The sequence below is a fragment of the Hippopotamus amphibius genome, chromosome 15, assembly GCF_030028045.1.
Source record: "Hippopotamus amphibius kiboko isolate mHipAmp2 chromosome 15, mHipAmp2.hap2, whole genome shotgun sequence".
NCBI classification, from domain to species: domain Eukaryota; kingdom Metazoa; phylum Chordata; class Mammalia; order Artiodactyla; family Hippopotamidae; genus Hippopotamus; species Hippopotamus amphibius.
In genome coordinates this window covers 2,375,396-2,477,603 of record NC_080200.1, presented here as the reverse complement: position 1 = coordinate 2,477,603, position 102,208 = coordinate 2,375,396, and the positions used below count along the sequence as shown (strand labels likewise).

At 53.7% G+C, this 102,208-nt stretch overlaps 2 protein-coding genes and 1 long non-coding RNA gene across 3 annotated transcripts; 2 read left to right on the top strand and 1 right to left on the bottom strand.

The window, feature by feature from the left end:
- Positions 1-22,116: 22,116 nt before the first annotated feature.
- On the top strand, positions 22,117-23,123 carry LOC130837418 (splicing factor 3A subunit 2-like; the record flags this gene model as incomplete). Its single annotated transcript, XM_057710349.1, has 2 exons — positions 22,117-22,543; positions 22,858-23,123. Coding segments are annotated over 2 exons (693 nt in total), but the record flags the coding sequence as incomplete, so codon positions are not given.
- A 1,180-nt stretch (positions 23,124-24,303) lies between these two features.
- LOC130837420 (uncharacterized) lies at positions 24,304-32,726 on the top strand. Its single transcript, XR_009049286.1, has 3 exons — positions 24,304-24,435; positions 25,950-26,003; positions 32,296-32,726. It is a non-coding gene; the product is annotated as an uncharacterized LOC130837420 (long non-coding RNA).
- An 11,901-nt stretch (positions 32,727-44,627) lies between these two features.
- CELF5 (CUGBP Elav-like family member 5) lies at positions 44,628-94,032 on the bottom strand. The gene is made up of 13 exons (XM_057709447.1): positions 93,774-94,032; positions 72,857-72,939; positions 61,031-61,082; positions 59,065-59,193; positions 57,575-57,654; positions 55,744-55,890; positions 54,870-55,011; positions 54,635-54,781; positions 53,010-53,072; positions 52,104-52,187; positions 49,391-49,534; positions 46,904-47,071; positions 44,628-45,590 (listed from the first exon to the last, which is right to left on the bottom strand). Exons 1-12 carry the CDS (start codon positions 94,030-94,032, stop codon positions 46,944-46,946), a joined length of 1,458 nt encoding a protein of 485 aa, XP_057565430.1. The 3' UTR covers positions 44,628-45,590; positions 46,904-46,943.
- Between the last annotated feature and the right edge of the window lie 8,176 nt (positions 94,033-102,208).

Genomic DNA, 102,208 nt, shown 5'->3' with positions numbered 1-102,208 from the left:
TTCTCTCATTGCCGAGCACGGGCTCTAGGCGCGTGGGCTTCAGTAGTAGCAGCACAAGGGCTCAACAGTTGTGACCCGTGGGCTCTAGAGTGCAGGCTCAGTAGTTGTGGCGCACGGGCCTATCCGCTCTGCAGCATGTGGGATCTTCCCAGACCAGGGCTTGAACCCGTGTCCCCTGCATTGACAAGTGGATTCTTAACCACTGCGCCACCAAGGAAGTCCCCCCAACAGAAGCCACGGTCCCCACTTTCTCAGCCTTCACAAAGTCCCTCTACAAAGCTTCACTGTCCCCCTTTGAATCCTCCAGGGCCCTGGGAGGTTAGCTGTAGTAGGTATCATTACTCCCATTTTATAGATGAGGAAATTGAGGCCCACGGGTGGCCCTGATGCCCTAATAACAGCTTACATTGTGTACACAGCCATTTCCGGCTATTATGCCATTTCATGCACAAACAGCCCTCGGAACAGGCAGGGAAACCCTAATTAGTTTGTGTGGTAGAAGAGGCATCACTCAGGCCCAGAGAAGCAAATGACTTGCCTAGGGTCACACAGTGGCTAAGTCGTATGTCCAGTGGGCCCGTGCAACGCTGCCACTTCTCCATCACCACTAGCGCCTGCACAGTCTCGCCCCATCAGTGTCTGTCTCCGGTGATGGGAGCAGATGCCTGGCCTTTGTATTCTTTGCCTTGTCTCCATCTCTGGCCCTTGCTTTTAGCCTGGCACAAACTAGATCCCCAGGAGACTTCCCTGGTGGTCCAGTGGTTAAAACTCCATGCTCCCAATGCAGGGGGCCCAGGTTCCATCCCTGGTCAGGGAGCTAGATCCCACAAGCCGCAACTAAAGATCCCTCATGCCACAACTATGGCCTTGCACAGCCAAATAAATAAATATTTTTTAAAAAATAGCTTTGGGACTTCCCTGGTGGTGCAGTGGTTAAGAATCCGCTTGCCAATGCAGGGGACACGGGTTCGATCCCTGGTCCGGGAAGATCCCACATGCCATGGAGCAACTCAGCCCATGCACCACAACTACTGAGCCTGCGTGCCACAGCTGCTGAAGCCCGTGTACCTAGAGCCCATGCTCCACAACAAGAGAAGCCACTGCACTGAGAAACCTGCGCACGGAAACGAAGAGTAACCCCTGCTCACTGCAGCTAGAGAAAACCCGCACACAGCAATGAAGACCCCATACAGCCAATAAACAAATAAACAAATAAATTAAAAAAATAGCTTTGCCTTTAAAAAACAAACAAACAAACAAACAAAAACTAGATTCCCCAGGACTGAAACTTAGGTGAGGCCAGCGAGGCTCTTACAGAGGGGTGCAGTATTTAAGGGGGCACCAAAAGCTCAGTCATCAAGATAACTTCTTTTAAAGCATCTACAGAAAGTCTACGGCGAACAAAATGTCTTGTTTAAATAAAGTCAGGATTGGTATTACTAATTTTTTTGGGGGGGGGCCTCAGGTTCCAACCTCAGGCCTGTAGGTCCAGGGGTATGGAAGACCAGATCCGAGGTGGCCTGAGGAGACCCTGTGATGTATGGGAAGGGCATCCCAGGCAAAAGGAACAGCCTGAGCAAAGCTGTGCAGACGGCAAACCCCATCGAGCAGCTAGTGGGAGACGGGGGAACAGCCGGGTGGGGGCCTTGAAGGCCAGCTCTGCTGTCCTTCGGGGAGGCCACCCCCTTTTATGAAAAGAGGGTGCAGGCAGAGGATAAGTGCCGTTGTCCCTTCCCGCCACCGCGCCCCCCCCCCCCCCCCCACCAGCTGCCGAGCGCAAGGCCAGGAGCGTGATTCAGAGTGAGCTTGGCCTAGGCTTAGCTCCAATCCTGCCTCCTGCCAACAGCTCGCTCTCTCTCCTCCTTTGGATTCTGTTGGAAAAAAAACAAAAAACAACAAAAAAACCTTCTCCCTCCCCCCCTCCCCCCCCCCCCCCACTGCCGGGAGGAATTTGACATGGCAGTGGGCCCAGGCCTCCGCCCTCCCCCAGGGCTGTCCTCTGCCAAACACAACGTGGCCAAACCGGGGGACCCTCCGAGGATGGCACCCGCCCACCCTGGACACAGAGGCGCTCCCTGCCTCGGTGATCCCTCTAAGGGGGACCACAGTGCCTCTCCAGGGCTCAGCCTGGCACCCCACTCCCCGCCCGGTCTGAGACCATCTGTTCATCATTGAAAACCTCAGCTCTGGGGTTTGGCTGGCAGAGATTCTGGAGTTGCAGGGCAAGGACCCTGGGCCCAAATGCAGGAGCAGCGGGCTTGCCCAGGCCTCAGCGCCCCCCAGGACGGGCCGAGCTGGGCTTCTGGGCCGGATGGAGGGTCGAGACCCCTAGACACATCTGCACACACCCACATGGACCCGTTTCCTCGGTTCCCCCTGGGAATCGGGCCAGAACTGAGTTCCAGCCAGCCGCCTAGTGAGGCCTCGCCAGGCCGCCAGGCCATGAAGTCTTCTCAACAAACACAAACACACCCGCCCCGATGACCTCCCCCCCCCCCCGCCCAATTCAAAAAGCAAACCCTGTGGACAGCGGAAGTGGCTGAGGGCTGCTGGAGGTGGCTGCCCTGCTGCCAGCACGTGGGGGGCCCTGTCCAGACTCTGGAGCACTGGGGGACCCCTGCCTGGCTCTTCTTGCCACACCTGCCTTCCCTCTCTAGGCCCATGAAACCTGGAGGCTCCCCCACGACTGGGGGGGGAGGAGGGGGGGAGGAGATATAGGAATGGGGACAGGGCGGAGCTGGAACAGGGCAGGAAAGAGAATAAAGATAGTCTTTCATTAATTCATCTGTCAACATTTATCAAGCACCTTCTGTGTGCCAGGCGCTGTTCCGGGCACTGAGGTTGCCACAGGGAACAAAAGAAGGCAAAATTCCTGCCCTCGTGGAGCTGCCGGTGCAGTGGGGGAGACAGATGACAGATGGGGAGAAAGATGTGGAAGGAAAACACACACTTTCGAGTGGTGGTGAGTAATGCAGAGAAAAATAAAGAGGGGGGGAGGGGGAGCCATGTGGGGGTCTAGGGGGAGATTGCTCCAGTGGGCACAGCTTGTGCAAAGGCCCTGGGGCAGGGCCATGCCTGGTGTGTTGGAGGAACAGCGAGGAGGCCCGTGTGGCTGGAGCAGAGTGAGTGAGGGGGAGAGAGGGAGGAGAGGAGGGCAGGGAGGGGACGGGCAGGTCGTGCAGGGCCTCGTGGCAGAGGGGAGGACTTGAGCTTTTACCCCAGGGAGGTGGGAGCCCTGGAGGGCTGTGAGCAGAGGAGGGGCGGGGCCTGACTCGGGTGCTCACGGGCGCCCTCTGGCTACTGCGGGGAGGACAGCCTGAGGGCACGTGTGGGAGCTGGGGACTAGGATGAGGCGACCTTGCTGGTCCAGGTGGGTCGTAACAGGGTCTGGGCTGGATCAGGTGAAGGCTGCATACCTACTATGTGCCAGCTACCTTGCTGGAACCTTCCTTTACCTTCACATCAGCTCCCCAGGTAGTATTATCACGTCCCAATTTGGCCCAGAGAAAGGAAGGACTTACCCTAAATCCCAGTCGTTAGGTGACACAGCACATCTTCCCACTGTCTAAAGCCCTCCAGGGCTCTCCGTTGCCCTCAGGATGACTAAGTCCTCCCAGCAGCCCACAAGGCCCTGCACAACCTGCCCCGTCCCCTCCCTGCCCTCCCCTCCTCCCTCTCTGCCCCTTGCTCACTCTGCTCCAGACACACGGACCACCTGGCTGTTCCTCCAACACACCATGCCCGGTCCTGCCCCAGGGCCTTTGCACGGGCTGTGCCTGCTTCCCAGACTCCTCTCTTTCCAGTGTGGCTTTTCCTCCAACATCTGCCTTGTTCATCTTCACCGGCTCAGTGTCCAGCACGTGGCAATTGCTCAATAAGTGTTTCGTGAATGACTTACTGAACTTTTACGTATAATTCCAGCTTTGATAAGGTGATTACAGCCTAGGGGCATATATCTGAGCAAGGCGATCTCTCAAACCAACCCTGAGACCCCAAATTAGGAAGCACTAGCACACGGATGTTTGTAAGGGACCAAGAGTTCTAGATTTGGGGGACAGAAGAGACCCACCCCAAACCCCTTCATTGGACCAATGGGCTTCGCCTGGAGATGGGGCCCGACTCACTTGGGGCATTCTCATTGGTCAGCGCGTGCCCAGCCGTGTCCTGATTGGCCACGCAGGAAGCCTCAGTCTCTGATTGGGTCCTTCTTCTCCCTCCGCCATCCCCACGCCTGGGATTCCACCATTTGTCCTGGTGCCCAGTTTTGAGTTGCTTTTTCTTTCCTGGCGGTGCCCGCGGGGCCGAGAAGGTGGCACTGCCCAGGCATGCCCGCACACCGCCCTCAGATTTTGCAACTGTGGCATGCCTTGGGCTCCTTGTGCCAGTTCCTGGAACCCTGGCATGGCCGGTGGCGTTGACTGCCCACCCCTCCCCAGGTGGGACCGGAGTCCTGCGCCGCGCGGGCGCCCGGGGCGGGCGGCAGCAGAGCCTGGCACCACCCTGATGTGCTGTGCGCCCTCTCTGAGCCCGAATTCTCTCCTCTGCTAAAGGAGATCTCTGAACCTGAGGGTGCTAATGAGTCCGGAGAGGTTCCCAAGGGGGCGGTTCTGCCCCCCAGGGGACCCTGGACCCTGTCGGGGGACATTTGTGGTTGTCATGGCGGGGCAGGGATGCTGCCTTCACCCACAGTGCCCAGGACAGCCCCAAAGGAATGATACGGCCCCAAATATCCACAGTACCCACGGGGGGGTAGGGGGGAGAATCTCTTCATGAGAGGTCTAGGCCTTTTGGAAACTGGAAAACATTGTGTGCAAGAAAGAGGCCGCCTGATCGTCAAGATTGACTCAGCAAGCGTGTAACGGCCTGCTGCCCCCGGCCAGGCCCTTCCAGGGTGGGCTTCACTGATCCTCCCAACAGCTTTGGGAGGTGAGGACAATGAAAGCACAACAGGTTTATTGAGCACCTGCTGGGTGCCAGGTACCTCTCTTGCCGCTTCTACATGTGACTCCATCTTACACACCACTTCTCCTGGCAATGCGCCCATTTCTCCTCAACCCATTTTACAGGTGAGCAAACTGAGGAACCTGCCCACAATCACACACTGAGCCTGAGACCATCTCAGGCTCCCTCCACCTCACTGCCCTGGTCCCGTCCTGGGCTCTCTGTCCTCTGCCCGGTGACGACTGTGCCTGCTTCCCCAGGCTGCCCTGGGCTCCACAAAAGCGCACAGTAGGTGGGCCTGCGGTCCAGCCCCCTCCCCCCACAGTTGCTTACCTAGGACAGAGAGACTCCTGTTCACCCACCCAGAGGTCGGTTCCCAGCGTCCACACCTGACACCTATTTTCATTAGTCAGCCTCGGCTCTGATGCTTGTTAAATGCTTTGGGTAGCGACCCTGTGTGGGGTGTAGACAGACTCAGCTCACTTGTATCGTAATAGAAGGCTCACTAGCCGTTATCAACCAGTGCCTGCTAGGGGCCCGACCCTGTGCTAAAACTTTTACACATGCAGTGCAGGAATTTTCAAAGCCCCCACTTTACAGAAGGGGAAACTGAGGCCCAGAGAGGAGCCGGTCTGTTCCAGGGCCCCGTGGTCCCATGCAATATACAGGTTCCCAGGTCACCTCAGACTTGCACCCCTGTTTCTGCCCAGCTGAGCCCCCCCTCCAGCCCTTCACCCCAACCCTCCCAGAAGGCGGGAGGTGCTGCTGTTGACCTGCTCAGGGTGCAGCTCCATGCGCCGGCCCCGCCCCCCCCCCAGCTTCTCTGGGTTCATCCCTGCAGCCCTCCAAACTGCAGGGACGGGAAGCAAAGCAGCGAGAGAGACTGGGGCTAGACACCTGGTCGCACGTCCCGGGTTTGGACACCCATGGAGCAGGAAATTTACCCCCAATTTCTCCACCTCTGGACACATTTCACACCCTTGAAAGCGAAGCAGAGCACAGGGCAGGAGAGTGACGACTCTTCTGGACAAGACAGGGAGACTGCAGCTCCGGAAGACATGACCACTTGCCCGTGGGCAGGGGGACTCCCCTGTATCCCTGATTATTTTGAAATTCTCCAGATGCCTTGGCGCTGGAGTCGGGCTGAGCTGGGTTGGAATCGCGCTTTCGCCACGTGCTTGCCGGGTGACTTGGAGGGGCAGCTTGCCATGTTTGGGGACAGCGAGAAGGCCATGGAGGGTGGTGGCCGGTGTCAGGCCCAGACCTCCGCGGAGGCGATCGGGGAAGGCCTCCACCCAGCGCCTTTGCCGGAGGGCCTGGCGCGGGCACCTGGGTGTGGGATCGGCACCGCCTGGAACTCCGAAGCCTGCCCACACACGCCGGCCCCGGGCGCAGCCTCCTAAGTCTCTCTGGCATCCTTCCTTCAGATGGAGAAACTGAGGCTGGGATCTCCCTGCTGAGCGATGCGAGGTGGGTGTGGGGACACTGCCTGCCTGGCCCCCATGACTGTCCAAGCTCAGGCGTCTCCCACTGTCGCGTGGGAACTCTGACAAGTTGCTTCTGTTTTTCTGGGCCTCAGTTTCCCCATCTGTCCCAGAGGAACTCACTGATGTGCCTGGCAGAAGCCGCTGCAGGGAACATATCATCCAATCCTGTGCGGCAACGGGGGGCGGGCGTGGCACTGCGATTTCCAGCCCCACAGAGTCCACGAGGCCTCCTCCCCTGACCCACGCCCGCCAGGCCCCAGCAAGGCAGGCCTTTGGAGGATCAGCCCCCAGCTCTGCTGCTCACAGATGGCATGGCCTCAGGCAGGATGCATCCTTGCCTCCGTTTGCCCGTCTGTAAAATGGGCACAGTCATATTACGACCGTGGTTGTCATTATTTGCAGGCTGCCCTGCTGGCTGGAGAAGCGTCCTCAGAGATGCCCCCCCACCATGTCCCCTGGGCAGGGCTGGGGTCTCCTCTTCCCACCGTGCCGGGGGGTGGGGGTGGGAATGGGGGTCTCCCTCCCATCTCATGCCAGCTGCTCAGAAGAGTCTTGCCGAATGGGAGGTTTCTTTCCCTTCCAGAAATTGGGGGGCAACTCCTGCTCCTCCAGATCTGAAAAGGGAGTTCCTTGGCCTTCGCCCTTTGCCCTCTGACCTCCAGCTGTGGGTAGGGGGCAGCCAGCAAGCAATCTCCCAGGCGAGCAGCAGAAGCAGCCTGGTGATGCCCCCCCCGCCCCGCAGCCACGGTCACACCCAGGTAGACGTGCCACCTGAGGGGATTGGCTTCTTGGCAGTGGGAGCCTCGGGTGAGGACTGGACTCCTTGGCGCTGCAGCCCGGGGTGGGGGGAGGCGGGGAGCAGGCGGCTGGCACCCAAGGTGGGTCATAACGGCAGGAAGTCGGTTACAGAGGGAGAGAGTCGTTGGCACCATGATTTCCGGCTGTGCTGCTGGGTTATGTAAAGGGGCAGAGCGACAGGGTGGCGAGGGCGGGGACCCCGACATCGCCACCCCCCCACCCCACCCCGGCCTGTCGGATGGAGGAGAGAAACAGAGGTTCAGAGCCGGGATGGCAGTGAGTCTGAATTGGACCATGGGGACTGATGCTCTCAGCTCATTTCTCCATCTCCTCAGCATCCCCTCCACGGGGCGCCATGGGGCGGAGGGGTGGGAGGCAGCCTGCTGGGTTTCTCAACTCCCCGCCCTGCCCCAGAGGCACAGGGGACCCCAGCCTCAGTTTACCCTTCTGTGCAATGGGCCTGGCTTATGCATTTATGCATTTACTTATTTCTAGTCTCCAACTTTCTTTTTTTCTCAAGGATAAGAGGCTTTTTGACTTTTTATTTTGGGGATGACCACCATATGTTTATCCATCATTGCACGTATTGAGTTGGCCAAAACGTTTGTTTGGGTTTTTTCCAGAAAAATGAACTTTTTGTCCAACCCAATAGATACAAAATTAAAGAAACAGAAAAAAAATTCTTTTTGTTTGTGATGAGAACTCTTAGGATTTACCCTCTTGACAGGCTTAGCTGAGGCGAGGAGCCTCCCCAATTCACAGAGGGACACACTGAATCTTGGCGAGAGCCACCAGGGTCATGGGGTCCCAGGGACAGTCCCAGGCTGTCCTGCACCCAGTGCCCCATGGTGGGCATGGGCATCCCTCCTCTTGGTTCACCAGCATGGTGACCAGCCCACATTAACTGAGCACCTACTACGTGCTCATTCCTTTCGTGGCCTCCTCCACAACCTGGGGGTCGGGACCCCCACGTTCTGGAGGAGGAAACTGAGGCAACGTGGGCAGCATCAGAGCGGGGCCAGAGCCTGACTTAGGTACCCTCGCTCCAAGCCCTTTGCTCCCATCTCTCAGACAGGCTGTGTCTGCCACGCCACGCCCTTCCACCACCTAAACCTGGCCTCGGGGGGAGGGCAGACGCTCCCTCGTGGATCTTCATGGAGAGAGATGGGGGTGGCAGGGGTTGGGCTGCAACGCCGCCGCCCTCCTCCTGGGAGAGGCCTGGCCGGGAGCTCCGTTAACAGGGTGATTAAAGAATGACAGAGGAGGGGAAAAAGCCTGAAAGAATTAAGCCAACGAAGGGAGAGGTTGGTTTATATAACCTCCAGTGCAACGTGTCCTCTGGAGCCAGGATTAGGCGCTGCCGATCCCCAGGCAGCCCTGGGGCTGGGTGGTGGCACCCCGCTCCCGCTCTGCCCTGTCCCCGTGTCCACCCTGGCCACCCCTGCTCCCCGGCCCAGCCCTCCTGGGTCCCCTGCTGGGGGAAGCTCGGGGCTGGGGGGGCCCGTGCTGCCGCTCGGAGGGCGCCAGCTCTGCCCGGGGCGGGGTGGGGGTGCGGTGGCGGGTCCAGGAAGTGTGCCACCCGGCAGATCCGCTCCCAGGCCCTGTCTGCACAACCGGCTCGTGACCACCTTGGACGAGCCCGGAGACCTCTCGTTCTCGTCTGGGAAATGGGTCTCGCCGGGGTAAGCCTTTGGAGCGCGGTACACAGTTGGCACTAAACAATCACCGGCCTTGGGAGGGCTCGGAAGCTGGAATGTGGGCTCTCCGCAGTGTCCGTTGGCTGTCAACAATGCCAATTGCAACCACAGTAAAGCCTAACGGTCACTTCAGTTTTCCTCAGGACACTCAGTGTCCCTCCACATTGTGTGTTGCCTTTCCTCCGTGGTCTGTCTCTCTCCTTGGAATGCCAGCTCCACGGGGACCCGGCAGCTGGGACGTGCCCTGCCCACATTTGGGGAGCTGTTCGTGTGTACTGCATAGCCGCTCAGGACCATGCTCTGTGCTGGGACGCTCATGGGGGCATCCCTTGGGAGCCTCACAAAACCAGGAAGGGCTGCTTTATTGCTCCCATTTCCAGGAGGTGGAGACGGAGGCTCAGAAAGGGAGGGTCACCTGCTCAAGGTCACCCTGTAAAGAAGTGACAGAGCTGAGGTTCAAATCCAGCTCCCCTTGATGTCGGAGACTCCCGGCTGAGTTGCTGCCCTGCACCTCCTGGACCCAGGCGTCTGCAGGACCAAGGCTCGAGGAAGCTTGGGGCAGCCAGGGATGCCTGGGCCTTTTTCTGCACCCACCTGTCAGGCCTTGTGGGGAGCCACGAGGGGGGGTGTGCAGTGTCACTTGCGGGGGGGCTGTGTTGGGGGAAGTGTGGACGCAGTAGGGGGTAGAGAGTGCAGGGGGAGGGGAGCAGGAAACTTGATGTGGTTATACATCATGGCCATGGTACCCGGGCCTCCAACCACCAGGCTGGGGATCCAGAGTGACCCGCCACCCCCAGAGGATGCGCTGCAGCCACTCAGCTGGCTGACATTTTTCCAGTAATGATTACTCAGCTCCGGGATCTGGAAGAAAGGTCAGGGCCTCGGCAGGCAGCAGTAACTGGACTGGATGAGGGAGAGGCTGCAATCCCATTCCTCCCAACTCCCGGGCTGGCTGCCTGCTGCCCTTGCAGGTGTCTGATGTCCCTGGGGGGTCGGGAGGGGGCAGTGGAGGCTCCCTGACCCCTTTATGGCCCAGACCATCCCACAGCGTGGTCCCTGTGCTGGTCCACCCCACGATCCATTCCTTCCCATCCCAACCACCTGTCCCCAGCCTTCAGGAACCACACCCGCCACAGTAACTGAATCCACCAGGCAGTTCTGGGGATCCCCCACCCTGTGCCTGGCACAGACCCAGGGAGAGTGAAATGGGAAGGGGTAGAAGGGGTGCTTGCCCCACGCAGGGCACGGCTTCAACCCTTCACCCTCTGCTCTGCACCCCCATCCTGTTCCTCCATCTTCCCGATGGGTAGTTACCCAATTTCCTCCACTGCAGCATCCCTGTAGCATCCCTGCAGGCCTACTGTGTGTGGGGGGCGGGCACCGACCGGGCACACGTGGTTTCTGTCAGCTCAAGTTAGACCTCGGATGTGCATCCGACTGCAAGACCTGCGCTCATGAACCTCCCGTGGGCTCTTGTTTTGCTGTGGGAGTATGTGGGTTTCATGGGTCCCATTTGACAGATGGGGAAACTGAGAATCTGAAAGATGAAGCCATTTGCCCCGTGGGGGCTGATGCAGTGCCTCTCTGATTTCCTGGGTTTCATTCCTACCTCCACCCCATCCCATCTGTAAAATGCCCCTCGATTTCTCCAGCGCTCCCATCACCCTAAGGATAAAGCCCACTGTCCTCCCCAAGACCCACAAGGCACTGAGCAACCTACCTTGTCCCCTCCCTGACCTCACCTCCTCCCTTTCTCCCCCTCACTCACTCTGCTCCAGCCACACGGGCCTCCTTGCTGTTCCTCCAACACACCAGGCACGGTCCTGCCCCAGGGCCTTTGCACGGGCTATGGCCTCTGCCAGGGATGCCTTTCTTAAATATCTTCAAGGCCGACTCCTCATCTTTCAGGACACTGTCTTTATGAGGCCTTCCCTCCCTTCTCCTCTTCCACTTGCCACCCACCTTTCATCTTTTTTTTGTTTCATAACCTCATGATTGCTAGACGTTATCTTATTCATTTCTGTATTTGTGTACCTCTGTCTTGGTCACTGCTGTATCTCCAGTGCCCAGAACAGGGCTTGACACCCAGTAGGGTTTGATAAACATTTAGGCCAGTGGTCAGCAAACTGCAGCCCAGGAGCCGAGTCGGGCCCACCACTTGGTTTTATAAATAAAGTTTTATTGGTACACAGCCATCCCATTTAGTTACACGTCATCTATGACTGCTTTTATGCTGCAGCTGCAGGGTTGAATAGTCATAACAGAGGCTGACTGGCCCACAAAGCTAAACATATTGACTATCTACCCCTTTATAGAAAAAGGCTTACAATCCCCTGCTTTATGCTAATGGATATAAATGGAACCAATGAAAACATTCAACTTGCCCCAGCTTCCAGAACTGACTCTACCCTCAACCTCCCACAGAATGACTTTGGGAGCGCTCTTCCCTTCCCCGAGCCTCCGTTTACCAGCTGTCAAATAGAGTAAGCGTCCACACCCCACCGAGAGCATCCAGTGTGGCAAGTTGTTTCAAATAATCAAATGGGGGCTTCCCTGGTGGCGCAGTGGTTAAGAATCCACCTGCCAATGCAGGGGACACGGGTTTGAACCCTGGTCCGGGAAGATCCCACGTGCCGCGGACCAATGAAGCCCGTGCCCCATAACTACTGAGCCTGTGCTCTAGAGCCCACGAGCCACAACTACTGAGCCTGCATGCCGCAACTATTGAAGCCCGTGCGCCTAGAGCCCGTGCTCCGCAACAAGAGAAGCCGCCGCAATGAGAAGCCCGTGCACCTGAAAAAGAGTAGCCCCTGCTTGCTGCAACTAGAAAAAAGCCCACATGCAGCAATGAAGACCCAACGCAGCCAAATAAATAAATAAATAATAATCAAACGGACCCACCAGAGAGATTCGAGAGCCCAGAGGTGCATCCTCCGATATCAGCAGAGGTGACACCACAAGCCAACAAGGAAAATACTGGGGTGGCTGGGCCAACAGCATTGGGGAAACCTGGTTCGCTCTATGAGAACACTCAAACTGGTTCCCTAGCTGATGTTACCTGCAGATGGATGCCCCCCGGATTAAAGACCTAGATAGGAAAGAAAAAACAGGAACATTGATAGAAGAAGATGGAGGAGGAGAACTCTGGGACCTGAAGGGTGAGAAAGAATTTCTTAAACAAAGCCTCTGAAGCACAAGCCAGAAGGCAAAGGATGTGTGAATTATGTGACACTAAAATTAAACATTTCTGTCCAGTGAAGGATACAAGGAACGGAGTGAACAGAGAGATGATGGGACAGGAGGAGAAATGGCAGGGCCGATAGCTGGCGTGTACAAGGAACTCCTACCCAGAGCTGCTGTTTTGTACATGGCAGGAGAAGTCATTCTCACTCTAGTCTAATTGAGTTCCAAGATGTCCCAGTGGGAACGTTTGCCCTAGAGGTGTGCAATATGGTGGCCCTGTTCCTCAAAAGCACTATAAAAAGATGGCACCCCAAGAGCAAAGTGGACAAGGTGTATGAACAGGTGACTTTCAGAGGAGAGAAGAAATGGTCAGCCCAGGAGCAATGCAGAGTAGCCCGGCTATATCACTTTACACCTGTCTGAGGGGCAAAATGAGAAAGATGGATGACACCGAGGGTTGTTGGGAGCCCGTGTGTGTGTGTGTGTGTGTGTGTGTGTGTGTGTGTGGACTGCGGCAGCCCTTCTGGGAAGCAGCCTGTCACTCCCAGTTGACATAGGTAGGTACACACCTAACAGCAATGCTGCATCTACCCACCAGAAGGCATGGATAGGAAGGGCCGTAGCAGCTTCACTCAAAAAAACCCCAAACTGGGGACTTCCCTGGTGGTCCAGTGGGTAAGACTCTGCACTCTCAATGCAGGGGGCCCAGGTTCAATCCCTCATCAGGGAACCAGATCCCACATGCATGCTGCAACTAAGAGCTCACATGCTGCAATTAAAGATCCCGCATGCTGCAACTAAAGATCCCACATGCTGCAACGAAGATCCCTCATGCTACAACTAAGACTGCACAGCCAAAATTTAAAAAAAAGCAAAACAAACAAACAAACAAAACCCAACCTGGAAACAAACTTAATGCCCATCCTTAGGATGGATGAAAAAAATGAGGTATATTCATACAATGGAATATCATACTGCAAGGAGAAAGAAGCATCCACATTTATAACAGGGTATTACAAGTCAAATGGTATCCTCTCAAAGTGCATACATTAGAGTCCTAAACCCCAGGACTTCAGCATGTGAGTCTATTTAGAGATGGGGCCTTTACAGAGGTGATCAAGCTAAAAACAAGGTCATTAGGGGTGGCCCTAATCCAATATGCCTGGTGTCCTTCTAAGAAGGGGAAATTTGGGCAGAGATGTACAACACAGGGAGAGGCCATGTGAACATGAAGACAGATGTCTACAAGCCAAGAGGGGGGTGGGGAACAGATTCTCTGACACAACCTCAGAAGGAACCAGCCCTCCCAACACCTTGATTTTGGACTCTAGCCTCCAGAGCTGTGAGACAGCAAATATCTGTGGCTGAAGACACCTAATTTGTGACATTTTGTTCTAACCCCCCCCCAGGAAACTAAGACACAGATGTTGGCACACGGTGGACCGTGGATCAGACCCAGGCTGGGATGGTTACATTTTGTGAACCCTCGTCTCAACATCGCCAGGCAGGCACTGTGTACATGCCGTTCACATTTACATCAGTTGACTTTAAGTGAAGGACATGGCTCTCTGGGATGCGGGTGGGTCACGTCTAATCAGTTGAAGGACCTACTTGCAGATACTGCAGTTTCCTGGTGAAAGAAAAAATTCTGCCTCAAAACTGTATCACAGAAGTCCTGCCTGCATCTCCAGCCTGCCCAGCCTACAGATTTCAGACTCAAGGCTGCAACAACACCTCTTAACTGAATTTCCGGCATGCTGGCCTGTGCTACAAATTTCAGATTTGCCAGCTCCCACATGGCGTGAGACAACTCCTTAAAATAAATACCTTTATCTATATTTCTATATCTATCTCTCTATGTCTACACACACACACACACACACACACACACACACACACACACACCCTATTGGTTCTTCTCTGGAGAATCCTGACCAATGCACAGCCCATCCCTGACTTTTATAAATAAAGTTTTATTGGCACACAGCCACACTCAGGCACTTACGGATCGTCTTTCCAGGCATATTACCTATACGTGCAACCTAACAAAATACATTTTCAATGACACATAGATGTAAAACATACATACATTGAATACTTGATGTTTGCCTATGGAGAGAAGGTAATAGGAAAAAAGGATAGAAATACAGAGGTAAATAAAACAAACGAAAAAGGTGGGAAACGGAGAAAGGAAACCTTCAGCAATGTGCAAACGTGGATCAAAGCGTTAGGACGGGTCTCCTGGTCACGTGCTGCCCTCTCGCGGGACCCATAAGCATTGCAGCCTTTAGCACTTGGTTTGTCCTAAGAGATGGTTGTCCATCAACAACCAAAGCAGCTTAAGGGCTGAAGTCTACCGCGTGGATGCACCTTCTTTAAAAAAAATTGTGGTCAAATACACGAGGGTGAGTCAAAAATCATCCGCACTCTGGCTGTAGCATTTATACAAGTTTTAATATAACTGGAGTGTGGATAATTTTTGACTCACCCTCGTGTATAACAGTTTACCATATTAACCACTTTAAGTGCACAGTTCAGTGGCATTAAGCACGTTCACCCTGTTCTGCAACTATCCTCACTTTCCATCTCCAGAACTTTCTCAGCTTCCCAAACTGAAACTCTGTCCCCATGAAGCACCGACTCCCCACCCCCTCCCCCAGCCCCTGGCCCTACCATCTACTTCCTGTCTCTGTGGATCTACTCCTCTAGGGACCTCCTGGGAGTGGAGTCAGACAGTATCTGTCCTTCTGTGTCTGGCTTCTCTTACTGAGCATCATGTCCTCGAGGTCCATCCACGTTGGAGCAGGTGTCACAGTCTCCTTCCTTTTTAAGGCTGAATCATATGCCAGTGTGTGGATGGACCACATTTTGTTCATCCATCATCCGTTGATGGACACTTGGGTTGCTTCCACCTTGTGGCTGGTGTGAACAGTGCTGCTATGAACACAGGTATGCAAATAGCTCTTTGTGACACTGCTTTCAATTCAGCTGGGAATGTACCCAGGAGTGGAATTGCTGGGTCATGTGGTGATTCTAAGTTTAATTTTTTAAGGAAGCACCATACCATTTTCTGCTGACCACGGTTTCTATAAATTAATCTTCTCTTGAGGCTAATTTTGGTTGTTGCCAGTGTTTTGCTATCTCAAACAATGTTGTGCCAAATACCTTTACAAACGTATCTCTGAAGATATGGAGGATATATTACAAGAATTGGAAATGTGGTGTTAAAAGATATTTGTAGGTGAAGAGAGGGATAAATTGGGAGTTTGGAATTAACATATGCACACTACTGTATATAAAATAGATAACCAACAAGGATCTACTGTATAGCACAGGGAACTATACTCAATATTTTGTAATAACCTACAAGGGAAAAGAATCTGAAAAAGAATATATATATATAGCTGAATGACTTTGCTGTACCCCTGAAACTAACATGACATTGTAAATCAACTTCAATTAAAAATTTATTTATGGGGCTTCTCTGGTGGCTCAGTGGTTAAGAATCCTCCTGCCAATGCAGGGGACAGGGATTTGCTCCCTAATTCAGGAAGATCCCACATGCCGCGGAGCAACTAAGCCTGTGTACTAAAACTACTGAGCCCATGTGTTACAACTACTGAAGCCCGCATGCCTAGAGCCCGTGCTCCACAACAAGAGAAGCCACCACAAATGAGAAGCCCACGCAGCCAAACAAAGGGTAGCCCCTGCTCACCGCAACTAGAGAAAGCCTGTGCACAGCAATGAAGACCCAATGCAGCAAATAAATAAATAAATAAACAAATAAATTTAAAGACTTTGCATTTTAAGCTTTGGCAGTTGCTACCAAATTGCCTCTAAAAAAAAAATGCATGTTCTCACAAGTAACACACAAAAGCTTGCTTCCTGATTGACGTTTCGGGCTGGACCATTCTTTGCTGAGGGAAGGGCGTCCTGGGCATTGTAGGGTGTTGAGCTCCATCCTCTGACCTCCTCCCACTAGATGCCAGTAGCCTCCTCCCCTTAGTCATGACAATAAAAAATATCTTCGACATCGCAGAGTATTCTCTGGGGTCAAAATCACTCCCGGTTGAGAACCAGTGCCCTGTGCCTTACACTACGCCATACAAGAAAGCTTCAACTTTTTAGCAATCCAAATGATAGAAATCCCATCGCAACTTTACTATGAATGTCTTGCTCTATGAATAAGGTCAAACATCTTTTCATAGATTTTGAGTCCCTTTTTATTTCTTTCAGGTGTTTTCTGTGATGGTCTGTTCATGTCCTCTACATTTTTTTTTTCTGGCCGCACCGAGCGCCATGCAGGATCTTAGTTCCCCGAACAGGGATAGAACCCATGTCCCCTGCAGTGGAAGCTCGGAGTCTTAACCACTGGACTGCCAGGGAATTCCCTGCATCTTTTTTCAGTTGGTCTTTTCCTATGTATTTGTAGGTAGTCTTTACATATTTGTTGTCTGGTAAAAATCTTTTGCAAGTATGTTGCAAATATTTCTCTCACATTTGTTGTTGGTTTGGGGGCCTTTTTGCCATCCACAAAATCTTATTTTTTATGTAACAAAACATATTAATATTTATTTTATGACTTCAGGGTACTTTCTGCTTGCTTACAAAGGCCTTTCCATTCTGATCCTGTAAGCAGTTTCTCCCATATTTTCTTCTAGTACTTTTATGTTTTAATTTTTTATGGGTTAGTCCTTGACCCTTTTGTAATGGCTATTGCTGAAAGATATGGTATTGAGAGGAAATTTAAGCTTTTTTCTCTGATGCTTAAAAAGTTGTCCCACCCACAGGAGCTGCCTGAAAAAGCTCCAATGTCAAAGCCAAAAAAAATCAAAGCAAAAAATGAATAATGCAGTATCGGATGAGAAATTAAAGTAGAACATTAACATGTCCTGAGTCCACACTGATCATAATAAATTACTTAATAAATAAACAAATGGAGGTGAATAGAGCAATCTTCCTTGCAGAAGAGTTTTACATAATTCATGTAGCTATTCCTCCCTCATGGAGGTGAGTCTGGGGGTGCTAGACTTAATGACTCACTTCCAAAGAACAAAGCAGGGAAAGGGGAAGAGAATAGCCTCACAGTAGGGAAACCTGGTGGACCACTGTAACCAGGGGATCAAGGTTAGTCTCAGGGTATAAACAAAAGGAAAAGACAATGGAGGGACTGGGAGAAGATATTTGCAAATGATGTAACCAACAAGGGCTTAATTTCCAAAATATACAAGCAGCTCATACAACTCAATATAAAAAACAAACAACCCCCCAAAAAACAAAACCAAAAAAACGCCAAACAACCCAATCAAACAATAGTCAGAAGACCTAAATAGACATTTCTCCAAAGAAGACAGACAGATGGCCAAAAGGCATGGAAAAAGATGTTCCACATCAATAATTATTAGAGAAATGCAAATACAAACTACAATGAGGTATCACCTCACACTGGTCAGAATGGCTATCATCAAAAAGACTATGAATAGAGACTCCCCTGGTTTACTGGTTAAGACTCCACACTTCCAGATTCAATCCCTGGTCAGAGAACTAAGATCCCACATGTGGTGCAGCCAAAAAAATTTTTTTATTAAAAAACTAAAAAGTCTACAAATAATAAATGCTGGAGAGGGTGTAGAGAAAGGGAAACCCTCCTACATTGTGGATGGGAATGTTAATTGGTGCAGCCACTATGGAAAACGATATGGAGCTTCCTTAAAAAACTAAAAATAGAGCTACCATATGACCCAGCAATCCCACTGCTGGGCATATATCCAGAGAAAACTCTAATTCAACAAGACACACGAATCCCAATGTTCATAGAAGTACTATTTACAATAGCCAAGACATGGAAGCAACCTAAATGTCAACTGACAGATGAATGGATAAAGAAGATGTGGTACATGTACACAGTGGAATACTACTCAGCCATAAAAAAGAACAAAATAATGCCATTTGCAGCAACATGGATGGACCTAGAGATTATCATACTAAGTGAAGTCAGACAGAGAAAGACAAATATCATACGATATCACTTATATGTGGAATCTAAAGAACAATACAAATGAAATTGTCTACAAAACAGAAACAGACACACAGACACAGAAAACAAGCTTATGGTTACCAAATGGGAAAGTCAGGGGGTGGAGGGAGAAATTAGGACTATGGGATTAACAGATACAGACCACTATATATAAAACAGATAAACAAGCATTTACAGTATAGCAGAAGGAACTGTATTCAATATCCTGTAATAACCTACAATGAAAGAGAATCTGAAAAAGAATATATGAATATATACATATAACTGAATCACTTTGCTGTACACCTGAAACTAACACAATATTGTAAATCAACTACAGTTCAATTTTTAAAAAAGGTTAGGGACCTTCCCTGGCTGTCCAGGGGTTAAGACTGCGTTTCCAATGCAGAAGGCACAGGTTTGGTTCCTGCTGGGGGAACTAAGATCCCACTGCCACTCGGGCAAATAAAATTAAAATAAAATCATAAAATAAAATAAATAAAATAAAATAAAATAGGTTAACCTCAGGGTAATATCGTGTGCATGTTAGGGACCCCTGGTGGGGTGTAATGAGAAGGGCACCTCACCTCTGTGCCTTCTTCCCCCAAACCCATAACCCTGGTTTAATCAGGAGAAAGTATTCAAGAAACCCAGATCAGGGAATGTTCTCAAGACACCAGCCAGTCTTCCTCGAGGCGGTCAAGGTCATGATAAATAAGACTAGATGGAGAAATTATCACAGCCCAGGGAGCCTAAGGTGGCATATGATGACGAAATACCATGTGGGGTCCTGGACCAACAAAGAGGGCATTAATAGAAAAAGTGGTAAAACTCGGATAAAATCTGGAGTTTAGTTAATACTACTAGCCAGATGTTAATTTCTTAGCTGTGATCAATGCAGGGCTGTGAAGAAAAATGTTCCCACCAGGGGAAGTCAGGAGAAGGGTATGTGGGAATTCTCTGTGCTACCTTTGTGACTTTTCTCTAAATCTAAAACTATTCCAAAATAAAATGTTGGGTTTCTTTTCTTAGAGCCGTCCCGGCAAAATTCGAGGAATCTGTCATTTCTCCACCAACTGGAAAAGCCCCCCAATATACTGAGGTCTATTTCGGCCTTCTGGATCCATCTTATCCAGTATGTAACTGAATCTTAAAAATGGAAAGTGAAAAAAAAAACGACTGGCATCTATGAACTACTATTTTAAAATTATCAGGACTTCCCTGGTGGCGCTGTGGTTAAGAATCCGCCTGCCAATGCAGGGGACACGGGTTTAATCCCTGGTCCAGGAAGACCCCACATGACGCGGAGCAACTAAGCCTGAAGCCTGTGCACCACAGCTACTGAGCCTGCGCTCTAGAGCCTGCGAGCCACAACTACTGAGCCCACGAGCCACAGCTGCTGAAGCCCACGTGCCTGGAGCCCGTACTCCTCAACAAAAAAGCCACCGCAATGAGAAGCACTTGCACCTCAGTGAAGAGTAGCCCCCACTCTCTGCAACTAGAGAAAGCCCACGCACAGCAGAGAAGACCCAACGCAGCCTAAAAATAAGTAAATTTACTTTTTTAAAAATAAAATAAAACAAAACAATCATCAAGTCAGCCAGAGCAGGGGGAATGAACGTGCTGAGCTTGGAGAGATAGGAGCTTGTGACCACTCTGTCATGCACATTATTTGTGTCATGTTTACCTATTCCTTTGTTAATTTCTCAATAAACACTTATTCAGCACCCCCTGTGTACCATGCCCTCTGCAGAGCCCTGGGGACCCAGAGAAGGCCAGGGCAGAAGTCCCTGCTCCCACTTGTGGTCCAGTGGGGGATACAGAATTATACAGAATATAATCGCAACGTGTGTTTGTTGCATTCACGAGAAGAATGGGGGAGGGGCAAGGACAGAACAGCAGAAGGACCTGATTTAATTGGGAAGGTGGGGGGCAGGTGGGGTGGGGGAGGTGCCTGTCCGAGCGCCATTTCAGCTGAGAACAGAGGAATGAGACAAAGCCAACTTGGCCAAGGGGATATGGAACGGCAGCTTGGGTGGAGGGCACAGCCTGTGCAAAGGCCCTGGGGCAGGACTATGCCTGGTGTGTTGGAGGAATAGCGAGAAGGCCTGTGGGGATGGAGCAGAGTGAGTGAGGGGGAGAGAGGGAGGAGGGGAGGGCAGCGTGGGGATGGGCAGGTCGTGCAGGGCCTTGTGGGCTGCGGGGAGGACTTGGGCTTTTATCCCAGGGAGGTGGGAGCCCTGGAGGGCTGTGGGCAGGGTTGGGGCAGGGCCTGACTCAGGTGCTCATTCGCAACTTCTGGTGGCCATCTTGGGGAGGACAGAATGGAGAGCTGGGTGGGAGCTGGGGAATCAGGGCAGAAGGGATTGTCCTGGTCCAGGCACACAACACAACGATGGTATCAGGTCAGTTTATCTAACTATGGGCCTCAGTGAACCCATCCCTAAAGTGGGGTTGCCCAGCACATAGTAAGTGTTCAGTAATTAGAGTTTACCCTGAATAGCTCACTGAATCCTCCCAACAGCTCTATGAGGAAGGGATTATCATCATCCCTGTTTTACGGATGAGAAAAATGAGGCACAGAGAGGGAAAGTGACTTACCCAAGGACACACAGCTGGGGAGCAGCAAAGTGAGGTTCTTGCTCTTAACCTCTGTGTATCCAGGAGGATAACGTTATACATACAGTGAACAGGACAGAGAGTAAATGATTGGAGGAGTTGATCTGGTCTGGGGAGGGCTTCCTGGAGGTGGCGCCATTGGACTTATAAGATGAGCTGAAACTACCAGGCATTCCCACAGGAGGGACTGCAGGGCGGAGGTCCTGAGGGAGGACCCACCGGGATGCAGGGCCCAGCACCCTCTTTTTCTTGGATTCCCCACCACAACCACCGTATGGCCCTTCCCCTCACCCGGCAGCACTTTTCCAGGGACCACCCCCTCCCTCTCCCTTTCAGATTGGGTGGTTCGGCGCTGACGCCCACCCTCAGCCACCTCCAGCTGGTAACAATCCCCAGAAAGCGGTCATTAAGTGGCCCAGCTGAGGCCGCCGATAACCAGCACACAGGCACTATTTTAATTTTCCACTGATTTGTCTGCGGTGGGCCCCCCAGAGCTGAGCCATGTGTGTGTGGAGAGGAACATCTAGCCCCACAGCTGTCTATGGGGAGTGAGGGCAGAGGAGAGGACTTCGGGGTCCTCACTGAGAAACAGTTATGGGGCAACTGGCATGGTTTCTGGGCCCCTGCCCCCGCCAAATCTCACCAGCCTGGCCCTGAAGTGGGGGCTTCCTGAGGCTGTGCTGGGCACTTTGTCCTTCACACTCAGGACGGCCACTTCTGTCTTCAGCCTCCACCCACCCATCTGTCCATTCATCCATCCAGCTCTCCATATGTTCATCCAGACATCCATCCATCCATCCATCCACCCATCCATCCATCCATCCATCCATCCATCCATCCATCCATCCATACACCCACCCAACCATCCATCCATCTATCCATCCATCTATCCATCCATCCATCCATCCATCCATCCATCTATCCATCCATCCATCCTTCCATCCACCCACCCATCCATCCATCCACCCACCCATCCACCCACCCATCCATCTGTCCATCCATCTATCCATCATCCATTCATCCATCCATACATCCACCCACCCATCCACTCACCCATCCATCCATCTGTCCATCCATCTATCCATCATCCACCCATCCATCCATCCACCTATCCATCCACCTATCCATCCATCCACCCATCCATCCATCCATCCATCTATCCATCCATCCATCCATCCATACACCCACCCAACCATCCATCCATCTATCCATCCATCTATCCATCCATCCATCCATCCATCCATCCACCCACCCACCCATCCACCCACCCATCCATCTGTCCATCCATCTATCCATCATCCATTCATCCATCCATACATCCACCCACCCATCCACTCACCCATCCATCCATCTGTCCATCCATCTATCCATCATCCACCCATCCATCCATCCACCTATCCATCCACCTATCCATCCATCCACCCATCCATCCATCCATCCATCTATCCATCCATCCATCCATCCATACACCCACCCAACCATCCATCCATCTATCCATCCATCTATCCATCCATCCATCCATCCATCCATCCATCCACCCACCCACCCATCCACCCACCCATCCATCTGTCCATCCATCTATCCATCATCCATTCATCCATCCATACATCCACCCACCCATCCACTCACCCATCCATCCCTCTGTCCATCCATCTATCCATCATCCACCCATCCATCCATCCACCCATCCATCCATCCATCCATCTATCCATCCATCTATCCATCCACCCATCCATCCATCCACCCACTCATCCACCCACCCATCCATCTATCCATCCATCCATCTGTCCATCCATTTATCCATCCATCCATCCATCCATCCATCCATCCATCCATCCACCCATCCCATGCATCTGTCCATTCGTCCATCCATCCACCCATCCATCTATCCATCCATCTGTCCATCCATCCATCCATCCGTCCATCCACCCATCCATCCATCCTCCCATCCATCCATCCATCCATCCATACATACATCTATCTATCCATCCGTCCATCCATCCATCTGTCCATCCACCCATCCATCCATCCTCCCATCCATCCATCCATCCATCCATCCATCCATACATCTATCTATCCATCCGTCCATCCATCCATCTGTCCATCCACCCATCCATCCACCTACCCATCTATCCATCCATCCACAATCCATCCTCCCATCCCTCTATCCATCCATCCATCCATCCATCCATCCATCCATCCACCTACCCATCTATCCATCCATCCACAATCCATCCTCCCATCCCTCTATCCATCCATCCATCCATCCATCCATCCATCCATCCATCCATCCACCTACCCATCTATCCATCCATCCACAATCCATCCTCCCATCCCTCTATCCATCCATCCATCCATCCATCCATCCATCCATCCATCTATCCATCCATCCCTCTGTCCATCCATCCCTGACCCTCCATCCCTCCCTCCCATGGACAAGCAGTTATTGGTCACGTAAGAAGAACCAGCCACTACTCTAGGCCCCAGTGATTTTCTCCACAGCTTACTCAGCATTCCCCCAGGACATCTCCTAGGGTCCCTAGACTCAGCATCTTCCTGCCCCCCCCACCCGCTGGCCCCCATCTCAGGGACAATTCCACCATTGCTCACTGTCCCTGAGGCTGGCATCCCAGCATGGGCCTCACCTCCTCCCCCAGCCCCTCCACAATCTGTGGGTCCCCACGTTCTGCCCATTCTCTCCCTCAGGCCTCTCCCCCATCCATCCCCAGGTCTCCTTTTCTGCCGTCTGGATCAACTCTTCCCTCTCCTCCCGCCCCCTGCCCCCCCTTCCCCCCTACTCCCAATCCCACAGCTGCCTGAGATCTGGCCACACCCCTCCCTGCTCAAACACCCCTCATGGCTCCCTGCTGCCTGGCGTGCAAGGCCCACCAGGGTCTGGCCTCACATGTCTCCCCCACCTTCCTCTGCTACCTCCCCTTCTCCCCTCTTTAGCCCTGTCACACCCAGCACATTCCCACTGCCACACCTGCATCTGCACAGTTCCTTCTGCCATCTCTCTGCTTTGAAAGCCTTCGCATCCCCTCAGGCTTGGCTCAAATACAACTTCCTCCAGGGAGCCCCCCGGCCAGGGCCCATTCCCTGATCCCTGAGTTTCCATCCAAGGACCAGGCACCTCCACCCTGCCCTCACCTCTGCCCCTCAGGGCTCTGGAAGCCTTGCAAGGCCACCAGGTGCAAAGGTGGACTAAAGCATCATGTCATCAACTTGTGTGGGGCTGGGGTATGACACCACCACCTCCCAGAATAGCCACTTGTGGATGACAGAGACAGGGGCTGATCCTGAGGACAAGCTCTGAATCACCACGTTATCCTGTCACATCCCTGGGTCCTCATACAGCGACCACCCCTCTCCGAGACTGTCTCCCCATCTGTGAGATGGTGATCATGGCAGTTCCTTCTTCACAGGCTTGCTGGGAGGACTCCAACTGGCTATTATCTTCAGCTCTCTACTCAGCGCTGTGAATATACAGTGGTTTGCTGTGTGACCTTGGGGAAGTTGCTGTCCCTCTCTGAGCCATGGCTTTCCCTTCTCTTGACTTCCAGAATGAGCAGCAGCCCGGCTCTACCCTTCTCCCAGAAGGACAGCCTCAGAAGTCCCCAGGGGAGGCTCTGAACACCCCATGTTTGCCTGCCCAGGAGAAGAAAGGATGGAAGAGGGGAAGGACTTCCAGAAGGTAGGAAAGTGCTGGGACCTGGAGCCAGAGTGGGAGTGGGGGGGCTGATGGGTGCCAGCAGGTACTGGTTGTCTCAGGCTCAAGTGAGAGGTGGGGCTGGAGGTGTCGGTTGTCTTCATTCACTCACTTACAGCGGTCATTCATTCATTCTTTCTTTCTTTCATTGATTCACTGAAAAAATTGCACTGACTCCTTTAGCGGTTAAGCCCCCAAGCCCTGCAGCTGGGTGGCCTGGGTTCGAATTCCTATGCTGCTTCACCCCAGCTCTGTGGACAAGTCTACTCGCCGCCCCGTGCCTCAGTTTCTCCGTTTGTAAAGTGGGGGGGGCATCATGGTGACCCCTTCAGCCCTCTGTGCTGCCCGGGTCTGTCCCCACCCCCACCCCAGCGCTGCTCTCTGTGTCTCCCCAACTCTCTTTTCCGGGGCTCCCCGCCCTTCCCCTCCTCACCGCCGACATTCCCGGCCCAGGCGCTCCGGGAAACATTCCGTGGTTTGCAGCAGACTGTCCGGCTCCTCGGTGCCTCAGATGTGGGCAGAGTGGGCGGCGGCCGGGCGGGCGCGGGCCGGGGGCTGGGGAGACTGCGTGCCCCCCAAATCCCACCCTAGCGCCGGGCACATGGCAGGGGAGACAGCGGGTGGCACTCAGAGACGAGCAGAGAGACCCCCTTGGCAGATGGGGGAGGCCCTCTCCTGCTCACAGCGCAGGGCTCCCAGGGCTCCCTAGTGTCCCTTGAATAAAATCCCAAGTCCTCCCTACAAGCCCACAAGACCCTGCACGACCTGCCCCGTCCCCTCCTTGCCCTCCCCTCTCTCCCCATCGCTCACTCTGCTCCAGCTACATAAGCCTCCTCACTGTTCCTAACACACCAGGCACAGTCCTGCCCCAGGGCCTTTGCACGTGCTGTGCTCGCTACCTCCAGACCTCTGGTCCCTGACATCACTCAGGCATTTATTCATTTTCTCTCTTACTCCTCAAACCCCAACTGGACCATGAGCCCAAGAAGGGCAGGGCTGGGTCAGCCTGGCTCACGGCTGACACGTAACAGGCACTCCCTGAATAGATGGAGCAGCCTCGGAAGTCCTCCTGGAATCTAACCACGATCTCTCCTGCTTTAGCTGTGTGACTGTCACACAGTTCCTGACCTGGGCACAGCCCTTAACAGTTTGCAAGACACCTCCACGGTCATCAGCTCACTGGATTTCCCACAGAGACCCTGTAGGAGAGAGGCTTTATTATTCACGCTCCCCTCCCCCATTTTACAGATGGGGAAACTGAGGCACCGAGAAGTGAGATAATTTCCTCTTTGAACGAATGAACAGAGATTGAATGAACTTAGCTGTGTTATGACTTTCGAGGGCCCGGTGGATTTTGCCTTCCTCCCTAAAAATAAAATTATTAAAAATTATGTTTCCTGGCTGCATTGGTACACACAGCAACATAACCCAGGCTAGATCCATTGCTTTTTTGTGTTCTTCTGAGTGTAAAAAAATTTTTTTAATTTATATATTTCAAGGGCACTGAAAGTCCCGTGGACCCCGGGCAGTGTCTCCAATGGCTACAGGAGGTGGTGAGTCTGCCTGGGATTTGGGGGCTGAGGCTGGAGTCTTTGACTGTGACCACACTCCCCTGTCCAGCCCCATATTTTGAATGCTGCCTGGGCCCCTCACCCACCTTGGGATCTTGGATGCTCTGAGCATAGAGGGATCTTTTTAGAATGGCCTGGTCCTCTCTACTTAAGAGGATGGAATTCCACCAAGTGGGGCTTGGATACCTCCTGGGACAGATGTCTCATTACCTTTCAGTCAGGGGGATGAAAGTCCTTACTGAGGTTGAACTGACCCCTGCAGAGGCTGAGCTCTGCCCTCTGGGATTGCATAGACCTCTCCACCCCTACCCCCATCAGCTTCCTATGCCCAAGGGCAGCCGCACCTGGGGAGATCTGAGACCTGTCTTGGGTCTGGCTGTTAAAGCTCTGTATTGGGGGCTCCATGTGGGGCTTGGGCTGATGTTCTGTGGGGGGCCCAGGTGACCTAGCTTGGGACTGAGCCCAGAGCAAGGGGGTGAATTTAACCAAATTTGCCCAGGCATCTTTTTAGGGCTGAAGCCCTGAGTCTCTCAGTCTTTTCCTGCAGGCTGCTAAACGCCATCCTTTTCCTCTCCTGGATATACCCCAGTTTAACACCTGTCCTTAGCTGATTAGTGGATCCATAACCTCCCCTGTATTGGGGCTTCTACCTCTATTGGTAAGACCTCAAGTTTGCACAGGACCATTCTCCTTGTCACAAACTGCCAGTTCTGCTTGACTTTCCCAGGACCCTGGAGATGTGTGATGGGGACTTGCTCCCTCACCTCTGACCTCTGGCCCCAGGCCTCTTCTCCAGTTCTCAGCTCTGCCCTCCACTTGCCACTTGCCACTTGCCATGTGACTTTAAGCAAATCACATCATTATCTGAGCTTTCAATTTAATCACCAGGTTCTCACCTTTCTTCATCAGACACCCATCCACTTCCCTCCACCTCCAGGCCCCCATCATGGCTGGCCTGCACACTGCCCCGGCCTCCCCTTGGTACCAGCTGCCACGTCAGCCTCAGACTATCCCTTCTCCCCACAGAAGCCCAAGGGCGCTTTAAAGAATGTAAAACAGGCTCCATCCCTCCTCTGCCCACAGCCCTCCAGGGATCCCACCTCCCGCAGGGTAAAAGCCCAAGTCTTGTCCGTGGTCCACAAGGCCCTGCACGACCTGCCAATCCTCTCCCTGCTCTCCCCTCCTCCCTCTCTTCCCCTCACTCACTCTGCTCCAGCCACACAAGCCACCTCGTTGCTGTTCCTCCAACACTCCAGGCACAGTCCTGCCCCAGGGCCTTTGCACAGGCTGTGCCTACTGTTAGGAACGCTTTTCCCCCTTCTCTTCTAATGAATTCTGTCATCTGCCAGGTCTCAGATGAGATGTCACCTCCTCAGTGAAGCCCTCCTAGATTGCCCAGCCTAACTCAAAGCCCCTAGTTCCTTAGAACCTCTTCCACAATCACGACTAAGTCCGATTTTGTGCACTGATATTTTTATTTCCCGTCTCCCTCACTACAATATCAGCCCCAAAAGGACAGGGATCTTTGGGTCACTGCTGTGTCCTCAGCAGGAGAACAGGGCTGGAGACACAGTAGGTGTTTAATCAATGTTGGCTAAATGAGGAATGAAAAATGAAACCCACGTGTGACGCTTCTCATGGATGTGGAAACATCTCTGTCCTTGTGGACCCCAAAACCTTGATACTCTGAGACCAAACAACTCCTGCTGCCCCCAACCCACGTGAGTCATCTGAACCCCAGGGGTGGCCGTAATGAGGTGTCGCGGGAGGTCTCCCATCTGAGGCCCAGCTCTCCTTGGAGAACACTGGCTGAGAAGCCTGAGATGTCTAGGCCCCAAACCATTTCCCTGATGGGGGAATCTGAGGACCAGAGAGGGCAAGCCACTAGCCCAAGATCACACAGCATGCCCAGGTTCAGACCTAGAACTGTATAGGTAGGTAGAAAGTTTCAGAGTTCCACTTTGGGTGGCGGGTCAGTTCCTAGAGGGACAGATGGCTGGATGGACAGCAGGGCAGACAATGGTGCACTGGCTCGTGGGAGGACGCATGCTGGAGAGCCTCAGACAGCACATGCCCAGCCCCCAGGCGCCACAGCCTGCCCCAAAATGTCTTCTCTCCGGTCCCTGGGTCCCGACTCAGGGAACGTGGCCATCCCCCTCGAAGTTTCCAGAAGGATGGCCAGTCTTAGGGGCAGATGCTACAGGGCGCCCATTCCCTCCCCAGGGTCTGGGGGCACAGAAACGGGCGGATGTGCAGTCAGTGCCTCACAGTGGCTCAGACCATAAGCCTTCCGCCTCCTGTCTGTTCACCTGCCCCCACCCCAGACCCCAGACCTCCCTATAGTCAGAGCTTCCCATCGTAGGCCCTGGGGCAACGGAGTCACGGCCACCACAAGGTCCAGCTAACTCACTGCAAACCTTCCCAGAAGACGGCCACCCTCGGCACCCTCCTGGCCCTGGACACGGGTGCATTCGGACTCTTAACTGCATCTGGGCAGCCCTGGCCATGCTTCCAGGTGGAAGACTCGGAATGGCTTTCTCTCCATTGTCTGGCCTGGGCTTCCCGCCTTCTGACCAGCTCTCCCCATTTTCCAAATGCCCAGGGAGGGGTTGCCACCGCCGCCAACCACGCCTGACCCCCCTTCCCCAATGTCCAAGTGTCCCCGAATCCCAGAGGCCAGAAAACGGGGCGAGAAGCCTCCCGACTCTCCGCTGTCCCCTCCTGTCGCTGGAGACGGCCACCCGAGCCCCCACCCGGCACCGGCGGGTGCCTCCCCACTCACCATCCACCACATCTTGGCCGTCATGTCGTAGCAGAGCTGCCATTTGACGGAGGTCTCGCCCGGCTTGCTGGACACCAGGGGCCCGGGCACCTCCATGCTCGGACAGAGGCGAGGGCGGCCCGAGCCGCCTCACTTGGTCAGGAGCGCGGGCTGGGCCGGCTGCCGGGGGTGCAGGTCCGGGGTCTGGGCTTCCATAGCCCCGAGCGAGGGGCTTTCTCTGGGGGAGTGGGAAGAGGGTGCCAGGGACTCTCAGAGCTGGAGATCACAGGCTTGAGGGAGAGCGAGGGAGGGATGCTGATGCACTGGTCTGAAACGCACCAGGCCGGTCTCTTGCAAGTGGCCACCCACAGCCCGAGGAGGCCGTCGCAGGCCGTGCGTGTGTGTGTGTGTGTGTGTGTGTGTGTGTGTGTGTGTATGAGCGGTCGGTACCGTGGATTTGTGAATGAGCTCTGATTCGGAATACCCCCCTCCCACCCCCGGAAGGAGTGTGGCTGGTCTGTCTCCCGCTTCCCTGCCGATTCGTCTTCCCATCAGCTCCACCAGGGAAGAAAGCCTGGGGCTGGAGGGGGTTGGGGTATGTGCAGAGAGCGGCCTCGAACCCCACCTCCCACCCACCACCCTGTCTTGGACCCTGGCTGGGGAGGTGCCCAGACCCTGAGGCCTCATTAACTCCAGGTGTGGCCCCGAAGCCAGGGGTACAGCAGATGGTAGTTTTGAGAGGTGGGGAGAGAGAGGCACTCTTGGTGCCCAAAGAGGATGGCATCCGAGGGCCCTGCATAGTTAAATCCTGGCTGTGTGATCTCGGACCAGTCCCTGAGCGTCTCTGGGCTTCACTCTCCCTATCTTGAAGATGTCAGATGACCACTGAGGACGACAGTGCGGTGGGGGTGGGGGTGGTGAGACGAGACGCAGAAGCCCATGGAAGGGGATGGGATGGTCAGTTCGCTTTTTTCCTTCCTTCTCCCAACTTCTGGGCAGAAGCAAGCGAGGGGGATTCTTTCCATCTTATCATCTCATGGTCGCTGTGCATTTAAGGACCACCAAGTGTGTGCCTAAGCTCGATGAGAAGGGGCCGCTTGCTGCTCCGTGTGGGTCTGTGTCCTGGCTCCACACTGACAGTAGGAGAGTCTGAAGGTGGACAGTGGGAAGGACTTCCCGGTCTGGCCAGGGGCTGCCGGGACGTGGCAGGACCGGGGTCTGGCCGGAGGTTGTGTGGCCTCTGGGTTTCCATTGGCCTAAAAGGCTGCCAATTAGGAGTGGACAGAGGGAGTGGGAGGTGGCGGTGGCAGGACTGGACATGAACGGGGACCAAAGCTGACCCCCGTGGCACCGGGAGTGAGCACAGTAGCACGCTGGGAATGAGGCTGTCCCAGGCCCGCCCCTTCCGCTCTGTCTCCTACTGGAGGATTCTTCCTAAAACACAGCTTTGATGGGTTCTCTTTCCTGTTGGCCACCCTCCATGCTCTCCAGTGCCCCCAGGTTAAGGTCCCCACTGGGACTGGGCCTGGCTTCCCCCTGGTCCCCTCTGTCTGGCACACCTTTCCTCTTCTCATTACCTGGGGACTCCTATGCATCCTTCAAAACCCAGCCTGATATTCCTCACCGGTCCCTGAGGGTGAAAGAGAGAGTTAGACAGACATAAGAGAAACAGAGATACTACAAGAGAGACAGAGTGATTGAGAGAAATAGAAAGAGAGCCAGCCATGCCATGTCCACTGTCTGGGCTACACGCTCTTACCTCCCACCCTGAGAGGCTTGGATTATCAGCCACCTTTTTCTTTTCTTTAAAAAAAAGTATATATATATATTTATGTATTTATTTATTTGGCTGTGCTGGATCTTAGTTGCAGCACAGGGGATATTTAGTTGCGGCATGTGGGATCTACTTCTGTGACCAGGGATCAAACCTGGGCTCCCTGCATTGGGAACTTGGAGTCTTAACCACTGCACCACCAGGGAAGTCCCTCAGCCACCTTTTTCCTGATGGAAAGACATTGTGTGACCCACACCCTCTGGCCCCAGGTTCCAACGCTGAGCACACAGGACTGAGAGTTTCTGTTGGGACTGGGGACTCCTGGAGGACAGGACCCGGGTCTGAGCCCCTGCTGGGACTCCCGCACACAACAGGCTCCAACAATCCCAACCAAGCGCAAGGGTGTGGATCAGACCTGATGATTCAGATCACTGCTATTAACAGCAACTGTTTCTTGAACAGCTACTACACACCAGGAGCCATGCAAGGTCAGCACAGACAGGAAAACTGAGGCTCAGAGAAGTTTAGTCAGCAGCCCAGGGACACACAGCAAGTAGAACTCACTCCTGCGATTTGGGGGGAAGCGGACCATCTCCCCAGCTCCCACCCTCACCTCCTTCGGGTCTCAGCTCAGATGACACCTCCTGAGGAAGGCACTCGCCCAGCCCCTACCCCGCATGTGCAGCCCCCCCAGCTTTATATCCCTTATTGCTTGTCTGTGGCCTCCAGCGGGGGGATGTCAGCTTTGGTCTGTCTCCTTCACGGCTTTGGCCTCAGTGCCCGGAACAGCGCCTGGCACAGAGTAGGCGCTCGGTAATCGACTTGAATGAATGAATGAACCGTGGGTCAGGGTTTTGCAAACATTGGCATTTCCTGCTGACTCTCCCCAAAGGCATTTTCCTCTTGGCACCAAAGCTGCAGGTCTGGCAAGGGGGCGGAGGAGGGGCGAGGGGCCCGGGCATGGCTCCCAGGGCCAGAGTGGGGCCACGCCCCGGCCAGCTCGCCCCGGCTGAGGCTGGCAGGGCCCAGCCCAGCGGACGCGGTTCGCCCACATGGAGGCCCCCGCCCCGTCACTATAATTTGCCTCAGTGCCTTGTGGTCGTAGGAGACAATTACCCCACAGATGTGCGGTCGCAGCTAGGCATTCAGACGGCGGGTCAGAGCCCGGGCCTTGGCGGAAGGCAGCTGTGGGAGGTGGCTTTCCAATGGGAAGGGAGAGAGAGGGAGGCTTCGCAGAGAGAGAGGCAGAGACAGGGAGAGACAGAGAGCTTGAGATGAAGAGAGACAAAGACAGACACACAGAGACAGAGAAAGAGGACAAGAAAGGCCTAGAAACCCAGCCAGGCCCTGTTCAACAGGGGAGGTGGTGGGGCTGCTGGGTTCCCCCCCTCCCCCCGCCCCCGCCACACATCCGATCGAGGGGGGTGCTTTATCAGCTACACTTCCACTCAAGGAAACTGAACCCCCTTGAGGGCCAGCCGGATGCCCAGACCCTCAGCAGCAGCTGAGCAGGACCAGGGCCCAGTGAGGGCCCCCCAGCGCCTCCCTCCACTTCCCATCCCTCAATCCCAAGGGCAGAGGGCCCAGGGCCACTCTGAGCCTCAGTTTCCCCAGCTGCAAAAGGAGGAAGTTAGGTAGGAAAGCCCCCCTCCACCTCCTGCCACTCACAGGCCACCCTCCCCCTTTTGTCTGTGTCCAAGTATTCCTGAACATTTTTCTTCCAATCCAACCATTTCTAGAAAAAGACTTGGATATGTTTACAGAGGATAGGACAACTCACCACTACAGGCTGCCACCAGTCAAGATCAGCTGGAAAGATATATACAATAAAAACCCTCCCCGGTCCTATCCAACTCTAACCAGAGAACAAGCCTGAAGCCTGCTCTGTCTTTGCTAAAAAGATAATTGAGCATTAGAGAGGTGTTACAGACGGGCTGGGAGCCCCCAAAGGCCATAGGACAAGATCAAACGATCTAACAGGTGTGAAATTGGAATCCCAGAAGGACGAGCAAAAGCGGGCACGAGAATATTTTGAGAGAGAACGGCCAATAATTTTCCAAAATTAAGGACACCGAATCACAGTTCCAAGAAGCTCGGAAAATACCAAATGGAATACATATTCCCCCAAACACGTACCCAGACATATCATACTCAAAACGCAGAAATTTAGAAATGAAGAGAAAATTCTTGAAGGCAGCTGAGGAGGAAAAGACACATGGCTTACAGAGGGACAAAGACAAAAAAGATCACAGATATGCAGGCCACAAAAAAAAAAAAAAAAAAGACATCTTTAAAGTGCTGATAGGAAAAGACTGTCCATCAGGAAGCTTACACCCAATGAAAACATCATCTGAATATGAAAGAGAAACAAGGGCTTTTCCAGCTAACAAAAGCTGGGGAAATTCATGATTGGTAAGACACCTACTTTAAAGATAAAAGACATAGATAAAAGTAAAAGGATGGGGGAAATATACAAAGAAAATAGTCATTTAAAATATACTGGAACAGGACTTCCCTGGTGGCGCAGTGGTTAAGAATTTGCCTGTCAGTGCAGGGCACACGGTTCGATCCCTGGTCTGGGAAGATCCTACATGCCATGTAGCAGCTAAGCCTGTGCGCCACAACTACTGAGCCTGCGCTCTAGAACCCGCGAGCCACAATTACTGAGCCCGTGTGCCTCAACTACTGAAGCCAGTGCCTAGAGCCCGTTCTCCCCAACAAGAGAAGCCACTGCAATGAGAAGCCTGCACTGCAACAAAGAGTATCCCCCGATCACCACAACTAGAGAAAGCCGGAGTGCAGCAACGAAGACCCAACGCAGCCAAAAATAAATAAATGAAATAAATTAATTAAAAAAATACTGTACTGGAACACCACTCTATATAAAATAGATTAACAACAAGGATTTGCTGTAGAGCACAGGGAACTATATTCAACATCTTGTAATAACCTGTAATAGGATAGAATCTGAAAAAGAATAGATATATAACTGAATCACTTTGCTGTACACCTGAAACTAACACAATACTGTAAATCAACTATAGTTCAGGGGGGTTGGGGTGGGATGAATTGGGAGATTGGCATTGCCATATATACATTACTAACAAGAAAAAAATCTCAAATTGTACACTTTAACTATATGCAGTTTATTGTATGTCAATTAGATCTCAATAACATTTCTTAAAAAAAGAAATGATATTTTGGTTCTAAAAATGAAAGATTTAAGACAATAAATTTCCTTTATATGTAAAAAGAAAAAAAAGCTATAGTATAATAAAAAAATTTAATTAAAAAATGCTGGAGTGGCTACGTTAAAATCAGACAGAGCAGACATCATAGCAAGGGACATATATGATTAAAAGGGCCAATTTACCAATCTTGAATGTGTATGCCTCTCACCACATACAACCAGCAAACAATCCAACAATATGCAGTCAAGACTCAAGAAATAAAAACTGATAAAGATGAAAACTGACAAATCTACAATTATACTTGGAGACTTCAAACTGTGCTCTCAGAAACTGGTGGGAAAAGTAGAGAGAAAATCTGCAAAGAACTAGAAGACCTTGATGATATTTTCAACCAACTTGAAATGGCATTTCCAGAACACTCCACCCAACAGCAGAATATACATCCTTTTCAAGTTAACATGGGACATTCAACAAGACAGACCTTATCCTTTAATCACATGCATCAAGGTAGGTCATAAAACAAACCTTAAATTTAAGAGAAGTCAAATCATCCAAAGTAGGTAACAAAATTAAACTAGTTATAAACAACACAAAGCTATGTGAAAAAAATCTCCAAAGATTTGGAGATTAAATCATCAACTTCTTAATAACATAGATGGAAGAGCCATGAGAAAATACTTTTAATTCAATGAAAATGGAAATGAAGATTTGTGAGATGCAGCCAAAACAGTGCTTAGAAGAAAAATCATAGCATTAAATGCTTATATTATAAATTATGTGAATGTACTTAGTGTCATTGAGCTGCACTCCCCAAATGGTTAAAATGGTAAGTTTTAGATTACATGTATTTAACAACAGTTGGAAAAACCACAAGGGAGGAAAAAGTAACCTAATGACGTCATCACCTTCGCATATTCCTTTGGGTTAGAGCAAGTCGCAGGCCCTGCCCACACTCAACAGGAGTGGGTGACTCCCAGGCTGGGTATGGAAACTCTCTTCCCTGCCCCGACAGACCTTCCCAGCTCAGGCCCTTTTCCCTGACCTCCAGCCCTGTACAACCTGCCATCTGCTTTCCAGCTGGATTTCATCCTCCAGCCATCACACGACCTGACACTCGGTCATGCCTTTCCTGCAGCCAAGAGTGCCCTCCTCTGGCCCTTAAACATCATCCCCCTCTTTCCAGGCCCCCTCAGATCCACCTCCCCCTGGAAACCTTCCGTGACCACCAGAGGACTTGACTCTTGAGTCAGCCAGGGTTTGCTCAGGCAAATCCCTTCCTTTCTTTGAATCTCAAATTTCCCCATCTGCATAATGGGCCCAATGACATCCTCTTTGTTGTGAGACCCCAATGCAATGTCAGATGTCTCCAAGCCAGGGTTCTGGGCATGGGACGTTCCTTCCTTCTCTCCTTCCTTCCTTCATCAGACTTTTACTGAGCACCTGCTATAGGCCAGGTCCTGTACTGAACTGCAGGGAACATAGCACAACCAAGGCAGACCCCAGATTCCACAGAAGGAAGTTCTGGAGGGCCCTGGCCTCATCTAAGCCACACCATTGCCTGCCTGGGAGCCAGCGTGACCCTCCCCTGCAGTATGTTCTCCACACAGCAGCCAGAGGGAGACTAAAGGATGCAGATGTGATTGTCTAACCTCTCCCTCCTATAAAATCCTCCAAGGCTCCCTACTGCCTTTGGGTTAGAGACTATCCCCACCAGGTCACCAGGGCCTATGCTGCCTGACAGTCCCCTAATAACTTATCCTACCCTCACCCCCTCCCTCCAGGCTACCCTGTGAGTGTAAAGGGTTCTAGACAAAGGGCCTGTTGCCGAGAAAAACCTGGCCTCTGTTCACTGATGCCAGATAGAAATACGGAGACAGAGCTTTGGGTGTGGTAGAAAGGAGCAGCTTTATGACTTTGCCAGGCAAAGGGGGAACACAGTGGCCAGCGCCTCAAGAACTGGGCCCCCCTCTCTGGGGACTAGGGAGAGGGCTTATCGTCGGGGCTCGTGGTCAGGGGTGGGCGATAAGGATCAAGGCAGTCACAGTCTTGCATTCTTCTGATGGGTGGGTGGTGAGGTAGGTAGAAGTCAGCATCATCCACCTTCAGGTCCAACTGGTCTGGGGTCTGCACGCTTGTGGGCAGCACACCCTCCTTAATCCTGAACTTCTCGCACCTGGAAGGGGTTTCAACTTCTGCAAAATAGCTCCAAGGTAATGTGCGTATTGCTGCTGGGGAAACAGGACCTGCCCCAAGGCGGCTCGTGCCTGTTTCTCCCAGGTCTCGCGGGCAACCCCTCCCTTCATTAATGAACAACTGCTTGGGGCTTCCCTGGTAGCACAGTGGTTAAGAATCTGCCTGCCAATGCAGGGGACACGGGTTTGATCCCTGGCCCGGGAAGATCCCTGTAAAAAAAAAATTAAAAAAAAAAAAACAACTGCTTGAATCTGCCCACTGGAACTCAGGGAAGGTCACGGAGGCTGAACGAAGGCTGTTTTCCTATCATCAAAGAAATACGGGACACGGAAAGGCTCTGTGCCCAGGAGCCCCGCAGGGCCCTGCTCAGTATCAGGCCCGGTTGGTGCACACTCTGAGGCAGAGCCATACCTGGTGTGTTGGAGGAACAGCGAGGAGGCCGGTGTAGCCGGGGGAGAGTGAGAAAAGGGGAGAGAGGGAGGAGGGGACGGGGCAGGTCGTGCAGGGCCTTGTGGGCGGCGGGTAGGACTTGGGCTTTTACCCCGGGGAGGTGGAACCCAGGAGGGCTGCGGGCAGAGGGGGCGGGGCCCGACTCAGGTGCTCACGGCCGCCCTCTGGTGGCTGCTTCGGGGAAGACAGACTGTTAGGAGGGACTGGAGCCCAGGACCTGGATGGAGGGGACTGCGCTGGCCCCGGTGGGAGATCCTAGGGCTGGGTCAAGTGGAGGCAGAGGAGGTGGGAGAAGTGGGAAGACTTAGGATAGACTTTCGAAGGCAGAAACGGCAGGACTTGCTGCTAGATTGGTTATGGAGTGCGCAAGCAAGAAGTCGAGGATAACATCAAGATACATGGCCCCAGCACCTGGAAGGATGGAACTGACATCTGCTGACACGGAGACGACGTGGGAGCAGCAGGACTGGGGACCAGGAACAGTTTAGACGTGAAGAACATCTGCTTGGAGACGTAGGTGGATTCACAGATGTCAGGGGCTGGGCTCCTTTGAGGCTTCGGTGGGGGGCAGACAGGGAGAGAGAGTAGGCCTTGTCCCCATGGGCTGTTGAGGGCCTGGGGCTCTTTCTGGACCCCGTCCCCAGAGCCCTTTACACACCCGTACACCCACCCACGCAGGGCCCTCTGCCTGGGCCCTGGAGCTGTCCGCGACCCCCGGTGCTGAAGCTCCAGCTCCACGCAAGAACCCGCGCTGGGGTAACGTGACTGGCAGGGAGTGTGCGCTCCAAACGTGTCCCTGAGTTTACCCACGATGGCAACGCTCTTTCAGTGCTATTAGTCTGCGCTGGTTTCTATGCCTCGCACATTTCGACCTGTATTGTACAGACCCCCAAAGAGAGGCAGGTGCCTGTCGCTCTGAGTCGGTTCCAACCTCCCTTCTCTATAGGAGGTTCCTGTGCCTTTAAATATCACTGACTGCGTCGCTCCTGATGTCACAATCACCAGGGCTCCAAAGACAGGCCTGAATTCAGGCTGTGGATTGGCTGATGGGCTCATGAATATGTAGATACCCTTAACCTCCACCTCGTTCTGGTAGGCTCGGGAAAGAAGGGGGCGGAGAGGAGGCGGGGATGGCGCGGGGCGAGGCGCTGGGGGCGTGGTCAGAGGGTATTTCGGTGCCTCTTGCTCCTGCCTGGGTCTCCAGCACCTACCTGCAGCCGCGCCTGGCACACCGCAGGTTCTCAATAAATGCCTGTTGCCGGTCGAATCCAGTAGGAGCGATGTCCGAGAGTTCACTTTTCTGATTCGGGAGATCTTGTGTTGCCTTCTCTCCATGTTATAATGACAAAGGCTGTTATTCGTGTGCATTAATCTCCTTGATCGGCTCGATAATCCTGGATGGTGCATAGTTATTTTACAGATGAGGAAACTGAGGCTTGGAAAGGGAATAAGGTTGTTCAAGGGCATGCAAACCTTGAAAAGCTCAACGAAAATTGAGGACCCAGACGTGAGTATGCCGGTCTCCGTCTTCATGGGCCTCACGTCCTATGTCAACCTGTTTGGCCACCACGTGTCCTGTTTGCATCCTCTGTGTAACTCTGAGGCCAGCCAGGCTGAAGGGCTCCCTGTTCTGTCACTAGGGCCCGGGTCATTGCCACCTCTACACCTTGGCCAGTACCATTCCCTGTGCTCGGGAGATTAGCTGTGCTTCCACTCCAAGCCAGCATCTCAGAACTCCAGGGTAGGAGGGTTCCCGGCGGGGGAAACCACAGGTGCAAAGGCCTGGCAGCTGGACCACATTCAGTCTGGAGAGGGGAGGAGACAGAAGAGAGGTGGGGCTGATCCCACGGGCTTTAAGGGACAGTCTAAGAAATTTGGGCAAGGTAGCTTTTACATCCCAGGAGAGAGCGCAGGGATCTCACCACGTCATCCAGCCCCCAGTGCGCGTGCGGCACACGTTGGGTGCTCAGTAAACGCGAGTGGCACTTCCAGGGAAGAGCCAATACTGCTGAACGAAGGCGTGAGTCTCTGCTGTCCCCTGCTGGTGGCCAGGAGCAAAGCCTCTGGAAAGTGAATTTTCCATGGGATTGATTTATTTTGACATTTCTGGAGTGCTTACTCTGGGCTTTATAAATATTAACTCGTTCATTTCCACAACAACCCTCAGAAGCGTGTGCCCGACGAGACTCATTTTCCAGAAGAGGGGCGCGATGGAGCCTCAGAGAGTTCGCCCACTGGTCTGATAAAGGTCATAAGTGAGATTCAAACCCTGGGCAGTCTCCGGACTTAAGCTCAAGCCTCCAGACTTAAACACTACGATTTTAGGACACTTAGTGAGCACCTGCTATGTGCTGGGCTCCAGGGAATAAAAGAGTAAATAAAACAGGACAGGCACTGACGACCTGCTATTTTAGTTACTACAGCTTTACAACGTGTCTTACTGTTGTATAGCATAGCGTGGTATAGAGGTTCAGTGGGCAGACTCTGCGGCCAGCCACCCAACCGCTCTGTATTTCCCCATCTGTGAACTAGATCCCGCCTCCTGGGGTTGTGGCAGTGATTAAATGAGTTAATCCTAATAATGCACTGGGAACCATGCCCTGCACATAGTACATGCTCAGTAAACAGCCATTCATTTCGGGACATCCCAGCCTTGCTTCCCTTACAATTCAATTACCCACATGAACTTGAGAATAGGTTTATCCACTTCCAAGGAAACTATTGCAGGGGTCTGAACTGTAATGAAGTTCAAGGTTCTTCTGGGAGAGAAGTGATCCTTTAAGATGGTGAGTTGCCCTGGGTATCTCCATCATCCAGTTCACCACTTGTCTGTGTGTGTGTGTGTATGTGTGTGTGTGTGTGTGTGTATTTATGTCTTTCAGTAGAATGTTACTGTTTTCTCTCTGAAGGTTTTCCTGAGGTTTATTCCAGGTACTTTGTAGTTTCTGTTGTTGTAGTTGAAGAGGTTTTGCTGATGTGTTAGTTACCATTGCTGCATGGCAAATTACCTTAAAACTTTGTGGCCTAAAACATTTATTATCTCAGTTTCAGAAATCTGGGGCTGCTTAGCTGGGTCCTCTGCTTCAGGGTCTCCCACAGGTGGCAATCAAGGTGTCATGCTTGGCTGGGGTCTCATCTAAAGGCCCAACCAGGGCGGGATCCACTTCGAAGCCCACATGGTTGTAGGTAGACTTCAGTTCCTCACGGGCTGTTGGCTGGAGGCTGCCACCCCACCCCCATTCCTTGCTGTGAGAGCCTCTCTGAGGGCAGAGGAGAAGTTGAGTTAAATGTGGGTACTTTCCCCCAAATAACTCCCATACCTGTCTTTCCCATTCTTTTATCTTAAAAAAAAAAAAAGTATTTAAAACTAATTCTTGGACTTTGCTGGTGGTGCAATGGTTAAGAATCTGCCTGCCAATGCAGGGGACAAGGGTTTGATCCCTGGTCTGGGAAAATCCCACACACTGCAGAGCAACTAGGCCTGTGTGCCACAACCACTGAGCCCACATGCTGCAACTACTGAAGCCTGCATGCCTAGAGCCCATGCTCCACAACAAGAGAAGCCACTGCAATGAGAAGCCTGTGCACCACAACAAAGAGTAGCCCCCACTTGCCACAACTAATGAAAGCACATGCAAAGCAACAAAGACCCAACACAGCCTAAAAATAAATAAATAAAATTAAAAGTAAAACTAATCCTTAATTTCCTAAGTAATACCTAAATATACTCACCTTGTAAAGACTGCTGCTGAGATTCAACTCTGCTTAGTCTTGGTCTCTAATTCTTCACTCCCCCAAAGCCACCCCTGCCATCATTTTGGTGAATATACTTCTATCCTTTTCTTCTCATTCTTATAATCATATACGTGTCCCCAGAGAGAATGTTTTAAATATATGTATTCATCTTTCTCTCTAGCTTTCTCACTCCCACCCCTCCACCCCCTCACACACACATTGGATCACATTCTCTGGGGGAAGCCAGCTGCCATGTCATGAGCAGCCGTATGGAGAGGCCCATGTGGTGAGGAACTGAGGCCTCCAGCCAACAGCCATGGGAAGGAACCAGCTTGGAAGCAGCTCCTCCAGCCCCAGTTGAGGCTTCAGATGAGGCAGCCCTAGCTGATGTCTTGACTGTGACCTTGTGAGACACGCTGAGCCAGAACTACTTAGGTAAGTTACTCCTGGATTCCTGACCCATAGAAACTGGGTGAGATAATAAATTTGTGGTGTTTTAAGTGAGTAAATTGGGGGGGGTATTTGTTATGCAGCAACAGCTAACTGATACACTCTGGGTGTTTCTTAGCCTAGTCCTCCTGGATGAACACCAACATATCAGCCAGGGCTCAGCCATCCCAAGCACACCCCTTTTCACTCTATGGAGACACTCAGGTAGAATCTCTGTTTTATACGGGTGCACATTCTAAATGTTTAATGACTTTGAGCTAAATTTATTTATGTACTTTGTTTTTTGTTTTTTTTTTTGGCTGCAGTGTGAGGTTTGCAGGATCTTAGTTCCCCAACCAAGCATCAAACCCAGTCCCCGGCATAGAAAACGCTGCGTCCTAACCATTGGACCACCAGGGACTTCCCTGACCTTTAGTTAAATTTAAAAGCTTAAATTAGACTATTGCAAACCACAACTTGAATTACCATCTAATACATTCACATTGAAGCCACCACATAGGAGAGGAGTGGGATAGGACAGTGGTTAAGAGACCAGCCTGAGAGCCTGGGTTCAATTCTTGCTGTGCAGCCTCGGGGAGGTCATGTAACCTCTCTGGGCTTCAGTTTACTGACTCATAAAGTGGGGCTATTAATAGGACACACCTCATAAAGCTGTGGCAGGTTGAGTTATGCCATGTAAAATGTTTAGACTAGAGTTGTCCGAGAGAACTTCTGCAGTGATGGATGTGTGACTCTTGAGCCCTTGAAATGTGGTTTAGTGTGACTGAGAAAGTAAAGTTATAATTTGATAAGTTGATTGAAATGTAAATAGCCATAGGTGGCAAGTGGCTACTGTATTGGATGACACAGGCTTGAAACAACGCTTGGCAAATAGTAGGTGCTTAATAAATGCTTGGTAGGAATATTATCCTGCCAAGTTTTTCTCCAGAGTGCCAATTTATACCCCACCAGCAGCACAGAGGTCACCCCATGTATCATCCTAACACCCCAACCTGATTACACCCCTCCCTTGCTCAAAATCCTCTGTAGCTCCCAACTGATATCAAGATAACGTCCCAGGGAATTCCCTGGCAGTTCAGTGGTTAGGGCTCCATGCTTCCACTGCAGGGGGCACAGATTCAGTCCCTAAGATCCTGTATGCCAGGTAGCACGGCCAAAAACTAAAATAAAAAAATAAAATTAAAATAAAATAAAATATGTTGTCCCAGATTTGCTGGTCTCATTGTGATTACAACTTCTAGCATACTTAAGAATTACTTTTTCTTGTGGGGACAGGGTATCTTTGATTTTTGCCCAAAAGTACTTTCTCCTTGATTGCAAGCTTGAGTGGGTGGGGACAAGGTCCAGCACACAGTAGGTGCTCAGTCACAAAAGAACCTCTGTAACCCAGTGCCTATCACCTCTGCATCCATTTCTTCACCCAGTGCTGTGGTCTTAGCCAAGGGTCCAAAGACCACAACATCCCAAGCCTCTGAGCCTTTGCCCAGGCTGCTCCTTCCACCCGGAAAACCCTTCCAGATGGACTCAGACTCACCTGTCCAGCTCCCACCACAGCTGGGCCTCGTTCTCTCTGCTGGAGCTGGAGCAAAGCACTTCCTGTCTCTGAGCCTCAGTCTCCTCAACTGTAGAATGGGATGAGTCACTGATAAGATTAAAAGACATCATTTCTGCAAAGCCCCTGGCAGGATAGTAAGCAGCTCATTAAATCGAGCGGTTGGTACCCCTCCCATGAATTTGGAAAGGCTCAGCTTGGTGTGGCCATCCCCCTCTACTCACCTCCCTACTCCAGGGTTTTACCCTGGAGCCCACTTCCCCCCATCCCAGGACTCAGGATTTTTTTTAGGATCTTTGATGCCTTCACTAGAGTGGGAGAGGGGCTGCAGGCTGTTTTATTTTTGTTTGTTTTTTTCCAACCAAGCCCACATTATCTCCTGGATCTTACCTCCTCCAGGTATCACCTCTTTGGAGCATTTCTGGGTCCTTGACTGCATCAGGTCCAAAGGGGGGATTTCTCCCTCAACATTCCAATTCAGATCTATTGTGTAGCAAGCATTGGTGAGGATGCGGAGAAACAGGAACTCTCCTGTGTTGCTGGTGGGAACACAGAGTTACCAGGACCCAGCAATTCCACTCCTAGGTATGTGCCTGAGAGAACTGAGATGGGTGTTCAGACAGAAACCTGCACGCAGACAATTACAGCAGCACGATTCACAATGGCCGAAAGTGGACCCAAGTGTCCATCAACGGATGAATGGTCCACCACACATGGGAACATCACTCAGCCATGAAAAGGAGAGAAGCCCTCATGCTCACTGGAACGTAGACGGACCCTGAGAACACGATGCTCAGTGAGAGAAGCAGACACAGGACATACAGGGTGTGATTTTGCTAATGGAAAACGTCCAGAACAGGCAGATCCACATACACAGAGAGTGGGTTCCTGGTTGTCAGGGGGCTGGGGGAGGAGGATGGGGAGTGACTGCTGATGGGGATGGGGCTTCTTTCTGAGGTGATGCAAACCTCCTGGAACTAGACAGGCGCGATGGTTGCACAACCTTGTGAACGTACTTAACACACTGAATCGTACACTTCAAAATGGTAAAGGTGGTGAACTTTATGTTACGTGAATTTTACCCCAATTACAAAAACGTGTATCGTACAGTGTTTCTCCCCTGTGCACCGCAGCTGCCTCCCTGAGAGCAGAGCCCAGAACCATCTGGTCACTGCTGTGGCCAGCACAGGGTCAGGCACTCGGCAGGCATTCAGTAAACGTTTGTTGAATGAACGAATGTGGGAATCGACAAACACAGGCACCCCCTCTTCTTGAGAAAGAACACGCCATTTCTTCAATGTCTAGAAGACTCCATCGGAATCCTGGCCATGGGAACGTCAGACCCTTCTTCCTCCCGCACCCCCTCACTCTAAATCCGATCTCTTTCTGGCCCGGGCCACCTGATGCGGCCAGATGTATTTGCTCTTTATCGACGAGAGAGGGCAAATGAGGGAGGACCCGGTCCTTTAGCAAGTAAAACTTTTATTAAATAAACTTTCAGTTTCTCCAGAGCAAAGAGAGGCGTTTTGGACATGAAGTCTGCAGCTTCTCACCTGAAACACGCCACAGTGACAAGGACCTCAAGATTCAAACCAAGTCAACCCAAAGTTCCCTCCAAGTCTTTTTCTCCGTGTGTGTGTGTGTGTGTGTGTGTGTGTGTGTGTGTGTGTGTGTGTGTGTGTGTGTGTGTGTGTGTGTGTGTGTGTGTGGCGGTTTGTCTCCAAAAGTCAGTTTGCAAGTTGAAACTTCATGAAATTACTCGTAGCAGAAATAAAGTACATCGTACAAATCACGTAGGTCTTTGATGTGGAGTATAAAAATGGTATTTACAGCCAGTAAACATGGACCAGAGGACACACGCCACTGCACGCCGCCACGCACTCCCAAGCAGGCCTGGCGGGGGCCGGGCGGGGCGGGACACGGCAAGGCCCCACGACCCCTGAGCACACGCACACGCAGACGCACAGGACACAGGCGCACTGGACAGGGTCTTGGAACAATTATCAAACTCTGGAATATCGAAACAGGTTGGTCAGAAGTTTTTTTTTTTGCTTTTTTTCTTTTTTCTTCTTTTTTTGTTTTGGTGTTTTTTTTTTCTTTTTTGCTATGTTTTTTTTTTTTCTTTTTTTTTTTTCTTTTTGTTGTTTTTTTCTGGGTCGGTCAACACATTTTGGTAGAAACAAAAGGGAATGCTTTTTTTTTTCTTTTCAAAAAATTTTTTTTCTTCTTGAGCTTATGAAGTTCTCTGGCGCCTCGTCTGGCGTGAGGCCCCACCGGATGTCCAAAAAAAAAAACAAAAAACGGAAAAACCCCAAAAAAACGAACTTGACTCTGTGCTTCAAGGGGGGTCTTCACGGTTTGGGTAGCTATACAGAGGCACCCTACAGGATTTCCCTCCCCACCCCAACTAGGAAACAAAAATCCATTGTCGTTTGATCCCCCCACCCCTTCCATTTCTTTTCTTCTTTGTACCTGCTCAGAAAGACCAAAAAAAAAAAAAAAATCTTTGTAGAGGTATCTCCGGTGAAGGGGTGCTGGGCCCGTGCACTCTGGGCTTGTCCAGTGCACGTGGCGATCTTGGTCATGAGATTGTGAATTCCAGGCTGGTGATCCAAAGGCAGGGAGGGTGCCTGCCTGCCCTTGGGAGGGGGCTCGAGGGGTGGGGGGCTCACCCCGACCCTGTATGCCCCCGACGGAAAGCTAAGGGCTATTGGTCACATGAGTAAGGCTATGACTGGGGTGGGGAGAGGTTGGGGAAGGCCAAGGGATCTGTTTTGTGCCTACATCTGGGGAGGGCAGGGCCCTGGGACAAGGGGGATGGGGGTTTCAGAAGCTGCAGCTAGGACCAGGGAGGGACACTGAAGCCGGTTGAGCCCACAGGCCCGCGAGAATCTCGAATCGTCGGTGGCGGGGGGGTCGAAAGTCCTGGAGGTATATCGCGTTGGCTGATGAATCCAGTGTTTGGCCGGCACCCTGGTCTGACATGACAGCGGGAGGTGGCGGACACTGGGCTGCCCCGCCAGCCTCAGCCCTTCTGAGCGTCCCTGCTGAGTGACCGGCCCAGGGTCACCTTCTCTTGTGATGGAAGGAAGTCGGAAAAGTTTGGTCCCATGATCTATACTCAAAAAATATATATAGTGTCTATAGCTCTATATATATATGCATATATATATATAGGAAAAGTTGCGATTTTGTTTGGGGAAGCCACAAAGGTTGTGTGGGTGGGGGGAGGTGGGAGCGAGGACATCTCCCAGGAGGGGGCCGTGAACCCCTTGGCCCCCAACTCAGGAGTCCCCCCGCAGACCAAGAGGCCCCCTTCCCGCTCCATGTGGCCTTGGGCAGCGTTTCACATTTTGGGGAGGGGGTCAGGGGAGAAGGGAGAGGAAGGGGGGGGCTGGTGTCCAAACTCAGTTGTAATTTACGGAAAAGTCCTGGATCGGTTGGAAGTGGGAAGGCCCCTCACCTGGCGGAGAAGGGAGGGGCGTTAGGGCGCGGCGCTGGGGGGGAGGGGGGGGTCACGTCGGCCGACATCACCTCCCACCCACCCCCCTGCCCTGGCCAGGCTGGGGTCTGGGCACCCAAGGGCCCCCATCTTTGCAGAGAGAGTCCATTTCGGGGTTTGGAGGCTGACACACCTCCTTGGAAGGGACCGAGTGTCGCCAAGCCCGTGTCCTCCGGCTACTGGGGACAAACATTTCTGTTTCTTTCTGCCTCCTCTTTCCTGCTCCCTGCCCCCATTTCTGTTCATTCGTGGCGCTGGAAACGGTGCCTGGCGCACAGTAGGTGCTTAGTGAGGATTTGCTGTCAGGATGCTCAAAGCGCAGATCGCCTGTTGTCGGCTTCCAGGGGCGGATTTCCGCGCGCGCCCCCAAAGACCCACGACCCGGTGACTGAACACCCTTGAGTCTGTGGGTGCTGCCCTGGCAGGGTCTGGGAGCAGCCCCTCACTGAGCACCTGCTTCACACCAGACCCCAGGGGAGCCTCTGTGATGATGGCGGCGATGGTGGTTTAAGAGGAGAAAAATCAGACCGAGTTATCAGGAGCTTTCCAGGTGGCGGGTCCTGGGCTCAGCTGGGAAAACACCGGGGGCCCTGGTGAACCCACCCCGCGGCCCCCGGGGGAGGCCACGTGCACGGGCCCATTTCACGGATGAGGCTTGTCAAGGCTTGAGCTCACTTATCAGTTTTCCCATTGGCCCCTGAGGCTCACGGTTCACTCCCCCAAAGAAGTGATGAGTTGCCAGAGTTGTGCACTCTGACAACGCGAACGCTCTCAGGGATTTGTTCGTCTGTTTGAGGAGGTTCCCCCCCAAGCCCTGGTGTGCCCGCTGGGTGGGGCAAACATTCCACTCTCCCATCACCCACTGGGTATGAATGATGCCAAATGGAGAGCTCCCAGAGGGGACCAGCTGGGAGGACGGATTCTCAGCACAGGACGGAAGCCCCTCCCCACAGCCCTCCCCACCCCAGACCAAGCCCCACCTCTTAGGTGAACTTCTATTCATCCTTCAAAGCCTTCTGCAGGAAGGATTTCCTAACTACCCTCCCCACCCCCATCCTACTGCTCCTGTTGCAGCCCTGACCACAGGGTGGGGGAGGGGGGTTAGTTGGGGGGATTGGGGGTGTCTTCTTCCAGCTCTGTCCCCGTCAACCAAACCTAGGGGCTCCTTATGGCCTCTTGCAGCACCCCCCCAGCCTGGGGAGGGTTTGGAGAATGAGGAGGGGGTGCGGACAAGACCGGGGTGGGCGCGGGGGCGGGGCCGCCTGGCGGCTCACCTGGGCCAAGCCCGCAGCCTCGGGGCGGCTGTGGGCCCGGTCAGTAGGGGTGTCCCGGATCTTTGGGCCGCTTCAGCTGCACTTTGAGCCTCTTCATGCCGATCTGAAAGCCGTTCATGGCCTGGATGGCGGTCTGCGCACTGGCCGGGTTGTCAAAGCTCACGAAGCCTGCGGAGACCGGGGTGGACCCACGATGGTGGGCAACGCGGGCGTCCTCTGCTCGCTCCAGTGCTGCAGCCCTGGCTGCCCGGCTCGCGGGGTCCTGGGGGCGGGGGTGTGCGCTCGCAGGGGTAGGCGGCCCAGGGAGGTGGGAGGGCTTCCCAGGGGACGCACGGCAGCCCTGGCCTGGTTCTGACACCCCCCTGGGCTTGCATGCCCATGGGGACAGGGCACTCACTCCTTACCTGCAGTCTGCTCTGCTGAGACTTTCCCAACCGACGTGGGGGACAGGTGGGGTCTCTGGGGTTCCCCCGGAGGGCCACGTTCTCCCTTCCCCCACCCCATGCCTGCCTCCTTCTCGGCCCTGGATGCCAACCCTTTGCCTCCCCTGAGACCTCTATCCATCTGGGGTCTTGTCTGCCCATCTGACTCTGTCAGCCTTTGCGTGTGTGTGTGTCTTTTTCTTCTCTCGGTCCCTCCCTCCCTCTCTCGCTGTCTCTTCTCTTTTTGTCTCTGTCTCTCTCTGGCATCATCGGTCTTTCCAGCCCCAGACTCCCCCCGACCCTGGGCCAGCAGAAACACTCCAGCACCCACCCCCTACCCCCACTTAAGCTTCCACCGGCACAACTCCCTCCACCTGGCCCTAGTCCTGCCCCTTACCTGTTGGTCCTCACGGGCTTCCTAGGGGACTGTGCAGAGGCCACAGGGGCTGAGGGGGTCCTCCTGGGAGAGGGAGCCTCATGTGTGGGCACTTGGGGGCAGGATACCCAGCTCCGTGGGAGAGGCAGGAGGTCAGGCAGAGAGATGGTGGGATCAGGACTGAGGGGTCTGGCTGAAGCCCATGGGGAGCCACAGGGGAATCTGGAGCTGGGGGGTGGGTGGAAGTCTTCACACCACCCACACCTCGCATTTCATAGATGAGGAAACTGAGGCTCAGAGAAGGCATGTGACCCTCTGACTGCTGAACGTGATGGAGTAGGTTTTCCTTCAGAAAGTTCCTTCTTCCTCCTGGAAGCAGGATGTAGAGGAGGGGGCCTGGGCACTGGTGGGGGGTGGGGTCCCTACCTTGCTGTGTGACCTCAAGCATGTTGCTTGACCATTCTGTGCCTCTCTTTCCTCCCTGTGTAAACTGGGGTACTAGCTCCCTTTTATGGTTGGATAATGGGTATATACAGGAGATGCTTAATAAATAGTCAAGAGTGGACCCTTCCAGGAGGACAGTGGAGGGTTCAGAGCCCAGGTTTTGGAGTCAAACAGACTGGTTCTAATCTAAGTTCTGCCTCTCTGCTGCTGTGTGACTTGGGACAAGTTATGCGCCTATGTGAGCCTTAATGTCCTCTGTTTCTGCGGATAAGGAAATTCTCCCCACAGCCCACAAGGCCTTGCATGACCTGTCCCGTCCCCTTCCTGCCCTCCCCTCTTCTCTCTCTCCCCTCCTCACTCACTCTGCTTCAGCCGCACAGGCCTCCTCACTGTTCCTCCAATGCACCAGGCCCAGTCCTGCCCCAGGGCCTTTGCACATGTGGTTCCCTCTGCCTAGGACACTCTTCCCCAAGACACTCCCATGGCTGGCTCCTCACATTCAGGTCTTGGTTGAAACGTAGCCTCCTCCTTATCAGTCTGTATTTTCTTACCAGTTTTATTTTTCTCTATACCATTTATAACTCCCTGGCCTATATCCCACATTTATTTATTTCCATCTCCTTCCCCTGGACCTGTGCTTTCCAATTCGGCCAGCAGTCACTGGCCATGGGTGGTTATTTCAATTGAAATTCATTAAAATTAAGTAAAATAAAAAATTCAGTCCTTTGGGTGCACAGGCAACATTTCAAGCCCTCAGCAGCCACATGGGGCAGATGGGGCAGATGGCACGGATGTAGAATGTGTCTATCATCAGAGAAAGTTCTACGGGCAGGGCGGCAAGGCTGTGAGCTTTCAGAGGGCGGGGATTTGTGTTGGCTTCCTTCACTGCTGTGAAGTAAGTAATAAGTAAGCACTTATTAAGCACCTACTGTGTACCAGGCACTGTGCTGGGTGCTGGTATACAGTGGGTGCTTAATAAGTGCTTACTTACTACAAATGTGATTTTTTTTTTCTTTTTTCTTAGCCATGCTGTGCAGCTTGTGGGATCTCAGTTCCCGGACCAAGGACTGAATCCAGGCCCTCGGCAGTGAAAGCGCAGAGTCCTAACCACTGGACCGCCAGGGATTCTTTGGGATCAGACCTGTCTTGCGGCTGACCACACCCTCCCCTTCCCCCCATGCCAGGGTGAGGGGTGCGTGGGACGGGGCCGGCAAGCAGGAAGGGGCACCCACGGCAGGGACTCACCAAAACATTTGCTCTGGTTGGTGGCTCGATCCATAAACACCTTGGAGGAGATGATATTGCCGAAGGGCAGGAACATCTGCGTCAGCTCCGTGTCTCCAAACTCCTGGGGGAGGTGGTAGATAAACAGGTTACAGCCTTCGGGACCTGCAGGTGGGGGAGAGAAAGACGTAAAGCCCCCAAGGAGAGGAGGCGGACCCCCGAGGGAGAGGCGCGGGTCCGGAGCCCACATCTGGCGTCTCCAGCTGTTGGGAGAGGGGTGCCCCGTGACACCCGGAAAGAAGGGGCATGGAAGTGGCGGGGAGGGGAGGCGGGGCGCCCTGATCCCTTGTCTATACAATCCCACACTCGGGTACTCCAAAACTCTAACGATCCTCAGGCCTCAGAGAATTTATAAAGTTCATATGATTCCTACCCCCAAACGGAGATAAAGCCTTCCATCCCAGATCCCGGATAACCCCAAAATCCCAGACAGCCCCATGCCCCTGGAAAAGCCCTAAACCTCAAACTCATGGTCATTTACAGAAATCAGATGAACTGGGTGTAGGGTACAGGGAAACTCTGTACCGTCTTTGCAATAACTCTGTAAGCCTAAAACTGGTTTAAAATGAAAGTCCAGTGATCACAGAATAAAACAAGTAATTCCCTGGCCCCAAACCCCAAATATTCAAATATTTTTCAAAACCTTCAATAACCCTCCAAACCTTGGATAATTTCAAAACTGATGCAAAAATAAAATCAACGGGAATAAAAAGATTATTTTCCAGTCCCAAACCCCAGATATTCTGAAACCACCGATAATTTTTAAACGATATGCTATACTAACCAGAAGTAATGTTTTAAAGCACAGCTAACCCTCAGAATCATCCCCTACCCCAATAATCCCCAGTGCAAGGCTCATATAAGAACTATAAATAATAACAGCATTTTAAAACCTTGATTATCCGAAATCATCAACAGTCCTCAAACCTGCTGCTAATCCCATACCTACAGATGACCTTCTCCCAGGTCCCCCCAAACAAAGGAAACCCTCAAACCACCAGAAATCCCGCCACCCTCACAGTGAATATTCCCCACCCCAGAAAATACAAAATCCAAGATTACACATCCACATCCACCCTTACCTTCCTGACGAGGACCACAGTTCTGCTAACATGCTTGTTTTTTGCTGTTTGGTTTTGTTTTTGGCTTTTTTTGCCCAAGGGGCACAGCTTGCAGGATCTTAGTTCCCCAACCAGGGATTGAACCGGGGGCCATGGCAGTGAAAGCGCAGAGTCTTAACCACTGGACCGCCAGGGAAGTCCCTAATATGCTTGTTTTTAAAATGCAAGTGTGTTCCCATGCAACTGATATGTTATGGAACCATTTCAAGCAAACACGAATTTTGTATTTGCTTGTGTGCTAGCTCATCTCCAAGAAACACTAGGTGAATGCAGAAAACCACATCCAGCTGAACTGAACCTCATTAAGAAAGCAAAATGCACACACACACACGTATACACAGCTTCAACACCCATCAGCTTTCCCAGTTCTCCAAGTGTGTCATCAGCAGGGCCCGTCCCCGTCTGGGGTTCCCATTCTCCGTCTAATTTCAGACGAGACTTTCCACCACTTCACGGTAACTCACATGCCGCAACCCTTCCGATGCCACGTCCCCCTGCAAACTTTTGGTCTTTCTCAAGCTAAAGTGCCAAATTTACTGTACTATTCATGTATGTCTGAACCATCTAACACGCATAAAACTGTGCTACCGTTTTTATTCGGGACTCATCTTTGTTTCTTTTTTGTCACATCACAGCCAGCATTTTTGAATAGTGTACCCCTGACCCAATCTCCCCTACGAGCCTTGTATTCAACAGCTGGTATTGTGAGGTTCTGCAAACTCAGCTGACTCTCCAGAAAGCGCATGTCCTGTTACAGCAGCACGGACTGCATGGGGACCAGCTTTTACCCACTGCACCCTGCCAGTGGCCCAGCAGGCGCAGGGCGAGGGAGACATTGAACAGAGCCTCATAGAACTCAGTCTGCAGGCCACGCCATCCATAAACTTCCCATGTCATGGGGAGATCTGGGGCTTTTCTGGTGGGTCGCCTCTCCCCAGCCCCCAGCCCTCACCCCCACTAGATGGGTGAAGGAGAGGAAAGGTCTCCCTGACTGAGTGCCCACTGTGTGTCAGCAACTGCTTCTGCTTAATCCCCAGCAAGGGGAGTAAGGTGGTCGCCTGTGTGGCAGATGAGCACACGGAGGCCCGGGACAGCGAGGTGCCTTCCTCAGGACCTCACAAGTCACAACTGGGTGGATTTGAATCCTGGTGTCCGACTCCAGAATCTAACCCCTCTCCCCTCTGACTCTACTGAGGAAGCCTCATTTGATTCGAGATACCTCATCACCCCACCCCCTAACCTCAAAAAAATTTCAAGAGAATCACCCCATTCTGGAGAGGGCTCCTGGTGGTGGCGGGGTCACGGCTATCCCTACCGGGTCGGGACTAGCCCGGTTCCCACTTTCCGGAGGAGGAGACTGAGGCTCAGAGAGGAAGAATCAGTCGCCCCCCCAAAGGCCCAGGGGCTGCGCCGGGGCTTGAACCCAGGTCTGTGCGGACCCCAGGCCGAGAGACCCCCCCGAGGCCAGGCCAGGCCAGGCCGGGGATCCTGGAGGTGGAGGGGGGCGGTCAAAGGGCGGGGCTGGCGCCCAGGGGAGGTCGCAGCCCCCTCACCTTCTCGCTGCTGCTGCTGCAGGAGGGGCGGCGGCTGGGGGACGCTGTGCGCGATGGGCGTGATGGCCGCGGTGGGGTACATGGCTGCGGAGACCGGGAGCGAGACACAGGGCGGAGCGCGCGTGAGGCCGGCGGGCAGCCGGGGCACGTGGGGCGGGGCTAAGATATGAGGGGCGGCCAAGGCCGGGTCTCGGGAAGACGGGGGCGTGGTCACACTGGAGGGCGCGTCCGGGAGGGGCGTGGTCAGGGGACAGGGTCTGAGGGAGGGACCAAAGCAACAGGGAAGGGTAGAGTGGGCGTGGCTGAAGGCGGGGGCCAAGGCCAGGTCTCGGGAAGGCGGGGGCGTGGTCACACTGGAGGGCGGGTCCGGGAGGGGCGTGGTCAGGGGAGAGGGTCTGAGGGAGGGACCAAAGCAACAGGGAAGGGAAGAGTGGGCGTGGCTGAAGGCGGGGGCCAAGGCCGGGTCTCGGGACGACGGGGGCGTGGTCACGCTGGAAGGCGGGCCTGGGAGCGGCGTGGTCCCAGCGGAGGGAGGGGCCAAGGCAACAGGGAAGAGTAGAGGGCGTGAGCGTGGCTGAGGGTAAGGCCAAGGCAGCCCTTAGGAAGACCAGCCCCAGATCCGAGCGAGGCCCTGGCAAAGGCGGGGTCAGAGTCTGGGCAGGACGTGAGGGGCGGGGCCAAAGGCAGGTTATGAGCGGCAGGGCCAAATGTTGCAGGAGGGTGAGGCGGGGGCGAGGCCAAGAACTAGGAGGCATGACTAGGCAGAATAGGGAAGACAGGACGCGAGGGCAGCCCTGAGGGGCGGGGCCATAGCTAGGTGTGGCTAGGGGCGTGGCGTGGCTAGCCCGGCGCACCGGGGCCGAGGGGCGGGGCCATGCGCGGGGCGGGGCCGCGCTGCCTCCCTACCTGTGTACTGCTGGACTCCGGAGAAGGCAGGATGGAGGGTCTCGGCCACCGTCGGGCTCTGAGCTGCGAGGCAGACGGAGGGGCTGAGTGGGGCGGGGGCAGCAGAAGTCTTCCATCCACCCGCCAATACCCATCCCGGCTTCACTTCTGTATGAACGTTTTACAGGTATGACCCTCACTTTACAGGTGGGGAAACTGAAGCTCAGGGACCCTCGTTTTACAGGTGGGGAAACAGCAGCTGGCACAGGGTCACTCAGGTAGGAAATGGCAGAAGCCAAACTCGAATCCGAGTTTTTCAGACTCCAGAGAGGTTTAACCATCATCCCCAACTCTGTTGCCATCCTGACCCCCTTGCTCCTCCCTTTTATTCTCTGGATTCTCCAGGACCCCAGGTCTGTGCTCTTGATCACCACCCATCCGCAATCCTCCCCCACTTCCCACCCCACATCTCGATCATCAGACACACTGTGGATCCCCTACGTGGCTGTGACCTTCCGACGGTCCCTAGAGGAGGACACAGGGGGAGGGGAGAGCTTGTCTAGGCAACTAGAGCTGGAGAGTCTGGGGAAAGTTGAGCCAAAAAAATCTTGAACGGAGTGGGGTTGCTAGAAGATGGGGTGGTGATTGGGGAGAAGACAGTAAAGGGGGCGCATGAATGAATTACTTTATAGTGATGGAACAGTTCTGTATGTTGAGTGTGGTGGTGGTTACACGAAACTATACCTGTGATAAAATGACACAGAACCAACCAACCACACACACACACACACACACACACACACACACACACAAGTGCCGGTAAACAGCGAAGTCTGAATAGGCTCTCCAACGCCCATTGAGTTCATCGTACTGTACCAGTGTCAGTTTCCTAGTTTTGATAACGTACTGTGGTTACATAAGATGTTAGCATGTGGGGACGCTGGGTGAGGGGTACCAGGACCTCTCTGTACTATTTTTGAAACTCCCCGTGAGCGTCAATCATTTCAAAATAGAAATAAAAGTAAATATATTCTCAGCGATGGAAAGGCAGATGACATACTTCACCTAAGCAAGGTGTGGGGAGATGTTTGCCTTGAAATCATGGAATAGGGCAGAGAAACGTGAGACGCCTGCTTCAGGAGGGCAGAGCCCAGTCCAAGTCAGTGCATGGCCAATATTAGATGGATGGATGGATGGATGGATGGATGGATATATGGATGGATGGATGAATATGGGCACTGATATTTTCCCAAATGGCAACGATTAATAATGAAGATTGATGGTGCCATTCTTGGTACCAGGTGATGTGTTAGCATTTTACGGACTGACTGCTTATCAGTGCAAACTCATGAGATGACTGACATTATCTGCCCCATTTCCCAGATGAGCAAACTGAGGCTCAGAGACTTAAAGAAATCGCCCAAGGACACCAAACTGGAATTTGAACCCAGAAAGGTCTGGATGCAGGGTTGCAAACATGTTTAATCTCCTTCTCTGTGCCCACAGCTAGTATCGGCTCACCTGAGACTCCCTTTGTCCTGCCTCTTTGTTCCCTGGACACCAAGGCATAGGGACTCATGCTTGTCCCAGGGACACCCTCCCTGCCCCTGCCATTCTCCTTGGTCCCCAGGGACAACCCGAGTTACCTGGGTAGGGCACAAGGCCATTGGCATATACAGTTTCTAGGGCGGGGTGCCCGCCAGGGAAGGGCACGACACCTGCAAAGCCATTGGTGATGGGAGCCACGAGGCCGGGCATGGCGGCCGTGCCAAGCAGCGGGGGTGAGTGCAGTCCTGGGGAGCGGAAGAGTGTCATGAGAAGCCTGGCCCCAGCCCGGCCCTGCCCGGGTCACCCGCCCGTGGGCCCCTGGCAGACTCTCACCAGAGGCAGGGGCGATGGGTGTGGCGGGCAGCCCATTAAGGCTGACGGCGCCGATCTGCTGGATGTGGCAGGGTGAGAAGGCCACGCCGGGGCTCAAGTAGCTGCCTGAGGTGGACAGGACCGTTGTCTGCTGCTGCATGAGCTGGGGGCAGAGAGGGAGTCAGCAGGCACAGTCAGAGTGGCACCTGGCCCGAGATCATGGCTCATGGGGTGCAGAGGCGGGTCCTCCAGGAACTGAGGGGTCAGGCTGGGGATCTTGGCGCAGGTTGGGGTCAGGACTCAGTTTGGAATCGGGGCTCAGCCTGGGATCAAGGCTCAGTATAGGATCAGGGCCTAGACCCGGTTCAAGGCTCATTTAGGGATCTGGGCTCAGTCTAAGATCAGGACTCAGTCTGGGACCAGGGCTCAGCCAATGTTGAACTCCCTCAGGGTTGGGTCTCAGTTTGGAGTCAGCTGGGAGGTTTAGCTAGAACTGGGGCTGCTCTAGATTTAGGGAACAGCTAGGATCTGGGGGTCAACCCAAGGTTGGATCTTAATTTGATGTTCACTCGGGGTTGGGGCTCAGGCTGGATGTGGGGGCTGAGCCTGGGGTCCCATCAGTCCAGACTTGGGGTCCAGCTTGGGCTGGGAGCACAGTCCATGGCTAGGGGCTCAGCAGGGGTTGGGGTCAGGAAGCGGCCTGGATGTGGGGACTCAGCCACAGCCAGAATAAGAGCCTGAGTCAGAGAGATTGGGCAAGAGACAGATGGGCAAAGAGGCACAAGCCGTCGACCAAGAATAGATGGAGAAAGAGAGAGAGACAGGCTGAGTCAGACCCCCAGAGCCGTCTCGGGAGCCCCGCCGGGACAGAAGCCTGTCTGCCGGGGTCACTCACAGCCTGGGCGTAGGCACTGTAGGGGCTGAAGGGCAGGGTGAGGGACGGCGTCAGGATGCCCAACTGGCCCACCATCTGTTGCATGCGCCGCAGCGTCCGCTCCTTGTCCGTGTCGGCAAACTTGACCACCAGGCTGGAGGAGGCACCCTGCAGGGGCAGCCGCAAGCAGGGAGGGAAAGAAGGGGGACGTCGCCAGGACGCTGGGGTCCTTTACGAGGGGTGCAGGGGTGGTGATGGCAGCAGCTGTGAGCCCTGCCCTCAAGGTCCCAGGTGCCACAGTGAGGACAGTCTGGGGACCAGCATCCCGGGTCTTGCACTTGACCCCGCAGCCCCCACCCTGTGTGCATAAGTGGGGCATCTGGGCCCGGGGAGCAGCTCTGGGGTGCAGTGGAAGATGCTGACTGTCACCCACACTCTCAAAGAGAATCCAACTGCTGGAGAGGAACAACGGGAGCCCGGATAGAGGACCCTGTGGCTGCCACCCACACCTGAGAACAGGTGAGACCCGAACCATCGGAGCGGTTGAATACTTCCTTTGATGGGGAGCTTACTCCCTACCCCACTCACCAGCTCCATCACTGGACAGCTCTGAGCAGGAGAAAGCCTGACCTTAAGATGAGCTGACTCCTGCCCCTCCAGGGACTAAAGCTGATGCTCAAGGACCCAGAGAGCAAGAGAAGGGAGGGTCTGAGACTGCTCTGCTCTTCACACCCATTCTCCACAACAACAGAAAGGAGAATGGGTCCCCCAAGGCCTGTCTACCCCGTGGCAGATTTGGACATTTATGTACAGTGATGGTGGCTCCCAGGGCCGCTTTCCTGAGCAGCAGGGCCACCCCCAACACCTGTGTGGTCCCCTCCAGCCTCTCACTGCTGCAGGCCCACAAGCTCCCAGCTGCAGACGTGCCGCCTGCCCATCCCCTACTCTGGCCCCACGGGGACATTTGCAGATGCCCTGGCCCCTTCCCTCCGGGGCTCCCCACTGCCCTGGGGGGAACCCATGCTTCTCAGCCTCGAACTGCAGGCCCCTCCAGCCCCATCCCCCGCTGCTCCTCTGAGGCTCACACACATTTGCACACGCGTACACATGCATTCCACCCACACAGACTCACACTCACCACTGACACTCACACACACACGCATACACTCCCAGACACGTGCACCTATACGCACACTCACAGTCACACGTGTACACACATGACTGCCTACACGTGCACACATGTTCATCCCTCCACATCACACTCACACACTTGCCTTCACACACACCTACAGATGCACACACGTGCACTGGCGGCCCCCACGTCACCCAGGCACGCTCACACACTAACACATAAACACGTGTGTGCACTCACCTACGTAGGTGCACACGTGCACTCACACGGACACACCCACTCAACACACTTGTGCATCCGGCAGTCACACGTTTACACACATGTGTATGCAGCAGCACACACATGCACACATATCTACCCATCTACACACAACTCGCGTCCACACTGACACCCACCTCCTCACAGCCACACACTCACACACAGACACACACGCACCCACACAGACATGCAGCACACGTGCACACGTCAACACACGCACTGGCCCGCATGTACTCACACACAGCCAGCCACACGCTGGCAGGACATCCACGCACACTCCACACTTACTTACACACTCACACACATACACCCACCCCCACCACCATGAGACTGCACCTCTTTCTCCCCCTGTGCCCTCTCTGAAGAAAGGCCAGGGGCTACGGGACGGTGGGGATGGTAGGGCCAGGCCCCCTTGCTCGTTTCCCACCCCCACCCCCATCACCCAGGGCAGCTCCGACTCACCGGCATGGTCTGACTGCCGTGCAGGGCGTGGATGGCCGCCTGAGCCTCCGTGTGGGAGGAGAACTTCACGAAGGCACAGCCTGCTCCGAGAGAAGGGGAACGGGTGAGGGGTCCCAGGGGAGGGGCTGGGAGCCCTGCACGGCCAGTCAGCATGGACCCGGGCAGCCCAAAAGTCAGATATTAGAGAGACAGCCTGCCATTTGTGCAGACAGACAGCTGGACAACGAAGGATCAGACAGTAAGACCAGCGCACAGCCACCCAGATAGCTGTCTGTCCGACACAACATCAGAGGGTGTGAGGCGGTACAAATGAACAAATGAAGGGGACGGGCTCAGAGAACCCCCACCGGCCACCGATGCCACCAGATCCAGAGCTGTAATCAGATACGCAGAAGTGACCAACTGTCAGACGCAGACACAGAGAGACACAGTGCTGTGGACACACTCAGCCAGAGGTACACTCAGACCCAGACAGATACGCCCATGTGACTAGAGCGGGACAGATTGGGATGAAAAGTCACCAGGCAAGGGCAGAATCAGGCGGACAGACAACCAGAGACCACCAGACACAGGCAAATCCAGACAGACACTCGTAGGATACAGTTCCAAACAGAGAGAGGGCTATGGAAGAGCCTGACGGATTTGGGGGAGGGGGTGAAAACGTTCTGGAATTAGGCAGTAGTGATGGTTGCACAGGTTTGTGAATTCTGTGAAGCACTTCACTGTACACTTTAAATGGGTGAATTTTACAGTATGTGATCATATCTCAATGAAAAAAAAAAACCCAGGCAAATAAACAGGCGCCATCAGATACGTTCCATCCTAGTAAGATAAAGTCACAGGGGCAGAGACAGGCAAACCGAGAGTCAGTCCTGGACAGATGAACCTCAACAGGTAGGATCAGGCAGAGACCGCCAGACACGTGAAGACCCAAACAGAAACCGCTATTTGGACACTCAGAGTGTCAGAGGCTAAGAGACACAGGCAGAGTGATACTCAACCCTAGGCACATGCAGTCGCGTGAGTAGACCGGAAAACAAGCTGCTGAAGATCATTAAACAATCATTCCTGGATGGTACAAGCATATAGGAACGCTGGAGTAAGTAGGATCAGCCACAGGACACAGGCAAATCCAGACGGGAACAGTCCCATGGACAGTCAGGTGGAGACAGGCAGCCTCAGACAGACAACGTCACACAAGTAGGACCAGGTGGGACTGGACAGTTTCTGCTCGCCCCGCCCTCCCATGTGAAACTTCCGCCTCCTGAGCGAGTCCCACCCTCTTTGTGCCTAGCGGGGGTTGGGGGGCATCTCTCCAGCCCGCTCTCTATGTGCCGGGCCCCGCCCACCGTGGACCAGCCCCGCCCCCTGAGCCCGGCCCCGCCCCCCGGATCCAGCCACCTTCTCTAGTGCCGGCCCCACCCCATCCCTCCAGCCCCGCCCTCCCACAGCCCCGCCCCCGGGAGCCAGCCCCGCCCCCGGCCCATCACCTTTGCTGCTGCCGTCAGGCCCCCGGAGCACGGTGCACTCGTCGATGACCCCGAAGGGCTGGAACAGCCGCAGCACGTCCTCCTCTGACTGCTGCTTGTTCAGCATCCCCACAAACAGCTTCCGGTCCCCTGTGGGCGGAGACGCCACCTCAGCCGAGTCCCAGCCTCCGGGAATTTCTCCGTCCCTCCAGCGGAGAGCGGAGGCAACAGAGCATGGAGAGGGGCACCTGAAGCCCACGGGGCCCTCTTTTGCGCGTGCGTGCGAGAGAGGACGCCTCCAGGCGCTTTCCCTGGCGGGGTCTCTCCACCCTCCCACGTGCCTGCGAGGCCCCACCTCCTGCCGTGCCCCGTGCCTCTCTGCCCAATGGATCCCATCCTCTGGGCAAAACGGCCGTTGCCCCCTATGCACTCAGAGAGCCACACATAGTACCAGGGTTGAGAACTGCCTGGCCTTGCCTGGGTCCATGTCTTTGTCTGTCTGCCATCTAGCTCTTCCAGGCAGGGGTGAGCGCTGAGGGCCCCTGCATCCTCACGGTGCCCAGCAGAACTCTCTGCCCAGCCTTGCCAGGGCTCGGGGGGTGGGGGTGGGGGATGCCAAGCTATCCGTGTCTGTTGAATGAGGTGCCTGGGGAACCTGGGGCTGGCTTGGGGCCTGGTTGAAGGCCTGGCTGGGACCTGCCCAAGTCTAAGCCAGGGGCCAGTCTGGGCCAGCCTCTCCCATGTGAGGCACGAAAGCCCTGCCCCCTCCCAGCCCCGGCGAATTGCACTGCTCCCCTGCAGTCAGGAAGGTGGCAGTTTGTCTTCCAGGAAGAGTGAGCTGGGTTACTATGGAAACCTGGTCTCTGGCAGCTGTCACTCATGGGGGCGGGAGGGAGGGAGAAGCAGGGAGAGAGAGTCAGATGAGAGAGAGGGACAGGGAGAGACCCAGAGACAGAGACAGGCAAAGATAGAGACAGTATGAGGCAAAGAGAGACACACAGAGAGGCACAAAGAGAACCAGAGAGACAGGAGGAGAGAAAAAGATTAGAAGGGAGAAACAGAGATGGAGGGAGAGGGAGAGAAGGAGAGAGAGAATGAGAGAGAATGAGAGAGACAGAGATGAATACATGCAGACCATCCCCACCCCACAGTCCCTGACCCACACTGGCAGCCAGGTTAGAGAGTGTGAAAACAGGCTCCCAGCCCAGATGGGCTTTACCGGACTCCTACACATACACAGAGGTCCTAAGAGCCCTGCCCCCCACATCACCTCCAAGGCTGGCTGCTTTTCCTCAGCCCCAAATCCACCTGAGATGGGGAGTAGGTTCAATAATATCCAAGAATGACTAGACTTGGATCCCACTGGGGGCAGCCAAGCATCTCCCCATGGGCACACACCCACCTGAAGGTCCAGCCTCACACAGACACAAGGCCCAACCCGCACACCCACATGCCCAGCCTGGAACAGTCAAGCATACACACTTGAACATATACACCCACACACAGCCCAGGCATGCAGACGTGCACACAGGCAGGCAGGCATCCCCAGTGCACCAGCCAGAAACACACGTGCACATGTGCCCACACTCGCACACATCTGCACACAGGACAGGCATGCCCAGGAATACATGCTCACATACACACACCTGCACTTGCTCAGACATGCAAACGTGCGCGCGCACACACACAGTGCCCAGAAAGCAATCCGCAGCCCTTCAGGGACCCCACCCCCTCTGCATCTGAAGATCCCCATTATTGCGCCCTGAGATGAGTGGTGTATTTCAAGTTCTCAGCGAAAGCAGCAGGACCTGGCCACACCCCCCACTGCTGGGCCTGGAGCCCTGTGGTGAGGAGGAAGGGACACGGCCTCCCTGCTCCCCTGCCCCACCGCAGCCTGGGCCTCTGCTTCTCCCACCACCTTTCTTGCAAGGATTTCCCTCCTCCCACTCCTCTGCCAACGGCCTGGCGGCCATGGAGAGATGACAACTACCTCCGCGGCTTTCGCTGTCCGCAGGCTTCACCTGGATTGGCCGCGCCATCTGTGGAGAGAATGGGGGAGGGAGGTCAAGGTGAGCAGTGGGGGTAGCATGGGTGAGAGCTTCACCTGAGCTCTGCTGGGCACTCCTGCCCAGCTCCCCAGCCTCAGCATCCCACCAACCTCTGGCAGCAGCTAGCACCTCAGTCACACCAAATGACACATGGTACTGGAAAACTCCTACTTTGCTTTCAAAACCCAGTAACAATAACCCTTCATCCAGGAAGTCTCCTTGCCTCCTGAAGTGTCATAGTTGCTTGCAAAGACAGTCCAACTCCTGCAGTCCCTGTATATAATGTAACTTTATGGTTCCTCTCATCAAGAACTGGAGTCTGTTTCCCCACATTTTCCATCTGAACTTGACCATGCGACTTGCTCTGGTGGAGAGAATGTTGTGGACATGAAGTTATGGGAGTTGCAAGTCTTGGCCTCAAGAGACCTTGCCATCTTGGAACCCTGGAGATTGCCAGGTGGACAAGTCCAGGTGAACTACTGGAGGACAGGAGATCTCATGCACAGAGATGCCCTGCTGACACACAGCACATGGAAGTCCCAGCCCAGTGAGCCCCAACTGACTATAGTTACATGAGTGACTCAGGACAAACCAGCAGAACTGCTTAGCTAAGCTCAGCCTGGGCTTGTCAACCTACAGAATCATGAACAAATAAAATGGTTGGGGCAGTTTATTACTCAGCAGTAGCTAACTGATACAGCAAGGCAGCTACTTTTACCCAGCTCCCTGAGCCTCAAGTGGGGCGAACTGTCATACCTGAGTGGACTGGCCTGCAACCTGGACTCATTGTTCTGGACACTTCTGTCCCCCACCCCCAGCACTGAAACTGGAAGAAACCAGCGAACTGTTCAATGGAAGAAATCCCTCTCTAACCCCCACTCCTGCAACCTACCCAGCCATGTGTATGAACTAATGTGAATATTTCAGAACAGACTTGAGGGATGTGGGGTTGGGTGGCATTTGTTTCTCTAGTGGTTCTAGGACAGAATCTTGCTCCCAACCTGGTGTCTCTGGTAAACCTCTATGCATCCTTCAAAACCCAGCTCAAAAGCCCCCACGCAGGCAATCCTTTTGGGTTTCTTCCTCCCTCTGCCCTGCAGCAGGAAGTATATATGTGTTGCTCTGTTTTTCTCCAGACTGAGCCCATAACATCACACCCCCACCCCTCAGGGAAGGGTACAGGAGAGAATCAGAGGAGTTTGCTGAACGGAACTGACCAGAAGGAAGCGGCCAACACCCACCAGCATAAAAAAGAACCTGACCTGGTCCCTCTGCACCAGGCCTGGAATTGGAATGAGTGCTGGTCCCAGCCCCACTCCCAGGTCAGTCTTGGAGTAGATCCCCACGGCCATTCAGAGGTGCTTGGTAAACATGTTTTCTAATCACAGTGCAGCTGCCCAGCAAGCTTTCAGAGAGATGCACAATTTTTACCTTGTTTTACAGATGTCAAAATCAAGGCCTAGAGAGGTTATTTTTCTGCTCCCCCTCCGCCTCTGATACTCTCCTCCTTTCAGAGTGTCTGTCTGGGACACATAGGGGCTTCCTCAATATGTACTCAGCCATGGGAGCCCCAGAACCAGAGGCTTCTGTTTCCCCCACCTTGGACCCCAATCCCCCCAGCCCAATCTTCCTGCCGCCCAGCCACACCCTCAGAAGGACCCTGACCACCTGGGAAAGGCCGAACCACATCTCCCTTCCCACACCACACACACACACACACACACACACACACACACACACACACACACACACACACACACGCACACTCTGGGCCCTCTTCACCTGAGTACCACACCCCTCTAGCTGGAGCCAGGAGGGGAGATTATTTCAATCAGATGGGACCAGTTTCTGGGCCGAGGGCAGACTGAAGTGGTGAAGAGAGGTGGGGGAGAGGGGGCACCTGGGCTCTAGCCTCCCGTTCCCCCACCCCTCCCACCCACCTCCGCTGGCCCTCACCTCCTCCCTCCCCTCCCAGCACCTTGGGCAGATGAGGATGGGGTTGCCATGGCAACGCTGATTCACCACACGGAAGCTGGCAATTGTTGTTGCCATGGAAACCGCCTCTTAGGGGCGAGCCCAGCTCCTGCCTTGCACAAAAGAGATATTTAAATATAATCTTCTGGAGATGGATGAGCTGAGGGAGGGGATGAGGGAGGGGGTGAGGGAGGGGGACCACAGAGAAGGAACCTGTCCCCATCACAGCATCCTCCACCCCCACCCCATTCTCGCGGCCTGGGTACCTGCTTCCCATCTCCCCCACCCGCTGCAGAGCCTGGGACCTTCCGCCTCCTACTAGGAGGCCCCTTCCCCCTCCTGGGTCAGCTCGGTGGGGGGGCGGGGGAAGGGGTCCTCGTCTGGCTCTGAGAAGCCAGGTTGGCAGGCCCTTCCTCTCTATTCCCCCACTCGAAAGCCAAGGCTCCGAGGCCCGGCCATCCACACCCCGCGGACCCACGCCTCGCCTTACCCACCGGCCTGGAGACGCGCACCAGGCTGGCATCCATGTGCCGCCGCCCGCCCGGCTGGCCCTGGGCGCACAGGCGCGCACACGCCGCACGCACGCTCGGGTTCCGCGCCTCGCTCTCCGCGCCCAACACCCAGGCGATCCGCCCGCCAGAGGCCGGGCCCTGCCCGCGCTGCCCGCCCAAGCCGGGAGGAGGCGTGCCAGGGGAGAGCTGGGTCTCCCCCCCACCCCACCCCAAGCCGCCCATCTGGCTCTGCCCACCTCCTTCCGGCTCCCTCTCTCCATCTGTCCCACTGAGGTCTCTGCCGAGTGCCCTTCCTCCCTCCTCCACCTTCTCTGGCTCCCCATCGCTGCATCCTTTCCCTGCCCCCTCCCTTCCTCTTTTCACTTATTCAACAACATTCCCGTGTGCCTCATGCTGAGTAATTGTGCAGCCTCAGGGAGCACCCCACTAGTCTGGTAGAGGGGTAAACAGAGGCATATGCAGACACTTCCAGACTCATGGGGTCAGGGCTGGAGCAGAGGGAAGGATCAAGTGCTGGAAGAGCCTAGAGCAGAGAACAGTGAAGAGCTGAAGGCTATCCTGGGGGTGCACTGAAGATGGAAAATCTGCATTGGGTTTTGAAGTATGAATAGGAATTCGTGGCATGGGGGGAGCATGTTGGAGCAATACCTACATCCACTGACTCATTTAATCTCCAAACAACTTTATGAGGTGGAAACATGCCCCTTTTACAGATAGTAAATCAGAAAGGGAGAGGAAAAATCAGAAGCAGAGGTCAGATCTCCTGCCAGTTTCCTCAGGGGCCTCTCAGGACCCAGGCATTCGGGCAGCCAAGGATCACATGAGCTAGGGCTCTGGCTGGGCATACGTTAAGTGGCTGGAATCCAGTTCTTGCTCTGCCACCCAGCTTTTGCTGAGTGACTTCAACCAAGCCATGCACCACTGGGAAAACAGAGTCCCTTATGTCTGACCTGTGTATATTACAGATGGAGAAACTGAGGCTACTGGGGGGAGGGGCTGCAGGAAGATTCTTCAGCAGACAGGCTGGGGCCCCCAATATTCCCCTGGATTTGCAAACTGTACTTGTAGAAGATAAGGTAGTCCAGGGAAAGCCCCAACTGGGTTGTTTCTGGATGGTGTGGAGGAATAGGAAGAAAAGTGGACCCCTATCTGGGCCACCATTCCAGCCTCTTCTTCTCCCACCCAAGCCCCAGCCCAACTTCCACTGAACACTGAGACCAAGCCCCTCTCCTGGTCTAGATTCCGCCATGGCTCCCTATTGCCCTTGGGGTAGAGTGCCAGCTCCTCATCCTGACATTCAAGGTGCCTTTGCTGCTCAGTCCCAGCCATTTCTGCCCTCTCCTCCTCCCACATCCAGAGGACACAGGCTGGAACGCACCCCTGTGCATCCCATCCTCACCCTACAAGCCCCCTTGAATGCCACCTGCCCCCAAAGCCTTCCCCTCCATCCCCGTCTGCTTCAGTTGCTTTGCCCGGGCATTGCCTTGATAGCGGCACATCCCCCCAACACACACACTGGCCCCCTTTCGGATGAGCTTCTGGCATCAGGGCTGAGGGGTTCTGGAACCTCCTCCCCAGAAAGACCCAGCAGAGGGGCCACAAATGACAACTGAGCTGAAACGAGACAAGACCTATGGTTTCCAGACTCCTGTCCCGTAGGGAAGAGTGAAGCAGGCATGTTGGGCACAGTGCCCGGCACGGGAAGTAACCCAAGAGCTCGTGCCAGGCGTGTCTGCACTGTCCCCGTTTCACAGGAGAAAACGGGCTAGGGAAGAGATGTGACTGGCCAGCGTCCCACAGCTCGCCTCGCATGGGACCCTGCATTCACTCATTCAGCGTGTATTTGCCAAGTGTGTGCTCAGCAACTGGCCTGTGTCACCTCGCAGGACCCTCAAAACCTTCCGCAAACCCATTTTATAGACAAGGAGACTGAGGCCTGGGAAAGCCAAATCATGAGACATTCAGCACCTTGGGGCACTCCACGCCGGCCTATTCTCAGGGTTGGCTCGACTCTCAGCCAAGTCATGGGATGTGGGGGTGGGTCCTGCAAAGGGACCACCTCAGAGACTCCCGTGTGTACAGAAGGGGATTCAGGAGGGGCCTGTGGGGGGACTCACAGCCAGACAAACATCCCTTCCTGGGGTGCTCAGATGAGCAGCAGGGTGGCCGCCAAATCTGGGGCATCCCTCACCCACCAAGGCCTTCACAAAGAAAAAGATGAAATGGCCCAGGCCCTCACTGTCCAAGAGGCGGGAGCTGGACCTGTTGCCTGTTGTCGACGGGGATGGGGAGGATCCCTTCCATCCTCAGGAACCCCATCCTGGGTTTTGACAGCCCAGCAGAGAACCCCTGAGGGAATCAGAGGCACCTGCCCAGCGCGGATTCCAGGGTCCTGCGGTCCATTCCAGTTTCTATTCCGGGATTCTGTTATTCAATGTAGGATCCTATTCCAAAATGCTGAGATTTGATTAAAATGCGTCCCCCACGGACACCACTGTCACACTCAAGGAGGGAACTGGAAGTGGGTGGGGGGGCGGTGTCACTCGCTGCGGAAGGCAGTATTAGGAGGGGAGGGGGGCTTGGCTGTGCCAGGGCGGCGGGGAGAGGCACTGAGCCGGCAAACGATGGGGACCACTCCCCTCCTGGTTCATCAAGAGATAAACAGCAGTGTCCGCTTTATAGTGTCTCCACACACACACACACACACACACACACACACACACACACACGAGAGTTGGTGGCTGTCTATATCCCTAGCACGACCCAGCCCTAGCCCCCTGACTCCGGGCGATGCGCGCAGCGCAGCACGTGCGCCCGCTGGGTGGGCTTTCTCATGCGGCCAAGGCCCCATCCTCTGGCGGAGATGCCTGCGAGGGAGCTCGGATGCCACTGACAGGCAAGGGGGCCTCCTGCACAGTAGCCGCCATGCCTCCTCCTGAGATCTACGAGCAAGCCTGCCGCGCTTGTTCTGAAAGGCTGATTCCATTTCTGCAAGTGTCCTCAGGGAGGGAGGCTCACCCCCCAGACCAGCTCCTTCTCTCATCAGAATGGGAAGATGCACGTAGTCAGGGATGCAAACGCCTGGGTATGCACCTGACCCAAACGTTGGCACGTGTCCACCAAAGACAAAACACCAGCAAGGATCTCTATGCCTTGGTAGCAAAACTAGAAACAACCCAAATGTCCAGCAGCAGGAGAGTGGACAAATGAATGGTGTCGGGGCCGTGGGGTACCACACAGTGATGGCAAAGTACAGAGCGCTCAGGTGCGATACTGCACGTCATCGGCACATACCAGAAGAAAAGCAGGGGTTGGTCACCTTAAAAGTCGGGACAGAGGCTACTCCAACGGGAAGAGAGGGGCTTGGGCGTTGGGACATGGGACAGGGTGGCTTCCAGGGTGCCAGCTGCGTAGTAGCAGCGGGGTGTGCGCTTTATAATCAGTTGGGTTGTATGTACTTTTCTCTAAGTGCGCGGTATTTTTCAAATTTTAAGAAAAAAAAATTTAAGCCAGGCTCTACTCCCACAGAAGGCTGCCCCAGCCAGGAGGTGGCCCCCAGAGGCCCCTCCAACCCCAGGGCACAGCTCTAAGCGGCCTCCTTCTTATTTAATCAAACACCTGCCCTCACCTCCAGGGAGGCAGGGGGCCAGCTTCCAGGAAACTACACTGGAGAAACCAGAGGTTCAAGGTCTGTGGAACGGGGTGGGTGGGGCCGCAGTCCTCACCCTGGTGGGTGACCTCAGACAAGTCCCTTCCTCGCTCCTGCCAGTTTTCCCATCCGTCAAATGGGGTGAGCAGCAACCCTGGTGCCCCCCTGACATGGCAGTTAGATGAGGTACCCCCGCAGTGCTGGGAGACAGTGATAACTCTGGGGAAACGGAGCCCTGAGAGGAGGAGGGTATTGCTTGAGACGCCTCAGCATCCCCAGCTGTGAGCTGGTGTCAAAGAGAGACCAAGAACTCCCTATTCTAGATGTATGATGACCCTGCAGCACGTTCCCGGGTCTAGAACATTCTACGTCTGCACAGTCTAACGTGGCAGCTGACCCCCAGCCTAGAACATTCTAGGTCTGCACTGTCCAGTAAGGTAGCCCTTAGCCACATGTAGCCTTTGGAAGTTTGAATTTGTATCTATTAAAAGTAAACAACATTAAAAATTCAGTTCCTGACCTCTTGCCTTCTGAGATGGCCCACACTGTGTTTGTGGAGTGTTTCTCGCAAAATAAATCCACTTCTTACCTAAAGAAAAAAAATTCAGTTTCTGAGTCACACTTGCCCCTTCTCAAAGGCTCCATAGACACACGGAGCTAGTGACCACCCTACTGGACAGCAAAGACCGAACATTTCCACCTTCGCAGAAAGTTCTATAGGACAGCGATGGTCTATACTGGGGATTGGTAAACTACAGCCCTATGTGGGCCCCCAACCTGTTGTAGTCAATAAAGTTTTATTGGCACACAGCCATGCCCATTTGTTCACGTGTCGTCTGTGACTGTTTTACACTTTGAGTAGAAGTGACAGAGGCGGTGTGGCTGGCAAAGCCATACATCTCTGCTTTACAGAAAAAGCTGGCTGACCCTTGATCTGGAACATTTTAGAACTCTGCCACCCAGTATGGTGGCCAACAGCCACACGCAGCTACTGAACACTTGAAATGTGGCTTGTGTGACCGAGAAATGGAATTGTGTTTAATTGTGTTTAGTTAAAATTAGTATAAAGATAAACCTACATCTAAAACCTGATACTACCTGATGTCATTTCTGGAAAATCCTTACTTATGTCTAGGACACACTGGGCAGGTGAATCTACTTTTTCAGCCGTCAATTTTATAAAATACAAATCCAGATCGAGCATCTCTGATAGCCACTGAATGTCCCCATGGAGACGGACCAGGGGTGTGCAAGACACCCTGGATTTTGGAACACAGGATGAGAAAAAGGAATGTGAGCCACATCTCGTTAATAAGTTTTACGTGGGCTCTACTGACTGCCTCTTGATAGGATCTTGGAGCTAGTGGGTTAAAATAAAAGATGGCATTAAAATTCATTTCACCTGTCTCTTTTTACTTTTTAAAAGATGCTCCTAGAAAAATCTAAATGCTATATATGGCTTGCATTCTATTTTATTATCGCCATTCTAGAACATTCACCAGCTCCTTATTCTCCTAAACAGGGCTTCTCAACCTCAGCTCTATCGATTTGGGGCTGGATCATTCTCCATCGCAACGGGCCGTCCTGTGCACTGTAGGATTTGGGGCAACATCCCTAGCTTCTACCCACAAGATGCCAGCAGCATCTTCTGTCATGACAGTCACAAATGTCCCCAGATTTTGCCCAGTGTCCCTGTGGGCGGTCAACTCCTCTGTTAGGCTCTCACATGTTCCCAGGCCAGGCACGCTCCTGCCTCCAAGTCTTGGTACACCCTGTGCTCACACACCCCTACCTGCCACAATCCTCCCCATGGCTCAAGACTTGACTCAAATGCCTCCCCCTCCAAGAAGCCACCCTGTTTGCCCTCCACGAGGTCATCCACACAGGTCACCTGGTTCTCCCTTGAGATGCTGCCCCCAGCCACCCTTACAGCCGACTGTCCACTTTGTGGTCACTCCCTGTAGTGAGCTGAATGGTTGCCCTCCCTAAAAATATGTCCAAGTCCTAACCCCTGGAATCTGTGAATGGGAACTTATTTGGAAAAGGCATCTTTATAGATGTGATTACGTGACAGATGTGGACATGAGGTCATCCTGGATTTGGGCGAGCCCTGAATCCCATGACTGGTGTCCTCATAAGAGAAAGGCGGAGGGAGATGGGAGAGCTGCAGACACAGAGGAGAAGGCCACGGCACGACGGGGGCAGGGATTGGAGGGATGCATCTACAAGCCAAGGATTTCTGGCGACCCCCAGAAGCTGGGAGAGAGCCTGGGATAGAATCTCCCCAAGAGCCTGCAGAGAGAGGGCAGCCCTGCTGACAACTGGATCTTGGACTCTGGCTCCTGGAACTAGGAGACGGTAAGTTTCTATTGCTTTAAGCCACCTAGTTTGTGGTGTTTTGTTAGAGGGGCCCTAGGAGATGTCTACACCCCCCTGATTTACTCCCACCCTGAAAGTCAGGGTCTGCCCTCAGGGCCCCAAATCTAGGGGGAGACATAGGCAGACTCAGACACCCCAGCCCCGAGGGGTCAGGGATGAGCAGATGGAGGAGATAGCAAGTGTCACCCTGAAAGCAGCGTAGAGATTCTCCAGGATGGAAGGCAGTTTCCCATGAGTTCTCGGGCATGACCTAGGGGTTGGTGTTCTTTCGGGGTCTTTAGTATCTGGGGAGTGAGGAATTTCTAGGAACTAGGGACTGCCGGAGACCAAAATATAAGAGCTTCACACCTCCAAAACTGGAATCCCCTCTGTACCCACATTTCTCACAATCCCTCTCCAGCCAGGTCAGATGGACCATTATAGAGACAAGGATGACTGAGCCTCTGAAGGAAAGACACTGTCAAGGTCACACAGGTTGGGGGTGGGGGGTGGAGCTGGGATGTGAAACCCACAGGATCACAGAAGTGGGGGGAGGGGCGACACATGGAGGAGAGGCTCTGGAGGGCAAGATGTGGGGACCACAGGGCTGGGGGGAGGGAGGGAGGAGGAGGAACTGGTTCAAAGGGGATGCTGTGGCCAGTCTGAGCTCTGCTGGGTCTGGGGTGCCTGAGGGAGTCACTGGGAGTGGCTTCTGCACACAGACCTGGCGAGAGAAGTGCAGCATAGATGCCCAATAAAAGATTGCTGGCTGGCTGGATAGACAGATGAAAGAATTGGATTCATGGGCTGGGAGAGTGGGCAGAGAGAGGAGGACAAAGAGCCCTGAGCTGACACAGAGAAGGCACCCCTGGCAACTGGCATCTTTACATAGTAGGGAGGCCTGGGACCAGAGACCAGCCTGGCAAGAGGGGTGGGGCATACAGGGAGAGACGACTCCTTGTCTCCTGGCTCTTTCACCCTCTCCCATCTCCCAGAGCCCAGCTTTAGCTGCCAACACAGAGGAAACAGGCCCCTGAGGCCTCAGGCAACCAAAGGCACTGGCTTTGGGTCTCAGTGATTCCATCAGGAAAATAGGCTCAGGGGAATGGGGAAGAGGGACTTAGCTGGGGGTGGGAATGGTGGGGGGGGGGAACTGCTAGGAACGTTGGCAAATCTCCATGTGGATATTGATTTCTCTGGACAGAAGAGTCAGAGCTTCCAGCCAGAACCTGATGTCACCAGAAAAAATGGTCCGCTGGACATGGAAGGATTGGGAAACAGCGCTGGGGGCTGTTGCTAGCGTGGGGTCTGCGGTCGGACCATGAAGGTCATATCTCTGCTCTGCTGCTTGCTGGCTGCCTGACCTTGGACAAATCCACTACCAAACTTCGTCCCTCCAGGTGTCCCTCCCTTCTCCCCCCACCCTCCTCCAGGCCCCCTGGATCCTGGCAAATCACCAGGATAGAATGTGGCAGAAATGAAGAGTGTGTCATTCTGAGAGGGGGCCTTCAAAGGCACTGAGGCTTCCTCCTGGTTCACGCTCAGATCACATGCCCTGGGGTAAGCCAGCCACCACATCCTGAGGCCCCTCGAGCAGCAAGCATGACAGAGATGCCCACGGGGAGAGATGCTGAAGCCTCCAGCCAACAGCCGTGCATGGGGCGAGCTTGGAGGCAGATTTGCCAGCCACAGTCAAGCTCTGGCTGACGACTCCACTGCAACCTCTGGAGAGACCCCGAAGCCAGGACCATGCAACAAACTCACGCCCCAATTCCCAAGCCCTGGTAACTATGAGATCACAAATGCTGACTGTCTGAAGCCACTAAGTTGAGGAGTAATTTGTGATGCATTGGGAGATAACTAACGCAGTCCATAGAACTCCACTGTGCCTCTGGGTGCTACGGACGGACCTGCCCTCCGGTTTCCAGTTGGTTTGGGGAGGTATTGGCAGAAGGTCCAAGGGAGGGAGGACAGTGAATTCCGGATGGTGTTGATTCCACAGGCTCTAAGTCACCTTTGCATGTCCTGTTCCCTCTGCTGGAATGCCCCTCCTTCTCATCTTTCAAGTCTCTTCTCAAATGCCACCTTCTCAGTGAAGCCCTCCATGACCTTCTCTACAGTTTCACCCTGTTATACTCTTCCCATGCTAAAGATCAGAGAGGGTGAGTTACTGGCTCACGTCACACAGCAAGAACAGGTTGGAACTAAACGAGGAGCCCGCTGATGTGGCCACCAGATCGTATGCTCTTGCCTCTGCACTTCACCGTCCAGAGAGGGGCTCTTTGATTCTGCAAGATAAGCTTGAGGCCACCCTCCCAACCTCTGATGCTTCTTCAGAGTTGAGTCAAACTCATGCCACAGCTTCATGTCCTGGCAGGCAAACCCCAGATTGTCCACTGTCAGCCGTGTTGTGCCCATGCTCCTAGCAGTGATAGCCTCATGCCACCCAAGCATCCCCTGAATCCCCTTGATGCTGAAGGGTCCCTGAGATTTCCAGAGGGAAGGGCAAACACCCCCACCCCCGACCCCTGAACTCACGGGGTGGGGGTGTCACAGTTCTCACTGGACACCTGGCTTGGCTGGCTCTGGGGGACCAGCCATCCTTTACTGGGGGCAGGGAACTCCTGCCCACCCAAAAAGGACAGGGCTGACAAGAGAGACCAGCAGGGATAAAACCTGGGCCAGCCTCCCCTGGGGAGGAAATGCTACATTAAGGGGCCATAGCTTTATTTGCTCCATATGGATAAGGGGAAAGAAAATTCCTTCCCTATTTATGGGTAAGAAGCACATAGGATCCTCCCTGAGGCCCACAGGTCCTGCACATCTGCCTCCGTCCCCTCCTTGTCCGCCCGTCCTCCTTCTCACCCCCACACTCACTGTGCTCCAGCCACATGTGTCTCCTGGCTGTTCCTCCAACATACCAGGCATGGTCCTGCTCCAGGACCTTTGTACCTGCTGTCCCTCTGCCTGCTAATGCTTCCTCATCCTTCAGGCCTCAGTCCAATGACACCTGCATGCAAAGTCAGTTGCCCTTGTGCAGTGCGCAACCTGCACAACCACACATGACCACCCGATGTGAAGTATATGGCACGGGATGCAGCAGGCACAGGATGCTCATTCTGGTGACATCCTCTCTGCTCCTTATGCCTCTTTCTGAGTCCAGAGGCACGTGGGCTTCACAGCTGATCCCAGGAAGGGCTTGGCCTTCCCCAGGCTGAAAGCATCTCCTCCATGTACACCCCCCCCCTTTCCAGACAGCACCCAGGACTCACCCCCGGCAAGGTCTTCTGTTCGTGCAGGGCGGTCTGGGCTTTGATGGCCGAGTCCCTGGCACAGTAGGTGAGAAAGGCACAGCCTGGAGGGGAGAGAAATAGGGGCGTTAGGAGACGAGGATGCTGTATACCCGTGTTCACAACGACGTTACTCACAATAGCCAAGAGGCAGACACAACCCAAGGGTCCACGGACAGGTGAATGAACAAACTAAACACGGTCCACCTGTACAATGGAATACTACTCAGCCTTAAAAAGGAAGGAGGGGCTTCCTAGGTGGCACAGTGGTTAAGAATCCACCTGCCAATGCAGGGGATACGGATTTGACCCCTGCTCCAGGAAGATCCCACATGCTGCGGAGCAACTAAACCTGTGCACCACAACTATTGAGCCTGTGCTGTAGAGCCCATGAACCACAACTATTGAGCCCTCGTGCTGCAACTACTGAAGCCCACGCACCTACAGCCTGTGCTCCACAACAAGAGAAGCCACGGCAATGAGAAGCCCGCACACCACAATGAAGAGTAGCCCCTGCTTGCCGCAACTAGAGAAAGCCCGTGTGCAGCAATGAAGACCCAATACAGCCAATAAATTAATTAATTAACTAAAAACAAAAAAAAAAAAGAGTGGTGACAGTGGGTACCCTTGTCAAAAAAAGGAAGGAAATGGGATTTCTCTGGTGGTCCAGTGGTTAAGACTCCTCGCTTCCACTGCAGGGGGCACGGGTTCGATCCCTGGTTGGGGAATTAGGATCCCACATGCCGCGCGATGTGGCCAAATAAATAAATAGGAAGAAAATTCTGACACCTGCTACAACACAGGTGGACCTTGAGGGCATGATGCTCAGTGAGAGAAGCCAGACACAGAAGGACAGATACTGTCTGACTCCACTCACAGGAGGTCCCTAGAGGAGTCAGATCCAGAGACAGGAAGTAGATGGTGGGGCCAGGGGCTGGGGGAGGGGGATGGGAAGTCAGTGTTTAATAGATACAGTTTCAATTTGGGGAGATGGAAAAGTTCTGGAAATGGAGGGTGGGGATGGTCGCACAACAATGTGAATGTACTTAAAGCCACTGAGCTGTGCGCTTAAAAATGGTTAAAACTGTAAACTTTATGTCTATTTAACCACAGATAAAAACAATTTAGGAACGAAAAGAAGGAAAAATGATTAAGGTGGTCATTGTAATGTTATGTGTATTTTACTACAATTTTAAAACTAAAAAGAGAAAAGGAGGCTGGAGCCCCCTTTGGGGGCGGGGCAGGAGGAGTCGTTCAGCTCTCCACTCCCACACCCACACTTCCCAAAGGGTGAGACAGGGAAAGGCAGAGAGGAGAGTCAGCTGTTAATTAAATCTGCGGTTCATGCTAAAAAGCTGAGCCGAGGTGGTGGAGCGGCAAGGGGGTAGACTTGCGGCCCCAGGGAGGAGGGTGGGGAGGGCCCCAGCACCCCCAAGGAGCCAGAAGAGGCCTCAGCACTGGAATGAGGAGCACAGTGACCCTGCCACTAACCAGCCGCGGGGACCTCAGTTTCCCCCATCAGAGAGGATGCGCTGAGAATGCGGTGGGATGGACCAACCAAGGGGCGGGGCGGAGCTAGAGAGTGTGGGTGTGGCGTCAAAGGGCAGGGCCAATCAGGAGAAACAAGGGGCGGAGCCGGCCCTAAAGTGGTGCAGAGGGAGGGTGTGATTGGAGGACGTCCTGAGTGGGGGCGAGGGAGTGAGAAGCGTGAGAGCCACAGAGACAGGCAAGGTTGAAAGCCAGAGAAGAGAAGCCAGCAGAGGAAGGAGGCCGGAGCGAGGCCAGTGAGATCAAAGATATTTTGAAAGATGTTTGCCCGAAGCGGAGTAAGGGACGCAGGCAGGTTCCCTGGGATGGACACAGGGATCCCGGCCCCAGCGCCGCCTTCGCCTCTCTAATCCCTGTGGACCTCAGTTTCACTGTCTGTGAAATGAGACCATCGTTGGCTGCTCCAATGCTGTCGGGTCCTGTGTGCTCCACGCCCAGCTCCCTCCCCATGGCCTCTCTGCCTCCCCCGACGGGGACCCCCCGTGCAGAGCCCCTGGGAACAGCTCCATGGTGCCCACTTCCGCCCCAGGCTGGAGCTAATTAAAGCCACATCCTGCTGGGAAGCACTCACTACGCGGCTGCTCCCACCAGCTGGGCCTGGCGACGGGGAAGGGTCCCCGCCCCAGGCCTGAGAGGTGCCCTGGAGCCCTGGGGAAGGGGCACCAGGCAGAGCTGAGGACAGCTTCTGGCATTTAAAAAACATTTAAATGTGTCGGGAATGTAAAATGGTGCGGCCGCTGTGGAGAACAGTTGGGCAGTTCCTCAGAAAAGTTAAACATAGAATTACCATATGATCCAGCAATTCCACTTCTGTGTATATACCCCCAAAAGAATTGAAAGCAGGGACTCGAAGAGATATCTGCACACCCATATTCATGGCGGCATTATTCACAACAGGCAAAAGGTGGAAACGACCCAAATACCCAGCAACAGATGAATGGATAAGCGAAATGGGCTCCATCTATAAAAGGACCACAAAGGAAGGAGATTCTGACACCTGCTACAACATGGATGAACCCTGAACACATGATGCTCAGTGAAATAAGCCAGACACACAAGGACAAATACTGTGTGATGCCACTCACAGGAGGTCCCTAGAGGAGTCAGATCCGCAGAGACAGGAAGTAGATGGTGGGGCCAGGGGCTGGGGGAGGGGGTGGGGAGTCGGTGCTTCATGAGGACAGAGTTTCAGTTTGGGAAGATGAGAAAGTTCTAGAGATGGAGGGTGCAGCTGGTTGCCCAATAATGTGAATGTACTTAATGCCACTGAACTGTACACCTAAAATTGGCTAAGATGGTAAATTGTGTTATGTAACTTTACCAGAATGAAAACTTGTAATGGGGATATATTACAAACATACCCTCTTTATGTCCTGTGTGTGCTTATCCTTTTTTTTTGGTTATATTTGATGCCCATAGCTTTCCCCAATACATGCCTTGTCTTTCCACCCTTTTTTTTTTTTTTTTTTTTTTGATGTTTTTATTTTCTGAATGGAATCTCCTAAGGTCTCCAGGGAAAGGAGAGGCACTAAGAAAATTAGCCATAAGGCCTGAGAGAAATTAGGCATGGCTGGTAAGAAATAGGGCTGCAGGGAGATGTAAAATAGGGGCAAAACCCTTCCTCCTTGGGTCCTTTCTTGCCTGTAGGGCCCTATATGCCCTGGGAGGGTAGGTGGGACCCCTTCTAGCTGCCTCTGGATCTGGAAGGTTTGCAGCAAGAGAGAGGAGAAAACCAAAACAAACAACGCGCGAACCGCTGTCCCTGGTACTGAAATGTTTCTCTGTTTTCTTGGCCCTATCTCTTCCCGGCCTCTTAGCTTCTCTTTTCTAACTGGGGACAACGTGTCATGTTTACCCGTTTCTGGATAAACAGAGACTTAAATTTCAGTTTCTATTAGGGTTGACCTGTTTCCCTCCTCCCCCAAGCTCATATGTTGTTCCCCTAACCTCCAGGACCTCAGAATGTGAACTTATTTGGAAATAGGGTCGTGGCAGATGTAATTAGTTAAGGTGAGGTCATGCTGGAGTAGGGTGGACCCTAAACCAATAGGACTGGCACCCTTATAAAAGGGGGAAATTTAGACACAGAGACATGCACACAGGGACAACACCATGTGAACCTGAAGGCAGAAATCTGGGTGATGTATTGACAAGCCAAAGAACAGTGAGGACTGCCAGCACCACAGAAGCTGAGAGACCTGCATCAGATTCCCCCTAATGGTCTCAGAAGAAGCCAGTCCATGGGACTTCCCTGGCGGCCCAGTGGTTAAGACTCCACATTCCCAATGCAGGGGGCACGGGTTTGATCCTTGGTTGGGGAACTAAGATACCACGGCCAAAAAAATAAAAAACAAAAGGGGGGGTGGAGCGGGAAGCCAGCCCTACCAACACCTTAATCTGACTTCTGGCCTCCAGGACTAGGAGAGATTACATTTCTGTTTTTTCAAGTCACCTGGTTTGCAGCACAGTATTTCGACAGCCCTAATAAACAAATACAGTTCTCAACGAACACAGACTTTTAGTGGTGTTAATAAAGCTCACTAGTTTTTAATGCTACTAAGCTTATACTCAATATTGACTCATTTAATCCTCACAACAACCTCACAAAGGAGGTGTTAGCATTGTCCTCGTTTTACAGATGAGGGGTTGCAGTCCAGAGAGGGGAAGTGACGTGCCCAAGGTCACACAGTAGAACGTCCCAGGCAGTCAGGCGCCTCGAACTGTGTGCTGACCACTGGCATACACTGCCTGGAGTTCGCACCTTTAAAAACAATTTCCCCCAGAGTCTATGGGGATGGTCGCAGGCCCCAGCCTTACCTTTCCCTGTAAGGAACCTTAAAATAGTACCACCTGAGAGAATGTGTTCCTGCGTCAAATGCTGAAGAGGCCATAGACCCCTTTTCAGTTGGGGGGGGCGGGGGTCTGGTTTGCTGCATCTTAGTCCTAGAGGGACCCTCCCGGGGAAATCTCAACCCAGGCAATGCCCACGCTGGGTGAGACTCTCAGCAGATTCCAGCGGCCCCAGCTACCCTCACCCTACACGCCAGCCTCATTAATGACAAGAGGGTGGGGCCAGGTGTTGAGCAAAACACACCTCAGGGACTTCCCCCGTGGCTAAGAATCCACCTTCCAATGCAGGGGACGCGGGTTCCATCCCTGGGCGGGTTCCATCCCTGGTCGGGGAAACTAAGGTCCCACATGCCTCGGGGCAACTAAGCCTGCATGCCGCAACTACTGAGCCCGCGTATTCTGGAGCCCACACGCTGCAACGAAAGATCCCGTGTGCCACAATTGAGACCTGATGCAGTTAAATAAATAAATATTAAAAAAAAAAACAAACACCCAAACCGAACAATCATCGACAGAAAGACACTGGAACTCACCAAAAAAAAAACACCTCACATCCAGAGACAAAGGAGAAGCCGCAATGAGACGGTAGGAGGGGCGCAATCACGTTAAAATCAAATCCCATAAATGCTGGGTGGGTGAGTCACAAACTGGAGAACAGTTATACTGCAGAAGTCCACCCGCTAAAGTGAGGGTTCTGAGTCCCATGTCAGGCTTCCCAACCTGGGAGTCCAGCAACGGGAGGAGGAATCCCCAGAGAATCAGACTTTGAAAGTCAGAGGGATTTGATTGCAGGACCTCCACAGGACTGGGGGAAACAGAGACTCCGCTCTTGGAGGGCACACAAAAAATGTGCTCACCAGGACCCAGGGGGAAGGAGCAGTGACCCCACAGGAGATTGAGCCAGACCTACCTGCTGGTGTTGGAGGGTTGCCTGCAGAGGTGAGGGGCAGCTGTGGCTCACCGAGGAGGCAGGGGCACTGGCAGCAGGGGTTCTGGGAAGTGCTCACTGGCATGAGCCCTCCCAGAGTCCACCATTAGCCCCACCATAGAGCCTGTAAGCTCCAGTGCTAAGTAGCCTCAGGCCAAACAACCAACAAGGTGTGAACACAGCCCCACCCATTAGCAGACAAGCAGATTAAAGTTTTACTGAGCTCTGCTCACCAAATCGGATTAAAGCCTTACTGAACTCTGCCCACCCAGCCCTACCCACCATCAGTCCCTCTCATCAGGAAGCATGCAGGAGCCTCCTAGATACCTTCCTCCACAAGAGGGCAGACAGCAGTATCAAGCAGTATCAGCAGTATTTCATCTTGTGGAACTGAAAACCACAGCCACAGAAAGACAGAGAAAATGAAAAAGCAGAGGACTTTGTACTATATGAAGGGACAGAATAAAAACCCAGAAAAACAACTAGATGAAGAGGAGATAGGCACCCTTCCAGAAAAAGAATTCAGAATAATGATGGTGAAGATGATCCAGGACTTTGAAAAAAGACTGGATGCAAAGATTGAGAAGTTTACCAAAGACTTAGAAGAATTAAAGAGCAAACAAACAAAGATATGCAACACAATAACTGAAAGGAAAAATACACTAGAAGGAACCAACAGCAGATTAACTGAGGCAGAAGGGTGAATAAGTGACCTGGAAGACAGAATGGTGATAATCACTGATGCAGAAAAGAATAAGGAAAAAAGAATGAAAAGAACTGAAGACAGCCTGAGGGACCTCTGGGACAATGTTAAACGCGCCAACATTCGCATTATAGGGGTCCCAGAAGGAGAAGAGAGAGAGAAAGGACCCAAGAAAATATTGGAAGAGATTATAGTTGAAAACTTCCCTAACATAGGAAAGGAAATAGCTACCCAAGTCCAGGAAGCACAGAGAGTCCCAGGTAGGATAAACCCAAGGAGAAACACGCCAAGACATATAGTACTCAAATTGACAAAAATTAAAGACAGAAAAAAGTTATTAAAAGCAACAAGGGAAAAACGACAAATAACATACAAGGGAACTCCCATAAAGGTAACAGCTGATTTCTCAGCAGAAACTCTGCAACCCAGAAGGGAGTGGCATGATATATTTAAAGTGATGAAAGGGAAGAACCTACAACCAAGAATACTCTACCCAGCAAGAATCTCATTCAGATTCGACGGAGAAATCAAAAGCTTTACAGACAAGCAACAGCTAAGAGAATTCAGCACCACCAGATCAGCCCTACAACAAATGCTAAAGGAACTTCCCTAAGCGGGAAACATAAGAGAAGAAAAGGACCTACAAAAACAACAACAACACAATTAAGAAAATGGTAATAGGAACATACATATCAATAATTACCTTGAATGTAAATGGACTAAATGCACCAACCAAAAGACACAGACTGGCTGAATGGATACAAAAACAAGACCCATATATATGCTGTCTACAAGAGACCCACTTCAGACCTAGGGACACATACAGACTGAAAGTGAGGGGATGGAAAAAGATATTCCATGCAAATGGAAGTCAAAAGAAAGCTGGAGTAGCAACAGTCACCTCAGATAAAATAGACTTTAAAATAAAAAATGTTACAAGAGACAAGAAAGGACATTACATAAAGATCAAGGGATCAATCCAAGAAGAGGAGATAACAATTATAAAAATATATGCACCCAATATAGGAGCCCCTCAATACATAAGGCAAATGCTAACAACTATGAAAGAGGAAATGCAAGGCAGAAATAGAGACACAGGTGTAGAGAACGAACACATGGACACCAAGTGGGGAAAGTGGGGAGGGTTGGGGGGGATGAATTGGGAGATTGGGACACCAAATTGTACCCTCTAAATATATGCTGATGTTGTCTGTTAACTGTGAAAAACAAACAAACAAACAAACAAAAAACACCCAAACCCAACGCTGGCCAAGCCCTGGGGTTGTAGAGGTGGGGCAGGTAAAGAGGGCAGCCCCGCCTCCAAGAACCAACTGCCCAGAATGCCCAGTAGCTGACAACCCTATGGTTCCCTCCACACCCACTCCCATTTTCAAAGCTTGGACACAGGCTGACCTCTCGACATCCCAGGTGGAGTAGGGACCAATGCGGGGGGATCCTTGGGAAACGAGATTTCTTCAATGTATGAAAGTTGTCTAACAACTATATCCACCTCGTCATGGCTCTTTTGGAGGGAGGGAGCTTCCCATCCCTGGAGGTAAGCAAGCAGCAGATCCCCAGAGATGAAACTTCTTTGCTGAGGCATCCTGAGGGTCCCTCCTCTCACCCAGATCCTCTGCTCTCTGCCCCGAGATCACAGTTTTTGGGATTTCATGACTCAAAATTGTAATAATGAGAATAATAGTTGAAGTCCACAGAGTGCCAAGCATCTTACATGGACATCATCCCTTGTACCCTCAGCCTAGCCCAAGAGAATGGCACTAGTGTAGCTATTTTTCTCGCCATTTTAAGATGGGGAAACTGAGAAACCAGACATTGAGTTGTCTGCCCACAGTCACAGAGCGATGGGTCCCAGAGGCGGGATTTGAACCCTGGAAGTCTAACTCCAGTCCCAGCCCTTCTGCACCACAATGTAAGATAACAGTAGTAGCAGTAACAGCCAATTCACTGAGCACTTAGGTTGGTCACTGTCCTGGGTACTTGGCTCCACGCCCCTCTCTTCTCTGCAGGAATCCTATGAGGGGGGTGTTATGCATAGCGTAGAGAAATTGAGGTTCAGAGAGGCAAAGTGACTTGCCTGTGATTGCACAGCAGTAAGGGGTGGAGCTGGAATTTGAAGCCAGAGGTATCCAATGTCACGGGCTTCCCTCCCATCCACTGCACCTTTGGGGCTTTGCTCCCTGGGGTATGGAGTGGCAGAGGCACCCAATTCTGCTATCTTCTCTGAACTCACTCCACATCTTTAATATTTTAAGACAAAGGTGGCCTTAAGAGCATCCATGAAAAGACCATTGTGGGCCACTTACAATCTAGTCTAGACACCGTTTGTAAACTGAATCATTAATACAGTCCTCCCAAACTTGGAGCCCCAGGATGACCCCACAGAGCCTTCAATGGTGGAGAGAAGAGTGCCCACCTTACAGATGAAGAGACTGAGGTTCCCAGTGGCCCAGGTCACCCACAGATAAGACAGGGCTAGGACTTAAGCCCATACCTGCATGACACATGACACAGGGCTCTTCCCCCAGCCCACAAGGATGCTCCTCTCCCCTGCTCTGGGGACGCTTCTCTCTGAGGAAGCGGGCAGAGGTGGTCGTGGTCCCTCCACGGCAACAGGTCTCTGCTCAGCTGGGGCTCTGGGGACAACGCTTTGACCAATGGGTGATGCTACAGCTCCCAGGCTGGGAAGAGGCAGAGACAGACACACCCCTGTGTGTTGTCAGCCTAGGACAGAAGGGAGACGCAGGGCTAGGGGAAGCCCAGAAGATGAGGGGCATCTCTGGGCACTGAATGGTGGTCCCCCACCCCCAAGAAAAGATCCATCCACTCCAGCAACCTGAGAACAGGACCTTATTTGGGAAAAGGGTCTTTGCAGATGTAAGTAAGGATCTTGACGTGAGACCATCCTGGACCAGGTGGGCCCCAAAGCCAAGGCCAAGTGTCCTTATATGAGATGGAAGAGAAGAGACAGAGGACAGGGGAAGATGGAGGCAGACACTGGAGGGATGCCTGGAGGCCCCAGAAGCTGGAAGAGGCAGGAGGGACTCTCCCCTGGAGCCCCCGGAGGGAGAACAGCCTTGATCTCAGACTTCTGGCCTCCAGGACTAAGAGAGAATCTGTGGTCATTTGTAACGGCCACCCCAGGAAACTGGTACAGATGGGGACCCAGAAGGAGGAGCAGTTTGGAAGGAAGAAGTGGAACCAGGTTTGGGACCTGCTGGATCTGAGGGCTTGGGGGTCACCATGGGAAGGACTCCCCACAGGACTGACTAAAAATCCCCCAAGTGGCCCAGGAAGATGTACCAGCTGTGTGCATGGAGTCAAGCCCTGGTGCAGCTGATTCCCAGGCCTCCCTGGATCCTCACACTACTTTTATTCCCATGTTATAGATGAGTGAACCTAGGCTGAGATGCTGTGCAGCTTTCCTGAGGTCACACAGCAAGTCGGAAACAACCCGTGGTGCTAAGCCCAGAACTGGGGGTGGGTAAAGGGCTTCTGAATTCCAGAAAATCACCGAGTGCTGGGGATGACGTAAGTCTCTGGAGCTTGTTACACTGATCTAATGAACTAAAAAAATACTTTAAAAATGAAAAAAAAACACATTTTTTTTTCTTTTTACTATTCATAGTCCTTATGTTCATGCATAAGTCTGGGATTTTTGTCACTTCCCAGGGAGCTTGGTAGGTCTGGGGACTGACCCCAACGGACACTGGCCATGTCCCTAGCTGCACCCTGACCCCGGACACACCCCGTGCCTAGCTTCTCACTGACAGCCTTTGTTTTTTGTTTTTGTTTTAATATTTATTTATTTGGCTGCGCTGGGTCTTACTTGCGGCACGCGGGATCTAGTCCTCTGATCAGGGATTGAACCCGGTCCCCTGTGTTGGGAGCGGGAAGTCTTACGCACTAGACCGCCAGGGAAGTCCCTCGCCGACTGCCTTTGAACTTGCCATTTCCTTGGTCCACACACCTTCACCATCATCTTTACCCGGTTCACTTCTCCTCGACCTGCAAGTCCCAACTGAGTCACTCCTCCTCTGGGAAGCCTTCCCATCCCCAACCGATGGTGGGTCAGGGGGCTGGGGCTAGGTAACGTCCCGGTCACCGATGTGTCCCCAGCGTCCAGCATTGGGCACAGCACACAGCACGTACTCAGTAAGAATTTGGCCACTATTCCTGCTCTCCATCCTGGTCCAGCCCCACCCTGGACCAGCTCTCCACCCCCCCCACCCCCCCACCCCCCCCCACCCCCCGCGCTGGTCCTCGGCTCCGCCCTCGTGCCCACAGTCTGTCCTCCCCGAAGCAGCCACTGGAGGGCGCACGTGAGCACCTAAGTCAGGCCCCGCCCCTCCCCTGCCCACAGGCCTCCAGGGTCCCACATTTTTGAAGGTAAAAAGCCCAAGTCCACAAGGCCTGCACCACCTGCCCCGATCCCTCCCTGCCTTCCCCTCCTCCCTCTCTCCCCCTCCCTCACTCTGCTCCAGCCACAGGGGCCTCTTCGCTGTTCCTCCAACACACCAGGCACAGTCCTGCCCCAGAGCCTTTGCATGGGCTGTTCTGGGATGTATTTCCCCCAGATCTCTGCATGGCTCACCCTCTCACTTCTTTCAAGTCTTGGCTCAAATGTCACCCCCTCAGTGAAACCTCCACAGAACACCCTGTTTAAACTGACAGCCCTCAATCCCCCCCCACCCCTCCCTGTTCTATTTTTTCCAGTGCCTTTATCACCATCTCCAATGGCACATATTTTTTTTCTGTCTTCCCCACTGAAATGTCATTTCCAAGAGGATGGGAGGAGGTTTGTGTTTTGTTCAGTTGGGGGTTCCCAGAACTTAAATAGAGCCAGGCACACAGTAGGTGCTCAATAAAAACTATTTGACTGAATGAATGGTTTTGTTTCCAAACTGACCTGCTAATATCAACACCACCTCCTTGAGGGCAGCGACCCCAATTGATTCATTTTTCTCCCTCCCCTCCCCCACCATGCCCAGCATGGGGTCAGTCAATATTCTCTGAGCACCTATCATGTGCCAGCTGTGCTGGGGAAACAAGCAGGAGAGACAGCCTTGTTCATTCCTCTCTGGTCACCAATATCTCCTCCCCTCCCCAGGACCCCGACCACGACCGATTGTGCAAACCCCTCATCTCAAACCCCTTTGACCATCCCCCCCCCACTGCACACTGGCATCCCAGGTTCTAGGTCTTTAAATTCAGCTCTTATATGGCTAAAGACGGGGATCTAACCTGCCCGATGCCTTTCTGCTGTGTGATCTAGGGCCAGCCACTTAACCTCTCTGAGCCTCTACTTTCTCATTCATAAAATCACAATACCATCTACTAAGGACCATAGGAGACACTCCCTTCTGCTGTAGGGCCACCTCTCCACCACCCCCTGCCCCCGACCACCCTCTCCACCTCCTCCTCCTGCTGAAGCCGTCACCCGCTTCGCTGAGAATAGTGGGGCTGATGGGCCCCTTTCCCCTATTCACTGTCCCTCCCTCCACTTTCAAACTCATTGGTTCCTGTCCAAGAGGGCAAGACCTGGGACCCCGGGCTCACACTCCATCAGGCACACCTCCTACCTCCCTGGCTGCTGCCCTTGGCCTCTGTTGCTGCCTCCTCCTCTGCCCCTGCCTCCTTTACACACTGGGGCTTCTCAGGGCTCATCTGGTCCCCTGGCATCCTGCCTGCGGCCATGCCGACTCCTCCCACAAATTTAGTCACCATCGCTGCACCAGGGATTCCCCCATCCGTGCACTTACCCATCCATCTATCTACCCATCTAGCCATCCATCCATCCATCCATCCATTATCCACTTATCATCCATTAATTTATCATCCACCATTCATTCATTTACCCGTTCGTCCATCCACACATCAAGCTATCTATCCCTCCATACATACATCCATGCATCCACCCATCCACCTGTTGTGTTTCAGATACTGTTCTAGGCACTTGAGACAGATCAGTGAACACAAAAGGCAAAAATATCCCATCTTAATAGGGCTTCTAGTCTCCTGGGAGGAGAGAAAAACAAAATAAAAAGTAAAATCTATGGTACATCAGAAGTTTTCATTTTCACAGGGAAAAAAAAAAAGAAATCAGGGAAGAGGGATTTGGAGAATGGCTGAGATTATAGATCATGTCTGCAGGGAAGCTTCACTAAGAAGGTGAAATTTGCAGAGGATGACGGAGGAGGTATGTGATTACCTGGGGGAAGTGTAGTCCAGGCAAAGGGCATAGCCCGTGCAAAGGTCCTGGGGCAGGATTGTGCCTTGTGTGCTGGAGGAACAGCCAGGAGGCCCCTGTGTCTCAAGCAAAGTGAACAAGGGGGAGAGAGGGAGGAGGGGAGGGCAGGGAGGGGACCGGGCAGGTGGTGCAGGGCCTTGTGGGCTGAGGGGAGGACTTGGGGTTTTACCCCCAGGAAGGTGGGAGCCCTGGAGGGCTGTGGGCAGAGGAGGGGTGGGGCCTGACTCAGGTGCTCACAGGCACCTTCAGTGAGCTGTGGGGAGAACAGACAGGTGGGGGATGAGTGTGGGAGCAGAGAGACCGGGATGGAGGAGACTAAGCTGGTCCACGTGGGCAGTGATGGGGTGGACAGAGTTTGGGGGAGAAGTGAGTGGATGTGGAGAAGTTTGGAAGGCAGAGCCATCATGATAGGGGACAGGGGAGCAGAGGTGTGAGAAGGGAGAGTCAGGGGGACTCCATGATTCTGTCCTGAGCACCTTGAGGGCTTGTCTCCACAACACCACACTGACCACCAACTGCTCAGGCCAGAATGTTGGTGTGATCCTAGATCAGGGTCCTCCCTGGGCACTGCTGACATCAGGGCCAGGTCATCCTCTGTGAGGGGCTGCCCTGGGTTCTGTAGGGTGTGGAGCAGCATCCCTGGTCCCCACCCAAAGCCAGGACTTGCTTCCCCCCAAGTCATGACAACCACAGATGTCCCCAGACACTGCCCAGTGTCCCCTGCTGGCAGGATCGCTCTGGGTGAGACCCACCTCACCGGATCCCTCCCTCCTCCTCATCTCCCCCCACCAAGAGATGAGGATTTGACTAAGTCCCCACACATCATCACCCTTAGGACCACTCAGCCGTTCTGACAACTTTCTCACAACACATTGTGGTCCTCGTGGGCACAGTAGGTCTGGTTCATTCAAAGGGGGAACATAGTAGAGACTTAAAAAAACAGTTGGGGGGGTGGGTAGGTAGGTGAAGAAATGAACTTGCAGCCCCGCCCACCCACGTGGGGTAGCTCTAGATGATGCCAAATCCCTTCCAGTATAGACATTGCTATGATGAACGTGCTGTGTGTCCTTGGGGAGGTGCCCTCCCCTCTCTGAGCCTGCCTTTCCCCATGTCTATAAGGTTCCTTTGGAGACCCTTAGCTGTGGTGGGAATGCCTCCTTGGGTCCCCCCTCCTAGCAGAGGGTCAGGGACAAGGACATAATGAGTGCCCCTGCCCCATCTCTCAGATGTGAAAACCCTACCCTCAAAGGCTGCTGGGAGAAGCAGGAGGACAGTTAGGGGAGCTCACAATCTACCCTACACAGCACCTGCAGGCAATCCACCATCTCTCAGAAGCCCCCCCAGAGGAGCTGAGCTCAACCGTGGTGGCAGAAATCTCAGCTGTTCCTCCAAGACACCAGGTCCCATCCTGCCCCAGGGCCTTTGCACATGCTGTGCTCTCTACTTCCAGATCTTTGGGCCTTGAGACACACAGGCCACTATTCTCCCAACACACCAAACTAATTCTGACCTCAGGGCCTTTGCACATGCCATGTCCTCTTCCTGGAATGCCTTTCCCTTGGCTTTAGAACAACAGCTTTTTCATATATGTATATGTATAGCTGATTCACTTTGCTGTTCAGTAAAAACTAACACAACATTGTAAAGCAACTATATTCCAATAAAAAGAAAATAGAACAACAGCTTTCCATCTGTCATGCAGGTCTCATCCCACATGTCACCTCCTGACATCTTTGGTCACCTGAGATAAGCTGTCACTCTTCAACACACATCCCATTTTACTTCCTCCATAGCAACTCCCTCCTATCCAAATCTTAGTTATCTGTTGGCTCGTTTATGTCAGTCCCTCCTCCCACCAGATTGCTTTGTGTCCCCCAAGCCTAGCTCAGTGCCTGGCACATCCCAGAGACTTGACAGACAGTTGTTGACTCTCTGGCTACCTGATCATTTATTGACACCAAGCACATGCAAGACACTACTGACAGTGAGTGCATTAACCACAAATTAAAAATTAATTATAATTTTTACAATACTCTGTAAGACAAGTCTCGATATTCCTTCTCTTTTATAAGTCAGGGTGCTAAGGCTCAGAAAAGATAAGGTGGTTTGTCCAAGATCGCAACAGAAATGAAAAGTAGAGCCAGGAATAGAAACCAAGCCTGTTAGTCTGCAAAGCTAATAGTTATTCCCATGCAGGTGAGGAGGAAGGTGGTAAATGCTGGGGAGGTGTCCACCAACCCATCCATCCACCCATCCATCTATCCATCCATCCATCCACCCATCCACCCACCCATCCATCCATCCACCCACCCACCCATCCATCCACCCACCCATCCATCCATCCATCCCTCCACCCAACCATCCATCCATTCTCCATCCATCCATCTATTCATCCATCCATTTACCTAGCCACCCACCCATCCATCAATCCATTCAGCCTTTCATCCACCTACCCACTCTTTCATCCAGCAATCCACTCATATACCCACCAAGTCGCCATCATCTAACCATCCATTCATGCCTAGAGCCATCTACTCACATATCCATCTATCTATCCATCTGCTGACCAGCCCACCTCCCACATCCAACCACTCCCTCATCCTCCCATCCTCTCATTCCCTTAGGCCCCTGTTTATCCACACGCTCCACTTAAAAATGGTGAACAGGACACAGTCCCTGCCCTCTCAGAGCTTACATGTCAGTGATGCTCAACATGACCCCAGACCAAAAGGGTTATTGCTAGCTCAGTGTCTTCCAAACCTAGCAGGCCTTCCCACTGCCCCTGGACAAGGAAAGCCAGCATCCCTGGAGGGCTTTCACCCTGAGTCTATGTCTCCACAATTGCATCTCTTTTTCTGCGTCCTTTATTTCTCTTCCAAAGTGGGTCAAGTCTCAAGCTGGGAGGTGTGACACCTAGCTACATTGCTGTGTGACTTGGGGCTGGGTATTGCCCGTCTCTGAGCCCCAATTCCTCATCTATCCATGTTGGGAAGGGGAACCTGGTTTTCTAAGAACCACTGCAACCTGAAAACATGTCTACTTCTTTGTGACCCTCTCGTCCCACACTGTGGCCCTCGCCCCAAGGGGAAGCTTCCATTGTAACTATCCAGGTGTGTAGGAAATGGGCATATCCTGATTAAGGCTAGGAGGCTGGAAAGAGACTGATGATGGCAATGGCAGTTAACAGGACACAAAGCTTCCTTTCCATGCAGGTCTAATTGAGATCCACCCCTGCTCTAAATTCTTCCATGGCTCCCCAGTGCCTTCAGGAAAGAGTCCAAGCTCAGTCCAGCATAGGAGGCTCTACAGGGTCCAGCCCATGCTGACTCTCTGGCCTCACCTCTCATACCTCACCCAATTCCTCCTTGACTCCAGCTGTGCCCCTTCATATCCCTAGGCCTTTGCAAACCCAGTTCCCTCTGTCCATATTCATTAGGACAGAGACATCCACCTAGCTGACTCACTGCTGTGCTTCACACCCATAATAGGTCCCAGGACACAGTAAGTGCATCTGTGAACAAATACATGAAATGCTTTCTCCACCTGGCAAGCTCCTATTCATCCTTCAAAGCCCCAGTTCTAATGCCCCTCCTCCATGCAGCTGGATTCCCAGGCAGAGCCTTCAACTTCCTATCCAGTTCCCTCAACTCTGCATCCCTATGCTTTGATACAACCCTGACCATTTCAGCTGTGGGTGGCAATGTCTAGCTCTGTCTACCCATCGGAGGGGTCTCAGATCTCTCTTGCCTGGTACAACGCAAGGTCCCAAAGGCTTTCAGGAAGTGTTGGCTAAGTGAATGAGTGTGATCCTACTGAGTACTCCTAATGGCCAGGATCCTGTCAATATCGGGGTGAAAGAGAGAGCCATGGGCCTATTTCAGAGATAGCTCATGGGTCCACAACCCCACTCCAGGACTTCTCAGAGGAGCCCTGCCAGATATGCCCCACATTAGAAGGGGGGGGTCTCAGCTTAGTCACATAATAAGCACGGACTCTGTGCCCAGCCCTCCAGTCCTCACCTCCCCCAACCCTCTCCAAGATGGGAAGCCCTGCTGGCCTCCCAGCTCCAGAGATGACAACACTGAGCCTTGAAGAGCTGAAGACAGCTGCCCAAGTTTCCACAGCTGAGAAGATGCAGAGAAACCAGGCTTGTCTTAACTGCTCTCCCACACTGACTGCCCGCCCCAGGAAGCCCTCCTGGTGTCCACAGCTGCAGGGGCTGGGGCCTCCCTTGGGCTGTCTCTGCTGATGTGTTTCCACCATCACAGCCCTGACATCAGTGCCTTGTAACCTGGTTCCTCACTGTGTCCCCCACAATATGCGATCTGGGGGTGGGAGGCCTCTGGGAGAGGTTTTAATCTGTTTTGCCCAGCACGATATCCCGGGTCTAGAATGGGGCCTTGGGACACAGCAGGTGCTCAATAAATGTTGGTCACAGGGGTAGACGGATTCACGGCTTGGCCCGTGGGGATTCCTATTTGCGCAGAATCTCAGCCCGGCACCAACGCCGGCACACAGTAGGTGCTCCATCAATGCCCACTGCCTGAAGGAAGGCAGAAACGATGTCACAGTCACCCTCAGAAAAGCCTGTTAAACCCCTGACGATCGGGCGGCTGGGGAAACTGAGGCACGGAGGGGGCCGTGTCTGGCTCGAAGCCGCACAGCCAGCCCCGGTGGCCCGCCCCAGTCCCCCCCGCCGCTGTCCCCTCCCTCCAGCCCCCCGCCAGGCAGCGCCTGCCGGCCGCCCAGCCCGCCGTCTCCCTGGGGCTGGCACGCCACACTCGGAATCTCACGCCTCAAGCTCGGCGTGCTCCAGCCTCCCCCCTGCCGCCAGCCGAGCAGCTGGTGCTCCCATGGAAACCGCAGCCCCCCCCCCCGGCCCCCCCCCACCTGCACCGGCCCCCCTCACAACCTCCGCTTTAAGACAAATATTGTCATTAACATGCAAATGCATATGCGATTACCATAGATGGGGGCCACGGCAGGCGCCTGCCCCGGGCAGGGTGGGTATTAAATATTCCGCCTGATCCGGAGAGCGATGGCCTGAGCCACACCAGGCACCTCGGGGGGCTCCCATGTGCACCCAGCCCCCTCGGAGGGAGGGTCCCAGAAGGGGCCTGTCCCCAAGCAGGTGACACGACACTGGCCAGCGGGAGCCCCGCCGATGCCTGGCCTGAGCCTGGGGCTGGGCTGGGGGCACCGCGGGAGGCCTCCTTTCTCTGGATGGGGCGCCGATCTGGGTGGGGGGAAGCGATCTCGTGGCCTCCCTGCCCCCCCCCCCCCCCCCCCGCTCTCTCCCCGACTCCGCCCTCTCTCTGCCTCTCTTGTGTGTGGGGGTGGGGGGCGGCTCCCTCGGTCTCTCCCTCCCTCTGTCTCTGAGTATCTCTCTCCTTCTCTGCTCTTCTGTATCTCTCCACCTCGGTCTCCATCTCTCTCTTAAAAACAACAACAAAAAAGCCAGCACCTTCGGGCCTGCCCTCTGCCTGAGGAACGTTCACTTCCCACTTCCCGCCCTGCCTTCTCCCACCCCTGCCCCATCCCCAGAGTCCAGGGGTCCGGCTGGACCCCCTGCCTTTCTCATGTTCCCAGCACGGGCCCCACTGCACAGGCCCTTAGGAAACGGGATGCCCCCCCCCCCCACACAGCCTTGGCCATGGCTGTCAGATGTCACAGCCCCGCCCCCTTCCCTCCCCAACAACACGGGGTGGGGGGGGGCAGGTTTCCTCATCCTCAGTTTGGGGGACACTGTCACCTCTTCATCACACAGATATACTTCTGCTTCTTCTGCCCTGAGAGAGAAACAGGTGGGTGATGGGGGAGGGGCAGGTCTGGTCAGTCCTTGGGACCCAGTATCTGCCCCTCTGGCCTCAGTTTCCCTTCTGCATGAAATGCACAGGTGCTCACAAGCCCATGGGAGTGAAGGTCCCTTCAGTGGGGATCAAACAGGCCCCTGAATGTGAAAATTAAGGACGAGATAGCCAGTTATCATGGGGACGATGCCATGCTGGGCAGCCTTTCTCCGCGGGGTGCCAGGGTCGCCACACCACAGTGGGTGACTTCACTGCACCCCACTCCAGCCCTTTCAGCTCCCCTGGTGCCCAGCCTCCGGGGGCCCAAAAGGCTTCTGGGAGATTTCTCTCCGCAACCGGGGTCCACACTCCCACCCCACAGCTCTCAGCCAACACCCCCAGCAGGCACCTGGCACCCTGTAGGCTTCCCAGAAATGAAACCAGGTAAGTATCGGTAGGAGGTGCCTGGACGCACCCCCCCCCCACCAATCCCCCCCCCCACATCACAACTTCCCATTCGTCACTCCACTTCCCTTGGGCTGAGGCCCAGAGAGGGGTAGCCACTGGCCAGATGTCACATAGCTAAGCCCCACACGCAGGCCTGGATCCCAGCTGCTGGCCCTTGAGACACCCCCGCACCTTCATCTCCCCACCCCCCCAGCTCCCTCCTACAGGTAAGGTCCTGCCAGGCCCAGCACAGGTGCCATCAGGAGGGGGATCTCTTCGGGTCCTGAGGGTATTGGGGGAACGGATAGAAGGGGAAGGCCCTCACCCCGCATACCCCCCAGGCCCTGCATCCAGGGCGTAGCCCAGCCCAGGCCTCCTGCAAAGTGGAGGTTGAGGGCCAGGTGTCATGGACACCCAGCTTCCTAATTTTCACCCTCCAAGGAAAGATCGCAAATGGGAAACACCCTGAGATGCCCCCAATCCCAACAGTCTCCAGCCAGAAAAAAAAAAAAAAACCCACCCACATTCATGAGACCCTGCTCCGAATCCAGCCACAGTCTCTCCCTCACCTTTCCACCATTTGTGTGTGGCAGGGGTCTCCAGGGGAAATTTAAAAACGAGAAATGAGGTGAGGCCCACCGGGTCTCTCCATCTCCCCGCACCCCATCTGTCTCCCTGACCCAGAGCTCACCAATAGCCTTTCCATTCAACATTTGGAGGGCCACGTGGGCATCCCCGCACCTCACCAGCATCTTTCTAGAAATGGGCCCTTCAGACACACCAGGGGGTGGGGGCTGTGGAAAGAGCCCTCCATACAGCCATGGATCCCTCAGTCTGACGCATGGAAGAGTGTGAGCCCTCTGCCCTCCTAGGCCACAGGGAGGAGTTAGATTTTCCAGGCCCTCTTTTTTTTTTTTTTTTTTTGGTGATGGTTGGATTTGAAAAGAGGTGGGGGATGGGAAGAGCTGCTTTCCTCCCCCAGGGTACCAGCTGGAGGGTCTAGCTGAAGTGGCAGGCCTGGGCTCCAGCCCACCAGACGCTCCCTATGGCCTGCCCGGACCCATCGTTCACTGCTCCACTGACCCACTCATTCATTCAACAAACACGCATTCACATCTACCATGCCTGCCACGCTGAGGGGAGGACGGGGATGACCAGGGTCCGAAGTAGGTCACGGGACCTCATCCACCCCCATGGCCCCTCCAGAGTCTCACCAGGGGTGTCAGCACAAAGCCTTCACCGTCCCCACCCCCAGGCCCCAACCCCTGCCAGAACTGTCAGGGCCACCCCAATTCAGATACTGGGCCGTGATCAGAGCCCAGGGCTGGGGCCACAGTCCCTGGCATCCCCTGCTAGCATGCCAGCAGAGAATCAGGTGGCAGGGAGGCAGGCAGTCCTCCCCACCCCACCTGCCTCCTCCGCTGGGCTCGCAGGTCGCCCACGCCTCCCCGTCCACCCCAGGATCTGGGCTCTGCCAGATGGACGGTCCAGGCTCATCATCTTTGGCCTCATCCCTCAACACACTGCTAACAGGCTTGGCCAGTTTTAACTTGAGCCAAAGGTGGAGGCGGCAATGGGGGGGGGGGGCGCCTAGAGAAATGGGGGGGGGATGCTGATCCAAACAGAGAAGGTGGGCTGGGGGGAGGGCAAAAGGTAGCCCTTTAACCCCCTCCAGGCTGGTGCTCCCCCTGACTGGCTGAGCTGCCTGCACCCCCACCCCCCACCCCGCTTTCTTTGTAGTTACCGATTAGCCCGGAATCCTGGGCGGCCGTGTCCCCCGCGGCCGGCTGGACCTGCCCCGCCGGCCTGGCTTTGTGAAAACGACCAAAGCAATGGAGTCCAGGGGTGCAAACTTCCCCGACGGGGCCTGGGGAGGCCGAATGAATGGGGGAGGGGGGCAGGGAGGGGTGGCAGTGTTCAGGCAGCTCCCCAGTAAAGGGGCAGGAAAGAGTGGGTGAGGGAGGGAGGAAGGGGTGGGGGTCTGGAGGGAATGAGAGGGAGAGGGAGAGAGAGGAAGAGGGAGAGAAGGATGCTGTGGGGGGGGAGGATGGGAGGTAGAGGGAGATGGGAGAGGAGAGAAAAGGAAAGAGGAGAGAGGGAGAGAGAGAGAGAGAGAATGCCGGAAGGTGGGGAGGGAGGGAGAGGGGGCGGAGGAGGGGAGGGGGCCAGCTCGGATCTGTCAGCTGCACCCCCAGAGGGGGGAGGAGGGGGTGGGTGGAACGGGGTGGGGGGGGTAAGAAATGATGCCGAGGCAGAGGCAGAGGGAGGAGGTGAGGAGAGGAGGGCTGGGGGGGAGAAGATGCCGGAAGGTGGGGTGGGGAGGCCGAGGGAGGAGAGGGGCGGGGAGGGAGGGGCCGGGTGCCCACCTTTGTGCATGCCCGTGTAGGGGTCTTTCAGCACCGTGAGCTCATAGATGCGGCCGAACTGCTCGAAGAGCGGCTTGAGGTCCTTCTCGTCCAGGTTGCGCGGGATCTGGCCCACGAAGAGCTTGATGGCGTCCAGGTCCTTCATGCCGTCGGGCTGCCCCCCGGGGGGCTCGGGCCCGCTGCTGCCCACGGGCGAGGGCCGCGGCTGCAGGAGCTGCTGCTGCTGCCGGCGCGCCTCGCTCTCCGTCAGGCGGGCCATGGCGGGCGAAGGCGGGCGGCGGGCGCGGGACCGAGCCGGCGGCGGCGGCGGGCGGCGGGCGGACTCGCAGCTGGAGCGACGGACGCCGCCTCCCGCCTCCCTCCCGCCCCGTCCCCGCGCCCTCCTCCCTCCTCCGCGCGCCCGCTCGCTCCAGCATCAGGACCACAAAAGGGCGGCTCCGCAGCGGCCCCTGGCGGCCGGAGCGCGCCTCGCCGCGGCGGCGCCCCCCGCGCGCGTCGCCCATCCCGCACCCCGCATCGCGCATCCCGCATCGCACTTGGAACATCCTGAATCCCACATCCGGCTTTCCGGCGGCGCCCAGTCCGGGCCGGTAAACTGAGGCCAGCGGGTTCCTAGCCCCTGCCTTCTGGGTGGATGACGGCGAAGCTCTAGGCAGGACAGACCAGGCTTCGAGGTGGCACAGGCTCCTCCCACTGTTAACAAGGAAAAACGCTAAAAGTAGCGCACAGTTCTATAGGGTGCTTGCTTGGCATTTACAGGGCTGTCCTTGGCATGTGTAAGTACACAACTCCTTAATAATAATAATAATAATAATGATAATAGTAGCAAGAAAGAACGCTTTGATAATACTATGTGTTCGGCACTGCACTCAGCACTTTTAAGTTTGCAACTTATGGACTAGAAATAGCAATCATTGTGTTATATCAACAGCAACCAGAAGTAACACTTTTTGTCACTCTTGCCATCATGTGCACATACTGTTCAAAATATTTCGAAGGATATGGACGCATTTGGGCCAAGTGCTCTATGGGCATCTGTCACCGCTGCTTAAAACTCTCCATGAAAACCACAAGGAGGAAGCACCTCACACCCCTCAGAATGGCCATCATCAAAAGGCTACAAGTCATAAAGGCTGGAGAGGGTGTGGAGAGAAGGGAACCCTCCTACACTGCTGGTGGGAATGTAAATTGGTGCAGCCACTATGGAGAACAGTATGGAGGTTCCTCAAAAAACTAAACATAGAGCTACCCTGTGATCCAGCAGTCCCAGCCCTGGGCATATATTTGGTGAAGATTCTAATTTGAAAAAATACATGCACCCCAGTGTTCATAGCAGCGCTATTCACAATAGCCAAGATGTTGAAGCAGCCTAAATGTCCATCAACAGATGAATGGATAAAGAAGATATGGTATATATCATGTATATATTCTGTTGTATATATATGTATACAACAGAATACTACTGGCCATAAAAAAAAAGAATGAAATAATGTCATTTGCAGCAACATGGATGGACTTAGAGATTACTAAGTGAAGTAAATCAGACAGAGAAAAACAAATATCATATGATATCACTTAGATGTGGAGTCTTAAAAAAAAAAAAAGATACAAGTGAACTTATTTACAAGACGGAAATAGACTCACAGACATAGGAAACAAATTTATGGTTACCAAAGGGTAAGGGAGGGTATAAATTAGGAGTTTGGGATTAACATATACACACTACCATATATAAAATAAACAACAAGGGCCTACTGTATGGCACAGGGGATTACATTCAATATCTTGTAATAACTTATAATGGAAAAGAATCTGAAAAAGAGTATATATATAACCACTTTGCTGTACACCTGAAACTAACACAATATTGTAAATCACCTATATTTCAATTAAAAAAAAACTCTCCAAAGATGTCCCCAAATTAAAACCCCACTCCTTCCTGCAGCCCGCAAGGCCCTGCACAATTTGACCTGTCCCCTCCCTGCTCTCACCTCCTCCCTCTCTCCCCCTCCCTCACTCTGCTCCAGATACACATGCCTCTTCACTGTTCCTCCAACACAGTCCTGCCTCAGGGCCTTTGCACATGCTGTGTCTGGAATGCTGTTCCCCGAAATGCATGGCCCACTCCTTCAATCTCCCATCACTTTCTCTGTCCACCTGATCGAAAATCACTCAGCCACCATTACTTCCTTTCTCAGGCTGCCTTTTTCCTCCACAGCATTTATACTCATGTTAATTTAATTGATTCTAATTTGCTATGTATTTACTTGTTTGTTGAGAAGCCACATAGCTCCTTCCAGGCGCCAGGCTCTGTGCTAAATGCTTGACATGTATGAACTTGAAGCAGTGCCTGTGGGGCTCCCAGGCACTGAAACCGAGAGGGGCCTGGGCACAGAGGCCTCCTTTTTCCACCACTTCTTATAGACTAGACTCCAGGTTCCATGACCTTCCCTGAGTTCCAGTGGGTGGATGTGAACAGTTGTGCATCAAGGGAGGAGCAGCCAAGACACCACCCGAGGCGAGACTAAAGGGACAAGAGCAGCTCATCAGAGAGACAACCACCCGAGACGAGATTAAGGGAGTGCAAGCCCTGCTCACACCTTACTCTTGTGAGACCCCACCTTTGAACCACTGCTATAAAACCCTTCACCAAATCCTCTGGGGTTGAGGCACATCGTATTTCGAGGCAGAAGCCCAGTGTGTCTCCCTTTGCCTGTTCTACTTCACCCAAAACTCTGTCTCCGGGATTTGATTCAGCACTGGCCTACAGGGAGGCTGAGCTTTCGGTAACAAACTCATTCAACCCACACAACAAATGCTTGGGGTGGGTACAGACAAATAAACTAGATACTTTAGGGACTTCCCCGGTGGCGCAGTGGTTAAGAATCCACCTGCCAAGGCAGGGGACACAGGTTCGATCCCTGGTCTGGGAAGATCCCACATGCCACGGAGCAACTCAGCCCATGCACCACAACTACTGAACCCCAAGCACCTAGAGCCCGTGCTCCACAACAAGAGAAGCCACGGCAATGAGAAGCCCACACACCGCAATGAAGAATAGCCCCCGCTTGCCGCAACTACAGAAAGCCCATGCACAGCCACAAAGGCCCAACACAGCCAAAAAATAAATGAATTTAAAAAAGACCCATAAACCAGATCCTTTAGACTGTGATCAATGCAATGGAGAAAATGGAAGTGGAAGGATGACTTTAGGAGGCAAATTATTCATGGAAGACTTAGAGAGGATGGCCTTTGAGCTAAGGTGAGAATGAAGCAGCAGGTGCAAAGGCCCTGAGGCAGGGTTGGAGGAATGGGGCTCAGTGGCTGTAAGAAAAAGAGCACCATACAGCCACCGGGAGCAGTCTACCAACCCTGACTTTAATTTTTAACTTATTTTCTGTTTTTATTTTAAAACAAAAACAGGATCGGTAACAGTGCCATGCTGCACTGAAGGAAAACTTAGTCATTCTGATTCCATTTAAAATGTGGACATTTTCCTCACCATGGATTTTTTTCAGCATCATTGTTAATTTTTGAGAATAACTGTATTGGGATTCCCTGGCTGTCCCATGGTTAGCGTTTCCACTGCAGGGTGCATGGGTTTGATCCCTGGTTGGGGAACTAAGATCCCATATGCTGCGTGGCACGGTCAAAAAAAAAAATTATTGCATTAACATATTCTTTATTTTGATGCTGGAGTTTTTTGGCACCCCTTGAAACTCTGCTCCCCAGGCGACCTCACCCTCATAACAAACATAAAAGGTAAGTACTGTTCCTATACCCACTTTACAGAGGGGAAAATTGAGGCCCAGAGGAGTCAAGCCTCTCGGGCAAGGTCACACAGTGAGAGTGCTGGGATTTGAACCCAGCCAGCTGGACTCCAGAACCCACACACTTCCCATGATCCCGTACCGTCTTCCCCACGCTTTAGACAGCCAAGCCTCAGTTTCCTTATTTGCCAAGTGAGACTAAAGAGGGTGAAGCCCCTGGCATGGATTTAGTGAGCTAATAGGTGAGGCTCAGCATGGCCCCTGGGACATCTTTAGCATTCAACAAATGGCTATGACCATGACTGTTACCGACAGCTACCTGCACACCCCCAGACAGGAGCAGGTCATCAAGACTGGCAGAGAAGCAGAGCCCGGGTGAGAGGTCCAGGGTCATTTTAGAACATTCCACCCCTTGATCCTGCCCAGCCCCTGGTTCTCAGCTCAGTCCCAAGCTGGGCTGGTGGAGCCGGGCTGGAGACAGGCTTTGTCTCCATGGAGACAGGATGCTTGAAGCCCTGTGGCCCTCTGATGTGCTGGCAGAGTCGTTTAAAAGAATAAAAGTAAAACCCCACCAGCTCTCCTGCGAGTCAAAGAGGCATTTTTCTCAGCCTCTTTCTTCCACCTGTGGGAAAGGTGCAGGGAAGAGCTCAGTCTAGCTTGAGTCTGATCTCCAGGAGCTTAAATTCAGCTTCCCACATCCTGAACAATACTCATCTCTGGAGTTTATCCCCTGACACATCTCAGGGAACAGGTCACGGCAGAGAAAACTGAAGCATGAAAGCATTTGGAGCCCTCGAGGCCAACTCTCTGACTTACTACCAGCCAGAGGAACCCTGGTCACGTTGGCATCATGGCAGGAGGCCCTCCGTTTGGGCTGTTCCTTAAAAGGCAGTGAGGGTGGGAACAGAGCCTGTTGGGGGATGGGGGATGGGAGGCTTCCGACAAGTTGCCTGGCTTTCTGGATCTGTCGTCAACAACCTGCCCCAGGACCTTTGCACTTGCTTAGCGTTCATCTCCCGGAATAGCTTCTCAAAATAATTACCCAAACTTAAATAAATCTATCTTAAAGCAAAACTGTCTACATTTGGGATCAGGTCATTCTCTGTGGGGGGCTGAGCAGCATCCCTGCCCAACGTACTCAGTGCCAGGAGCACCCCCCCCCCGCCGTCCTGGCCACCAGAGATGTCCCCAGACATGGCCCAGGGTGCCCTGGAGGCATAACCATCCCAGGTAAGAACTGATGTGGCCAGGTAAGGTACTTACCTCCGCAGAGGGGCCAGGTTGGGGTCAGGGGGCAAGGTCCAGGCTGGCACCTCTCAGATGTGCACAAGACCACCTGGGCATCCTCCTAAAAATGCAGATACCAACCTGCGGGTCGGGGGTGGGGCTTGGGACTCTGCCTCCAGGTGAGGGGCAGCAAGGTGTGAGGAACCATCCACTACGTCCCCATATTCACTCTTATCAGCAAGGCTCTCATTTCCCAGGGCGTCAGTGTGAAGAGGGCTGAGCCCAGAAGAGAAACATCCTTTCTGGGTCCCTGTCTTGCCCCCCCTCTGCTTGGGGGTCATCTGGTGGCAGTGGGAGGGTCAGCCAGTGGGGCAGAGTCAGCGAGTGGCGCTGGGGGCCCGGCCTGGCGCTGTCCTGTGCGGGTGGCCTATGGCCTTCGGTCACATCCTCACAGCTGGCCTGAGTGTCTTCCGGGTGATGGTCAGTCCTGTCCCGTCCCCTTGCACCATGATGCCCTTTGGCCCTGCCCCCGCATGCCTCCAAGACCCTCACGGCCCAGGCTGTGTACAGCTCTTCTGGCACATCCCAGGGGGTTGGAGCCTTAGGCCCATCCTACGAGGACCTGGGCCTCAGGATGTGTCCCCCAGAACCACTACACCGCAGTCCCCACCCGCCCCAGATGCCCGCCAACTTCACACATCTAAGGACGTAAAGCAGCCAGAGCTCTCCAGTTATTACCCCCAACCCCACTGCCTCCCTCCGCTGGGAAGGAGCTGCCCATCCACCTTCCTGCAGGGACCCTGGATCCTCCCTGGTCCCCACCATGTGGCTTCAGGGATGGGAAACGATTCCTCATTGGGCCAACCCCTCCCTGTTCCATCTCTCAACAAACACCACTCCCCGGATAGGACGGGGGTGGGGGGTCTGAAGCATAGCTCGGCCACTCCTGAGAAAGCCTGGGGAGGGGAGGGGGAAGGAAGGAGGGGCTGGAAACAGAAGTGGAGATTCAGCCGCACCCTACCCAGGGGTCCTGGCCCCTTCCCCAAGCCCTCCCGCCACAGGAGTGGACACCTGCCCTGCACCTTCTTCCCCTGGGAATTTGAGCTTGGGAGCGAGAGGCTGGGTGCACGCCATGTGCAACTCGGGAGCTTTCAGGGGATTTTTTCCCCCCAAGTTAGAAGGAGAAAGACATGAATAAACTCTCTATTTTGAACGCGCTGTAACTTGCCACCAAGACTGCGTGGGTTTCTATATTGTAGAATTCTGTTTCTGTGACATGTCCACAACAGGCAAATCCACAGACACAGAGAATAGGCTCCTGGTTGTCAGGGGCCAGGGGAGGGGATGGGAGTGACTGCTCATGGGGATGGGGCTGCCTTCTGGGGTGACGGAACGTCCTGGAATTAGATAGTGGTGATGGATGCACGACTCTGTGAATGTACTAAAACCCACTGAACTATACACTTTAAAAGGGTAAATTTTATGGTATGTGAATATGTCTCAATGAGGCTTTTTTTTTTTTTTAATAAAAAAAAAAACTATCTGAATGCCAGCTCTGCCCTTTTGCCCTGTGACCCCAAGGCAAGATGCCTCCCCTGCCTGGATTTCCCTTCCGTCCTCTGTAAACTGGACATAAAAGCAGATATGTGATCCTGACCTGTACCTTTAGGAGCAGGGATGGAAGGAGAGTCTTGGTTTCAGGCAGGAATGCTCAGTGGGGGCCGACATTGCGGGGGGTTTGGGGGGGTGGGCGCCCTGACCTGGAGGAGGAGTGGTATTTGCAGAGACTAAAGAATCTCCCTGCAACGTGCTTATCAATCACAAAGCGGGGAACAGTGGCTCCCCGGTGAGACGCGCCCACCTTGCAGGCACGACATCACCCCGCGCTCAGGAAAGACACCCCACTTCATTCACAGTTCCTGTACCCACTCCCTCCCTCCCTCCCTCCCCCTCCAGCCTGACTTCCTCTGGACCTTCTGTACGTCAAACGCAGATTAAAATCACCAGTAACTCTCAGCACTGGGACTGAAATGTCAAAAGAAGCCAAGGACCTGTGTCCCCTGCAAATGGACCACAGAGCCGCTCTGCTCTGGTAGTGGCCAAAGGTTTCCCACGATAAGAAAGGAGAAAAACCAGAGGGCAGATTGGGGGCCGCAGGCTCTTCCTGCAAAGAGCGGCACCTGGGGGTTTGTGGGTCCCTCGTGAGAAAGCAACCATGGCCCCTACGTGGGCGAGTGGGTGCGGGCGTGGCCGTGTCCTAATAGAGCTTTATTCACAGAGACGGGCAGCGGGCGGGACACAGCCACGAGCCACCGTCCTCTGACCCCTGGTGAAACACACTCCCTCCCAAGAGGCACCAAGGAAGGCTTGCGATGGTGCGTGCATCAGCAGGGCACTGGGGGGACAAGTTGTGGTGCCTTCTGAGGACAGAACACTACACAGCAGGGAACAGGGGTGTGGCGTGTGAGAGAAGCAACACAAGAGAGGGTCAGTACGATGCCCCCCGCAGAGGATGTGCAGGCCACACACCAAGCAGCGCTGAACATTGTCCCCGGGTCCGTAAATGTGCGCGTAAATGTTTCTGAAAGGATGACAAAGTTACAGACAATGGATGACGCCTCTGTGCGGAAGGCGGAGGGACCGCGGAGCTGTCACGGGATGTCCCTCCTGTCTTACAGCCTTAAAACAGAGACCCTGGGAAGAGATCAAAGACACTGGCTGTGACCCCCTTGGGGTCCCCGTAGGGGGTGTGACGCCTCGCTGGAGGACACCTTTGCTCAAATCGTTTGCTGCTGCCCAGTGTTGATGGGGACCTTGGGTAACGCTCATGGACACTGAGGGAGCCCACGGAATGAGGTCATCTTCATAACTGTCCCCCAGGAGCCGGTGACCTCGCCATGGCCCTCTTCTCCTTGGCCTACCCCTCCCCACAGCTTCCCACCACACTGAGAGCAGAATGCAAAAGCCCACCAGCGTCCTGGGGGCCTTGTGTGCCCCACCTTCTCCCTCTCTCCCCCTCGCTCCCTGTGCACCACCCACGTGGGCCTCCTGGCTGTTCCTCCAACACACCAGGCCCAGTCCTGCCCCAGGGCCTTTGCACGGGCTGTGCCCTCTGCCGGGACCACCATCTTGGATTTCCACATGGCTCAGTCCTTCCTGTCGTCCCGATTTCACTCCAAAGCCCCCTCACGTCCACTGGCGGTTATTTTTACTTGTTATCCGTCGTCCCCAGTGGAACGCGAGCCCCAGGGCTTCCTATTGGTGGCTGTGTCTCTCTGCGGGCCCCACACAGTACCTGGCACGTGGCAGGGCGGTGGGGAAATGCTGGTTGACTCCACAGCTGAACGAGACTGATCTGTAGCGGCGGAACCGGTGGGCACCTGGGGACGAGGGGGGCGCAGGGAGGGGGCGCGAGGGGAGCCGGGAGCATTCGGGGCG

Coding starts and splice junctions, on each gene's coding strand:
- CELF5 (XM_057709447.1), bottom strand. CDS start 94,032: ATGGCCCGCCTGACGGAGAGCGAGGCGCGCCGGCAGCAGCAGCAGCTC. Junction 72,940..93,773: donor CTACACGGGCATGCACAAAG/GTGGGCACCCGG, acceptor TCTCCCCTCCAG/GCTGTGCCTTTCTCACCTAC. Junction 61,083..72,856: donor AACAGAAGACCTTGCCGGGG/GTGAGTCCTGGG, acceptor TTCTCTCCACAG/ATGGCGCGGCCAATCCAGGT.